Raw genomic sequence first — 140,479 nt, forward strand, 5'->3', positions numbered from 1 at the left:
TGAGTTGAATCACTCAAACGGTCACTGCGTTCAGTGAAGTTGGTCTCTTTTTCTTTCCCCTTTAATGATTCTTTATAAAGTTTACAAAGGTGCTCAGGGGCTCGAAAAACTTTGGACCAATGTCCTGGAGTACCACATCTGTAACAAGAACTTTCATATCTTTTTGAGTGCTTCTCATTAACACTTGTATTCTCATGATGTCTTTTCTGTGGATGGTTTGGGACGTTCTTTTGAGATGAGTTATAAAAATAACTATCTCGATTATTTTCAAAACCACGGCCTTGACCACGACCACGGCCAATTCCACGTCCACGTCCACATCCGCGTCCACGACCTCGACCTCGACCTCGACCAAAATCTTGTCTTTGAATTTGATTTTGGTTTCCAGGTTTAAATTCATTTTTATTTACAGCATTTACTTCTGGAAATGCTGTTGATCCAGTGGGTCGGGACTGATGATTTCTCATTAATAGCTCGTTGTTTTTTTCCGCCACAAGAAGACAGACGATGAGTTCAGAATATCTCGCGAATCCACGTACTCTATATTGTTGCTGTAGAGTAATATTTGATGCATGAAACGTGGAAAATGTTTTTTCAAGCATCTCAGATTCTGTGACCTCATGTCCACAAAATTTTAATTGCGAGATTATTCTATACATCGCCGAATTGTAATCACTGACTTTTTTAAAGTCTTGAAATCTCAATGTATTCCATTCATCCTGGGCGGTCGGAAGTATAACTTCTCTTATATGTTCGAATCTTTCTTTTAATCTCTTCCACAAAGCCATGAGATTTTTTTCAGTCAGATATTCACATTTCAATCCATCGTCGAGATGTCGACGCAAAAATATCATGGCTCTTGCCTTTTCTTGTGACGTGCATATGTCATTTTCTTTAATGGTCTCGCTTAGACCCAATGACTCAAGATGCATTTCTACATCTAGAGTCCATGGCATATAATTCTTTCCCGTGATGTCGAGCGCAACAAATTCGAGCTTTGTTAAATTTGATATGGTGGTACTAAAAAAAATTACGATGCATTTTATTAGTTAATAATTATTGCAATACAAAGTAACGGATAAACAACAAGTACAAGTATTTGTAAAAATAAAGAAAACGCACGAGGAGGATATTCTCCGATAAATACAAGACTCGTGAGTATGACAACCAAAATAATTAAAAATATCATTGAGAAAGCCATCTTCTTTTTTCTTCGAAAAATTTGATGATGAATAATTTTTAGAGAAGAAGAGAAAGTTGGAGTGATGGAATGTGTTTGTGAGATCATATTTAAGGGAAAAAATCCAGCGAAGAAAAGGTAGGCTAGGAAGCGGATGAGGCAGCCCTCGCTCCTGTTGCTGTTACGGCTATGCCACGATGCCCTTAAAAGCCTATACGCGATGAAACCGCATCTACGGGGCAAAACCGAGCCGTGGGGACCGAAGGCAGTTCTCCGTGCACCGGACAGCTCTGACTACTTCTGATTTTTCTAGGGCTAAATGAGCCTTCACTGCCCGCCCGCAGTCCTATCTTAGATCGATTTGTCCGAAAGCCCATGGCCGTCTGTTCCAAAAACAAAAGCCCTTTAGCTCCAGTTTATTCGAAGTATCCCAATGGTGTAATAGAGCAAAAACTAGCCGTTTTTTATCATTTATGACCGTTGGGGTACAAAAAAAATAAAGGTATGTATTTGTATAATTTTATGGTAATAATATGATATATATAATATTAGACATGTTTAAATAATTATGTATATCATATCATAATATTATAATGAGTGTCATAATTTATTTTTTTTTAAAAACCTTATAGGCTTTTATACTTGTCGTATCCCTTACCGGGAGTGTGGGATGTCGTCTTAACATCCTCCCAGGATTTATAACAAGTTTATGAAAAATTTATTTTTATTATTTCTAATAATAACATTATATTGTATATTAAATAAATACACAATAAATAAATAACAGTAAAATAAATATAATTATTTTTGTTACCTTTTTCTTCTGTTTGGAGCTTGGAAAAGTATGTAGGACTTTTAGAGCTTCGTGCTGATAACATGTTGTGAAAAAGTAAAAATTTATGGTAAAAAGTAAAAATCTCAAACTCTCAAAATTTACCAAACTACACACTTTATAATATTTTTCTCTCTACTCAATTGTGATTTTCTTCACAAATGAGAGATCTATTTATAGGAAATCTTTACAAATAATCCAAAAATAAAATACATCATTACCTACATCATCACACACTAACTTTCAATATTTACAACTCTTATTTTCAACATTCAAATATTCAATACACACATTTTAAATATTATTTTCCAATACACATAAAACATGTTTAAAATAATTTTATAAGTTAAAATGATATTTATTTAATATTTTAACATATTCATCAATAGTTATAATATGTTTTAATTATTACTATTATTGTGCTTGAAAAAGAACCAAAGCATTTATGGATTTGTTATTTGCATATTCTAAAAAATGTCACTCTATGTTAAAATGAGGGACAAAAACTTGTGTAAGACAGCTTCACGGGTCGTATTTTGTGAGACGAATCTCTTATTTGGATCATCCATGAAAAAATATTACTTTTATGTTAAAAGTATTACTTTTTATTGTAAATATCGGTAGAATTGACTCATCTCACGTATGAGTTTTACATTTTATTTTAATTGGCTTCTATATTTCATTAGTTTTTAAGGAAGAAAGCGAAACCATAGTGAGATATTAAATGAGTATTGGATCCCATCACGTAGAAACAACTCACGTGATTCACGTGAAAAACTTGGCCTATTCACTGACAAAATAATGAAGCTTGGTCATGCTGGGCTGTGAGTGGAAATTTTCTGTTTAATATTATGTTCTAATAATCAAATTCGATTATATTAAATTCAGTTCAAAATCAAATTATATAAATCATTAATTTTGGCAGATTTTGGAGGATGCCAGATTTGGAGAAAATATAAATTTTGGGTGAAAACGAACAAATGAACAAAATCGTAACTCCGCAATAACATACATCATTTAGATATCCGAAATAACGTTTTTTTACCATTTTTATTTGGTATAAAATTAAATAAAAGTTTTGGAATAAGCCACCCTATTTGTTGACGAGGTGGAAACTGGATAGAATTTTAAGGATGAAGTCGACTCAATCCGTCTATTTGGTTAAGAATTGATGCTGCCGGAGCACGAGGAGCAATGTAAGAAAGATCTTGTGCCACAGAAAGATAGTCTGTTTCCACTATCCAGACCGGAGGGAGCAAAATGGAAAAAAACAAATCTTTTTTTAAAAAAAATTTAACATTCATAACATCAAATCGATAAATCCCGAGTTACAATACATATTTACATCTTGGTTATGCAGATATTTTAAAAAAAATACAGGCGTCAGGCTGGCAACGGGAGAAACCATTTAAATCGAACCAAAAATAAAATATAACGTGCAAAGAATTAAAAAAAAAATCAATTTCATTTCAATATCCGTTTTATTCGAACTGAAACCTCATGAGAAGCCTGACGGATTTGAACTTAACACCCTTTTTGTCATACAATGGAACTGCCCTTATACCAGGCTTCAATTCAGACACAGGCAAACATGTCTGCCCGCCGAAATCGTCTTTTTCCGACAAATTATGCTCACGCACCTCGATTCTTAGCAACGCGAGCTCTGGAACCCTTAGCGGGAATGCAAACTCTTCGTCCCAATATGGTCCCCAATCATCTTCTATTATCTTCGTTCTTCTGTTGGCCGAATCCGCTTCGACGCCAATTATTTGAACCTGGAAAAAGGGATCAACAACGGTCGTTTAGAGGGAAGAAATCAGAATTTTTTCAAACTTGAGTCGTCAATCCTAAAAAAATTTATTTGAATTGTCGATTTTGTGTTATCCTAGTTAAATGATCATGCCCTGTCGGTTCGAAATATAGACTATGTTATTTTTGGTTATTAACATTAAAATTTTAATTTTATTTATTTAATATAATAAGGTAACATAAAAAATAATAACAATTTGTCTCAAAAAATAAATAGATTCTGTATTTTTTTAATGTATGTGTGGATTACTAACCTTTGTGTAGAAATCGGGAGGTGAATATGCATCAAAGTGTGTATGGCTGAAATCCAAACGCCATCCTGCCCCCATGTACACATTCACCTTCAAATACAGTTAAAACAGATTATATTAAGAAAAGTAGCAATATCGATCCTCGTAGCTCATATAAATTGGATTTTGGTAATTTGATTAGTCAAGTTTGCAAATTTTTTTTTATTGCGCAGTTTAGGTGGAAGCGAATAAGGCCTCCTTCCGAGGGAGCCCGAGCCATCGGTTAGATACCATTCTGGAAGAGCTAGAATTCTAACCTTGTGTCAAGACCTACAGACCAAGGGGCAGTCTCCGGTAGACAGTTTCTATGGGGCGTGCAAAGATGGAACATGCAGTCGATACCCTACAATACATTCTTCTTTTACACTTAAATCATTTTTCACCCAAGCCTGAGATGGTCTCAAATATTTCTGATATGGTGTTGATCATTTCTAATATAATGTTGGATATTACTGACATATCCGATATTATATTAGCATTTTGGTGTAAAAATTATCAAAATTATAAAATAAAGTTTTCACAATAAAACCTATTTTCTATTAATTAGAGGACCAAAATCTGATTTTGGCAAACTTGCGTGATAAATTTAATTTTTTCCCTATTTTTAATATATACATGTGCCATCCAATTAAATAAATATAAAAGAAAAAAAAAACTACTCCGAAATGCTTGGCATTCAGCTTACCCTCAGTATTCGTTTCACCGGCAAAGGTTGACTGGGATCAAATACTTCATTACTCGGACCTTTTTTCATAAGCAAATCGGGTTTCTTGACAAATCCACACCCTCCGTTGGATCGAAACATTCCATGCATCATCCATAATGATTTACCATATCCCTATCTCAGGCAAAAATTAATATTAACGACTCGACGTATTGAAATGAAAAAATTACAATTTGGTTTTATATGTTTGTATTTTTTTGGCAATTTGGGTAACTGTATTATCAAATTTCGGTCTTTATTAAGATATAATTTAATTTTTTTTGCAATTTAGTTATTTTTTCACAAGATTGTTGATGTGACGTTGCACACATGAGCACCGTGACAGCGCCACCTATGTCGGAAAAACGATTAAAACTTGAAAAAAAAAAACAAGAAACAAATTTAATGGTCTAAAACCAAAATTTGAGTGTTTGTGTGTGCGTATATAATATCAAATATCAATCAACAAACCTGCATATTAAAGGCAACCATCTGAGCCCCATGCCTCCATCCAACAATTGGCCTGAAATTTGAAGATGTCACTCGTGTTCCCTTAGGAAACACCCTCAAAATATTCCTCTGAGTGAACCTATATGACATATAAATTAAAGGGTGAGGGAAAATTGAGGCCAGGATTTGATATAAATCGATTATTTGTTATCGATCGATCATGTTTCAAGAGTAGCATAGGAAAAAGCAGAGTACCTCACAAGATCGGTTCCATAAGATTCTGCAGCCTTTTCAAGTCTTTGCTCACTCAAACTAAGTCGATTAACTTTATCAATTCCACTTCTTAGAGCCTCTCTCAGGCTTTTTTTCGCCTTTCCAGCATGAATGCCGATGAGTTGTCTGTATTCTGGTTCTGCTACATTACCCGATTTCTGACTAGAAACATCGTTGTTATCTTCATCCTGATCACCATCACTCTGATATTTTAGAAATGACAAGTATGTTATCCCCTTGAAGGTTAAAACCTTAAAAAAACTGGCGTAGATAGAATCTAACCAAAACTTCGTCTTCGGATGAATCTTTTTCCATTGGCAATGAGTTTTCTTCATCCATGTTAGTATTGTTCGATATGAGGTACTCTTTTGGTGGTTTGGTTGAGAGTATTATTTTGTACTTCAAGGCTTCGGGTGATGGAAATTCCTCCAAGCATCCCGACTCTAGGTAGTATAGCATATCTCCAAAAACTTGTGTAACCATCTGCAAACAAATTTAGCTTGAACCCCAATTTGAAAACGAACAAATAAAGCAAGAACATTTATGCAACTTAGAATTTCCAAAAACTATCGCGATTCTTACCTTAGCCACTTTAGCTTGAAGTTCGGGTGTCAGATGATCCTCTAAGGTGATTATGACAGGATAAGGAGAAGCAACAAAAGCATGAACTTTAATGCAATTCAAGCATTTGATGAGTGGTATCGGAGTCGTTAGAGTCCTGAAAGTATTCAAGATTTTATTTTTCTTCATCATCAAAACAGATGCAAATCAAATCACAAGTAAGGACTTGAGATTGAATCATGAGGGCTTGAGCACGATTAACACTATTCTCTTGAGGTGTTTGAGCTCGATAATATCAAACTCAATTCGAACTTTGAACGAGTCACTCATGAGCTACTTATGAGTACCTTCCATGAAGAACATGGACATCATCTTTTCCAGAATTTGGCCATAAATCGAGCTCGATTCCCCTCACACCATTTTCCAGAGATCTTATTATAGGGATTTCACTAGAGTCACTGCTGAGTTGATTCCCAGTTAAATACGAATTGTGACCTGTGTATATGAAATAATGTTGCAATGGAGCTGTCATATCATGGTGTACCTGCATGTAATTTATATTATACACAAATTGTCGAACTAATTCAAGATTTCCTTATCTTTCGATTTAAAATACAGAGAAGATTGTAAAATTAGTCTTGTAATTTCATCTATTTTGGCTTTTGGTCAATAAATAGTCAATGTTTTATCTTAATTATACAAATTGAATTTCTTCGAATATCTGAAATTGATTATTCGAACTTTGTACACCAATATCTTAGCTTGATCATCTAGCTCGAAATGGTACTCAAGTTATTCGAATTTGAGTTGATTTCGATCAAATCTGTCTAGTATACTAAGTCGTTCGCGATTTATTCACGAGTCTAGTCGATACTAAATATATATCACAAGTTGTCTAAGAAAACAAAAGGTCAACCAATCAAAAGATGACTGAAAGTTTAAGGAAAGAGACCTGAACATTAATGGGGCCATTGAGATCGTCTTGGAACAGAAAATAAAAGAAGTCTTCCAGAGTGATCTTCGCCTCCCGGCGGCAGTCGCGGTGGTGGAGGACTTTTTGCAGGATCGCCTCCGCATCAGCGGCTGAGCAACATTCCTCCTGGTGGTCAACCAAGAAATTAAGTAACTGATCGGCAGACATGTGGTCGAGCCCGTCCGCATATTGTCGGAACGCCTCCCTCACATCCGGCGGCGGCCCTGGATCCTTGATCTTGAACTTCCGCCGGAAAAATCGGAACATTTTGTAAGAATCGTAGCTCTCCATTACACCAAATCTCGAAATGACATTTGGAAATTGTTTTGAAGAGAGAAAAAAAAAGAAGAAGAAGAAGCAGCAGCAGCTTAGTTTGTCCGGAGCTATTGGCCTATGGAGAATCCCAATGACTTCTGATTTATCATTTGGGAAATAGTTTAGGTTTGTAATTTTATTTATAAATTTTTTATATTAAATTAAATTAATTAAATTAATCACTTTAAATAGAAAATTCCTATATCAAGTCAAATATATAACATAGAATAAAAATTTAAGAAGTTATTAAACTCTATAAAACAATATATCATTTTTATAAATTTTTGTTTAATATATTTAAATTTCATAAAATTTATTAGTAAATTTAAATTTAATTATTTATTTAATATAAGAAGCATCTTATTTTATTCAAACCTATTTTTTTAAAAAAAAAAAAAAGTTTAACAACAATAGTCTCATTAATTGTATTTGTAAATGAACAATTTAGAAAAATATTTTAAAATTTTATAAATTTGGTTTTAGAATGAGACGTGGTAGGATAATTGTTTTAGATACAAATTAATATTTTGTATGATTTTTTAGTATAAATATAAATGAATAATTATTATTCTAATCTATATATAATATTAATCTAGAGTATATTTATTAATTAAAATTAAACCCCTTTGTGGTATGTTTGTGTAGCTTTTTTAAAAAATTCCATAAAATCCTTATAAATTTCTTCTACCTTCAATCTTCTTAATTTTCTCTCTTCATTCAAATTAAATTAGTTATATATGATTAAAAGATTATAATAAATATATAATTATTATGATTATGTAGGTTGGCAACTTGACGGCAAGTATCTATTATGTTCTCTAATTACTAATAAAGACCAATTAAGCATCCTACATATAGACTAGGCAAATCGAGTAAACTCAAATACTATTTTCATATTTAAATTATTGAATTTGAATTAAACTTTACATTAAAATAAAAACTTAAATTGTATTTTTTTATTGGAGCAAATATAATAAAGCTTTGCCATTATATAACAACCCACGATGCATGATTATAAGCGACATAAAAATTGATTCTTATTTCATGAAATAATATTTTGAAGATAATGTTGTTTTTGGAATTCGTCATTAATTTAAATTTTGAAAATTTGTTATTCTAGATTTTCCAATTGTTATTATGTAATTCCTTTTGAAATAAGTCATAAAGTTTTTTTTAAAAAAAAACATCATTTTTTTTAAATTAAAATTTTTTAAGCAGCCAATTTTCAAATATATAATAATTATTTGTTAGGTCATGCGCTCAACACTAAATCAAATAGTTGTTAGTCAATGAACAACTTTATTTTATTATATACATGATAGTGCATAATGCACATACTGAGGTGCTAATGAGTCAGGTTGTTAGGCTCATGAGTCCGGAGAGATTCGTCTCTATTTGCTAGTGATGTCTCATATCTTTTAGATATCAATCTTACTATTTTCCTGTCATCGGTCTTGTCACCAGCAGAGATAATATTACCCGTTAAAATGTGACTTCACTTTTTTACTATCCACCTAGTCAACCATATCAAGTGCTGTAACATCAGCCGCTTGACGCGCGATAACTTCTCATGAGGTTATTCATCTCAATAGTCTCTCAGTCATGCACGTTTAACCTAACATTCCCCCCAAGAAGTATAGAAATATGCTTCTTGAGACACTTGAACACATGATCATGCTCTGATAACAATGGTTAGAATCAAGTGTTTACTATTAGGTCAAAAGCTATATATGTTTGCCAAGGCGTAAATTTATTTCTTTATATTCGTGGGTGATAATGGGTCAGGCTATTAAGCTCATGAGTTCGGGGAGGTACATGTCTATCTGCTGGTGCTATCTCATTTCTCTTAGACATCAGTATTACCATTTTTTATCGATGATCATATCTCCAGAAAATACAGTATTACCCGCTAAAATATGACGTCACTCTTTTACGGTCATATCTACTCAACCAGATCAAGCGGCGCAACGTTAGTAGTTTGACGCGCAAAAATTTCTTAAGAGATCATTCATCTCAGTAGTATTCTCATTCATGCATAGTTAATCCAATATTATTCCTATTTTTTTGTGAGTAGACTTAAAAACACTCAATCTATATTTTAAATTTTTATAATGGTTAATTTTTGAAAAAAAATCACCATAAAAAATATGTCTAGTTCCGTTTCTATATGGTACACCGTTTATTGCTGATATAACACTCGATATTACATGCAACATTGGACGCTATTAAAGTGTCTAGTCTCATGTGATAAGCATTATGGCAAAATAAGATTAAAACAAAATACAATGTTATTGTATGGATCAATATTAATGAGTTAGGATAAAAATTGAACATAACTAACTATATTTTTTCTTATTATTATAATAACCATTATCATCATCTATAAAATAACACCACAAAGTAAACAAATATACACACATTGTGCGTATTAAGGTGAGAAAACAAGAAGTCTAAATGTATATGTTCTGAAAGATGCATCATAGTGATACAAACTGTGCATACAATGAAATAAGAGAATATAACATCTGAGGGGTGTTTGAGTTGTAGATGATCGTTTAATTATGGTGAGCAATTTGATTCTTAATTTCTATCAATACTTTCTCGGACGAGATTATGTCACACAGTATATATCCAATGCAGTTTACTCAGTTAGTGTGATTTACATGTTATTATGTTAGCCCAAAAGTTTACCCATGTGCATCGAAAAATAGCAAGGACATGTTCCATCTAAAACAAAAAACAAAAAACAAAAAAGAGAATGTAAAACAACTAATTTGATGTTAGCGTGTTAGTGACAAATCGATGATATTACCATTAATCTAAAATGTTTAAAATTACTAAAAATAATACCATTGACTTGAAAATTACAAATGATCATAATCAAATAATCGTCTTAATTAACTATAAAAAAATCTTATAATAAATAATGTTTAAATTTTCAAAACTCTTTTTGCATAAATTATCTGACACGTACCGACATATATCGTTTAGGAAAAATTAATATATATACAAACATAACGTGTACCTGTTGTATTAGTGGTTATTATTACAGTTCCTAACATTGCAATCCTTCATTTTTGTGCCGGCTTCGCCTGCATCGTTCCAGCCATGAATGGTGGTTGACCCGATCCGATCAAACCGGACTTAATTTGTGAAAAATATGATTTTTAAGTTAAAAGGTACTATTTTTATAGCAAAAATATCATTTTTTTTATTTACATTATGAATAAATATTATGTAATATTTACCTCTTGTGTCAAAAATATTTATGTAATTTGTATCGATTTGAGTTAAAAGTATTTTGTTTTATGTAAAAAGTATTATTTTTCACCATAAAAATATCGTTATTTTGTTAGTTATGTTATAAAGAAATACCGTATTATATAAGTTGCTTTGAATTGAAAAGTATTACTTTTTATATCTAAAATAAGGTATGAGTATTTTCGTCGCGTCGAGTTCATCTGCCTTCCGAACGTAAATCTGTAATACCATTACATACAAGACATATTGTCTTTATAATGACATTTAAATTAGGAGGGTATTTCTGAGAAAGAAACGGTGATTAAATTAGATTTATACTTTCTAAACATCTTTAAATAGGGTTATAACTAGAATCTCAATACCAGACAACTAAACCTTCAATTAATAATTTTTATTGGCAAGATAATATACTATTTGTTTTTTTTTTATCAAAATAAAAAACTATAATTAATGGCAATAATATAACTTTAATATTTTATATCATACAGTATATCATATGTCGATTCAATCACTCTTCAAACATGACATTTATTGTTCTTGGCCACAGTTTTCTCTCCATAATTACACTTGTTGACATCTTTGAGAAATAAACACGCAAGTTTGGCCTTTATTTTATTAAGGTATCGAGCATTTTTCGTTATACCAAACTTATTTGTGATAATTATGTAATTTCAATATTTTAAAATTTTACAACTCAAATATCACGTAATAATCACGGTAACGTCACACGTTTGTTCGGTAAAAAAAAGTTTTGTTTGCACGGGCAATGAACGGCCCGGATCACTCCACATGAGTGATCCGGGCCCACCTCCCTGTAAAAAAAAAAAAAATTGACTCGAAAAAATTCGAGCCGTTGGATCGACTCTTACAGGCAGTGCCTGCAGCGGTAGGGTCGACCGAACCTAATTTGACATATATATCTGACTTTGCCGCCCCTGTCTTTAAGAACATAATTAACATTTAAATACTTTGCAATTAGGTTTAGCTGTGCTAGCTACTATTATGTTAAAAGATATTTAAAACATCTTGGGATAATATATAACAAGAACGAAAAACAATTTTTAATACTAATTACTTTATCTGTCAAGTAAGATTTCGATCCTTTAGAACTCTATTTTAGAAGTATTTATACATGATTCGATCTCTTATGAGACAGTCTCACATATTTTTATTCATGATACATCACATCTTTCATCATTTTGTGAGAATAGTCAACTTAATTTACATTGAACGAACTAATCTTGATTTTTTATTTTATTTTAAATGAAAAAAACTGATTAAAATTATAGATATTAAAATTGAAAGTCGACCTCCTATATTTAAAAAATTGCAAGTGAGACAAAGTCATTTGATAAAAAAAACTAAAATGAATGCGACTTGGCAGGCAAGTTGTCACACATCGTTACATCATTAATTAGTGATGGAGAACATGTGGAACTTAGGAGTTAGGGGTCCCTATATAATCAACAAAGCTGATAATTTAATTCACCTAATATCATTTTATAAAATATATAATTAAAAATATAAATAAAATTGTTGATCTAAACAAAATTTGGTTTTCTCTTCGGCTCGATTATGACATATATGACCTGAAACCAAACCATATAAACTTCGATTTCAACATTCATATCTAAAATAAAAAAATTTATTTCATAATTCGGTTCAGTTCGGTTTGAGTTTTAGGTTTAAACCATGAGATCTATGTTTTAACATGTGGACCTTGTCGAGCAATAGTTGTTTAATGTGATTTATCTGATAAACGTGGTTATATAAGACATATCGAAGGATAGCTATCGTGGATTCTTACGTCATTAAAAAAATTGGTAAACCACAAACACTCTCATAATAATTGTTCTTACCGGAAAAGTGATCGAACTTTAGCTCTTTTGCTATTTTACTATTTAAAATATTTGAATTATTATTATAACAAGTTACTTTTTTAATAAAACGAAAAATATCTCATATCTTTTATACCAAAAAAAAATATTTAAATAATTAGTCATTATGCTAGGTACATTTTGGCAAAAAGATATAAAGATAAGAAACAGAAGTAACAATAAAAAAATTGAGTATGTATCTTGTGAGACGGTTTCACGAATCTTTATTTATCAGACGAGTCAATTCTACCGATATTCACAATAAAAAGTAATATTCTTAGCATAAAAAATAATACTTTTTCACGAAGGACCTGAATAAGATATATGTCTCACAAACTATAACCCGTGAGACCAAACATTTTGGTTCGACAAAAAAACTGAATAAATCTATCTGATTTCTTACTTATTTATATATAATATCGACTGATTATTACTTTGCAATTAAGTTTGTTATTTTTATTTCGTTTTGATTCCTATTTCCTTCCAAACCAAACATATTTAAAAAAACTCGAAAATGATTTTTTGGGGATATTTATAAAAATGTGTATTTAAATTAGTTTGAGCAAAATGTATAATATTAAAATCTATTATATTTTATTAATACTGAACACGTAATAACAACTACCTAAAAAAACATCAATTTTTCCAACTAATTTTATCCAAATGTGATACTAATATTCCAGATTCGTTGAAATCAATAGGTTAGATCAGTTCCAGACTTCCATTTTACAGAGCTCCATCACTGCTTCCATGGCGACCAGAACCAACATTATCCCGTTCGTGCTTGTGTGGATTCTGGCTCTTTTCGGAACCATAGTTTTTGTAGTGGTAATTGTTTTACTCTTCCTTTAATCTTGATTTTGATCACGATTTTCGAATCGTTTTCAAAAAAAAATGTGATTCAACTGACCTATTATCGTAATCAGAATCGATTAGGCGATTCAGCGGTTTCGTCCAATCAGAAAGTGATCGAGAACGGGAAGCGCTACTCAGAGGTTTGATTTTGCAAATAATTGTTCTGAATTCATAACTTGGGCAATCTTCATCTTCCTATTGGATTTTGCTTTCATTTTTTTGTTCACTGAATTTATTTAGGCGGAACCTTTGGATGATTTAGAAGAAGTAACGAGTAAAGTTTACTTTGACGTTGAAATTGATGAAAAACCCATAGGTAATTTGTCATCATTTTATTTATGTTCAGTCTTGAATATTTTGAATTACAGAGTGATTTATATGTTTGAGTTGGATACTTATGCTGCCCTGTTCCTATGAAGTTCTTCAAACATTTTACTTATCTCGATGAGTATTGGATACTTATGCTGCCCTGTTCCTATGAAGTTCTTCAAACATTTTACTTATCTCGATGAGTATATATATTCGTAATTTTTTTTATTTATAATCTTTTTTAGAATTTTAAATCGGTTCTTGGGTTTCTTATTTTATTTTTATTTAATAAATGCATAGTACTATGCCGATGCGACTACCACCTTTTCTGATACTGAAATGTCATATACCATTAGAGGGTGTTACGGTGAATTAATTATGTGAAGATGTTATCTAACGGGGTAGCCATGATAAGTCGTCAAAACTTGCACTTGGAAAGACGATCATGAGTTAGGAACTACATCAATGTGGTGTGATTTCAATTGATGTGATATGTATTGAAAGAACGATCAGTGTACATGATAATACTCGTAGACTCAAGTAGGTATGTGCATTGCTCAATTATCTCGTCTCTGGTGAACAATAATCATAGTTTGTTGCCAAAAAATTGACCTCTGTCCGACAATTTTGGATGTCACAATGCTGGGAATTCTGACCATATTATCACAAGGCAGCAAATGGTAACTATTTTTTTCCAGTTTTGGCAGTCGTAGAAGTCATGGAGCAACACTGCCTCTCTCATAGCCAGAGCATGATCTGAACGCCCTAGCAGTATTTTTGGATAGGATCCTGAGTTATATAGGATTGTGGTGGTGATTGTGAGGAAGTTAAGAACTCACTTGTGTGCAAAACTATTAATCGATCATATAACAAATGAAAATTAGAAAGTTAACATCTTATCACCTTTTTCGTCAATTCCAAGGTTATTTTGAATTAAGTTTTTACCACAAGTTGTGGTATTTTCAGGTCGCATTGTCATGGGCCTCTTTGGAAAAACTGTGCCATTGACAGCAGGTAAGTCTGACCAACAACCCGCCCCTTATCAAATCTTAGCCTGCTTTTATTTATTATGTCAGTATAACACCTGGATTTATGCTTTTTTCTTCTTTTTTTTTTTGGGTTGTGCAGAAAATTTTAGAGATCTTTGCACGGGTAGCCGAGTAACATTTTCTACCCAATGCTTTTACTGCTTACAAGTTTTCTAGTCATGAGATTTAACAAGTTTTTAAGTATGTTTGTATAACATGCTGGAGAAATACTTAGTATAGTAGCATCACTATCGTAGTATTTGTGTGATTTGTGCAGTTGAAGTATACAGCCTCAAAACAGAATTTATTATGTAGAATCCTTTATCATATTTTTGCATTCTATGTTTGCTAGAAAATCTTGGACCTCTTGTGCCCTTGGCTGTCAAAGTCATACTTGATTATTTAGTTGTTGTTATGCTTGCACTATCTAACATGAATTTGAAAGTAAAGGGCATTAATCACACATGAGACGTGAGATGAGTCCAAGAATGCTAAAGGGAAACTGCATAGATTAATCATATTATTTGATATTTAACATGCTGATTGAACTGATCCAAGTATAGATACTTAAATATTAAGATGGCAATTTAGAAGATATCAAGAAGGGATGACAAGGAATAAATCCTTGGAGCTGAAATCATAGGACCTAACTAGATAAACCAGTTCGATCCCGATGAAGGCCATTTACATTGTGATCTGACGGTACATTTGGAATGAAGCAGATATTGTCAATATTTTGGGTCTGAAATTACCGCTTATATTCTACTTGTAATGGAAGGAGGTAGGTTTCGTCTTAAATATAAAGATTACTCTATGTTGATTTACGGATTATTACAATGGTGTCTATTCTCAATCGTCACACGATGCTATCTGGCTCATGTGCCCTGTTTTCCGCTTGCATGTGGGGGTGCTTTATTGTTGGGTCTTACAAAACTGCTGGGAAAGTTGATACTTGAAGGGGTGAGTTAAGTTTGCACGGGTTAATGAGATGCTAGCCTTGGGATATACCCTAAGGTTACATCTAATGGTCCTCACACGTGGGATCCAAAAATAATCAAGGACCTCATATGTAATAACAAATATGGAGTTTTAGATATACAATTGGCGCAATATCCTATGAGTAGGTTGAACTGAACCAATTGTATTATAACTTTTCAAACTATTTTACTGTTATACTTTAGCCATTTCCATCATTATTTGGTCCAAATGTCTTAAATATGTGGTTGGCGACACAATTAGTTTTGTGTAACAGGAGAAATTCAAGGTTGAGTTCAGTGAAATGAGGTTCGGATAGTTAAAGACTGTTCTAACATGTACGTTCTTTCTACGCAGGGAAAAAGGGTATTGGAAAAAGTGGGAAGCCCCTTCATTATAAAGGGAGCAAGTTCCACAGGATCATACCAAGCTTTATGATTCAGGGAGGTGATTTCACACGTGGAGATGGACGAGGTGGAGAATCTATATATGGTGAGAGATTTTCTGATGAGAACTTTAAGTTAAGCCACACTGGCCCAGGTGAGTGAAGCAGTTGCTCCTCAAATGATACTTCATGATGTGCATCTTCAGTAGCATCATTTTCCAGCCGTGTGAACTACATCTTCACAAAGCTCAAATATATTTGTTTTTCACCACAGGGCTTCTTTCGATGGCAAATGCTGGTCCGGATAGCAATGGATCTCAATTCTTTATTACCACTGTGAAAACAAGCTGGTAGTTAACCATAACCCTCGACTTCTACGATCCTATGCATTGAAACATGATAAACTGTATATGTCGGGCATGGAGTTTTGGACTTTCACTAAGACAATGTTGGCTATGGTTCAAACAGCATTTGCCCTTACTCCTATTTACCTTTTTGCCTCTGTATAGAATTTTTGTGATCGTTCACGCTCACCTTGCTATATGCTCTATTACCATATTTTTCGGATCAATATGAATTTTAGTTCCTGTTAATTAGAACTTGTGTATCTGACAATTGGTCGACGTTTTACAGGTTGGACGGGCGTCATGTTGTGTTTGGGAAAGTGTTATCTGGTATGGATGTAGTACACAAAATCGAAGCACAAGGAAATCAGCAGGGAGATCCCAAAAGCAACGTCTCTATTTCCGACAGTGGTGAATTGTCTACATAAGCTTCCCGATGAACTTGCTCACTTATTCCACATGTGGATTATGGTGTACAATTATTGTGCTTTAACTATAATTTTGTTGTTATTATCGATGCTCGATAACAATTTTCAGAATTTTAACAAGTCCTACATGCAAACTGTTGGATCAATTTATTTATATGGGCTTATATGTGAATAATTATGTATTGTGGGTTGTCTATTAAGTTAAGCCCAAAATAAAGTGATCAATTAATGTTTCGGGTTATTGGGCTTTAATGTATCTAATAGGCTGTGGGCCTTTAATGTGTAGAGACATAAGTGTATATTCTGTTTTTATGATGGGCTAAAACAGAAATATCAGAAGATATTGATAAACATTATCTATAAATATGGGTCATGGTCCCCAGATCTCGCGTTTACTTTCACTATTCTCTCCTCCATTAAGAAAATAGTTCTGAAGAGAAACTAAAGGATTCTCTCAAAGAAAGAGCGCGTAGATCTGGAAGATCAAGACACGTTTTAAAGAATTCAGGATTATGGTTTCAGGTACGCTTCCGCTTAAGATTTCAGTCAAATTCTTGATGATTTATCATGATGGATTCTGCGGTTTATGGGTTTTCCCCAACACAAACAACTCTTCATTATTCAAGTTATCATGAATTTTTCTAATTCACAACAATCATAACACAAAAAAAAATTTTGGTTTGGCAAATGGATCTTACAATCACACACATGCATTTATGTATATGAAAATATTACACAAAATCAATGTTCTAAAATATGCCGTCTATGACTGCCTAGGGATTGTGTTGTCGCTCGCCGATCCGATTTTTAGAGAGTCGGTGTCTTTAAATACTGGTAAAAAAATCAGTTGCATAGTTGACTCAAAATCTTTAATTTTAATTTTTAAAAAATTTATTATTCGATATATTTTTCAATCATTTTGTATCGGATAAAGATGGTGAATATGTCATCGATTTTGAGTTTGAATCTGATATATATTAATTATAAGAAAAATAATAAGATAAAACAAGAAAAAAAATATTTATGTAAAAAATTCACATAAGCACTAAGCGGTGGACGACATCCCGCTTGTCACCTACCTTTTTTTAGAATATTGCACAAAAATTGGTTGTTTACTTATTATAAATTTTAGTAGAACGATATATAAGAACTGAGAATATCAATCCATAATATTATGGGGAATTTAGCGAAAAATACATGTGTGCATGTTTTAATTAGGATTCAGTCCCCTTTAGTCTTTTTTTGTGTTTTAATACCTAAAAAAAGTTCAAATTAGTTTTTACTACATGTTTTTTGTGTTTTTACCTTTTTATCCTTTTTAAATTAATAAAAAATTATAAGAATCCCCAAATTTGTTGGTGATGTTATTTTTCTCCTCCTTCCTCCTTCCCCCTTCCCGTTTCTCGCTTCCCACTCTTTTCTTCTGTGTGACAATTTGTTCGTTTTTCTTTCGTTCTTTTACTAGCCATTTTCCTTCATTGTCCTTCGTTTGCACAATTTACCCTTGTTTCTGCCAGTCTATTTTACTGAATCTTGCGACAAATTCGTCGTTTAAAACCGTACCTGTGCGTAACCCAGCGTAGAAAATTCCCAGCAAAGTAGAGTCCCTACCAGCCCAAACCACACATCCCAGCATCCATTGCCATCCTGTTGCCGAAAAATTTGCAAAAACCAGAATTTGTGGGTCGAAGCAATTTGTGGGTGGAAGCATTTTGTGCGTTGAAGCAGCTTAGGTGAGGAGGAGAAAGTAGGCGCTTCATTTTCGGATTTGCGTGGAGCTACCACCCTATAAAACTAATAAAGGACAATTAAAGGGTACACATTTCAATTTTAGTTTGTTTTTGATAATTTTTGTAGTTGTAATGTTTTGTTTGTTTAAGAGCAATTTTTTTTCTTCGATCTAATTTTGGATATAGAAATGGATTTTTGACGTATGTTCACAATAAGATTGTCATTTGCGGAAAGAACCATCGCCACGTAAAAGACAGCGGCAAGAAGCTTGAATTTTTAGTGCAGAGAATTGGTCACTCAAACACCATTTGCACGAATAAGGTCGAACAAAATAATATGCTTGATTAAATCCCATATATGGTTTTATATTTGTTAATAAATTTTGGTGCATTATTGTGAAATTGAACTTTAGGCCATTATTCTGAAACTGAATTCTGTTGTTTGACCGAATACGGACATTAATGTGCATGATCTTGGGAACAATTTTTTTTAATTGAATGTGTTAGTTTAGAGAATATGATTGGAATGATAGTTATGTCAGATTAGTTCGGCTTGTCAAGAAGAGTTTGTTATAGTTTATTTTGACAGAAATTTTTTGATTTGGTTTGACAGAATGAGATTGTTATTTGATATTAGTTTTCGTATGTAAGATCATTATCAATTTTTCGATAAGTGATATAATTATGTACTGTCGTGAGATATTTATTTGAGATTGGTTGTTCATGTTTGTAGCAACTTATTTGTCTAATTTCTTGAGTATTTGTGTCAATTTAATTTGACATTTATTGATTTATTATTCGTGTGTAATATTTTAATTTTTTTATGTGGAGTAGAATGACGAAGACTAAAAAAAAGAGTGAAGAAAATACGCCTGATAATGATGCAGATATTGGTCCATATGTTAAAGAGGGTTACTCAAGGTGTTCGCCAAAAAAGTTTTTAGCCGTGATGGAGCAATTGGTTCCTAGATTGGGTGAGTTACAATTGAAGAGGATAGAAGCTTCACCTCTGGCACCTTGGTTGAAGATCAAGAAGATTTCTATAAGCACATCAAGAGTCTACTCAATGCTTAAACGCTTTGAAGTAGAGACGTGCAGCTTTTGTTTTGGAAGCAATATCATGGTGCCATTTACTTCGAAGGAATTCTCTATCGTTATAGGGTTGTCGAGCGTTGGTCAACCCGTTAACTTGGATTTAAAGTTGGGCTCAAACTTTCTTGAGCGTCATTTCAAGGGGGTGAACTGTGTGCAGAGAAATGTCATAATAGATAAGTTGTTTGATTTGGCAGGAAATGAGCTTGAGATTGATTATTTTTTTAGATTTTTATTTTTCTTCTTTTTAATTGTGTTATATTTCCTATTAGTAATTTTGGAACACCAAAGTTTATTTTCCCATACTTGGACAATTTGGAAACGTTTTTTGAATATGGTTGGGGAAATGCAGCCTTTAGGTTTTTACGTGATGAAATTGAAGATCATCTTGGATTCTCTAAAGTGAGAGGAAAGGATAAAAAAATATATGGGAGGTTGCATAGTTGGATTGATGGTATTATCTTTTTCTTTTTGAAGCTTATATATGTTATTGTTGGTTGTAGTAAATGCTAATCATTTTATTTGTACAGGCTTGGGTGTATGAAAGAGTTCCTATGCTTGGTGAACCTCGTGTTTTACATTGCTTTCCTCGTTTATTCAAGTGGGGAGAGAGCAAGATTCCCGTGAATCCTAAAGGGGCTAAGGCTGCTCTAATGGCTGTGAGATCGAACAAGGTTTGCGCAATTTAATCTACATCATCCTATATTTTTGAGTACATGTATTAATAAAACTAAGAATTTGTGTTTAATGTTGTTAGATTGTGGCGATCAAACCATTTGAGGAGGAAAAAAAAACTCGTTGATGATGTACAGATGATTGTTGAGGTAAACATTTGTAATTGATGATAGTCAATTTTTAAATAGTATGCTATTTAACGAATTACCATATTTAATGAGCACTTATATTTTCAGGTTCAGTCTCGATACAATGATTCAGAATTGTTGGAACAGATAAAAAGGCTTGAAAATGAGATTAAAGTGTTGAAGGAAAAAAATGAAGTGGTTGAAGATGATACAACCCGATTTGTCTTCAAGGATGCGACACATATGTATGATGAAGGTCATACCGAGCAAGATGTGGATGGATATGTTGATGCTGCATTTGAAAGTTTGAATGAAGTGGTTGAGAACAAAGTGAAAACGGACACAGAAGACAACATTAAAATGGAGAGTTATGTGAGAGTGGTTGTAGATGAAGTGGAAATGAACACAAATTCTGCAGACGACGTGCACGTAGGTACTGACATTGGAGAAGGGAAAAAAATGATTATTTATAATCCAAAATCATCGATTGTGAAGACGGTTCAAAAAAGAACAGATCGGTTGAAAAAGAGAAAACATCCTGACTATTTGACACCTCCTAGTACGACCCCAAAGCGACAGAGAAAACAAGAATCATCACTCATCTTGGATCTGGTAATTTAAATTTAATTTGTTTGGCAATAGCTAAAAATAATTTAAATTTTGTATGATTTGTTAGTAATTAAATTTGTTAATGAATTTTGTATTTGCATATTTTCTGTTTTTATACAGGATGCTATTGATGTTAAAGGTATAGCTGAAAGTGCCGTTGAGGAATCTTTGCAAGAGTTCCGAGGTAGACATGACTATGATGGTCATGATCAGATATCAAAGGAAGAGAGAGACATAATTGAAAAGTACATTTGCGGGGATATTTTGGGGTAAGAAGATCTTGTTTTTTTAAATTTTGGCGAAATAATAATTTTTCATTTTTTGTTTGTTTGAGTTGTTATTTTTGTTATTTTGTCTTTGTAGTTGTGTAGTTTGGCAAGATGATGACTTGATATTGCATGGGCACGAGTTACTGCTTTGTTTGTTTGGCAGCGAACTACGATCTGACCTTATTCATGCCTATTTCAATACTTATAGCAATAGAAAACATAAATATGGGCATGACATATACTGCATGTCTCCCAATGTCCAGGTAAAATTTTTTGATGTTAAGTAAAAAATATTTTTATCAAGATTATAGCTAACAATATTTTTAAAAATTTGCATAGATTAACGTGATTCGGATGCTCGATAAAATGAAGCAGAAGAGGGTCAAAGATAAAGATTTTTCAGAATTTACATCACAATTGGATGGGAGTACATTGAGCAAGTTGTCCGAACTAAACAAAGAGGTTCTAGAACGCTGTAAGCACATAATTTTCCCGATTAGTCACAGAGCACATTGGATCTTGCTGGGTTATACTAGAGGCGATCAATCTCTTAGTGGTCCTGTTTACAAAGGTGCAGCCAAGAAAATTGTAAGTCGGATACAAAAAAAAAATTTGTTTTAAGCTAAAGTGCACAACACACACACATCTTTTATGATTTTTTTGAAAACTAATATTCATTGAATTTCTTTTTTAGGCCAAATTTATGTCTGGATATCTTTGGAATGTGAAAAATTGTGATATTGGCAAAGGTGAAGTGATTGGGTTAAAATGTAGGCAACAAGGAAATGATTTAAATTGTGGTGTTTATGTTTGTCTATGGGGTGAATGTTTTGCAAGAGATAACCCGACATTTTGGGATGAAGAATGGAATACGTCAATGGAAGGGTATAGAGCTCGGATTGCTTCGGCAATTTTGTCTGATGAACGAGGCCTGTTCAAAGGTCTAAAATGACGTGATGGTAAGACTTATCGTGCGTTGATAGCATGACAATTTTTGGTAAAACAACACTGAATCTGTTCAATTTACAAGTATTAGGTAGTATTTGAGTTTTGTAATGAAGAAGACTAATGTGTTGCTGTCAAACTCAATTGGTTCATTGAGATTGGAAAACTGTATGCTGTTGCAAAACAACAGATTATGTGTTTGGAATTGCAATTTGTAGATGTGTAATGTAGTGATTATGTCTTAATCATTAAACTGCTTTGTTCATGGATAGTTTCATATTTGTTGTGAGTTGTTGTGCTTTGTTATCATTACAACTATTCCATTGCAAATTTTTTCCAGGAATGTTTTGCCAAAAATCCCAACTTTTAAGCTTCAGTACATATTTTTCCTTAAATGATACCCAAATTTGTTGTTACTTAATATTATAAATTGAAATATCATTTTTATGCATTCTGAAAATATTCAGTTATTATTGTTGTTGCCATGGAACATTTGGAAAAAAAACAAATTCGCAACTACGCATAAAACATTTTCAAGTACTTACTTTTTTACTTGCGAAATATTTATTTTCAGATTTAAAATACTTGATTTGGTAAATGAGATACGTATAAAATTTAATAAAACACGGGCTATTCGAGTAGGCAATGTAACTTCACCAAGTGCTAGCAACTGAACTTTTTGAAGTACTTATTTTTACTTGTTAAATACCTAATTTGACCATGAAAATACTTGATTAGGCAAAGAAAATACTCATAATGGATATTAAAATACTGGATTTTCGAATATGCATTTCACTTTTAAATATCATCACACTTGGATGCATTTCGATGACATGTACATTTCATTTAAATTTTTTTTAAAAAAAAAAACAAATTCGCAACTGAACTTTTCAAAGTTCTTATTTTTACTTGTAACATACCTAATTTTACAATAAAAGTACTTGATTTGGCTCAGAAAATACTCATAATGAAAATTAAAATACTGGATTTTCGAATATGTTTTTCACTTTTAAATATCCTCACACTTGGATGCAATTCAATGACATGTACATTTCATTAACAAAAATTTAAAAAAAACAAACAAACAAATTCGCAACTGAACTTTTCGAATTACTTATTTTTACTTGTTAAATACCTAATTTTACCATAAAATACTTGATCTGGCTCAAAATATACTCATAATGGATATTAAAATACTGGATTTTCGAATATGCTTTTCACTTTTAAATATCCTCACACTTGGATGCATTTCGATGACATGTACATTTTATTTAAATTTTTTAAAAAAAAAAAACAAATTCGCCACTGAACTTTTCAAAGTTCTTATTTTTACTTGTAAAATACCTAATTTTACAATAAAAGTACTTGATTTGGCTCAGAAAATACTCATAATGGAAATTAAAATACTGGATTTTCGAATATGTCTTTCACTTTTAAATATCCTCACACTTGGATGCAATTCAATGACATGTACATTTCATTAACAAAAATTTAAAAAAAAAAACAAATTCGCAACTGAACTTTTCGAAGTACTTATTTTTACTTGTTAAATAACTATTTTACCATGAAAATACTTGATCTGGCTCAAAATATACTCATAATGGATATTAAAATACTGGATTTTCGAATATGTCTTTAACTTTTAAATATCCTCACACTTGGATGCATTTCGATGGCATGTACATTTCATTTAAATTTAAAAAAAAAAATCGCAACTGAACTTTTTGAAGTACTTATTTTTATTTGTTAAATACCTAATTGTTCAATCAAAATACTTGATTTGGCAAAGAAAATACTCATATTGGATATTACAATACTTGCTTTTAGAATATGTCTTTCACTTAAATATCATCACACTTTTTGAAGTACCTATTTTTACTTGTTAAATACTTAATTTTACAATAAAAATACTTGATTTGGCTCAGAAAAGACTCATAATGGATATTAAAATACTGGATTTTCGATATGCCTTTCACTTTTTAATATCTTCACACTTTTTGAAGTACTTATTTTTACTTGTTAAATACTTAATTTGACCATAAAAATACTTGATTTGGCTCAAAAAATACTCATAATAGATATTAAAATACTGGATTTTCGAATATGCCTTTCACTTTTTAATATCCTCACAATTGGATGCATTTCGATTTTAAGTAATTGATTTGGCTAAGAAAATACTCATAATGAATATTAAAATACTGGATATTGAATTAGGCAATGTAACTTCATCAAGTGCTTGCATTTACATTCAAGATGCATTTGGATGACATGTTCGTCTCACATGTTATCATTTCTTTGTAAATAAAATTTCAAATTCCCAACTAAGCATGAAACTTTTAAAATACTTAGTTTTACTTGCATCTTGCATGGAAGGACCAACAATTGGTGAACTTACGTTGCCTACTAGAATATCCAGTTGGTGAAAGACAAGTAAAACTAAGTACGTTAAAAAGTTCAGTTGCGAATTTTATTTTTTTAAAAAAAAATTTAAATGAAATGTACATGTCATCGAAATGCATCCCAGTGTGAGGATATTTAAAAGTGAAATGCATATTCGAAAATCTAGTATTTTAATATCCATTATGAGTATTTTCTGAGCCAAATCAAGTACTTTCTTTGTAAAATTAAGTACTTCAAAAAGTGTGAGGATATTTAAAAGTGAAAGACATATTCGAATATCCAGTATTTTAATATCCATTATGAGTATTTTCTGAGCCAAATCAAGTATTTCCATCGTAGAATTAGGTATTTACTAAGTAAAAATAAGTACTTCAAAAAGTGTGAGGATATTTAAAAGTGAAAGACATATTCGAATATCCAGTATTTTAATATCTCTTATGAGTATTTTCTTTGCCAAATCAAGTATTTTCATTGTAAATGTAGGTATTGAACAAGTAAAAATAAGTACTTCAAAACGTGTGATGATATTTAAAAGTTAAAAGGCATATTCGAAAAACCAGTATTTTAATATCCATTATGAGTATTTTCTGAGCCAAATCAAGTATTTTCATGGTTAAATTAAGTATTTAACAAATAAAAATAAGTACTTCGAGAAGTTCAGTTGCGAATTTGTTTTTTTTAAAAAAAAATTAAATGAAATGTACATGTCATCGAAATGCATCCAAGTTTGAGGATATTAAAAAGTGAAAGGCATATTCGAAAATCCAGTATTTTAATATTCATTATGAGTATTTCCTGAACTAAATCAAGTAGTTTCATTGTAAAATCAAGTATTTAACAAGTAAAAATAAGTACTTCAAAAAGTGTGAGGGTATTTAAGTGAAAGGCATATTCGAAAATCAAGTATTTTAATATCCATTATGAGTATTTTCTGATCCAAATCAAGTATTTTCATTGTAAAATTAGGTATTTAACAAGTAAAAATAAGTACTTCGAGAAGTTCAGTTGCGAATTTGTTTTTTTTTTTAAAAAAAAAAAAGTAAATGAAATGTACATGTCATCGAAATGCATCCAAGTTTGAGGATATTAAAAAGTGAAAGGCATATTCGAAAATCAAGTATTTTAATATCCATTATGAGTATTTTCTGAGCTAAATCAAGTAGTTTCATTGTAAAATTAAGTATTTAACAAGTAAAAATAAGTACTTAAAAAAGTGTGAGGGTATTTAAGTGAAAGGCATATTCGAAAATCAAGTATTTTAATATCAATTATGAGTATTTTCTGAGCCAAATCAAGTACTTTTATTGTAAAATTTGGTATTTAACAAGTACAAATAAGTACTTCAAAAACTTGAGTTGCGAATTTTTTTAAAAAAAAAAATTAAGTGAAATGTACATGTCATCGAAATTCATCTTGTATGGGCGCCCGCCCGCCCGCACGCTGCCGAGCAGCGCTCGGCAGCGCCTGCCGAGAGCGCTCGGAAGGCGCGCGCACATGCGCGCTAACCACTGGCAAGCGCGCGCACTTGCGCGCAGGAGCGCGCGCATGTGCGCGCCTGCCACTGTCATGCGTGCGCACATGCGCGCGGTCCGCGCGCATGTGCGCGCCTGCTACTGTTCACGCGCAACTTTTTTTTTTTCCGATTTTCGTCCCTTACACGTTCCGACTACTCGTTTTATGTTCTTTCAACATATGATGAACTATTTTGAGTTTTATTCAGAACAATCGAACTTAATACTCGTTCATTAAGCTTCGTTCTTCGTTTCGAATTTTTCTAAATCAAACACATTGATTTATTTGATTAATTTTCATTCATTAAGCATCAAAATTCCAACAAGTATCTCATTTACCAAATCAAGTATTTTAAAATTGGAAATATGTATTTCGTAAGTAAAAGTAAGTACTTCAAGATGTTCTATGCGTAGTTGCGAATTTGTTTTTTTTTTCCAAATGTTCCATGGAAACACTAATAATAACTGAATATTTTCAGAATGCATAAAAATGATATTTCAATTTATAATATTAAGTAACAACAAATTTGGGTATCATTTAAGGAAAAAAATGTACTGAAGCTTAAAATTTGGTATATTTGGCAAAACATTCCTGGAAAAAATTTGCAAGGGAATATTTGTAATGATAACAAACCACAACTCACAACAAATATGAAACTATATGTCAACAATACATTTTAATGATTAAGACATAATCACTTCATTACACATCTACAAATTGCAATTCCAAACACATAATCTGTTGTTTTGCAACAGCATACAGTTTTCCAATCTCAATGAACCAATTGAGTTTGACAGCAACACATTAGTCTTCTTCATTACAAACTTCAAATACTACCTAATACTTGTAAATTGAACAGATTCAGTGTTTGTTTACAAAAAAAATGTCATGCCATCAACGCACGATAAGTCTTACCATCACGTCAAAACAGCAAACAAAAAATGGCTACCATAAACGTAATGATCCAAAAGATCGATTAATTCTATGAACAACACCAAATATATTCACAAAATGCCACCACATCTTGTTGTCTTTTTTGAACAACCTTCCATGCTGCTTTCTTACTCTAACACATGCCTGCAACCAATTAAAAAAATTAAGATAGCAATTTGGAATTTTTAAAATAAATTAAATTACAAATAACTTAAGATAATGGAAGTAAACGATATAGTATTAATGTATATGTCAATCAAACCAATTATGGCACTGGTTCTTTGCAAGTTCGTCTATTATGCCCTCGCCCATGACATCTCCCACACGTTGTCACACGTTGTTCAACTTGAGAAGGTATCCGTTTGGTCCTTCTACGTCCTGGCTGGCTACGGGTTGTAGGAGCATAAATGGTAGGTCCATCATTCAGATAACCCTCACTCATGTCATTTGTTGGAATTGGATTTATGATTCCTTTATAAGCTTGGCGGTACATGTTCATCTTAAAATATCCATCACAGAATTGATAAATCGACAGAGACTTTGATTCTATGCACGAGCAAGCATGCTAGCACGGTAGCCTATACATCTGCCAATATCGACATGAACAACGACATGAATTCAAATCCACTGAAAAACTTTTGTCCCCATCTATCACCTCAAACAGAGCTCCACATGACTTGTGCACCTTTAAGCTTCGAGATTGTCCATATGCAATTGACACCTCCTTCTCCTTTCTTGGACTTAGTTCTCCGATCATCGCCATTGTTTTTCTCGTCTTTTGTGCATCGTGGTCATTATTTGAATTCGTATGTTATCTATCATACCCACAATAGGTAGATATCGCACTTGTTTTACCCAATTGTTCCAGCTTTCAACAATATTATTATTAATGACATCTCATCGCTCACCCACAAACATAGAATTGGCCCAATTTTCTGAGGGCACACTCACAAGAAACTCCTGGGCGAGCGGCATCGAATCGATTATGCTTTTGATATGTTGCGAGAATTCATGTCTTGATGAGGTGTACGCAGCTTTCTTCAAAACAGAAGACCAATGTTTCTTGTTATGGAGAGGATACCTACGCAATACCAGCAAAAAAAATTTAAAAACATTACAGATAATAACCAACTAATGAAGAATAACAAAAAAAAAAAAAAGATGGCTAAATTATTGAAAAATCACCATAAGACAAACCTGCTTGACAAAGTTATCGACCAGATGTCTTAAACAATAAGAATGGTGACTACCAGGGAACACAGTCTGAATAGCTTTGATAAGTCCAGGATGTTGGTCAGAGAAAAAAATGTAGCTACGGAATATCATTATGTATTGGGATGCCAAGACATGTTTTAACTGATAGCAAAACCATTCCCAATTAGAATCGTTTTCTGCATCAACAATTGCATACGCAAGTGTAAAAACATCATCATTCGCATCCTTTGCCACAGCGCCTAATAAACATCCTTTGTACTTGTTCTTAATGTGAGTTCCATCCAAAAATAATAATGGCCGACAACCACTAATAAAACCAACCAAACATGCATGAAAACATATGAATAACCGTCTAAATTTGTTTGTCATCGAATCAATTTCACATTCAACAAAACTCCCGGGATTTGTTTCTTTAACAGCATGACAATACCATCGTAATTTATCATACGACCCCTTATCAGTTCCATAAATATCATGCATTGCCATCTCTTTACCCGCCCAAACTTTATAATACTCAAGTTCTACTTCATAATCTCTTTCAATGTCCTTCAGCATTGTACATGGGCGATATGATGGCTCTCCCCTTAACTTCTCCTTCACAACATTAGCTACCCAGGATGAATCAGCTTTAGAGTGACCTCTACTCCGCAAATTATCATCCCCACAACTATGGCTTAGGTTGCACTTTCTTATGCCGAATGAATTGTCCGATTTATGTTTGGAGGCATAAATTTTCCACTCACAATTCTCTTTGCTGCAAACAACTAAGATCTTACCACTTTCATTTCTCCTGTACCTAAAAGATCTTCTACTGGCAATAACATAATTTTTAAGACAAATCCTGAATTCAGCTGCATCTTTAAATTTTTGCCCAACACCACGTATGCAATGAATCCAAGCATCAATAGAATTGGTTAAAGTGCCAACGTCAAGCTCGTGACCTCCATCAGAACAAACTTTATCAGCAAAATCAAACCTAACCATTTTAATACAAATCAATAAAATACATGAGGAAACACATCAATATTCTTTTACATAATTTAAAGTGAACTATAAATATGACAAACAATACTCAAGCCATGCACAACAGTAAAAAACAAACAATAACTCATTTACCAACTCTGCAATATCTGAAACCTGCAAACAAACAACAAAAACAATGCAAAAAAAAAATAAAAAAGGAAGTTACCTCGCAATGACTGGGCTCTGATCATCTTTTGGAAATGCTATCAATTTGATTATATTTAATTTCAAACAACTGTGAAGGTTTCATATTTCGAACATCGTCATCTTCATTCAGGGTTACTGCAATATGATCATGGGGTGCCATGTATTGCAATAATGTTAATTCAGAATTAATAGCCGCACATTTTCGTCCTAAACTCTCGAATATCTCTAACAAAGTTGCGCCATTATGAATTGAAATCAAATAAAGACCATTGACGTAGCGGCAACTTCCAAGAAACGAAAATATTGCGCTCCCCGAACCGACTTCCATCAATAAATCGATCGTCGAATATCTAAATTATTAATATTTGCTTCTGCCGATTTAGGCGTCAAATAAATTGGAAATCCAAAAACAGAATATCAGTTCTACAATGTCTTACATTAAATAAAAACTCAAATAATGGGGATAAATGAATTACATAAAATAAAATCACAACTTATCCAAAATCGACCTTTGTGCTCAAACAATATTGAAGCAGAAATTTTTCTATTCACGTTATAGTTCAACAAAATCATCCAATTTTAGAACTATTTTTCTACAAAATCATCGTACTAGTTCAACAATTCTTCTCAAAATTGTTTGATAAAAGGTAAGTCAAGTCAAAAAAAAAAAAATAGTGCACAAAAGAAATCAAGTGGAAACATGATAAAGATCTTACATGCGGAAACTAATATCAAATTACAATCTCATTCTATCAAACCAAATCAAAAACATTCCGTCAAAATAAACTAAAACAATCTCATTTTCACAAGACAAACTAATCTCACATAACTATCATTCAAAGTATATTCTATAAACTAACAACTTATTGTAAACAAAACTTGTTCCCAATATCATGCACATTAATGTCCGTATTCGGTCAAAACAACATAATTCAATTTCACAATACTGGCCTAAAATTCAATTTCACGGTAATGCACCAAATTTTATTAACAAAAAAAATATATAAATTGGATTCAATCAAGCATATTACTTTGTTCAACCTTATTCTCCTCCTCACATACGCTGCTTCGACCCAGAAATTGCTTCGACCAAGAAGTTCTGGTTTTTGCAAAGTTTCCAGCAACAGTAGCGCTGGTAGGGACTCGGCTTTGCTGGGAAATTTCTACGCTTCGTTACAAAGATTGACGATTTTGAGCTACGGGTTTGTGCGAAGAGTTAGTTACATACACTTGCGGAAATATGGTAAATTGGGCCGATGGAGAACGGGAGAGGGTTTATAGATAAGGGTGTGTAAGAAATTGAAGGAAAAAAAAGGTTTCTCGGACAGATGACAACAGGAGGGGAAGCGAGAAAGAGAGCCGATTAAGAAATTGAAGGAAAAAAAAAAGGTTTCTCGGACAGAAGACAACAGGAGGGGAAGCGGGAAAGAGAGCCGATGAGGGAAGATGAACAGCAATAGGGAGGGATTCTTATAATTTTTTATTCATTAAAAAGGGGTAAAAATGTAAAATTGCATAACACATGTACTAAAAATAAAGCTAGACTGTTTTCAGGTATTAAAACACAAAAATAAACTCATAGGTACTGAATCATAACAAAATATTGGACAGATGCATTTTTCAGCAAATTACCGTAATATTATACTTTATTTGTATTATTTTTTTGTTAATGTTTTTATCATTTAAAAATAATTTTATCATACCATTGCATGTTTCTGATACCAAAAAATGTCATTATATAATTTATACACTTCTTTGATTATAGTTTTTAGAACCGGACAGGACAAACCAGTTCGATTGAAAATCGGTTACGGATCTGGTTTGGACATTGTCCAAAAACCGTTTTATTAGTCAATCGATTGGACCGGTTCGCAATTTTTGTTATAATTTTTAAATTTAAATTTTTAATTAGATATATGATTATTTGGATTTTGAATTTTGTTAAATATATTATTTTAGTAGTGTTATAGCTTATTTGATATTGCAAACATTGGAATATATATTTTTTATTATTTATAATGTTAAATTTAAAATACATTATTTATTATATTATAATATTATTTAATATGATATAACAGTGTTCCGATCCGACTATCCGTTTAAACCAATCCAACAAATTGAACCGTTATTTTAAAATAGACCGATTCCATTATCAGTTCGATTATAAAAATATCGCCTCCAATCCCCTTCACTTTCTCATGTTCACTCCACCGTTATTAATCAAATCAATTAATAAAATAACAAGTAATCAGTTATGACTAAAATATAATATTTTTACTCTTATATCTAATTAATCTCATGAAATATAAATAAATCAAGTGATTTAAAATAATAATATGTGAAAACATAATATTTATATATGATATTATACACAAATAAAGTGCATACTCGGTTGGTAGAGTTTATATTGTATTTGTAACTATTTTGTTATATTTTAATTTTTATTTGATCACAATAATGAAATTATATCTAATTCGTAGAGATAATGTGTGAATATTTGAATCTAAATAAAACGAATATAATTTTTCAAGAAATAATGTGTGAATATTTGAATTTATTGTGTTAGTTTAAACGCGTCACACCCAAACTAACCATATTCAATAAAATTGATAAATATGTAGTAGTGATTAATAGCGTTGATAGTTAAAAACATTAAAATAAATAAAGGGGTTTTCTCAAATTTAATCATAAAAAGAAATTAAAATTAAATTATATAAAAAAAACTAATTATCATGCAATACAATTAGATTTATTAAATAAACACAATGAAAACTAACCTTGATTTCGATGGACTCCATTATTTAAATTTTTATAGCTTGATGGTTGATGTATTAAATATCAATTATATTCAAATATTCTTTAATTCATTTCTTGCATTATGATTAGTTAAATAAGAAACAAACGTCTTATTTCAACTATTATTAATTAAGAGTGGGTTTTTGTGAGACGGTCTCACGAATCTTTATCTGTGAAACGGATCAATCCTACCGATATTTACAAGAAAAAGTAATGATATTAGCATAAAAATTAATAAATTTTCGTGGATGACCCAAATAAGAGATTCGTCTCACAAAATACGACCCGTGAGACTGTCTCACAAAAGTTTTTATCATCAATTAAACACTATAATACAAGTGATAAAAATTTAATTTAATGATAGCATTGAAAATTGACAAGAATAATGAAACAAAACAAAACAAAACAAACAGAAATAGTTGTATTTATCTAATACTTATTTTACTAGAAATTAATAAATTCAAAACAGAAAATTATTAATTATAGTTGTTTCAAATTCCTACACTTAATTTCATTCTACTTTGTAAATCAACTATCCCTTTTTCCGGGCCTTTTAGTCCACATCAGCAGATATAATCATTATTAATAAATATTAAATTTGTTTATTGTCATTATTTTTATTTAAAATCCTAATAAACTTATTAATATCTATCGTAAATTTATTTCTTTTACTTTTTACAAAATGTTTCAAAAGCAGAAATGTACGTGGAATTGGAGTACTTACTGTTCACATTTTTCATTATGCTTAACGCACACACTTTTGCAAATCTATTTAAGCTATGTTTGAAAAATAATGAAATGATCATGAGAGAAATAATAAAAGAATAATTGAAGTAGATAATAATAAAATAATATTATGTTTGGTATGATTTTTAAGAATTGGATAAATAATAATCTTTAAATGAATTGACAAAATTGTCCTTCCAGTTTTGTGACTGTGGTCGGTGGTGCCGGTGGTTGGCCGGCCGGAAGCGGCGGCGGGGGCGGCATCGGCGGTTCGGCTATCGGCCGGTGGTCGGCCAACAGTCGGCGGCGGTGGTCGACGACGGTCGGCGGTGGTCGGCAGCAGCAGGGGTGGTCGTTCGGCGGTCGGTGTAAGGAATTGCTGGTGAGTCTGGATTTAAAAGAAGGATAAAATTGAAAAAATATGATAGATTAAAAGTGGGATAAATAATCATATGATGAAGTGAGTTTATTTAAAATAAACCGATGGGTCACCCTTACAAAACACGACCTTAATTGATTAAGGCATTTTAATTCTAAGCATATGAATTTTTATATATGACGTTGTCTCATGTATCGTAGAATCAGTATTACTCTTTCTCTATCGTCGTACTTATAAGAGACAATTAATATCTATTGTCACTATTTTACATCGACATAACCAATCAGATCAAGCGATATAAACGAGCATGTAGATTTCAAATAAATTTGAGGGTTGTTATTTGAAATTCATGACAAAATCTTTCAAAAAATGAAATCATTTCCTCCTAAACAAATTTAACAATGCAATTTAATGTGCTTATTATTTCAGGATATCAAACTTTAATCATTATATTTTTGAGAAATCTTTATTTTAAAAAGAATATTTTATTTAATTCTAAATATTTTTTAACTAAATATTACTGAATTTAAGATTTTATTATTAGAAACATAAACAAGAAGGAAACATAATACAGGCGACGACCGGGGATGATGAATTCAACGTACGGTAAATGAATCACTCACTGCTCTTCTCTTCCGCCTTGCTCTTCGCCTCAGACGCCGCGGAATTCCGCTGATGAAACATGCTCGAGAAATCGGCCGACAGATTTGAGTACAGAGACACGACCTTCGCGATGTTCCCGTTTATTTCTTGGATCAATTCCACGTTCTTCACCAGATTGTCTTGGATTTTCGACCTATGATTCTCGTTCACCTGCTGAATCAAGGAGCGATTGCGATCGAGTACAGACTGGACCTGGCTGAAATTGGCGGTGAACGCCGCCCAGACTTCAGGATCTCCATCGGCAGATTCGTCTCCCTTGGGGAAGAGCGGGCTGGTGGAGTGGGGAGCGGCTGATTTGGGGGAGTTCTGTCTGTGGTTGGAGGACTCGTTGTCCATGGTCGGGTTCAGCAGCTAAGGCCTCGGCGGCGGTGGTAGAGGTTTCCAGTGGTTTTGTCTGGAAAAATAGGCGGCGAAATTTTTTTGGAGATTCAGCAATTGGTGGTGTGCGTGGGTTGCTTATCTTCCAGAACAGATCAGCTCTATAAGGCTCGTGAGTAGCCACGCGAGTTTTAGCGCGTGTTATTTATTTTTTAAAAAAATCAAAAAAATAATATCAGATGAATTATAAATCGATCTAAATCATATGTACGTAATATTTTTTCGATGTAAAATTCTTATATTTTGATTATATTAATATTTTATGAAGAGCGAAATTATATAAAAATATATTTAAAAATGGAAGAAAATGAACCATATAATCGTAAAATATTAATATCTTAACCTTTAATCTTGATAGGCATTATAACATTAGAAAATCGGGGAAAAAAGTCGCTACATTATTATCGTCGAGATTTTTAATATATCAAATACGTGGAGAAAACTGATCATATATTATAAATTATTGGGGATATAAATTTAAGATAAAGTTTATATATGATTCAAACTTTTTTTAATATCTAAATATCTAATAATAAGTATCGCGTTTTTATTTTGGTTAACATGCACCAAATTTATTACTTATGGTAGCTTGAAACAGTTTTATTTTACAATTAAAATAAAAAATACAACAAAATAATATCACGTGTAAGATTAATAATACATATTTTTCAATACAAATCCTCAAATTAATTTATTATAAATATATTATATTTTAAAGAAATTTAGAAATTAATTACTGACAAGTTACGAAGAGTGGTGTCGAGAAGAGTGGACACACGCGCTGTGATGTGCAGTAAGGATTGACCAAGATGTCGAAAATATCTGCCGATATTTTCATTTAAATACTGTAAAAGCGTAAAAACGAGTAGGCCTTTTGGCCCGTTGTATAAAAAATACGACGTCGTTTCACAGTAAAGTGGTGCTTTCTGGATTATAAAAATTTATTTAATATTTTAAACTATAACATCTGTCGATATTTAGGTTTCTCAACCAAAAGAAAAAGGAAAAAGAAATTGTGTATATATTTTTTAGTAGGAGAGACTTTTAGATGGAATCAACACAAGAAACCAAATTTTAAAAAAAAAATTCGAGAAACTCCTAGCCAAGTGTCTAAATTTCGAATGGAATAATGATATAAGTAGAAAACCAAAAATAATACTAATTTTTTGTCATATTTTAAAAATATATACCTTAATGTTTCATTATAATATATACACAGATCACGATGCCATATAATTCCATATTAGGAATTTATGAATTCTCTTAAAGTTGAACTATGTTAAGCTTATGGAGTTGGACTTAATATCACCCAAAAAACTGGCTGAAAACGAAAAATTTGTCCAAGTCTAACATACAACTTTCGTCTGATGTGGATATCTAACACTAATATACATCTCTCACGTCAATGAATGAAAAATGAATTGAACCTTGAAATTTACAAGTCATTAACGAGTTGCTCATAAGACAATCCGACACATAATAATAGTATAAACTCTGATACCTTATTAAAATTATTTTGACTTAAGTTCGTCCCAAAAGTTAATTCAACGAGAGATTGTCTCGTATATACAACCAGCTGATTTGATACACTAACATCTGACAAGTTTTTTTTACTGGTGATTATTTACTCATTGTTGTATGATTCACATAGAGTGACAATAATTTTGAATATAACTTTGACATTTTTATGCTGATTTTTTTAAAAGTTGAAATAGTACTCAAAAGTAAATTATATTAAAGCGTAAAATATTTTATGATATTATTGTATTTATTGAATAAGTTTATCTACCATACGGGGTATTTCCTTCCATCAAATTTTTACTTTTAACGCTAGTCCCGAATCCCCGATCCATTCGAGCTAAATTAGTGGGAGAGACTTTTAGATGGAATCAATACAAGAGACCAAATTTAAAAAAAAATCATTACAAGAAACTCCTAGCCAAGTGTCTAAATTTCGAATGGAATAATGATATAAGTAGAAAACCTAAAATAATACTAATTTTTTGTCATATTTTAAAAATATACACCGTAACGTTCTATATATATAGATACACACATATCACGATGCCATGTAATCTCATATTAGAAATTTATGAATCTCACAAAGATAGGCTATGTTGTGAGATTATTTTGAAAAATGTGAATGAATTTCAAAGCATGTTTGCAATGTTTTCTTTTAAGAAATGTTTTCTCCTTCGCTTTAGTCAGAGAGATATGAAAAATTTATCTCAGGACACAATGGAGATTTTCTGAATTTTGTAGGTGACTAAATCAAATCAGAATCTGAATACTTTTCTTGAACTAATGATGTCATATATATAAAAATGAAACATTGATTCAGAACGGACGCGACTCTTCATGAAACAATGCACCCTTTCATGAAAACGCATCATGAAACAATGTGTTGTTTTCAGAGAGTTGCCTTACCCCTTGCGAAAAGTTGTGTGGGTTTTGAATAGCTTTTGGGGGCACCCCCACGAATTGATCAGAATTTTCACAATAGTAACTTTGTTCGTTATCAACATCAAAATAAATTATGAAAAATTTATCTAACAGGCTATGCTAAGCTTATGGAATTGGACTTAATTTCATCTAAAAAGTTAGCTAAAAATAAAAAATAAAAATTTTCAAAGTCCAATATACAACGTTCGTCTGATGTGATATATCTAACACTAATATATACTTCTCACGTTCATGATTGAAAAATGAACTGAAACTTGAAATTTACAAGTCATTAACGAGTTGCTCAGAAGACAGTCCGATGCATAATGGTAGTATAGACTCTGATATCTTGCTAAAATTATTTTGACATAACTTCACCTCAAAAGGTAATTAAATGAGAGAGATTGTCTCATATATACAACTCTTAAGATCATAATCCAACTGATTTGATACATCTAACAATGATTATTTACTCATAAATGTATTATTCACGTACATTTTTGTTTTTGATGCCTTGTGATAACTTGAGCGTCGTAGTTGATTTACCTTTGGATAAGATCCTCTTCACGCATTCTTTAACATCAGTTTGGTGTGATCATCACACGAAAGTAGTGATAATAATCTTGAATATAACTTTGACATTTTTTATGCTGCTTTTTTTAAAAAAAAGTTGAAATAGTGTTCAAGGATTTATATACTCAAAAGTAAATTATATTAACGCATAAAATATTTTATGATATTATTATAATTATTGAATAAGTTTATCTACCATATAGTCCCGAATCCCAATCCATTCACACTAAAAAAAATCCTAATCCAATGCCATCCTCCTTTTAGGCTAATGAGCCAAAAGCCCAATAAACATATTTGGGTTTTTTTGAAATTTACTTTGGGCTTTTAGTTTGTATTTTTTTTCGGTTTTTACAACTAAAATCGATATCATCTTAAATTTGAAATATTGATGTCGAATGTAGATCATAGTATGCTTTTAATTGAAATAACGAGCATCATAATTGTTTTATCCTTACTTTACAATGTCAGATGCAAGCCATCATCGGCTATTAGATGGAATTAATAAGCATAATAATTGTTTTTCCTTTCTATTTTACCTTGCACTCGCTGCATATCTAGTAATCGCTATCAATAAAGAATACAGGGTTCAAATCCACATTTGAGATGTCCGAGTTGGTAGATTTGACGACCACCTAATCAAAATGCAGGAGTTCAATTCCCCAACTGACACTTTTTTCGACAAGCTATTCACGCAGAGCTTGCCCAGTGTCGTTTATTTGACTAATGTGAGTTGTAAGCAAGTTATTACGTTAGTCTAGATATTTACTCAGTATGCATCGAATGGTTAACGATTGTGAGTTCTGAAGTCATAAAAAATATCAAATGAGATTGATGTGAAGATATATGGCGACTTGCTACTATTATGTGGTGATGATTATTTTGTATGGTGTGATGTATATTATCCTTAAATTTTGCAGGTACATGTCATTTAGTCTCTCAAATCTCAAATTTCCATTTCTCAATTAAACATTATCATGAATTCACTTGATAATAATAAAAGTTCCAAAGGATTAATTTTACGTAGAATTGCAATCTACTTGATGAACTAACGATATAATTAAATAATCAATTGTACAATATCAAATAGTCGAATTCTTGCCAAACAAGATAGTAACAATAATTAAAATAATCGACAAAACATTTCAATAGAAGTTTATTTAAGTGAAGATAAAAACTTGTGTAAGTCGATCTCACAGGTCGTATTTTGTAGACGGATCTCTTATTTGGATCATCCATTAAAAAAGTATTACTTTTTATTCTAAGAGTATTACTCTTTATTGTGAATATCGGTAGGATTGACCCGTCTCACAGATAAATATTCGTGAGACTGTTTCACAAGAGACATACTCGTAAGTGAAATATGTATTAAAAAAATCAACAATTTGTCTGATTTCGTGTCAAAACATACGAAATTTAAGCAACTATAAAAAAAGTGTTTTAAAAATTTGAAACATGACAGTGTAGTAGAACAATGCAAACACCTCTAGATCAAGCTACCAAACTGGACAATAAAACAACAAGAGAAAAAAATAGCCATTTTCAATTAGTCAGATTTTCTTGTTAATAGTTTGGTCAAAACTACGTTTCTATTTGGTGAATCCAATTCGAATTTGCCGAGCAAGGCTCGAGTATTTATTTTTGGCAAGCACAAATTTCGTATTTGCTTACTACAACTATCAAAATCGTGGTGTTTGAGTTGATGCACACTTGCTAAAAAAAATTTAATTGAAACAACACATATTTTTCCAAGAAAAACTTATAATTTTTTTTTATCCAAAATAAGGTCTTTTATTACAAAATCTTCCAACCTAAACGAAAAATTCTGGTGTTTTCATATAATACGAGAATGGGAAGAAAAAAAAGAACAATAATATATTTAATATTGAGAACTTGATTCTATGTTTGTCGATTACTCAATCTGAATGCATTATCTTTAATATTATTTACTCTACTACTTTATTTTTTCTCGAAAAAAATGATTAATAGGTAATTGTTGAAAATTAATCCATTGACGAATATAAACATATGATCGATCATCTAATTGATCAAAATTTTGTCATATTACATTAAATTAGTTTTTTTTCACTATAGTCGTTTTCCACCAACAATGACCGAGATCATCTTAGCTCTCGGAGTACAAAAATAAATCAAAGTTATCGTATTAAAATCAAATTTTAAATAATATAAGGAAGTGAGATGTATTCAATTCGGAGTTTTGATAATTTTTATTACTTTTTCAAATGATAGATTTTTATTGAATTTTACAGAATATCACAGATTTATGTGGATTCGTGTAGATTTTTTGCAAGATTTTTATAGAATTTTGTGAACATTTTTTTTATATAATTTTATAAATTTTGTACTTAATTGTAAAAAATTATTTTTAATTAATTTCTTTGAACCAATAGTTAATTGGCATATATAACATATTCAATTTAAAATAGTTTTTAATATTTATATTAATAAATAAATTTACTTATTTAAATGTTAAATCATTTAATCTTTACATGTGTATATATGTGGATTTGTATGCATGTTTGTAAATTTTTTAAAATACATCAATTGATTAATCTATAACATTGTTTTTGAATTGATAATATACATGTGAAAAGAATATTATTTAGCATTGTGTGGATATAATCTTGTATAAAAATATCATAGCTTACGTATTAATTGAAAATGCTAAAAATAATTTAAAAAATCATGGTTGTTGCGAGACTATTGAATTATTAAAAATTAAGCGACATTTTTGGATCATCTTTTATTATTATTGAATATTACATTAATCATAAATTAAAAAGCACAAAATAAATTTTAAAATTAAAAATTTTCTATGATATTAAAAAAAATATTAAATAAACAATCAGCCAAAAAATAAAAAATTTGAAAAGCAAAGACGAAAATATATATAGAGATACACTTCGAAAATTTGAGAGAGTGATATAAATAGATAAGAGGATAGAAGATAAGAAAAGAGGTGATGTGAAGTGACAGAGAAAGAAATAAATAGCTTGTGTATGAGTTAGAAGTTTTAAAAATCAATCCAAATATTTGGTTGAACCAAATACAATTTTTGACAATTTATAGTTGTACCTTAGTGTTTAATGTTTGTATGTTAGTGAAAACCATGAAGTTAAAAAAAATCTATTGAAAATTCGAATACCTATAAATTTGTATAGAGTTTTTAAAAGTCAATATTGAATACCACTTGACTTTTTAAAACTCTATGAAAGTCTATTTTGAATACCATTAGACTTCTATAAAGTATGTAAAAGTCTTAATTAAATACATCTGGACTTTAAAAATCTACAGAAGTAACTAAAAGTCAATAAATCTCTTACGTTGAGTACACCCCCGAAATATCCTACTCATATCAATTTACGAGACTATTTTTATTTTTTTTTTTTCCGAAATTAATTTGATGAAAAAATCGAAGGATGATTGATTTAGGATTCCCAATTGTATGGGGTGACTTAGGTGGATCCAAATCTTACCCTACACATGTATTGTGATCTAGAGTTTCCCGTGTGTAAAACGTGTCGTCCGATGATGACTAACGATTTATTTTATAAAACAAAACATACGGAAATAAAATAAAATCAAGACACACGCTTTTTATTATTGATAATTAAAATGAAATAAAATAAAATAAATCAATGTACTTATTTGCTAAATATTCAAAATTAATATATATATTAGTTGAGAATATTACGCCTGGCCTATTTTAAGTTAATTTTTTGATTATTTATTACAATAATAATTGTGGGATACATTTGTTAATGTACGTGGATGATTTGTAATAGAAAGAATTGTAATCCTATGGTATCCCCCCACCTAAAAGGCAGGGGGGGTGGGGGTGGCCGGTGGGGGGCCTTCTGCAAAATGTAGATTTTTCTTCCGACTACGCAGCTAGCTGAATACGTCATAAATTAATGATTTTATATTTAATGAACTAAATTAAATATAAAATTAGTGTTAAAATATTTTTTTTAAGATATGTAATAAATTTAGTATATCATAATGGACAATATTTTAATTAAATATACAAAGAAGTTGAAAGTAAGGAAAATATGAAATATTTGGGGTTGGAAAATTTTTAGTAATATTTTACTTAAAAGATTTCTTGTTTTAATAGGTCTCTTGTGAGACGGTCTCACGAATCTTTATATGTGAGACGATTCAACTCTACCGATATTCACAATAAAAATTAATGCTCTTAGCATAAAAAGTAATAATTTTTCATGGATGGCCCAAATAAAATATTCGTCTCACAAAATACGATCCGTGAGATTGTATCACACAAGTTTTTGTCATCTTGTTTAGCTCATCTATTATATAATATTTCCAATTTTTTTTTATAAAACTTGACATTCTTTTTAGTGAATTTCCAATGATTCTATAATATATAAAATATTGTTATTAACTTAAAAACATGTCATTTTTAAATATACTAAATTAATGTCCCAAAATAAGATTTCATGTGGTTGAAAAAAATCAGGACAAAATCGACGTTATTTGTTAGAATTTCGGTATCGTACGTGTCGGGATTGCAACTTGCACCTTTTTAAATTAATTTGAAAATTATATAATATCGAGTAGTTAAATTTTTTTTTTTTAATGGATGATATCGACTAGTTGTGATATACAAGTTTGCGTGTTGCTGCTCTAACTCGATAATATATTAAAGCATCGATATTTTTAAATATCGACATATTATATATTTATATCATTATTGATGTTACACTTATTTTGTCAAAGTAAAATTTAATTATAACATATCAAGATATTTTAGAATTTTGTATGACTATTAGATGACACTGTACTTTAGAAAGTACTTTTTACATCAAAAATATTGTTTTTATGGAAAGTATAGACGAAATCGATTTTTATTACGGATCCACGCACAGACGTATAATCATAAAACCATCTCACAAAAACCCGAATGTTGTTTTCTTTGTATGCAAGCTGAAGGATTCCCACAATTTCCAAATGTCAAACTAATGTTCAAGTACTATGTTTACTTCTTCGAAAGCGTTGTGAGTGAATTTTTTTTAAATATGTAAATGACGTAGAATCGTAAGACAAATTTTAAACGTGTGAGAACTCGTGATTGTACAAATCGCGACTTCATTGCTTACATAAGCAATAACAGTAATGATAATTGAAAATATTTGGCAGTATATAAATAATATTTTAAATAATAATAATAATAATATTCTAGATATTCGTGACAAAACAGTGACACATCTCTCTGACTGTTGATTAAAGACAGTACCCTTCCTTTATTTTGTGAAAGGGTAGTTTATTTAAATAGTAAATTATGCAAACATAATAATAATTTATATATTTTTAATTTCATCAAATACTTAATTTTATGTTTAATTCAATAATAATTTATATAATTAGTAAAATGTCATAATACAGTTTGAAAATAGTAATATTGAAAATAATTTATAAATACAGTTTTGAATAAAAATATTAGTGTAAAGACAATTTGAAAAACAAAAGTTGATATCTTTTAACTGACAGATTTTTCATATAATAGTATAAATTAGAATTCTCTTATGTATCATGTATGCATATACAATAAATTGTTTTGTATGGTAGTATAGATTAGTATTCACTTGTGTATCATGTATGCATATGTGGTGTACAATTTAAAACATTTTAGGTATATCATTACCACCAACTAGAGACGTCAAAAAGAACCAGACGGATGGGGCGGACCGTAACTCGCCATTTTGCCATGGCGAAAAATTACTAACCCAACTCAACTCCTACTTTTTATATGGTGGGACGGACTAATCCGAGAAGCCAAATTTATTTTGACTAATCTATTACCAACTATAATTGTTCATAAAAAATAGAATATTTATAGCAACAACACCACAACAAAAAGAGTATATCTATTGTGAGATGGTCTCACTGATTTTTGTCTGTGAGACGGGTCAATCCTACCGATATTCATAATAAAAAGTAATACTTTTAGACTACGTTTGATTTGGAGGATAAAATAATGAAATGATTAAGAGAGAAATGATAAAAAGAATGATTGAAATAGATAATGATAAAATAATATTATGTTTGGTATGATTGTTAAGAATGAGATAAATACTAATCTTTTGATGAATTGACAAAATTGCCCTTCCATTTTTGTGACAACGGTCGGCGGCGGCGGAGGCGACAACGACTGCGGTCCGGCTATCAGCCGGGGGTCGGACGACAGAAAGAGGCGGCGGCGGTCGGCCGACAGCGGGGTGGTCATCCGGCGGTCGGTGGAGGGAATTGGTTGTGAGTTTTGATTTAGAAGAAGGGTAAAATTGGAAAAATAGGATGGATTAAGAGTGTGATAAATAATTATAGGGAGTGAGGAGTTATTATTTTATCACACATAATATAACATAATCATTCATAGGAAGGATTAACTTGGTTAAATAAAAAACGTACCAAACAGGTGATTAGGTGGGTTAAAAAAATAAACACACCTAATCACCCCAACCAAGCACAGCCTTAGCATAAAAAGTATTACTTTTTATGGATTATCCAAATAAAATATCCGTCTCACAAAATATGACATGTGAGACCGTCTCACACAAATTTTTGCCTAACAAAAATGGTAATGATATAGTAATAATACAAATTCAAAAGCTCATTTTCAGATAATGTGTAAGATTTTTTTTAAAAAAAATTTAACAATTTGGCTATAATATTGGGAACTACAAAATGTTAAATATCAATTCGCTAATAGTTGCCAAAATAACGAATAATCAACTAACTATAATACACAGAATCTGGTCAAGACCAGATTTCATATTAGTGTTCCATTAACTAGTCTATAAAAGCAGACAGTAACGAACAAAAAAAAGGGTCCGCTCGTCCAATAAAATCAAATAAATCCAACAAACATCAACACTATTACATTATATGGTCCAAACGAAATTGGAATCGACTATGATTAATTATAAAAAATACAAAAATTTATGTGAGATGATCTTACAAGTCATTTTTTTGAGACAAATCTTTTATTTAGGTCACTCATAGAAAAATATTACTTTTATGCCAAAATTACTACTTAGTATTATAAATATTGACGGCTCGTCTCAAAATAAACATATACTCTAATCAAATAATCTCTATTAAATTTTTTTCTCTATATTTATTATATTCAAATTTAAGAGCTTACAGAAAAGAACTCTTATTTAGTTATAAAGATATATAAAAAAACTGTATATATATATTAGGTTCATTTAAAAAAATTAAGAAAAAGTTACACTTTTGATCTTGTATATTTATTTTATTTTTTGTGATTTTGATATTTATATTTTCAAATTTAGGTTTTAGTTTGTTATATTTGTGTGTTTTTTTTTTATTTTGTTTTCAACGTGATACTAATGTGACATCGATGTAACATTGATTTGGCTCAAACGTGATGCTTAAGTCTGTAATGTCACAACACATTAGTATTTTCGATGAAAAATATTAAAAATTGAAAAATACGATATTGAGACTGAAAATTAATAATAACACGAAAAGTGGTTTGGTTCAGTTATTATTAATAAAAGATTGAATTTAATCAAAATTATTGATTGTTATTAAGTATCAAATGGTTTAGATTATGTAATTTAATTGCAATAAATAAGAAATATCAAAATAACAAATAAATATCAAATTAATTTTTAACAATATAATATTAATTATCACAAATTTTTTATATAAAAAAAATAACTATCTCTAAAAAAAAACTCCACCTTTCTCATTTATATAACTCATATATCTCTTAGTAAACCTAAACATATAGAAACAAATAAATTTTAGAAAGTGATAAATGCAACCCTTAGGTCACTCTCTATACTTTCCTTCAGTAAATTAAATTGTAATAATCACCGTTTTGAAATATTTTAAAAAAATGTAAAATATTCTATATTAAATTAAGATTTTTACAATTATGTATGTTTAAAAGTCAATCACATATGTCTTATCACAAAAACATCTCGCGCGAGACCGTCTCACGAGTCAATTTGTGAGATAAATCTCTTTAATGACTCGACTTACGAAATTCTTAAATGTTATTTGCTCAATTTTTCTTTCTAATATATGTTAAACGAAGAATAACCTAGAAATCTCTTATAAATTTTTACAAAATCATTTTATATAATCATATACCAAGCAAAAAAGTAAAAACAATGATAAAGAAACACTACAGCACATTTAAATATATTATTTTAGGACAATAGATTTTAAATATTTTTAAAATTTTAAAGCACAGAAACTTTACATTTATACGTATTTAAAAAAATTATCTACAATGAAATATTACATCATTCAATTTCCTTTTTATCCTTTTAATTTTTAATTAACGATAGGCGATCCACCAATTAGGAGAATATTTTCTGACAATGGATTTTTAAATAATTGCAGTTGAAAATTTAAGACACCTATCCTTGTTAGAAAAGAAAGCATAAGCTGAGATGTTATAAACTATAAATCAGAGCATGGAAACGGAATAAGCCTCCCATATTTGACCAGCACAGCACGGATTTCATCTTCATATTCATACATTTTACCAACAACCGAGTCAAATCTTCGAACCCGTTTTCCGTTCTATTTTCACCAAATTTCCACGCATAAAACAGACAGTAATCTGCGGCAGGGGGAAGGAAAAAGGGAGATGGGATTCCTGAAAGAAGAAAAAACATTGAAGAAATTGGTATTTACAATCCCAAGATGGATCAAAACCCTGTTTTTCTTGGTCGCCATGTTGATCTCTTTGCTGTTGTTTTCAGCTCCGGTTCTGTTAGTCATCGCTGATTCTCTGCTCCCCTCCGCCCTGCTCTCGGTGGCCCTGCCGCCGCCAGCGCCGCCAATCACCCTCCGGACACTGTATCTGTACCTTAGAGACTATGACTTCCGAGACTCCCTCATAGATATCCCTCTCATATCTATCATCCGCTCCGCCATCATTTTGTGTAAGTATGAGCTGAGGTTCATTTCATTTCATTTATATATATATATATATATTTATATATATATATACATATATTTATACATATATATACAGATTCTAAATTCTCAACTGAATTTTTGGGTTGGATATAAAGGGTGGAGCTAAATATATAGCGGATCTCGTGCAAAAGCTTCTAAATTTATAAATCTCACCCGGAAATTATGTGAACATAAGAACAACTAAAAAATAACCCACCAAAATCTTCCTTAAGATGAATGAAGAAATAGACGAACTCACATGTTTATGAGTAAATTTAATCATTGTGCGTGTTACAACAGGCGTTTACAGTTTCTGCGACGGCCCGAGTTTATCAAGGGGGCCGTACCTGGCGATCGCCACCGTTTGCTCGGCGGCTTCGCTGGTGTTTGTGTCGTTGAAGGCTTCGTATGTGTACATGATGAGTAATTCAAGAGGCGGTGGCGCGGTGGAGGCGGCGCTGTTCGTCTGTTCTCTGGTGATGGCGATTGGCCATGTAGTGGTGGCGTACAGGACCAGCTGCCGGGAGAGAAGAAAGCTTCTGGTCTACAAAATTGATATCGAGGCAGTAAGTCAATATCTTCTTTCCTTTTCTCACCAAATCTATCGTGATCTCACTTTTGGTTTCATTTTACCTTTATTTCAGTATATTATTTTGGAAAAAAAAAGTTTTTTTCCCTATAAATATTTATAATTATGCTTTGAATATAGGTGTGATATTAAAATATAAAATTATATATTTATTTTGATACATTGAAGGTGAGATTCTAGAACACACCAATTTAACCTCGCACATATATGTTCTGGTATCATATAATAACATTTTTTTGAGCATATATTATATAAGAAATAAGTAAAATTTAAATTCGAAAAAATATTTTTTTGGGGGTTCATCAGCTAGGTTTTAATCAAGGCAAAAATTGTGAAACGGTCTCACAGGTCGTATTTTATGAGATGAATATCTTATTTGTGTCGTCCATGAAAAAATATTACTTTTATGTTAAGAGTATTACTTTTTATTGTGAATATCGGTAGGGTTGACCTGTCTTACAGATAAAATTCGTAAGACCGTCTCACAAAAGACCTACTCTCTAATCATTTTTTATTAGGTGTAATTGGTTGAAGTTTGAGTGTTTTATTTTGCAATGTTATTTATTTTTTCTTAGACGATTAATATAGTTTTGGGGTATATGAGTAATAATTCAGTTGTCATGTTCGCAAAGATAATCATCGCACTCAACACTGAAATTTGACAAATTAGAAGAACACGATTTAGGACAACCCCATCTAATCAAATTTACAAATGGAGAAAAGTAAATATTAACATTAATAGTAGGGATCAGTTAGTTGGAATATTTCACCCTACATGTGGGACAGTGCCCTCATGTGTAGATCCAGGGTCCAGATTTAGCCACAAGTACATGGGGAATACTATTTTTTTAAAATCACAAATGTGGCTAAATCTGGACCATCTAAATCATGTGGGGGCACTGCACCCACTGGTAGGATCGAACGATCCCAGTTAGGGATCCTCTATTAGGCTGTATAGAATAAATATTAACATTAATTTTGAATTTATTGATCGTTGCGTCGATTTGTGATCGATGTCACACTAGGAGGTATGCCATGAAATCTAGCTAAAACTTTCCCAACAATTTGATTTGATTCTTTTTAGAAAGATAAAAATTTGCGAGAGACGGTCTCACGGGTCGTATTTTGTGAGATATATCTCTTATTTGGGTCATCCATAAAAAATATTATTTTTTATGTTAAGAGTATTATTTATTTTGTGAATATCGGTAGGGTTGATCCGTGTCACAGATAAAGATTCGTGAGATCGACTCACAAGAAACCTATGTTTTTAGAAAATATTGGAGAAATTTTTTTGTTAGACGAATTCATGAGATAAAGTTGTATGTTTAGATTTTTTTTTTTTGTTATGTTATAATTTGTCTGCTAAATATTATTAAATTATATTTGAAAGGATTTTTTGTTCATGTGAATAATATGTTTAGAATTGAGGTAGTTTGAATTATATTAAAATAATGATATTTCGTTTTAATCATGTGGAGATAAGTGACAAGGAGGAAAATTAGGATTTGGATTATGGAAATGGAAAAAAATATGGAAATATGATTTTCGAAAAAATTAAATAAAAAACTTCTTTTGATTTCTTTAATACTGATTGAAGACTTTTACGAAGTAACACCTAGTCATCCTTTATGGAAAAAATTAACATAAAATTGTTTCATTCTAGAATTATTTTCCAATATTTTGTATAGATTAAGGGGGAGAGAAAAATTATTATTATTTTAATAAAAAGTAAACAGATTTTTTTGTGAAACGGTTTTACGAGTTAATTTTTTGATATGATCATCTTATTTGGATCATATATGAAAAATTATTAATTTTTATTTTAAAAAATATTATAATAAATATGAGTAAAGCTGATAATATTAGGTGTTCTAATTGATCGGGGGACCCTAAATTTGGTAGATCTAAATTTTCAGGTGCCATATTATCTGCTCGATTTGACATTTGCCCCCACACAACCTTTTAAAGTAGACAAAAAAAGAAGAAGAAGAAAAGAGACGCAATTATATATTTTTTGCTTAGTTGATTTTTCTTTACAGAATAAAATAAAATCTAATAGTTGCATGACTGAAATTGTCACGTCCCGAGTCCGGGTCTGAGCATGTGTAACTGCACAATGAGTTTTTATAACAACTCTTTTGTATCAATCATCGTTATACGAAAATGATTAACTCAAGTTGTTATAGAAGTTCATTCTGTATAAAAATTTCAAAGTTTCATGAATATATGATTTTCGAATCGAAAATCGAATTAAATACATTAGGACGTCGATAGCAGTCGAGCTAAACTAATGTTATTTACTCTCCAATTCATGCCGTTCATCCTCCACTTGATGGATAAAATTTATTCATAAAATGGAGTATCGGTCCAGATAAAATTTCTCATAATATTTGTTAATTGAAATTGACTATTAATTGTGGTAGTATAATACTTTAATGTAAGACTTACATAAACTAATGCTTGTATATGAGACCTTGTCAAATATTCATGCTAATATTTGTTATTATTAATATTATTCATGTCTCGATCATTACTACCAAATTCAATGTATCATTCTTTATAATAATAATAATAATATTTATTATTATTAAATTACTATAAATCATTTACTTAGACCATGTCCTAAACATGTCACATGGCTGCAGGTCTCCGCATGGAAGAAAGGGTATCCCCCATATCAAAAGTATTCCAAGAAAGAGCAACAATGTAAATAAATATATTTCCAGCCAAAAAGTATTTTTATACATTATATTTATGGCCAAATTCCATATCCATCTCCAGCAGCCAGGCTTCAGGTAATCTAGTTCATTCATCACGATTTAATTTCGTCGAGAATTCGATAAAATGGTCTAATTAGTTTCAATAACACGAATAAAAGCCGTAATATGTTTTGGTTTTTATAAGATATACATTTATTGAATATTCGTGATCGGATGATATCTGTTCATAGGAGTTCTACGACGTCAAAAAATTTATTCGACGAATATAATGTGTTTTGTGATGCATACTATATACTAATTCACTCCTATATTTTACAGGCTTATCCGAAGGATATCTGTAACCTGATGGTCGAGGCACTAGAGTTGTACTAATATAGCATCATACGTGGTAGTAGTGGATTACTACAATTTTGTATACCATAGGACGTGAAAATACACATACAAACACACATGTAAAGTACAATGTAGAATTTTTTTGGTCTAGATGTTTAGTAAACAATGTAAATACATACATATAAAGGTCCATATTTCCAATGTCCTTAAAGTTCTCATTTTGAGCTATATATGCTAGTTTATCGCTATCGAAGAAATTTTTGTGTCGGTTGTGATAATTGTCTCTGTTACGAAAACGATTGATATATGTAGTTTAGATTGTCATATAGTTTAAAAGATAAAAATGACATTCTATCAAGCAAAATGGGATTACGAACAAACCAATTGTATTAAATATACAGTCGAGCTCAAGTTCGAACTATGTACTTTTGTGTCGAGACAAATATACCGAATTTGTTTACTTTAGCGACATGAATTCCAAGATAAAACAAATTCACGAGTGATTCTATTTAATTCAAAACCTTAATCGGCATTATATTTATTTATTATTTCAGTTATTATGTATGGAAGATGATTTCAAAAGGAACAAACGAACCCTAGTCCCATGTTTATCTTAATAGATCAGTAACAATAACAAATAATTGCACTTCAAATGGTCTTCGCTATAATTGGCCCATGCTATGCAACGCTGTTCATAACTCACGAAACACCTAAAAGAAATAGATAATAATTTGTGTGAGACGGTCTCACGGGTCGTATTTTGTGAGACAGATCTTTTATTTGGGTCATCCATGAAAAAATATTACTTTTTATGCTAAGAGTATTGCTTTTTATTGTGGATATCACTAGGGTTGACCAATTTTACAGATAAAGATTCGTGAGACCATCTCACAAGAGGCCTATAAAAAAAGAAATCCAAGACTATAAATTGAGTTATTTTAGGTGCAGAAAATTGTATTTTATATATAATAAAATTAATTTAATATATGATCTTTTAATATTTTTAATGAGGTTGGAAGCCTTTTTCTTGATATGTCATTTCGAGGTGGACAGACAAGTGGGGAACCAGATAAGAGATATGCACACTCATGTTTCCATATCAAAGAGTGAATGACGATTGGATCACTTGGATTTTAGAGATCAATTAAGGTCCCCACAGGCCACGAAATGGATGTATCCTTACAAATTGTATGCTCGCAATTAAAAAAAATCTGAACAGGATTACAGCTCTTACACAACTGGAAATTCCTGGATTATAACTGAAAATCACATTCATGGATTTGAATCTTTGGATCAGGTGAATTTTTTTACGTTTTACGTTAAGCTCTATTACGAAATGTGACGTTAAAACTAATAAGTAGTAGTTTATAAAATCTATTGACTTTATCATTAACAAACTCATGACGTGTTTTCGGTATTCAAAAGGTCTTGTATCAAATTTGACACGTTGGTGACAAGATAATTTGGTTTGTTTCAACCTACCCGTGCAGGTGCAGGCATTGCCTGCACGGACAATGAACGGCCCGGATCACTCCACATGAGTGATTCGGGCCCACCTCCCTGTAAAAAAAAAAAAAATTGGCTCGAAAAAATCCGAGCCGTTGGATCGACCCCTGCAGACAATGCCCGCAGGGGTAGGGTCGACCGAACCAGATAATTTGAATCAAGTATTTAATTGTTAATTGTTTGAAGGATTATGTTTTGCTTATACTACATGCATATCAAGCCCTCCTTCTTCCAATTAATATAGCCCAACAGCCTTGGACTAGGTACATGTAGGCTTAGCCTTCGGTTAAAAATTCCAAAATTACAATGGGAAAAAATAAATAAATAAAATGATTGTTTTTCAAACATCAGAAATTAAATCACACCCAATGACCATTGACGTTTACAAATAAATTCAAAAACAACATAAAACAAAATGTCCTTGTGTCCAATTAATAAACTAAAACAAATAATGTTTACAAAAGTTTAGAATTTAAAAAGACAAGAGTAACTAGAATAAAATAACAACCGCAGCTTAAAAACACTATCATCACCGGCCCCAAAACTGATTTTGCTCAGGCTCTTTGAGTTCTTCCTTGTTCTTAAATGAGAAGAAGAGATAAAAGACAAGTGTTTGGGAAAACACTCAGCAAATAAAGATCGATTAAACATAATATCACATATATAATTAAAAAAAACAATTGAAACCAGACAGGACGGAAACACGTTTTTCTTGTAAAATATTTCAGAAACGAAACTTAACATATATACGTATTTTTGAAAGTAGACATACATAAGCCCATTTACTTTTCCGAATAAACTGCATTGATCTTCAAATTTTGAAAGTATTTTTTCTAACTATTCAGTGGCGTGCTGCCTGCAATGTTACTTATTATCGTCTGCTACTCTTGGTCAAAAATCTAGAAAATTCTACAACTTGTCGCTCTATTTTGATACCCCACTAGCTACCAAAAGAATAATCAAAAGGATGAGAACGGAATAAAATTTTGAATTTTCAAACATCTTAAACCAGTAAACGCGTAGAAGTGTCTGTGCAATATTGAAATTGAGGTTATTTGAAGCAGTTAATAGACTATGAACAGAAGTTGTTATTTTCTCGCATAGAATTTGAGTAGTATTCTTGCTATGGTTGTTTGTAGAAATCTGTATATCCATTGGAATCGAGCCGAAAGTTGGATAAAATATTTAAAATGTATTTGATACATTCTAAAAATGGAGATCGGATTCAGAACAATATTGTATCGGCAAACATGGTTTCTGGACAATGGCATTCAACTTGCTACATAAACGGTCTATTTATTTGGAGATTTTTTGAGGGTTTTGTATGATTATTTTCAAAATACATGGGGTGTTTATAGGCTCAAAAATCATCTGAAAGAGCAGCCCGTTCACATGTTTTTTTGGAGCCCAAATCTTCACCTTTCATATTTCAAAGTGTGAAACAACGAAAGAGTCATGTGGATGAACTAAAATATTAATTCTTACAACATTAATGTGTCTAATCTTTACCTCAAATGGCAGCTGAATTTCGAATGATTGGGGTGAAATTGAGGGATCTACAAGCTGAGGTTTCTGTTGCTTCATGAGCTAAAAATTTCAAAATTTCCTTTGCTTGCACAAATTGAGCTCGATTCGAGCTTAAGGAGTTGAATTCGGGTTCATTAGCTGAAAGTTTTGAGCTGAAAATTTTGATTTGTTATGAGTTAACATTATTGAAATTATGAAATACCTTGGCTTGAGCTCGTTTAGCTTTTGGGAGCCAAAAGTTCGGGGGTCATCACAAATCTACCAATTTTTCATCGGGGGCATGACATGACGGTTCTACTCGTAGAACATACATATATATTGCAAATAGAAGTACATATGGATTTCCTTAAATTAATTATTTAATAAAAATATAAAAGTATCCTTTAAAATATTATAATAAAATTAAATTAATTTCATCATTAAGATAATAAAATATATTTCACAAAATTTGATTTGATTTAATAGAAATATATTATAATTTTATTCAAATAATCAAATAATCAAAAATATGTTCAACACATTTTACTAGAATACTCGATTTTAAACCAATTTCTCAATATTGTTCACATACATGTATATATACAATGGATATTTTAAAATGCCATATTTGACATATTTTAATTTTTTTTAAAAAAAATTAAAAACCTTCAAATGGAATTCTGTGTCATATTCTTAATTTATATGCATAAAATCATTTATATGGTAACGCGTAGAATTCCTAAGGTCATACTAAGTTCAGCTCTATTGGAGTTCCCGTTGCATAGAACATTTTTCAAAAATATCTCTCATCTAATCATCTCGCGGATCAATTTGTAGAAAGAATCGTATATGAGAATTGAATTATGAAAAAAAGTATCAATTTTAATATGAAAAATATTACTTTCATTACAAATATGAAGCAGCTCTACTCGTCTCATAGACATAGATACGTGAAACATTCTCACGAGAGAACTATTCAAATTAAAATCCTAACATATGTTTATCTCCATGTTCTATTTGTGTAAGACGTTTTGAAAGTTTATCATTTTATTTAATTTTAAAATTATTCAATAAATTATGAATTAATTTTACTATATCTAATTTTTGTATTGAAATTTGTCGGTGTACTTTTTCACATTATACTCTATGTTTGGTTGAATAAAAAATGAGATTTGAAATTGTATTATTTAAAATGTAAATTCTGAATTTAATTTCACATTAAAAAAATTAATATTTAAAAAAAATCTATATCAATAGTTATTATAAAGTTTCCAATTTTTGATAAACTAGATTTTTGGTATTAAAATAACGGATTTTCGCATAGTAATAGATAATTTACAGAACTTTTCGAATATAAAAATATTTAAATTATTTTAAAATAAATTTATCAAAGTATATGATAAATTACTGAATCAATGGCATAAAATTTTGTTAAAAAATACTTCTCAAGATTAAAAGTGGATTTGGATAAAGAAGTTGTTAAAAAAATATTTAAACAAATTTAGCTTCTTTAAATGCTTTTATTAAAAAGAATATAAACGGTATTGATGTTTTGATAAATGTGAAAAAAAATTATTTTTATTTTTAAATATAAGTAGAATAAGAAGTCAAATATCCGAAAATTTTAACTTCTAAAAAAACTTTTTTAAGTGACAAAAAATAATTATATATTATTTAAATATTTTAAATATAATATGAGGGTTATTAAAAATAATTTTATTATATTTCTTTTCATTTTTTATACCAAATATAAAAATTAAATTGACATATAATTCCAAAATTCATTAAAATCATATCTTATTATATTCCATCATACCAAATATCACCTAATGTTTGGTAGTAGGTCATGAATTTATTTGTTTTTCCTTTTTGTAAAATAAAACATTTGGGAAACATTACCTAAATACATGAAACTCAATGACCTGATACATGTATGTGTAACATCATAAAGAAAAGAACTAACAAAAGATGAACATGTTTAAAATGATCCTCTTATCTTGATATCCCATACCACGGATATTACAAGGATCTTCCCTTTTCGATCCATGATCAAGTAGGCACAAATCGCAAATTTCATCTTATTGAAATATTTAAAAATCATAAAAGACCTATATTTTTTGACCATATTCTTAAAACACACAAACTCCAATAGAACGGTCTCATGTATCGATTTTGCGAGACAAATATTATATTTGGGTCACTTATGAAAAAATAATAATTTTTATGATAAAATCTTTACTTTTTATTGTAATTATGAACAAGGTTGACTAATCTCATGAATAAAGATCAGTGAGACTGTCTCACATGATACTTACTATTTTTAAAAATCAAACGCGTTTATTTATGTTGGGTGCAATGATTGTCATTGCTTAGTAGAGCGATCGAACCGTTGTGCTTGAACTGGTGTGCGGTTTAAAAGATTTGAGTTGCACCATTACTACCAGCTATAGCTTTTGGTAAAGCGGCAAGCGCTCGATCCGACAATTGGTATCAGAACCAAGGTCACGGGTTCGATTGCCATTGATTGCAAAGAGTGCAATTGTTGGGAGGGAGATTGTTGGGTGCAATAATTGTCCTTGCTTATTAGAGCGATCGAACTGTGATGCTTGAGCTGTTGTGCGGTTTGAAAGATTTGAGTTGCACAATCACTACTAGCTATAACTTTTGATAAAGAGATAAACACTCGATCCTACGATATATTTTCAAGAGTTTTGGGTCTGGGTTTTGGATTTTCACCTGGATCACATATCTTTGTAAGAACAAAAAATTAACTAGTTATATATTTAAAATAAAATTTTATAATTTTCCCCAGTTTTTTTTAATATTATATTTAGTTCTTTCAACATTTAGTTACGTGTGAGTAAGAAGATCGCAAGAGACGATTGACGGGTAAGCGCCCACAATCCATTGACAAAAACTTGCGTATTTTTTTAGCACTACTCATTAATAAGATTTCATGAATCTCGCCGATTATCGATTCTGTGACTTCGCAACAATGTCTTCGTGAGATTTTTGTCACCTAAAAAACAACCCTGATTTTGCCGTCAAAAGACTTGCTTCCTGTTGATCCATTTCTTATGTCTGGTCTACATTTGCCGTCCTGAAAACCTTCTTGGACCCAGATTGATGCCAATTAGATTCAAGTTCTTGGAGACCCTTTTCTGAATTTGTATTCATTTTTGTGTTTTTGTGTGGAGATTGAAGAATTGGGAGATTGGGGGAGAGATGGGGAGGGTGTTTGCTGTTACTCTTGAAGGGAAGATTTACAGCTGCAAGCACTGTGGGACTCATCTTGCTGTCAGTGAAGATATCATCTCCAAGGTTCGATTTAAGTTTTTTTTTTTTTTTTGGGGTTTTGTGCTTGAATTGAATTGATTTTTTTCTTGAATGACATGCTCAGTTTCTTTAATTCTTCTGGTAATTTGATTTTGATCCACTCTTGTAAGAGGTTGATGTTCTTATGAAGATTTTTGGTCTGTTAACGGTGAAGATCCCGTTAATGTATTAGGGAATTATAATTTGATTAAGTGGCACTCTTGTTTTAATTATGTAGCTTGTTAGTGATAATCTTTCATGGAGTCCATATAATGAACTGAAATTTACAGCTATCTATATGATCAATGCACGTAATTTTGCATTTTGCTTTGAGCTGTATGTTACCGAATATCGCACATTTTTATCGGTGGTGCAAAACTGCAAATGGCACGTATCGAGTACCGTAGAGCTAATCACACGGCAAGATGGAGAGGGTCGCCATAAGAGAAATGACATCATAATATAAATATTCAAAGAAAAATTCATCATATATATTTGTTTGTAAGTGAAAAGGTGGATTTTATCGACCCGGTCGCACCTCAAGATCAAGACCGAGCACTTCATTGAAGGGTTGTGCCGTGACTTGCCTTAGGCATAAAGGGTTTGCCTCACTGTTCCTTGAGTCTAGACACACGCATTGTGGGCTTTTAAATGACTATGATATCAGTCCCATTTCACTGTTATCATTATTTTGTAATAATAATCAGTGGAGGAGAATACTTGTTTTATAACAAAAAATCAAATTCTAATGCAGTTGGTTGGTCGCTTCATCTCTCTTTTGGATATTTTAGGCAAAGATCAAGCTTGTTTATTGTTGAGATCGTGCTTCATATATCTCAGCTAAATTTGGTTGGTAAATGCGTGTGATCTCTGTAGCGTAGTAGCTTGAAGAAACATGAGAATTGGATCGGTAAAGGCGGGTCACTGATTTGGATCAATCATTTATTCTTGTTTTATTTCCTTGATAATTATTTTGGGATAGTTTTGAATCCATTATCTGTTCTAATTAATGGCACTGAGCATTATTAGGAATCTGTATGTATTAATGATTAACTCATTATTTATTCCTAGATCGTCTAGCAAGGATATGACAAATTTTAGTTTCTCCCTTCTTTTGTACAAGCTTGAAGATATCTGCCTTTTATTTGCATTTTTCCTGCCGATAGCGTACTTGTTTTAAGTCCATGTTTCTTTTATAAACTAAATTCTTGCAGTTTTTTATATCGAGGGATAAGCTTTCTAATGTGTTATATTTTAGTATCTTCAACAAGCACCTGGCTTTTTACTTGTTTCCGTTGTTGGTTCTTCCCTTCAGTCGTTCTACTGCAAGCACGGGAAGGCTTATCTCTTCGATAAGGTGTAAGTTTCCTAATCTTTGGCAGCTGATAGAATAATTGGATGATGAAACATGCATTTGATTTCACGGCTTTTCAAGGATTGAGATGATACCGTGACAATATGCAAATAGGTTGGTGAAGACCTATTTTCCCCGTGTACATAAAATGATCCGAAAGGACAAGAAAAGCAACGGGAAAATTTTGTAACTTTTTTTCCGAATTCGTGTTAAATACCAAAGGTTTCATTGATTACTTTTGCAGAGTTAATGTAACTCTCGGGGAGAAGGAAGAGAGATTAATGACAACAGGAATGCATGTAGCTGCAGATATCTTCTGCGTCAGATGTGGTTCAGTTGTTGGATGGAAATATGTAAGAACCATAACCAAACATAGTTGTTGACTTCATGGTAATTCCACATATCCGCATCGGATCGTTGGAAGAGCATAATGGAATGTACAAGTCTATGTGATACATTTTTCTGGCAATTTGAGTTGAGCATTTTTATAAAGATGTGTACAGATAAACAGTATTCGGAAGTGAAGCCCTTTGCAACCCACAGGCCTGGCCGGGGTTCTGAGTTTAGATGTGTTTGGCTAATCAATGTTCATTTTGTTTGATTATTTACAGGAAACTGCGCAAGAAAAAAGTCAAAAGTACAAGGAAGGCAGATCAGTTCTTGAACGGTATACCAACACATTCAAATTATAGAAATCTATTTCAAAAACAATTTCTTGATTTTGAAATAGGTTGTTTGGTTGGTGCAGGTTCAAGATTTCCGGCCCCGATGGAAGTAGTTATTGGGTTGGCCATGAAGCCCATGCTGGGGGAAGTGATGCTGATGAGGCGGCCTGACCGAGTATTAAAATCGTCAGATGCAATTCACTCCATGCACGTTCTTCAAACTTCCTACTGTTGGTTCATCATCTGTGAGTTAACCTTAATGTACATATTCCCTTAATGTACATATTCGCCAAGCTAGAACTCAGTGTCACATTTGCCAGGCTTAGAACTTGGGTTTGTTCAGTATTCAAATTTTAAAATTATTCTTGATGCCACTCTAGTATGGATGGTAATGGTGTTTTCCTTATATGTATGTGCTCAATCTAAGTCTATGTTAAGTCCATTCGAGTTTGAAAATAATCAAATGATATTTGTGCATAATCATTCGAATCGACTTGATATTGCTTTCAAGCTCCGCATTGATTTCAAATTCTCTGATTTGCTTGGATATACAAAATTCGAGTAAATTTCAAATCGATGCTATATCAAGTTAAAATCATTTTCATCCATGGATTGCAAGGAACCATGATAGAAATGGAAATGTGGTGTATAATCTAGTACAATTTTTTGTTTCAACATATAGCTACTTTGTTTGTTCAAACACCTTGCTGTTTTTGCAAATACGAATGTTAAAATGAAGAAAAATAAAAAATAAAAATAAAAATAAAAATAAAATAATAAGGGTGGTTTCTTAAACTATAAAGTAGGATAATATTTCAATATCATGTATTATATATTTGAGTAGGTCTCTTGTGAGACGATCTCACAAATATTTATCTGTGAGACGAGTCAATTTTACCGATATTCACAATAAAAAATAAAACTCTTAGCATAAAAAGTAATACTTTTTTATGTATGACCCAAATAAGAGATCTGTCTCACAAACTACGACCCGTGAGATTGTTTCACACAAGTTTTTGTCTATATATTTTTATAGATGGTTAAATTATATTGAATTAATTTATTAAAAAGAACAGGTATGCGAATGCGTTCTGGAGTGTTGTTCCCTCAAAATTTGATATTATCCTGAACAATCTCGTCCTTCAATTGTAATTAATTACAATAATTTGACTGTCGGACACAACTACTAATCTTGTCATTTATTGATAATGTTCCCTTAAGATTCTTTTAGTCAGACCAAATCAACACACACACACACACACACACACACCCGTACTAATGAGACCGACAATTAATTAAAAAAATTGACTTTTGAACACACAAAATTCATTGAATCGATTGCATACACCTATTTGAACATAGTTGATCTAACGTTTTGTACACTTCGTAAGCGAAAATCACGTTAGTGGTTGTTTACATAAGTGTCATCGTGGGTGTTGTATAAAAATTTATATGTATATATAATATAAAATTTGCGAAGCCCAACAAATATTATAACATATTCTCTTGTCCTCAACACGTTTAAATAGTGCAAAGGTATATTAGGTTTGACTCAATATTATTCCATTTTTTGTAATACCAAATAACTAAACAATATGGAATATACAGAAAATAATTTCAAATTATGTGGCTTATTCAAATAATTGACAACTCAAAGCTAATTAAAGAGTCAAGACCTCGGGGGCAAATCTGTAAATACTCGAGACCTCGGGGGGCAAGACGATAATAACAAGTCAGAAGTCCCACCTCAAAGAGGTAGTTCAAATTTCCTAAATACCTCCAGAAAACAACCCCGTCGGGGTACATTCGTAGTTATACCTTAAATATGTATAATTATTTAATTCAAGGTAGTAACATGTCAACCATTATCGTGATTGGGCACCCGCTTCCTTTACCTTTACAACGTAAAATCGGCATCTTTTATAATTTAGATGGAGATGAGTAACACAGCACATGCGTTCCAAATCAACTGGGCTTAACGGTCGATCAAGCAGAGCAACCAACTCGTTATCATTATTGTGACCGTTGAAAAGTTTAAACTCATAAACTTCTTCGGACATGTTTATTTATCTATTTTTGTCAAATTTAACTTTTAATATATGATTTTCATAAACTCTTTCTTTTTACATTTTGATTTTATTTTTATATATAATTTTTGTCTTATGATGTAAATGTGACAGTAGATTTGACTCAAATATGATGTTATTGTATGTAATTTTTATATATGCACTCATAATAATAATAGGGCAATTTGGAGAAAAATATCTATGTCTATGATTTATTTAAGATTCAGTACCCATAAGTCTTTTTTTGTATTTTAGTACCTGACAAAAGACCAACTTAGTTTTTAATACATGTTTCATTCATTTTTATCTTTTTACCCTTTTAATTAATAAAAAATTATATAAATACCTATTTTTGTTGGTCATATTCTCTTTCCACTCATCATTCTCGATGCATTTGGATGACATATAAATTGAATTTAATTATTTTTTATTAAAAAAAAACAAATTCTCAACTAATTGAACTTTTTGAAATACTTAGTTTTAATTGCGAAATACTTAATTTTAAATTTAATATACTTGATTTAGTAAATGAAATACTCAGAATATGTATTAAAATACTGAATATTCGAATATGCAACACAAGTTCACCAAATGCTCGCATTTCCATCTAAGATCCATTTGGATGACATGTTTATTTCAGTTAATTATTATTTTTATTGTTAAAAAAACAAATTCGCAACTAAGCATTGAACTTTTTCAAATACTTAGTTTTATTTTTGAAATACCTAATTTTAATTTTAAAATATTTGATTTGGTAAATGAGATACTAAGAATGAATAATAATAATAAGAAAGCTAAATTTTCTTTTATAAATTACATCATTAAATTTTTATTTTTTTTAAAAAAAGAAAATAAAATGACCATTTTACATTTATATTTGTTTGGCTTGTTTAGATTAAAATACTGGATTTTGGCAGTGTAACTCCCCCCAATTCTTCATGAAATCACGAAGCTGCCACTCCGTTCCTGTTTCCTTCATCATCTTTCGCTTCATTTTCTTCACCTTCCTTCTGACCTTCATTTTCCACTTCCCCTCTCTCTCTACCAATCGAAATATTATTCTATACGCATTTTCTCTTTCTAGGTTTTTTCAGGTAGGTGCGTCGTCTGGTGAATAGTTTTTCGGAAATCCATTGGTTATTGGTGCGAAGAATCTGAAATACCGAGTGATACTCGAGACGGTGGAGCGGATCCTTTGATTTTTCGAATTTTCTGACGTTGTGTTCGTTGATCAGGAGATCGTGTTCTCGAACGTTGTAGGAGGAGCTAGGGTTTTCGAGCTTGGTTGTTACGACGTGCGGATGATTCGCGGAGCTTGAGTTTGCGTTTCATGTCGGGTTTTGGGATGAACCGAAGTTTTAGGGCGCCGGAGAGATTGCAAACGGGGAATCTGAGGATGAGGGATAACAGAGACGAAGACTTGGCGCTGTTTCGCGAAATGCGGAAGCGAGAGAAGGAACGTGATGACCTTCTTCTCCTTCAGGACTCCGACGATTTCGATGCTCCACTTGGTATTTTTAATGAAGTTTTCCTGTTGAAGTATTCTTGTTTTTTGTGGTGGTTTTTGTTGTGAACCAGCGACTGTTTGGTGATTCTTTTTTGCATTCTCACTGGAGTAAATTATGTTCTTGGATTTTCGTAATCTTTGAACAACAGTTAGATTTCTGATTAAATCAATTGTTGTAAGCTCTTTGTTGGGAAGTTAATTAGATGTTCTCCTTTACTTGCTTTTTCTTTTTTGCATTCTCACAGGAGTAAATTATATTCTTCCATTTATGTTATTTTCAGGATCGAAAACTGGTAGCTCTCCGATGTTTAATATTACTTCAGGCAGGGTTGCACCTGCACCTGTCCGCAAGAGTGGTGCCGATGATTTTCTTAATTCGGACAATGATAAAAATGATTATGAATGGTAATTGCAGATATAACTTTTGGGATTTATTCGCACACTTTCTACCTAATAATTGAGATTTGAACTTAATGTTTGAGCTTCTTCCATGCTGAGTTGTCAAATGGTGAATTTTTTACTCAATTATATGAAATCAGAATTTGGGAACATTGTAAACACAAGCCTGTTCATAGGTGATGAACGCAATATGTAATCGATAATCTTTATTTGTGGATTTTTTTTCCCGAATAATGGGTAGGATTTGTTATGTAACCCCTTGTGTCTTTGATTTAACTCCAGAATCATCCAATTGCTTTTAATTTTGGTATTCACCAAGGTTTTTCTTCGTTGCAGGCTTTTAACACCTCCTGGCACTCCCCTTTTTCCTTCTTTAGAAATGGAGTCACAGAAAACTGTTGTGAGCCAGCTGGGAGCTCCGAAAGCTCACCCGACATCTCTAAAGTCTAGAGTAAGCTAAATTATATTTCGTTTCATACATTGGAGGCACTCTTTTGTTTTAACAGATGGAATGCTTTTAATTTTCATTAATGGTATCTGTAGAATTGAACTCAGTAGTTCCGAGGTGTTAAAAATTTCGATTTTACCTCCTGAATTTGACTGGCTGTTCGACTAGCATCGAATTATACAGATCAATGACACACCTGTTGTTAGCATGCTTTAATTTAAATTACGGACGAGTGCTTTAAAATTTGTCCTCGACAATTATGAACTCTTTTGAAATTGTTTTGTGTTGTTAAAGCTGGCAAATCCCTTCGCAACTGTTTTTGCATGTTTTAGTTTATATTATACACGTGTGCCTTGAAATTTGTCCTCGAGGATGATGAACTGGTTTTGTTTTGCAAATTGTATTGTGTTGTTGTAGCTAGCAAATCCCATGCCAGAACCCACGAGGAGCAATCTATCTTCTAGACAGCTGACTGCGTCTTCTGGGTTGAATACTTCAACTGGTGGGCTCCATAGGCCATCCTCCTCTGGGAGTGGTCCTGGATCAAGACCATCAACGCCAACTGGACGTCCAACTCTAAGCTCAACATCATCTCGATCTAGTTCAACTCCAGCTTCAAACAGACGAACTTTAACAACAGCAACTAAACCCTCCTCAACCACATCAAAAGTAACATCAATCACAACATCCAAACCTTTGAGATCTGCGACCCCGACTGCTCGTCCCACCTTGCCTTTATCCAAGTCAGTTGTTCCACCAAGATCTTCTACCCCCACTGCAAGATCTACCATAAGAGCCTCATCACCTGCAAGCAGACCCAGTATACATGCCACAAAGTCATTGCCTAGGACTGCAACTCCAACTCGTAGACCAACATTACCATCTAGCACAACTGCGGTTTCACTCAAGTCCCCAACCTCTTCAGTTGACAAGGCAGTTAACAATGCAGTGAAGAATCCTGTGTTGCCTCGGTCTAGTTCTCCTAGTGTGAAGCCCAGACCATGGAACCCTTCAGAGATGCCTGGGTTCTCTCTTGATGCCCCACCAAATTTAAGGACATCATTACCTGAGAGGCCACTTTCAGCCACTAGAGGTAGACCTGGAGCGCCAAGTTCTCGATCATCAATTGAACCTAATTCAAATGGAAGGATTAGACGACAATCTTGTTCTCCATCAAGAAAACGACCCCCTAATGGCTTAGTTCATAGTAGTGGAAGCTCTGTGCCAGTGCCTGCTATAACTAGATTGCATGCCAAGGCTAATGACAATGTAAGCCCTGTTCTTATTGGGAGTAAAATGGTTGAAAGGGTAATAAATATGCGGAAACTGGTTCCACCCAAGCAAGATGATAAACTCTCGCCTCTCAGAAACTTATCTGGGAAGTCCTCATCTCCGGACAGTTCAGGCTTTGGAAGAAATCTCTCGAAGAAGTCTTTAGACATGGCCATAAGACACATGGTATGTAAACTATTGTTTCATCTTTCTCCAATATTTCGATTGTCAACAAAAATACAGGTAATCATATTGTGGATTCTGCGAATACCTTCTATCAGCATGCAGCACATTCCAACCATACGTCTTCATTAGTTGTGAATGCATTCCAGAAGAATACTTAGCTCAATATAATTTTAAGGCATGGCAATTCTGGAAAATTAATATAAGCACGTTGCTTTTGAGCAGGATTTAAGGCGAACCGTTCCAGGCAATCCACGCTCACTTATCCCTGCATCCTCTATCAGATCTGGGCCGAATAGAAGCAGGACTTTTGGCGTCTCAGATTCTCCACTCCGCGACCAGTAGTAATGCCAGTTCAGAAATGAGTGTCAATAACAATGCCCTGTGTGTGGATGGACCGGGAGCATATGATGAAGTAAGCAGTGGCAAAAGTATTCGTTCACTTTCCGGCTTACATGGAAGGTAACGGTTTGTTGAGTCTAAAATCATACATATTTACAGTTTTACCTGTACGCTGGACTGCTGAGGGATGCGATTGTTACAACTGATAATAACTAACTGATGATCTATCCTATATGATTTGATGTAAATTTATATGCACGCGTTCCAATCTTGTGTACCGTGTAGCCACTTTAACATGTGCCTAACTTTCTTATTATGTACATGTACGGAATATATAATCCTCGCCTTATGAAATTCGTTAATGTAATTCCATACTTTGTTTTGGAATTGAGAATGACAGTTTCTTCGAATTTCTTGATTTGCATTAACAGTAATTAATAGCTCGATACGAGAATGAAGTTTTTCAAGTGATGGAGAAGAGAATGGAAATCATTCACATTTATTTCACATAGACTTCACATGCAAATTTTTTCCCCTTTCAAATCTTCATTTTTCCCTCCCGCAGATTTGCTTGAACGTGATATAGCACATGAAAATGCGGAAACAATATATTCATCAAATTAATACTAATGATGTCATGCGGTTCGATGGTATTTGTACATCCTACGAGAATGACAAGAAGTAGACAAATCTATATGAAGCAATGCCTAAAATGTCACATTATATCGGATCAATTCAGTTCAAATCCAAAATACTTTGTTTAAAGATCTACGGACAGATTTAGAAAGATCCATACAAATTATTTCCATTAATATGAAGGCAAGTAAAATTTACGCAGCAGCGACAGCCTCCGGGGAAACTGTAATCGGAGTAGCAGAGGTGTCCATTTTAGCATCTGGTGCTGTCGGTGGGGAAGGCTTCAGGTGCGTCGGTGTGTTATGCTTCAGCTTTATGAGTAATTGTCGCATTCTGGACAAATCAGTTGGCTTTCCAGACTTGGGTCCTTGAACCACAAGTATTGAAGGTCTCTTTTCCTGTTCCTTCTTACCCTTCCTCTTCTCTATAGCCGGGACTTCTTTCGGGATTAGGTCGGCTATGGATTTCCAGTAGTCCTTGTCCGCCTCTGCATGGAATTTCTCTTGGCTTGCGACAAATATCTAAATACAACAGATAGTAAACTAGGTCTTAATTTTCGCAAATATTCAAAAAAATTTCTATCTTGGGGTTAGAAGCGGAGAGAAGGAATGAAAAAAAGTAGTAAAAAAGTAAAAACTGTACTTATGAAGCTCATGAAGGATCTCCAGAAACTTCTATCATGGTCTTGATTATTCGAATAGGCATAAATCTTACACACTAGATTTCCCATGGCATACATTAAAAACAATTCCCTCACGAAAACAATCACATTGCAGAAGCATAACCGACAGTGAACTGTGCGAAATAAATAAAAACCGCCAACAACTCTGGCTACCAAGATTTCTCAGATCAACATGCGTGTAAAAACTGGGAAATAAACTAGAAAATTTCAAACTTTAATTTTATATAGAATTCTCTATAGTAAACAATTCTCACCTTCTCCTTTTCCCTGTTCATTGATATATTGGCTTCGCGGTTTATATCCCTCTTTTGGTGAAATTCAGCCTTGTACTGATCTGCTTCAACGATGATTTGGCTCAACAGCTCCTTCTCCCTTTTCTCCTTATCCTCCAGTCGCATCGCATTTTGCCTGTTTCCAACATGACCTATATCAACTAGTATATACTCGGTAACAAAACAGAATGTACCATATCCTCATCTATAATAGCACTTTCTTTGATGGCATGGGTTCTAAGAGCAAAAGAAGTGGGAAACAAAAGCACTCACACATTTTAACCAAACGGAGGTGAATATTCACCAGGCAGGTAATGTTAAATTATTCGACTTTTACGACCTGAGTCTTGCACAAATTTGTATTTTAGTAACACTATGGATATCAACAAGACCCTTAGCTTTCACTATCACTATCATGACCACTGCCCAAATTCACCTGCAACTCATGGCCTGGCAACATCCATACCCAATCTCCATTTCTCTTCATACAAAGACATTGTATTGATCATATCATAGCAATTAAAATCCAAAATAGCACACATCTAAATTCGAGGCCCATCACTCGCATCTCGACACAAGCTATAGTGCAGTCCGTTGATGAAATCCGTGCATTAACCATGAAACCCAGCCTTGGTGCGCTTTGAAGGCTTTAGGCACATTTCTAATGCCCGTTAATAGGTAAGAACAATAAATTTAAAACATAATTATTAGTTATTCATTTTCGATTAAGAATCGATAGTTTATCGTTTCATAGTTTATAAGATAATATATCATGGATTCTCCGGATATTTAGATTCCATCACATCACCCCCTAAGGATACTTAATTGCTAACTTTATTCTCAAATAATTCCATAATTCACTTATAATGGCATACAGAAACGCTGCGAATTATCTTGCACTTTGATCAAATTAACCATTTCCTAAATCTCAGTCGAAGGATTCACTAAAAGACAGCCCTCAAACAAGAATAAACACACAAAGAACAACGAAAAAAAATAAAGAATTCAACCACAAATACACTCAGTTCCCACAGAACCTAACAGAAAACCTCAATCTACCATAAATTACTCGATAGACTAGATTTATGGGAAACCAAGCTTTAGAAATTAAGAAATGGTTAGCTCCCAAACTTATTTTGAGCAATAAAAACGTAACCTTCTCCATTCTCTGAGAGCATAACCTTCCTCATGCACCATTTCTTCCGGTGGAGGAAGAATCGGACCATTGGAACCGATTTCAGCAGAGAAATCCACCGGATCGGAGGGGAATGTGCCTCCGGAGGCGTAAATCGACGGGGAGTCAGGGACGTGAGACTCAAAGTAACCGTCTTCGAAGGCATGGTTGGAGCCGGCAACCGGCGATTCGCCGCCGAATTGGTCGAACGAGTCGGCGAAGGAAGACGACATCGTTTTGTTTTTGCTTTGCTGAACGCTTGGGAAACTGAGGGTGAAAATGATGTCCGTTTTGTTCCTTTGAAATGGGTGAATGAAGAAAATCTGGATTGGGCTGATTCTGCGTGGGCCTTTGTTGTTTAGCTCATCATGGCCTCAGCCATCATTAATTCGGTTAAACCAAAGTAGTTAAATTAATTATAAATTTATTTTATTAAATAGTTTTAATTTTAAATCGTGCCAATAAGATCAGTCAGGTTTTGGTTTTTAATTTAAAAAATGGGGAAGTTGGTGAAAAATCCTCAATCAAAACATTTCTTTGGATTCACTCTCTACCCACAAAATTGTGGTACCATGTCATACAAAATGTGGTACACTTCATGTGGGGACCCGGACGCTAATCATTTTCTTAATCATCTTTGGGATTTAATTATCAATTAAGATAAACAGGGTCTAAAAATTTTTCTTTTTAAAATATAAGTGCGGAACGTAATGGAATTTAACTAATATACATCTCAGTATAAAAGTACAATAATGTACAACAATTATTCAAGCTAGTCTAAGGTTTACTACTAAATTTCAAGTATTAAACCAAGTCTACAATAAGTCCGGAATCACCACTCTAAACTCGTCTTTTCTCATCATCTTCTTGACCCCGATCCTGTCCCACCTGTTGTCATGCACACATACAAAACAAGACAACAGCCGGATACTCCGATGAGAATAAATCCTAGTATAAATAATGTATACATGCAGTTAACTGAATTAACATAAAAGCATGAATTATATCTTATTACATGTAGCATAATCAAACAACATGTATCAATACCAGTCTGTAAATAAAACATGAATCGTAATCTACGAAACATAAATTAATACAAATCTAAAAATCAAGTTCTAGTCTCGATATCTAAGACTCGACTCATCTCTCATTCTAATCTAGGGATCCCAGTTTAATTTAGACTTTGGTATGCTGTATCGAATGTCTACAATAGACGTCGATCTACATCTAAGCTTATCGATACACCGAAAGTCTAGAGTCTACGCGGTTCTGACAAAGACTCAGCGGTTCTGCCCTAGCTAGGCTTATCTGCCCTAGACTCAAACTCTGGCTCTGCTGTAATTCAATAGACTAAACATATCAATCTGATAATCTGCAAATATCAATGCAATAAAGTAAAGTATGTGATTTTGGGAAACTCAAGTCGAACCTAACTCGAGTTGTGCAATCCCGAATCAACATTTATTTATACCTTTCTCTTCACGATCTGATGAAGACGAAGTCTTGTATGTCAATCTGTCCATACCCAGTCTGGCAATGACAAGTCATATAAATACCATATCAGTATATAACTCAATTCAAGACCCGTTCTGATCAATACTCAAATCGGTATATAATCTAATCCATATCTGAACAAGGTACAATCTAATTCATATCAATGATATCACGATACAATCGAAATCATTACTGAATCTGATCAATCTCAATCAATACTGAATCTGATCAATATCAATCTACTGATGTTTCGACAGCATAACAATACAGTCTTGATACCCCGTCAATCTCAACATCACAGATATAATACCATAACTCATAATCAGTATCCGTACCATTCAAAATCTGAATAATAACACAATTCTGATATAGAATCTCAACTAAATCAAATCTGAAAATCATAACAATTCCATATGGTATTTGTTCTTCAGTCCGGTTTCGATTATACGATGTCTAACACGACAAGAACATCATATATGAATCATATCAGATTCTGACAATACCATAATTTCAAAACATATCAAAACGTAACAAAACTTACGTCCAGTTGTAGCTGTCGTCGCTAGGAACTCAATACTGAAGTCGGATTCAAAATCTAACGGACGGATTGAAATATAAAGGCGTAAGGATTTTCACCTTTTCTCTGAAGCCTTCTCCTTTTCTTATGAATTCTCAACGAATTCATGATATATAGATATATATATATATATGTATCTCGTACATGCAAGAGGGCAAGTGGCTCATCCCTCATACTGCACGTCTCGCGTATATGCGCGACTAATATCGGCGCATATGCGCGAGACCTACTGGTCTCGTGAATAAGCTTCTCGGCAGCTCGCGCATATGCGTGACTCATCTCCGCGCATATGCGCGAGGTCCTCTGGACTTCACTTGTACAGGCTCGCGCATATGCGCGACTCACTTCGCGCATATGCGCGAGGTCCTCTGCCCATGTCGCGCATATGCGCGCATCTGTGTCGCGCATATGCGCGAGGGCTACTGTTCCTCGCACATTTTCATGCATTATCTCGTCTTTCCCGGTCCGATCCTTTCCGTCTATAATCATATCAATTATTCCCAAATCATTTCGGATTATCATAATCAAAATCTCGGGCATTACACTTCATGTGGAAATGTGGTACTAAAAAAGTACCCAGTGACTGAACACAAAAAAAATCGACGGCTGGGGACTGAAGGCCAATTTCCCGTTAAATCGCTTAGCCGATATTTTTTTTAGAGTAGGTCTCTTGTGAGATGGTCTCACGAATTTTTATCTGTGAGACAGGTCAATCCTACCGATATTCACAATAAAAAGTAATACTCTTAGCATAAAAAGTAATATTTTTCATAGATGACCTAAATAAGATATATGTCTCACAAAATACGACCCGTGAGACCGTCTAACACAAATTTTTGTTTTTTTTTAATATGATTATTTTTTATGAGTAGATCTCTTGTGAGACGGTCTCACGAATCTTTATTTGTGAGACGGGTCAACCTTACCGATATTCACAATAAAATGAATATTCTTAACATAAAAACATTATTTTTTCATGGATGACCCAAATCAGAGACCCGTTTCACAAAATATGATCCGTGAAACCGTCTCATACAAATTTTTGTCATTTTTTATATAAGCATTTGCAAAAATTAACAAATTGTAGAGATTTGATGTCGTGATTATTTTTATTTGTTGAAAAAATTTAAAATATATATGACATTTTAATTTGGATGAAACTTTGACTAAGATATATACTAATAATTTAAGTTAAATCTCATAAAGTACCTATCTTTTTGGTATAATATGGAGACAATTTTTAAAACACTAGAATATCTATCTTTTCTTTTCAAAGAAATATATATTACAAATTTAAGTAAACCTTCATCCACTTTTTATTAAATTTTGCATCAAAATTAACACGCTCAAATAAAAATAACCACAACGGTTGATTATTAATTTTTCACATACAACGTGTGTGTTTCGCTTTTTCTATATATACATAACATAACATCTATCAAAGATAAAAAAAAATAAATAAAATTCTATAGCATTTAAAAGTTACAATACCCAATCATATCACTCTATTGATGAAATATTTTTATTTGTCATAAATTAAACTTTTTTCCTAAAACTTTCAACCCCATTTTAAGGAAATAATATTGCAAAAAAAAAAAAAAAGATTTTTCTTCACTTGTGTGAGACGGTCTGATTGGTTGTATTTTGTGAGACGAATATTTTATTTGGATAATCCATGAAAAAATATTACTTTTTATGCTAATAGTATTACATTTTAATTATGAATATCGGCAGGGTTGATCCGTCTCACAGATAAAAATTCGTGAGATCGTCTCACAAGATACATACTCAATTAAAAATGGTTGAAATTAATATTAAATCTGCCACAAATATTTATTTATAATTTTGCACGTGTGCTTGATTGCTCTATATACATATCACACCTAAAAAATAAAGCATATTTCAAACTGTTCCACTCTCTTGTTTATCTTCTTAGCTTCCTCAATTATAGTCAAAGAAAAAGTCCAAATTTCTCCCAAATCCGTTGCCAACATCCGCCATATCTTTCTCCCTCACCCCCTCTATAACAACACAAAAACCAAACCCCAAATCTTTAAAATCAAAACATAAATAATATCAGTAACAATTTAAATTATTTAGAAAGAGCTCCCTTCCCAAAAAGTCCAAATTCAATGGCTTCAAATTTCACAAGTCCATTTCCAATTATTCCCATAATCATATTACTATCACTGGTTTCTGCGCAGTGCGTGGAGTTGGACGTGGGCGGAGACAGTACTGGATGGGCAGTCCCTTCCGCAAAGAATCAACAATTGTACAATGATTGGGCTTCCAGCAACAGGTTTAAGGTTAACGACACCTTGAGTAAGTCACTACTAATTAACCGATTCTTGTCATTATTTTCTATTGTCACTTATTTTACACGTTGAATGGAATACTCTCTTTTTACTACAAAATCTACATTGCCAAGATAACAAGAAAATATGAAACAAATCTATTAAAAAACATCCAATCTTTGTAAAATCAATGTAGGGTTCCGGTACCAGAAGGATTCAGTGTTGGAGGTCACACAGGAAGAGTACGAGAAATGCCGATCGTCCCACCCCATATTCTTCTCCAACAAAGGCGACACCCTCTTCAATCTCGATCGCCCTGGCCTCTTTTACTTCATTAGTGGCGTCTCCGGCCACTGCGAAAGGGGACTCAAGATGATCGTAAAAGTACTCGAGCTCGAAAATGTTAGTACTCCACCCACAAACCAATCCTTATCCTCGCCGAGCAGCACCGCGGGCAGCACTCCCCTTGGTTTTGCTGCCTCTGGGTTCATACCGCTGCTAGTTTTCACGGTTCTCTCGTCGTTTACGGGTACTGTCTTCGTGTAATTTGGGGGTATTATCCTTCAAATGGCATTGTTGTTGCAGAATGTTCTTGGTGGTTATGTTCTTGCTTCTTAGGGTTTTTATATAGCTTTGAGGTTTTCGGACTGTTGCGCATGCACTCTTTTTAACGGATATAATATAAAATGATATCATTAGAATATGGGAAGTTAGCCGCCGCTTGAAAATATAGATTTTATCGACACTTTTCCGTCATAAATTAATAATCTCTTCCTCCACCACTTCGATATTTTAAATTATAAATTATTACAAGTTTTTCATTTCTATTTTCAATTGAGTATTGTAACTTCGCAAATTACCCATTTCACTCGGAAAAATGGGAATTTTTTTAATACATGTTCCCACATCAATTGAATCAAAATATCAAAAAAAAAAAAAAAAACCGTATAGAAACAAAAAATTAACTAACAATCCAAAACCCAAATATGACAAATGTTTAGTACTCTTTAACTTCTCTTACCGTAATTATGTAAAGGAAAAATAATTTTACAATATATATGACAACCATGCATACGAGGTAGTAGCATAACCACAAGTCAAATTATTACTAGAAGAAAGTGCAAGTGTCGAACAACGTAGGCATCCACATGAAAAAAAAACCCAATTTAATTTCCAGCAAAACTCCTACACACGACTCCTTTATTCACCAACTAGACCTGTGGACGTAGTCCACCTAAGTACATAGATACATACGGGCTGCAAATGGATTCGGACACGCGACAAGTTACTGTTTAAGACTTGGTAGTAAACTTGGATTAATCGATCGGGATTCCTTCTTCCTCAGCTTGCTCGGCGCCGTATGTGTCACCACTAGTCAGTCCCCCTCTTTCGTCCCATCTCCTGGTATCCCTCTGTACCTATCTGCTCTTTCCTCGTTTATTACGAGAAGAAACTTAATATTTTCCTCAATGAACCCCATAAAAAACCAAAAGTAGATAATCATGATTCACATAGATAATAAAAATATATCTACCTTCGGCAAGGTGCTCCTGAGCCTCGAGGCTTTTGCCGCCGGTTCCGCCGGGGATCACAGTCTCTCCTTGTTTGGCCCTGGCGGCTATCTCGACCATCGTGTCTTATTTGGAAGCCATCAATTACTTTTGTCTTGTTAGCTAGTTGTGTTACAGAAGCTGATTAATTCGTTCCTTGTATTGCTGCTGAATAACACTGTTGAGATATGATTGTCTTACAGTTGTGGCAGATACACTTGTCATATAGGAAATCGTGAGCCTGAATGGCGGCAGAGAGTGCGGCACGCGGCAGCATATGGAGCCATAAGTGGCGGAGGGTTGAAAGCACGTAAACCTGTTAAGCAAAACGAACGACACGCGTGATAGGAACTAATGCATGGATTGACAAAATCTAATCCACAAGAACTCTACACCGCCGACATAATATGATTAACATATTTATGGAACCATTAACTCGATTCGATCCCACAAAAACTCCAATCTTGAACTGATCAATCTTTGCTAATGAATATACCGAACGCGGATTATATAATAGTAAATATATACGTTCCTCACCGTCAATATATTTTATGCTTATATTCAGATTCCGGTACTAGAAAATGTTGGATGTTAGTGACATGTTACTTGTAAATATAATCAAAATAAGAACACGATAAAATCGATATGAAAATGTACTACGTTGTCTATCTATTAAGGTTGAGCGTTCCTGCTACTTTTGTTCCGGCCTACATCAATTAAATTTGTTTGGCATCTAGTTAATTACTTGACTACACTCGGACCTTCTCTCAAGCATCTCAATTCTTGTTTCAAGTTCTCATACAAAATGAGCAAAAATCGTTTCTATGGAAAATAATCGTTTGGTTAGTCACTAATTTATCCTGAATTTGAGTATTAATTCGGCAAACTTTAATTTTGCTACTCTTTTAATTTCGAGTTATCCATATTATCAAGTTTAGAACTTGGATATAGCTGAAATATGAAAAAAAAAACAAACAAACAAAAAAGAAAAGTGAAAAGTCTGGTGAAAAATAAAATCATATTGCCCCGTATTTATTACCAAAATTAATCCAACGGCCTACCACATATCCTGTTGGCTAGTACTAATAATGAGCGTGTGCAAAACTTAATTGTGAAGGACATCGTGTTTTCTTAGGTGGCTTCCTCCTATGACAATGTTACAGGTTCCATGTGTTTGATTTATACCCACAAATTTACATCAGTGATATATACAGGTTGGAGTAGTAATCTTCCATTGGTTGATAAACCAGCCTGCTAATTTAGCGATGTAAATGTTTCACCAGCTTAATATATCTCTAGCTATATAGCACCCAATTGGAAAATTAGTTGAGACGAAAGCCTAGGCTGTCCCTTGTAGTCCACAATTTTCTCAGAATATGCTAACCAACTACGATGCTTCATCTGCAATTGTGCATGGGAATATATTTCGATTACAAGTTATTTTTCTGATAGAAGGATACAACGTAGGTGGTCACAAAGGAGGAATACGAAAATTGCCGATCACCCCACCTCTTGTTCTTCTCCAATAATGACCGTAAAAATACTCATTAATAGAGCTCGAATCCGTCACTCTACGTATACTCCCACAATCTAAACCTCGTGTAACATCCTCGTCGATCAACGGCGGCATGCAACAGCACTACCCTTGACTTCGCGGTTCTCTCGTTGTTTACGGATTATACCATTTTCGTGGTAATAGCCTCATGGGAGAGTGGTTTGGAAAAAGTTCGTTATTGTTACTGTGCGCGCGTGAGAACGGAGTTCATTTTTTTTTAGGTGTTCAGATCGGTTTCAAGGATTGATTTATTTTGTTACTTTCTTTTTGTTGTTTTTGTTTTTGAGCATAATGTTTTCCGCTGCTCCATCATGATGGCCAGCCACTCTATATTTGCTGCTGGATAAACTTAATGAAAATCTATATTTCGTTAAATATATCAACACCGAGACATGCTCGAGCGTGAATACTCCAAAACCACCTCGCAGCATGAATATACTCGTGTACGGACCTGTCCGCCCAATAATGTTTTTTATACTACAGCTTCTCGTGGGACAGTTAGGCCATTCATGTCATCAATTTCCAACTCTTATGTCCATGCAAGTCTTTCAATTAATATTTGTTCATTGTTGTCAAATACAATTTCCAGGAAGAAGTGAGCTTAAGCTAATTATAATTATGACCACGTACTTTCAACTCTCGCTACGACGTAGAAGAACTGACGTTAACGAACAGAACAACGAACATATAAATCAACCTTCATGAGTAAATTTGCATTATCAAAACATTCACGTGCGATCACAAAATAGATTAGGTGTAAGCTTGGAGACGAACTGAGACGTCCTTCGATTATTAACATAGAGCAAAATGACGTAAGTACTCAAGAGTCGAATTACAAGCAGCAACAAAACATCAAAAGAGTAGCATATTTAGTACCACGTAAACACCTGACGATCGACAACTCCTTTATTCACCAACTACAGACGACCCTAGACCTAGCTAGTTCACACACACATATATACATACAGCCATAAAAAGCATCCGGACACGACAAGTTCAGGACTTGGTCGTAAACTTGGATTCATCGATAGGTATTCCTTCTTCCTCAACTCGCTCCCCGCCGGATTTATCACCGCTGCTCAGCCCCCCCTTGCGTCCCATCTCCTGGTATCCCTCTGTCCCCATCTGCTCTTTCCTCGTCTGCCCTCCCTTGCTCCTCCCTACAACGTCGTTCATTAAAACAATCAGTTTCCTTTTGGCAATGGAGGCATAAAAAAACGCGCACAGGCATATATATACTACACATTAAAGTTTGTACCTTCAGCAAGGTGCTCCTGGGCCTCGAGACTTTTGCCGCCTGTTCCACCGGGGACAACAGTCTCGCCTTGTCTGGCCTTGGCGTCAAGCTCAGCCCTTGATCTGGTCTGTTCTGAAGCCATCCCTTTTGCCTTGATAATATGTTTTGAGAAGCTAAGTCTGATTCGATCCTATGTTTACTCAATGGCTTGCACTCAATCACTGACTTGTTTATGCTACAACAGTAAAGATGTACTTATATAGAGGAAACTGCGAGCCGGCGAGGCGGCAGAGAAAGGGACACGCGGCAGCACATGCGGCCCCTAATTGAGGAGGGGCTGGAGCACGTAAGCCACTGATGCAAAAGGAATGGCACGCGTGGTAGCCACTGATTCTTGGAGCGACGCGTAAGCCTGTCCGGAAAAATAATTTGGCGCATGCCTCTGTATACATACACAGATTGAAGTCATGCACCTCATCAATACGGATTTTTTTTAATTAACTAACTTTAGGATAAATACGGTGGTTTTCCCGACAACAACTGTGATAAAATAAGTTTTTGGGTTTTTTTAGTATTAATTTAAAAATAAAAAAATATTTCAAAATAAAATAATGTTTGCAAGCACGGATTAGAGTGAGGTAGAATATTATCCGTGCTTAATCCGTGTTTAATATTTGCTCACTCCACTATTCTACTCCTAAATTTATATTGTTTATTTTCTATTTAAGTTATATTATTAATTGAATTTCAATCGCAACATAAAAATACAATATTAATATAAAATATAATGTTAATATATTATAGTGGAGTGAGCATGGATTAAACACGGATTAAGCACGGATAATGCTCCACTTCAGCACGGATTAGAGTAATTTTGCAAAATTATTTTATTTTGAATTATTTTTGAATTTTTTTTTTAAATTAATAATAAAATTTCATCTCAAAAAACCGTCGTACAAAAATTAATTTCTAATTTTAGAGATGGATTATGAATATGTTTTAATTTGATAACACTAAATAAATTCATGGATTAGCGAGTTATGTCTCTAATCTGATCTTAAATAATCATTTATTGGTGTCAAATAGTGCAATAAATATAATTTTATTTTGTTTAATTTCCATTTATTAATCCATTCTCTGAACATAACAATTTTTTTATAACAATCCATCAAATCAATTTCCAAATCATTTGTACATTTCTCATCTATATATTACAATGTGATTAAACAATAACAGCTTCAAATAAATAAAGAATATTTGTTTAAACCAACTACTATCTGCAATCCAAAAAAAATAACGAATTTCATCCGAATAAACTATCAAATCAGAAAATATAACTACTTAGATATTCGTTGGTACTCGATCTACAATTCAAATCTCCAAAATTTATCCAATGTTCTTCGCATGAAATTTGATAACATAAATAACTCAAATCACAAAAAAAAAAAATAAATATAAAAAAAATGTAATTTTCTCTTTACAACAATAGCAAGTATATCGATTTTATCACAACTTCTTTTTTTAGTTATACCAAAACTCTTCCTTTTGAAGAAGACGTTACATTCAAGTTTCAAACTTTACAAATTTAAATAGATTTAGTATGAGATTAAAAACGAAAAATTATTTTTTGTTGTCATTATTATTTTAATGATATGATCAAGTCAATCAGTAGATTAAAGAAACACATACATACAAAATTTGAGAATATATGTATAAACCTTGAGAAAGAATCATTATCAAGAGTAACCATTTAAAAAAAAAATTGATGCATATTTAAAATTTAAAAGTTAATTTTCATAAAAAAATTAAAATTAAAAAAATGAAATTTAATTCATAATTTTATCTAAAAAGTTCACACTTCATTACATTTTCTCGCGCTTAACGTGGTCAAACTTAGTCCACCTCTTTTTCCATGCTTTTTTCCTGATTGAAATTTTTCTTTACGGTTCGCGCTCAGTTCGCACTTTTTAAAACATTGCTATTATTTATTCAAATTTTACTTTGAGCCACCAATGCGACATGATCAAACCCAATTGCATTAAGCTTCTAAATTATTTGGGCCCAAATAACTCATGAAGAATGACCAATCAACCTACGCAACTATTTTGGGTGTCCGACGATTTTCATTCTGCCTTGACCAACTTGTAACCGATGACTTATGATTACTGAACGAAGAATACAAGTTTTTCTCGCAAAAAAAAAAAAATATATTTTATTAATCTCATTGTACTATACTAAAAGAACATGACCACATTCTTAATCAACTTGGAATCACTGAAGCCAATAATCAATACTAGTATCTTTTAATTGATCGATGTAACATATAATTCTCATCGATCAACAAGTATATCAGAAATACGACATCATGATGAAAATAACCTTATTAGATATTCATAATACTCACGACTTCTCTTCACCTCAATGATTTTATGCAATTATAATAACTTAATCAATTCAACTATCAGAGACGAATACAAGATTATATTTTTATAATCCCTTGTAAGAACTCTTGAGATCATGTCTATTAACTAGGATACATATTCCATATTGCATGTAACACCCAAAAAAGATCCAGGTACTTAGCTAGGAAGAAAAGTTCTATGTGTACACAAGACCTTTGAATAATTGTTTTTTTATAAAGTGTTTGATCATGAAAAAATAACCATAAAGTTACCTGAAGTTTTTCCATAAAATATGTTGACTCAAAATAGAAAGCAATGTTGCATATTTATCTCCAATTCAAGAGCAGACGTGAACCCAATTGTAGAAATATTAGATTTGCCTAGCATCAAATAATTTTCATTATTAAAAAATAAAATAAAGTGGTGATAGTAATTAAGAAGCAAGGGCGACAACTACAAGTTCATGCCGATACTGAGTATTCAAAGCGGCAACCTAATCTGATTTTCAATCAGCTGGTATAACATACAGCTAATAAAAATATTTTATGAGTTGGAAATAGTTTGTTAGACTCGGTAAACAATTATATACATCTGGCTGGTAAAAATAGCAAGATTCAGAAAACAATAAAATAATGTTTAAAAATATATTGCAATAAGTAAACGAGACAAAATTTGTTTTTGGAAGTTTTAGTGATATTTCTATGTCTCTCGTTTTCTTGGCCAACAATGATTTCACTGGAAGATTTTGATTTACACCACGACTTATAAAAAATCATTTCAACTGATCGAAAACTTTAACCAATCGAAACTGCTAGAAGCTCAACTAAACTCTCTCTTCATAAAGAATATTTCCGACACGTACAAATATTCACTCTTCAATATGTCTCGTTACGACACAAGATATAGTGAATGGAACATAGATTGAACAGTACTAAATATAAAATATGCTTCTAAAAACTTAAATAAGTAATATATATAAATAAATATATATATATATATAATATAAAATATTAATTAATTAAATAACAATAAATTCAAATTTGTCAATTAATAAATAAAATAATGGAGAATATGTGTCACCAAGTTAGTCAAATATTTGTCAAATTATGTTCAAATAAGTTTGACATGTGTTAATAATTAGTGACTTAGATAAGTGTCAAGAAATGAGCTTTACACTTGTTGGGAGACAATAACTCACCCACTCCACTTCTGTCTATATATAGGTCTTACTCCAAGTATATTATTAGATTAAATTGATCAAAATTTGTGAGTTTTGGAGAAAAATAGTGAAAAATAAGGGAAAAAAATAACAAATCATCTCCAAAAATTCCAAAATATTTACTCAACGTTACTATTTCACCAGAAATCAAAGTATATAAGCGGTGTAACAAAATCATTCATCGATTTTGCCCAAATAAGAATCGTAAAAAACAATTTTGGAAAATTTTAAGAAAATTTGTTATCAGGCAGCTATTTTTAACATGAATTACTCCCTTTACTTGAACAAATTTTCCTTCTATTTTAAAATAAAAAATGCTTTAATGTTTTCTAGTTTAAATATATGTCGGTTGATCATCTCCACAATCGTCGGAAATACTGTGTTTGGTTGTCTGAAATAAGCTTGACAACCACTCTAGTTTTTCAAAAGCTGCTATAAATCGTTTTTGAATTTCGATAAGTGTTGAACATAAAAGAAGTAGAACGTTTAAAATACACGAAAATGGAAAAAACCCAGTCGCGCATGGCTGCTGAAGCAACCACCCGCATCGCCCCACTGGCGCGTACATTACATGCGCACACCAGTAGCCATATTTTACATTTTTGATCATTTTCCGACATAATTCCGGCCATTTGGGGAAGTTTCTCAGTTTTTGGATATGTCTTTGATTTAATATGAATTTATCAAGTTTTAACAAAATTATTCGGAACAAGTTTTTTACAAAAATGATTTTTAAAAGTTCCAACACTTACTACTTGTCCTCACCAGTGTAAAAGCACTCTAATTATATACATAGGAAATTATCTTTGGTTTAGATTGAAATCAAGACGAAAAAGTAAGCTACCCATATCAGGTTTCTCTACTGTCAGGTTTATTATCGATATTTTCTTCGATTTTGACCTTTTTGGCATTTGACTTGGAATTTACCATGACATTTCATCATTACCGATTTATTCATATATATTGCATCATATTGTGCTCTAATTTTATTGATCTTATCGTACTTCGTACAGAATTTCTAGATTTATCGATTCTTTATTGTTATCGATCGACAATTATTTCAATGCATGGAATGTCATGTATTATTGTCCTATTTCCAAAATTAGTACAATAAATGATTTTACACTTTAGCTAAATTCAGCTCTTAACGACTAATAAATTTGTTCAAGGAGAGAAGACTACGATAGACATTGTCTTTTTCTAAGAAAATTATCGTTTGGAATATAAGCAGCTCAGTTGATGCACCATCTGTCCTTATCTATTATTGACTGATGCAACTTCATGCAGCTTGATCAAAAGACATCCAATAGCCAACATTTATCCAACAAGACATTTCAACCATTACGAAACATTTAACAAATGAAGAAAACAACATGCAAATATTTCTATCATCGAAAACTAAGAAAATTTTAGTTCTGCAAGACATGTTTAAAGTGTTCCTAAAGTTATGTCTTTAAAAATCAAAACTATTATTTGTAATCTATATTGACTTGAAAGGGAATTAATTAAAAACTAGTAAGTTTACAAAAATATCTGCATGTGATTGAAATGATTTGAAAATTTTTTTAAAACATAATTTTTATTTTGATCGACTTATATCTGATTATTAATTGATATTTTGTTTTGAAATTATCGAAATGATAATATTTTAATTTAATTAAAATGATGGACTTCGGTTATTTTTCATTCCGAACAGAGATTCAATTTTAGCAACATATAAATATAGATGTATAAATATGATATTTAAATGCACACTTTTCAACTTCCTCTGAAGTCTCGCCGGTCTCCCTTTCTCTCTCTCTCTCTCTCTCTAGATCTCTCTCTCATTTTTCTTCAGTACTCGGAGCGCGCGAGGGTTTCTCTTTGCATCTCTAGATCTCGGAGGCACCAGCCGTAACGCCGTTGGTTTTGGTTCTCGATTCCCCCATCATTTTCCAGATCCGGAGCTTCGATCCCGAAGCTCAGAGTACTCGCTCATCATGGCGGCCGCTAACGCTCCGATTACCATGAAAGAAGCCCTCACGGTATTGGTTTAACTGATTGTTGTTCCAATTGTTTCATTTCTCTGCTCATTTGTGTATTTCTTTATTCAATTTTTGTTGATATATGCTTGATTCGTCTGCTGATAGTTTCGCGACTTGGAGGAAATTGTGCAATTGTGCCTTTTTATTTGTATCGTGTAGTTCAGTTGTAGATCTGTTAATTTTGTTTTGAGGTTCTTGGTGATTCGAGATCGTGGTGCTGGGATTGAATGTTTAGCCTTTTGTGGTGGTGTGATTGCAGTTGACTAGCATTGGGATCAATCCTCAGTTCATTACCTTCACAAATGTGACGATGGAATCTGACAAGTATATATGTGTTCGCGAGACTGCTCCTCAAAACAGCGTGGTGATTATTGATATGAGCATGCCAAATCAGCCACTGAGGCGGCCTATTACTGCAGATTCTGCGCTGATGAATCCAAATACAAGGATTTTGGCGTTGAAAGGTGAATGAATTCTACAGAGCATTTCTAATTGATAGTTTAAATACATGGTGATACAGGTTTATCTTTTATGACTTGAGTTTGCATTGTTATGAGTTACTTCTAGAGCATTCTTTTTGGTCCTGAGCTCTTTTGAGAAAACTGCTTGTGAAAATGGTAAAGGTAATTAAGTTGGAATTTTTGGAAAAATATACCACATTACTTGAAGGTAAATCAGGAGATATCCTTAATCTGTAAGAAAGGGTTGTAAGGGTTCAAGTGAGTAGTCTGATTTTCGAAATGATGCAAAGATGATGGGTACTTCCTGTTTACCTTTAACTTTGTTCCACCTAATTATCATTTTGAAAATTATTACTCCCTTACATCTTATTAGATTATTGGAGGGAGATATCTTTCAATGAATGATAGGGCAAGCCAACTGAAATAATATCTGGAAGTGGGGAATGTATGTCAGTATCCTGATCCTGGAAATGGCATATGTTGTAGCATTCTATACAAACTGATATGTGAAATCTTTACCTTCTCTCTGATAAGATTATTGAGATGATAATTGTTGATAATTATATTGTAAGAAACTCAGAATTGTTGAATTGGATGGTGTGAATTCATATGTTAAATTTGTTTTACAGCACCATAAATGGAAAGTGTTGAAACTTATATATACTTGGTCACGTCTTTCTTTGATCTTCATCAATATGTTGAAGCTGTTTATTTAATGTAGCTCAACTTCCGGGAACCACTCAAGATCATTTGCAAATATTTAACATTGAAGCCAAAGCAAAGATGAAGTCACATCAGATGCCTGAGCAGGTAAGATTCTTACTTAGCGTGTCTATGCTATAGCTGGGTGCAAATACAAGCTATCACTTTGTGTATTATTGTTTAAAGTCTTCTGCTATTGGCTAATCTGCATTTGATAATTTTTGACAGGTCGTATTTTGGAAATGGATTACCCCTAAGATGTTGGGTTTGGTGACACAGTCCTCGGTATATCATTGGTCAATTGAAGGTGAGATCTCATTTTTAGGACTGGTAGTTACATGATTACATTTCTCGTTCTCCTAAGGGGTCTATGCTGTCATTCCTTAAAAGTTCCTCTCTTTCTGAGTAGGTGATTCTGAACCTGTAAAGATGTTCGATAGAACTGCGAACTTAGCGAACAACCAAATAATCAATTATAAATGTGATCCTTCTGAAAAGTGGCTGGTTTTGATCGGCATTGCTCCGGGTTCGCCTGAGGTGGGTATTTTCATTTGTTTTCTTTGCTTAGTTGTATCTTTTAGAATTTTGGTCATCAGCAGTATGAATGTGTTGTGATGTGTAGTTTGTTTTTTTATGCATTTCCTCTGGGCTATTTTCTATATTACTGGATAACAAATACTTATTTTGTATTTTTGCCATAATCTTTACACACTGAAGCATACCCAGCTCACTATTAAATTGTAGAAGGTTGAAATAATGAAGAAAAACAAATGTTTTCTGTACTTTTCTAACGTATGACTCAGAGCGGGCCACAAATTCATCCAGCATTAAAAACGTTTCTTGACTCTGAGATAGAGGCGAGTTAAATAATATTGTGCCTCCACGTGTGCACATAATGCATTTCTGCCACACTTGTGTGCTTTTCAATATCATAATCATGTCAATGTTAGATTTGTCAGATTTGTCGGACTGTTCATTGTTGACACTCTAGTATGTACATGCCACAGTTTTAGTGTTGGCAATTTATTGACGGTGCAGCTGTTTATGTATGAAACTGATGATGAAGAAACTATTATGAAATGCGAAGAGGCTACCCATTACCATTTCTAAGGTCTTTAATGTTCAATATGATTCAGAAAGAAAGTAGTGGTGGTGTAACATTCTTGTGTTGATAAACCATTGGCAACTAGTTTGATCTTAGGTTCTGTTTTGAAAGGAATGATCATAATGTTAGACTAAGTAACATTTGGCTTTTGAGTAACCCCTATTTTTATTTTTGTACACATGATACAGAATGATAGTTTCTGTTAATGAGGTTTTGATCGACAAATTCATACTGACTGTCATTTAAGGCAACACCGTATCATATTTTGCCAAAGTAAACTCATTGTATTTATCTATTGATCTACTGCTATTTGAAGCATTTCTTATGCATTGATTTTGTCTTTTTTTCATAATCTTTTTGGAGTTTTATCTACTATCACTTTAATTAGGGTCAGTACATTTGTTCTTTAATCCCTTCTTGCTTGCTATTTCTATCCAGTTGGACTCTATTAGGTTTTTCACTGGTACGCCACATGTATACTATGATGTCTGTGAGTGGATCATTGTTGTTTGGATGTTATGTTCTTTAGCATAGAGATATAGCTTTCTATTGACCGTTCTTTTTTGCGTATTTCCCTTGACAAGAACTATACTGAGATTAAATTCCTTTTTAGCGGCCTCAACTGGTTAAAGGGAGTATGCAGCTGTTTTCTGTCGATCAGCAACGCAGTCAGGCCCTTGAAGCACATGCTGCCTCATTTGCTTCTTTCAGAGTATGTCTCTTTTCTTCAGATTCTTTCGCTTAATTTGCTCCGCGATGAGCAAATATTTTCTCAACTCTGATATTTTTGGGCAGGTCGCAGGAAACGATAAGGATTCCATTCTAATTTCTTTTGCTACAAAATCTTCAAATTCTGGTCAAATTACATCAAAGTTGCATGTTATTGAGCTTGGTGCTCAGCCAGGTGGATAGAAGTTTCATTTGCTTTTGAATTTTTTGAATTTAATTTTTCTGTATTATTTCAAAAGCTATTGATTTCGGATATGCTTTAGAAGATACTTGTAATGTTGATTTTTTCTGTTTATGCTTATTGGTTGGCACGGACAATTTTTTTAGGGAAACCTTCTTTTACCAAAAAACAAGCAGATCTGTTCTTCCCTCCAGATTTTGCTGACGACTTTCCTGTGGCAATGCAGGTATTTTTCTTGAAGTTACTTGTTTTTCTCTGTTAGGAAGCCTATCTAGTTGAGTCCACTCTGCAGTTGGTTTCATTTAATGTGCTTTTCTGCCAATTTTGCAGATATCTCATAAATATAGTCTTATTTATGTGATTACGAAGCTGGGACTGCTCTTTGTCTATGATTTGGATTCTGCTGCTGCTGTATACAGAAATAGAATCAGTCCAGATCCCATTTTCCTGACGTCAGAAGCTTCATCTGTTGGAGGCTTCTATGCTATTAATAGGCGAGGGCAGGTTTTACTCGCTACAGTTAATGAAGCAACTATCGTGCCTTTTGTCAGTGGCCAGGTATATTCATCATCTTTCGCATGTTATGGATATAATTCATAGTATATTACAGTTGCAAATATTGAGTCTTAAAAGGGTTATTTTTAGCTAAACAATCTGGAGCTTGCTGTCAATCTTGCAAAAAGAGGAAACCTTCCTGGTGCCGAAATTTGGTAAGTTCATTTTGTCCTTGTGACCATCTTTTTCCTGATGTATGTGCAGGGAGGGAAGAATGACATCATGTACTTTGCATATAATTGATGGACCCTTGTTTTGGGATATGAATTCATGTTGCGCATGTTTTCTATGGTGGAGATTCAAATTAGGCCTGTGCTGTTTCCTGATTAACAGCTGGACTTGAATTTTGAAGGACCAAAATTTTCATATAACTCTTCTTTTGATTATGTCATATTAAGTAACAACAATATTTTGTTTCTTTCTTCAGATCTTCCTGTGATTTTCACGCAATGTCTGGAATATAACTCTGAGCTGCCTGGCTGAATTTTTTCATAATCTAATACTCTAATTAATTTTTTTCTTGCTTATGGAACTCTCTATGGAAATATGTATTCTGATGAGAGACAAATGATGTATTGTTTTTGCTATATTAATACATCTCAGGTTGTCCAACGTTTCCAAGAATTGTTTGCTCAGACAAAGTATAAAGAGGCCGCAGAGCTCGCTGCAGAATCTCCTCAAGGGATCCTTCGGACGCCAGACACTGTTGCTAAGTTTCAGGTACATCATCTTTTACATTAGCTATCAGGTGTTTTTTTTTTCAGCGTCGAAGAAGCAGTGCATAAAAATATAATTCCATGGATATCTTCAGAATTTTCTTGCAGCAGGAATGATATTGAACTGTTATTTATTTTCAATGCGAGCTGAGATTCTTTTGACTTGATGTGTTGTTTTCCAGAGTGTTCCTGTTCAAACTGGGCAGACACCGCCATTGCTGCAGTATTTTGGGACACTGTTAACTAAAGGAAAGTTAAATGCATTTGAATCTTTGGAGTTGTCTCGCCTTGTTGTCAACCAGAACAAGAAGAATCTATTGGAGAACTGGTTGGCTGAAGATAAACTTGAGTGCAGTGAGGAACTTGGAGACCTTGTGAAGGTTAGATTCTTTTATAAATTTGAAACTTTAACCATTTTCAGATTGCATACTGTTCAAATCATGTAATTTATGCTTGCACTGTTTATTCTGTAATCCGAAGTTGCATCTTCCTTGTCTTTTTTCATAGACTGTTGACAATGACCTTGCGCTAAAAATATTTATCAAAGCCAGAGCCACACCAAAAGTTGTTGCAGCCTTTGCTGAGCGACGTGAGTTTGACAAAATCTTGATCTATTCGAAACAGGTAGGTGACAAGTATTTTTGGATTTTTTGCGCATTTCATTTTATCGTCATTTTGCTTCTGTGATGTTAGATTTCAAAGAATATCTGTGTATCTTGAAACAGGTTGGCTATACGCCAGACTACCTGTTCCTTTTGCAAACCATACTCCGGTCAGATCCTCAGGTATGCTTGGATCTGTGTTACTTGACATTCAAATATCTTTAGATGATGTGCCACTTAATGTGTTTAATTCTGATCAGAGCGATTTGATGTTGAGATTAACTTTTATAACTTCAGGGAGCTGTTAATTTTGCACTTATGATGTCACAAATGGAGGGAGGTTGTCCTGTTGATTACAATACCATTACTGATCTCTTTCTACAGGTCTGAATGCCATATATATTTGAAACATTCTGATTTTTGCTGACCTTTATTCTGGGTACAGCCTATTGTATGCTTTAAATTTTTATCATTTTGGTCCAGAGAAACATGATTCGTGAAGCAACAGCATTTCTTTTGGATGTCCTGAAGCCAAATTTGCCAGAGCATGCATTCCTGCAAACAAAGGTTCTTTTGTGACTAAAGCTCTTCCTTTCGTAAATGATTATCCTTCTTTCTTTATTTTGTTGATGGATGACATCACGTTTTTGCTTTATTATTTCAGGTCCTGGAGATCAACCTCGTGACCTTTCCTAATGTAGCAGATGCTATTTTGGCAAATGGAATGTTTAGTCATTACGACAGGCCGCGGATTGCTCAACTTTGTGAAAAATCTGGCCTTTATGTTCGAGCGCTTCAGGTTTAATGTCTCATCATATAACATCATTAATTCATTATGTGGATGCTTAGTTTTCCATTTAATTTAACATTTTCCCTGTGCCTGCAGCATTACTCTGAGCTGCCAGATATCAAACGTGTTATTGTCAATACTCATGCAATTGAGCCCCAGGTTATTAAAATCTAGCACTGTTTTATGTTCATGGATTGGTTATTAGTTCATAATGATGTAGTAATTTCAGGCACTCGTGGAGTTCTTTGGGACACTTTCTCCGGAATGGGCAATTGAATGCATGAAAGATCTTTTACTGGTCAATTTGAGGGGAAACCTACAGATAATTGTTCAGGTAGGATTTGCTTTGCCAACTCAATTAAGAAATTTCTGAAGACAGAAACAAGAAATATGAAATATTTTGTTGCTCCGATTTTTATAATTTAACATTCTTGTATGCGCTATGCATGACGTTCAAATGTATATGTATATAGGTTGCAAAAGAATACTGTGAACAATTGGGTGTTGAAGTATGCATAAAGCTCTTTGAGCAGTTTAAGTCCTATGAAGGACTATATTTCTTCTTGGGGTCGTATTTGAGCTCTAGGTAATCTTTATTGAACTACTGGATTTCTAATCGCTGTAGGGTATGTTTGTCTTGCTACTTACTAGTTTGTGGAAATTTGATTGGTCTCTTGCAGTGAGGATCCTGAGATTCACTTCAAGTACATTGAAGCTGCTGCCAAAACTGGACAAATTAAAGAGGTGGAGCGTGTAACTAGAGAATCAAATTTTTATGATGCTGAAAAGACCAAGAACTTTTTAATGGAAGCAAAACTTCCAGATGCAAGACCACTTATCAATGTCTGTGACCGCTTTGGTTTTGTTCCAGACCTCACACATTATTTATACTCTAACAACATGCTTCGGTACATTGAAGGTTATGTGCAAAAGGTATTCTTTTCATTTGAAAATTTTTCTTTTATGTGGGAAAATTGTCTTTCATGTACTTAATCTGCTTTATTTATGGATAGGTCAATCCTGGAAATGCTCCATTGGTTGTTGGTCAACTCCTAGATGACGAATGTCCTGAGGATTTCATTAAAGGTCTGATACTTTCTGTCCGCTCTCTGCTTCCAGTCGAGCCTCTTGTGGATGAGTGTGAGAAAAGGTATCTTATCTGCTTTCTCGAACTTCATTTTCATGTAGTTTTTTCCTTGATATCCTTATGTATGTTGCGTGGTATGCAGGAATCGCCTCCGCCTACTTACTCAATTTTTGGAACATCTTGTGAGTGAAGGAAGCCAAGATGTGCATGTGCACAATGCTTTAGGTAAAATCATAATTGATAGCAACAACAATCCAGAGCACTTTCTTAACACCAACCCGTACTATGATTCACGTGTTGTGGGTAAGTACTGTGAGAAGCGTGATCCTACCCTTGCTGTCATCGCGTACAGAAGAGGACAATGTGATGATGAACTCATCAATGTTACAAATAAGAACTCTTTGTTCAAGCTGCAGGCTAGGTCAGTGAGTTGTATATTCTTAGTTTATGGCTTATTAGTTTCTCAGTTTCGTAGAAGTTCATTCACTGCTTTTGTTGTATCAGATATGTGGTTGAAAGAATGGATGGTGATCTGTGGGGAAAAGTTCTAGATCCAGAAAATGAATTCAGAAGGCTGCTCATCGATCAAGTTGTATCAACTGCTTTGCCTGAAAGCAAGAGCCCAGAGCAAGTCTCTGCTGCTGTTAAAGCTTTTATGACAGCTGATCTTCCTCACGAACTAATTGAATTGCTCGAAAAGATTGTTCTTCAAAATTCGGCATTTAGTGGGAACTTTAACCTTCAAAACTTACTTATCTTGACTGCAATCAAGGCAGATCCATCCAGGGTTATGGACTACATTAATAGGCTTGATAACTTTGACGGCCCAGCTGTTGGAGAAGTTGCTGTGGAAGCTCAACTATATGAAGAAGCTTTTGCGATTTTTAAGAAGTTTAATTTGAATGTCCAGGCAGTCAATGTTTTACTGGATAACATTCGAGACATTAACCGAGCAGTAGAATTTGCATTCCGTGTTGAAGAAGATGCTGTTTGGAGTCAAGTGGCCAGAGCTCAACTCAGGGAAGGCCTGGTGAGCGATGCAATTGAGTCATTTATACGTGCCGACGATGCCTCCCAATTCTTGGAAGTCATCCGAGCTGCAGAGGATGCAGATGTTTATCATGACCTGGTGAAGTACCTTCTCATGGTTAGGCAAAAAACAAAAGAGCCCAAAGTGGACAGTGAACTCATTTATGCATACGCCAAGATTGATAGGCTTGGTGACATTGAAGAATTTATTCTTATGCCAAATGTTGCTAATCTGCCTAATGTCGGTGATCGCTTGTATGATGAAGCTTTGTACGAGGTTGCGAAGATTATTTTCGCCTTTATTTCTAACTGGGGTAAATTGGCGATCACACTCGTGAAGTTGAAGCAATTTCAAGGTGCTGTTGACGCAGCACGGAAGGCTAATAGCGCCAAGACATGGAAAGAAGTCTGCTTTGCCTGTGTTGATGCTGAGGAGTTTCGCTTGGCTCAGATATGTGGTCTCAACATTATTGTACAGGTACTTGCAGATTCTCAATTTGTTTTTTTATGTATGATTAACTTTATCAGAATGAGCATGTCCTATTTCATAATCATAAATTTCTGGACTACAAATACTGCAGCATAAATTATTTTGTGATTGTTATAGGTTGATGATCTGGAAGAGGTTAGTGAGTATTATCAAAACAGAGGATGCTTTAATGAGCTTATATCTCTTATGGAGAGCGGTTTAGGATTGGAACGAGCCCATATGGGGATCTTCACCGAGTTGGGTGTCCTCTATGCTAGATACCGCCATGAGAAGCTTATGGAGCACATCAAATTGTTCTCTACTCGTCTCAATATTCCCAAGCTGATCCGAGCGTGCGATGAACAGCAGCATTGGCAAGAACTGACTTACCTATACGTCCAGTATGACGAGTTTGATAATGCGGGGACAACTGTCATGAATCATTCTCCGGAGGCTTGGGAACACATGCAATTCAAAGATATTATTGTCAAAGTTGCCAATGTCGAGCTATATTACAAAGCTGTGCACTTCTATTTGCAAGAGCACCCCGACCTCATCAATGATATTTTGAATGTCCTAGCTCTTCGCATTGATCACACTCGTGTCGTAGACATAATGAGAAAAGTCTGTTCTCCTATTTGATTTTCCTGTTTTCTTCGCACCTCAATATCTTTCTTTTTTTTTTTTGAAATCTTGTGCGAGATTTTCTCAACATATTGTTTTAATCTATGCAGGCTGGTCATCTGCGTCTTGTTAAGCCTTATATGGTAGCAGTTCAGAGCAATAACGTGTCTGCAGTGAATGAAGCTCTCAATGAGATTTATGTCGAGGAAGAGGATTATGATAGACTACGTGAATCAATTGATTTACATGATAATTTCGATCAGATTGGCCTTGCTCAAAAGGTAAATTGTGATGCCTTGTACTTCTTTTATTTCCTTCCTTCTGAAGGTTAACATACCCATATCTTTTTCGTCGAGTAGATTGAGAAGCACGAGCTTCTTGAGATGAGGCGTGTTGCTGCTTACATCTACAAGAAAGCCGGCAGGTGGAAGTTATCAATTGCATTGTCCAAGAAAGACAACCTTTACAAAGATGCAATGGAGACAGCGTCACAATCGGGTGATCGAGAACTTGCTGAAGAGTTGCTTGTTTACTTCATTGAACAGGTACAGTTAAATCATTTTTTTATGACAATGAATCTCAGCATGTTGAAATTCACTTGAATTTGGATACCTGATTGTTCTATATACTAATATAAATCTGTTGCTGTTCTCTGTATGGTTTTGTAGGGTAAGAAGGAGTGCTTTGCATCATGCCTCTTCGTTTGTTATGATCTGATTCGCCCAGATGTTGCACTTGAGCTTGCTTGGATGAATAACATGATCGACTTTGCCTTTCCCTATCTGTTACAGGTGATTCTCCATCTTTCTTTACATACCTCCCTGGTTAGTGTGCATATTGATTGATTACCTAAAAAGTCAAATAGAAAGTTAATTTTTTAATATTTCTTGATATCTTATATTCTTTTATACACATTTCATATGCAAACATGTAACATTTCCCTATGCCATAGTTTATCCGTGAATACACTGGCAAAGTTGATGAACTAATTAAGGAAAAGATTGAGGCCATGAAGGAAGTGAAAGCAAAAGAGGAGGAGGAGAAAGATGTTGTTATGCAACAGGTAATACAGTTGGTGTAAGATCATGTTTTAGTTCAAAAGTTTTACATACACTTGATTTGTGAAACATCCGGTTTTAAATTAATTTGTTTCTTATTTAATCTGGTTTGAACTATGGGTTTTTAGCAACTTGAGTTTGATTATATGATGTATCTGGTGTTAATTTTGGAGCATGTTTTTATTTGCTTATGAGTTTGTTCTGATGGCTTTTCTAAAAAAATTTGGATATAAGTATTTTTGTAACCCAATTGAACGAGAATTGCAGTTTCAGTTTAGACATAGGATTTAATTGGCATTGCCATTCCTAATAATGCGACCAACGACCTGAGATTTTACATTTGTCTAATTAGAATTTTGCTTCTGATGAATACATCAAATTTATGTACTATATACTGCAGAATTTGTATGCCCAGTTGCTGCCTCTTGCTTTACCGGCTCCACCTATGCCCGGCATGGGAGGTCCCGGAATGGGAGGTGGTTATGGTGTTCCCATGCCGCCACCAATGGGTGGTATGGGCATGCCTCCGATGCCACCTTTTGGCATGCCACCGATGGGGTCTTATTGAAATATGGATGGTTTCATGGTCGAAGATTCATGTCAGGTACTCTCTTGGTGTTATAAGAGGACACAATGTTTGGGGTTTTGTTCACAACGTTTCTTGTTTATTTCTCAAGCTTTTCAAATTTCTGAAATTCGACTGGCTGCAGGAGTTGGCAGAGTTCAAGTTAGAAAATAATGTGATGATCCGCCGTTGTCGTTCATAGGGTGTGGATATATATATGATACTTTGTAATATTCTTTGGTAGTGGAGGTAATTTTTTTGCAGCTTTAGGCGGCAAGTTGAACTGCTGAAGGATTATATGTATTTTATAAAAGAAAATTCGACAACAAGGCAAAGGATATTTTGTGGGGTTTAATATATTTTGTTGAGTTCATTTTAATCGCTTTTCGACGAATTCGGGTGAAGTGTTTAAAATGAATGAGATTTCTTCTCATAGTTGATTGCACATCTTTGTGAGCTAGCTTGGATCGTGACATTAGTTTTCTAGTTGGAGTTTGGGGTTCGGAAAAAGTTTGATCCAAATGCGTATTCAGGGATATTTGGGACTTGAGGAGGCAAATGACCAATTTTTTTTGGCAATTGATGGTTGTAGTTTTGAGGCGAAAAGATTGAAAATGTTTGAGATTTATTCTTCTAGCGTATTTATAATTTTGAAAATTGAAAATGATAAATTGTAATTTTGGTTATCTAATATTTTTTATTTGTAATTTTGGTTTTTTATGGTATTAAATTTTAATTTTAGTAAATTTTTTTTTTGGTAAGTTTAATATTTTGACGTACGTGGTAATGCATGTGTTAATATCGTATCAGAAAACAGACGTTACAAAGGCCGAAAAAAGGACAGTTAAAATTGAAATTTAATGTAATTATATAAGACCTAAATTGAGATATTTTCTTTTCAAATTCTGAAATTTAACCTCGAATAAATTCAGTAGACAGTTTATTACAATTGTTTTTTTAAATTACGGAATACTAGAGTATTTGTAATATGTATATATTGATGATGGGATTGTAAATTGTAATACAGTTGATAATAGAATCTCTACTACATCTAAGTAACCTCGGTTTCATAGGAATATAGGAAAGCTGTTTGCATACATTTATACACGCGTCTCTATTTTAAAATATTCCGAATTATTTTAGCAAAAAAAAAATGGTTGGAGGTTCGCCTAAATCGACATACCTATTACGTATGGTATTCTGTATATATTTTTGAATTATCTATTCATAAATTTAGGATTTCGCAATTTAAAAAAAAAACATTTTCGTGCACAAAATATTACCATTATTTATTAATGTGGTATGAGGCTAAATTTATTTTAAACAATTTATAAGTTCTGAGGAATAATTTTAAAAACAATTTTTTAATATGGTTATGTAAAATAACATAATAGAGTTTAAATATGTTAATAAATTTGGTGTTATAAGATCTTGTTATCATAATTTTACGTGGACATGAAAATCACGTAAATAGTTAGTTATTTATTTTTTTTATCCAAAAATAGTTATTATTTTATTATATAAATATTATAACTAGTTTGATAAAGTAAGGCAAGTTTAATAAAATCTAATTAAATGATTTTTTTTCATGAAAGTTAATTCTATTGTTGTTTTTGTTTTTGTTTATACAAATTTTTTTTAGTTAATCAATGAATATTATTTAATTTAATTATTAGAAACATTGAATATTATTTAATATCTTTGCCCAGTTTCCCGTAGCATTTTTGTTTTTCAATCTTACTTAGTATCCTTGTCTAATAATTTATAATTTACTATATCTGTAAGAATAATACAAAAATATTTATATACGGATAAGAAGCGAGGCTATCTATTCATTATTTATCTGTTATATTTTATTAAAATTGAGGACATAATAGTAGAAATGACACCAATTTTTTATTTTTATTTATTTCAACAATTTAAATATCAATTTCGTCTTTTCATGATTCGTCAAATTTCATTTTAACTCATCGATAATAATAAAAAAAATATACACACATGTCCTGTATACCGGTAACTAGTTTATTAATTAATTGGCACTCTCAATTACCCTCTCTTCTTGACAAGAAGGAAACACTCGTTATCCTTTCTACTAATAAAACCACCAACTCCAACGTCTCTTTCTATAAACTCCCCCCCACCGCCACCGCCACCGCACCGGAACCACTGCAAAAACCCCATTAAAGAATCTCCAGCATGTAATCGACAAATAATGATGTAAGTTATAAACATAAAAAAAACAGCTTAATACGTACATATACCTCGATCACTCCCTCTCCACTAATGGCTTCTCCGCAAGAATCCACGCAGAAATTCCGGTGGCACTACGCCGATTTCGACGACGCCGATTTACAATTCCGGGGCCGTTCCCTCTTCTTCTTCGTAGTGCTCATCTCCATTATTCTCTTAGTCACGCTGCTCTTCCTCTACGCCAGATGGGTCTGCAACGTCGAGTACTCTCCTCCGCCTGCTCCACCACACCCAACCATTTCCGCTGCCCCAGCTCCAACTCTGGGGCTCGACTCCACGACAATAAACGGCCTTCCGATTGTGCTGTACAGGTCTTCAGTCGACTCCGAAAGCATAATGGAGAGTGAGTGCTGTATATGCCTTGGGATGTTTGGAGATGGAGATAAAGTGAAAGAACTGCCGGGTTGCAAGCATGTTTTTCACTCGGAGTGTGTTGATAAATGGCTGAATACACACTCCAGCTGCCCGCTTTGTCGCGCTTCTCTCCGAGCTGACTCCCCTGTTTGAATCCGCCGTCGTGTTTGTAAATTATCTAACACAATCAATTGAATGAAAAATTAGCCAAATTAATATTCTTATGCTAACCTTACTATTTTCGGTTTTGGTTATTTTAACTTAGTCAAAATCATGGGATAATAACTTTTTTTTTTCTTTTTGGCTATAAATTTTTTAATTAAACATTTGACATAAATACCCCTATGAAAATTTGTTGGCATCGTCTAATGTTTTCAGGTCGAATCTACTTTGAATTTGCTAAGTGGTATTTGTTGATACATGTTGATTGGAACTTGGAATATGATATTTCAAAGAAATAATTACTTAATTAATTTTGGAATATGTAAATTTTGATGTAATTACAATTGAAATTTGTCCAACAAAAGGGTTTTTGGGCAATAATTGTCCTTCTGAATAAGATTTGATGCAACATTTTCAATTTTTAATATTTGTTTTACCTTTGTTTTTAGCAGTTGTTTGTAGATTGACATGTTTCGAAATTTGATCTTTAGAAAAAGAGATAAAATCTATTAATTTAAATATTTATGTATGTATATATATATATATCTTTACATTAGTACAGATGTGTTTGGCAAAAACTTGTGTGAGACGGTCTTACGGGTCGTATTTTGTGAGACGTGTATCTTATTTGAGTCATCCATGAAAAATTATTACTTTTTATGCTAAGAGTATTAATTTTTATTGTGAATATCGGTATGATTGATCCGTTTCACAGATAAAAATTAATGAGACCGTCTCACAAGAGACATGTTCAATAAGTTTTTTTTATTTATTTAAAAAAGAGTTCAATCATGTTATGTATTTAAGGAATGCAAGAAAGAATGGTGAACATATCTACCCCATTATTACAGTATTTCAGCCCATAATTATATTAAATCTAATAGACATGGGTAGAGTTAAAATAAAAATAAAAATAATCATTGTTTTTTTATTTCTTAAAAATTGTCAATATTATTCATGAAAAATAATGAGCCTAAATTTCACTTGTTTTCAAATTTCAAGCTGAAATATCAAGAGAAAGATTAATATAGCATAAACGTTAACGAGTATCAACAACGCAAAGACGTAGATATAGATGATCAAAATCGTAACTTTTCATTTTTAATCTGGAATTTTTTTTTTTACAAATTTAGGAAAAGATGGGGAATTGTTATGGGAATTTAAGAGGAGATGGGTATGGAGTAAAGGAGTTATTTAGAGTAGCAATATGTCAAAACTGACATTCCTTTATTATCTTCAAACTACTCTCGTGGAGGTTGGGAAGTAGAACCCCATACCTCTAGAAAATGCAGCTTCAAATATTAAATAATATTAATACCTCTTGTTAAATAAAATTGGGTTAATTATATATACTATATTAGTGAAATTCCATATTGAAAATCTCTCATTAAAAAAATAACTTATTAACTTATCGTGTTTTCAAATCTTAAGCACACACATTTCAATGTTTTCTAATCTTGGTCATATAAACAATTTTTATACATGTTTCCAGAGATACGTGTGATCAATATTTGGAAACATGAGGAGTAGATAGATCATTTTCACAAAAACTAATGTTAGACTGTATAACAGATCAACTTTGTGACATGAATCATTGACCCGACATATCTCATGGAAAGTATTACTTTTATATCTGAATTATTATTTTCACAACAAAAATATAATGTTTCTGTTAGTTATGTTATAAAAAAATATTGTGTACTATATGCTGATTTAAAGAAGAAATATTATTTTTTATGTCGAAAGTAAATTGTGTAATATACGATGATTTGAGTGAAAAAATTATTAATTTTTATGGTAAAAATATTACTCTTCATTACATGTATGAACCAGTTTGACCCGTTTTACGATCTAGATTTAGGCAAAAACTTGTGTGAGACGTTCTCACGGGTCGTATTTTGTGAGACGGATATCTTCTTTGGGTCATCCATGAAAAAATATTACTTTTTATGCTAAAAATATTACTTTTTATTGTAAATATCGGTAGGGTGACATGTCTCATCACAGATAAAGATTCGTGAAATCGTTTCACAAGAGACCTACTCGTAGATTTACGAGACCATTGCAAAAGACCATTGCAAAAGAAATCTAATTTTCATGAAATAATCATCAATCTCGAGATATATTAGTCACAGTGTATGAAATTTCCCCAATAAGCTTTTTATCAAACAATATAATATAAAAAGTATCCTTCACAGACGTATTTTTCTAAAAAGTAATTTTCAAATTTGAAAATATTTTTGATGTCTGATGATAATAACGAATTTTATTTAATTTGCTAGATTTTTTCTATATAAATGACATTAATTATTTTTTGTGATAAATGATACAACTATATGTTACGGGAAAAATTTATCGCCCCTGGGGGGTAGGCTCATATATACAAATCATGGTCCTAAAAATTTTGTGTTGGAATTAGAAATAATATTATATTATTTTTATTAACAAATTAGTGTAAAGTTTTAGATGTATATTTTATGAAAAATTAGACCGTCTTGCGAAACGGATTTCGCCAGTGTTTTTATTATTAATAATTAGTGCAATGAGTATACGTGTTGTATGTGAATAAAATATAAACATTATTTAAACATTATTTAGAAGTAAAGTAAATTTTGTAAATTTGATTTTAGTTATAATTTCTGAAGATAACTTGAGAAGTTTTTGTTAGATGTCACATATCGTTTGTATTAATTCTTCGGTATTGTATATATAGATTTTGACAATCGTCCCATTTGAGCTAATTTTCAGGGTGAGGTTAGACCTAAGTCTCAATCTTAACATGATATCAAAGTTCAACCACACCATTGTGTTTGACTGTCTTATGGACCGTCTACTAATGTATCTGTTATGTGTTGTACTGTCATATGAATTATCCGCTAATGTCTTGTAAACTTCACGTCGCCGTTGTTTATTCTTGAGCGTGATGGTGTGTTAAATGTCTATTCTTGAGCGAGATAGTATGTGAAATGTCCTACGTCGACTGAATTAAGGGTGCAAACGAGAGCTCGACTCGATTTAAATCTTACAAGCTAGAACTCAACTCAAACTCGATTGAGTATTCAATTTTCATGTCCGAGCTCAATTTGTTAAAATATCCCGTCACTCAAACTCGAATAGCTCGACAGTGTTTGTAGCATAATTTTAGGGGTCTAAAATTTATATTTATACGGACAAAAATTCTCTTAAATTTTAAAAATAATAACATATAGCTATTCGAGTCGAATAGCTCGACAATGTTTCGTAGCATAATTTTAGGAGTTAAAATTTATATTTATACGGACAAAAATACTCTTAAATTTTAAAAATAATAACTTATAACTATTCGAGTAGGTCACGGCTACTCGACTAGAAACAATTAAAACTCGAACTTGACTCGAGTAAAAGGTCGAGCTCGACTCGATCTCGGTCAATTCAAGCATGAGTCAAGGTTTGACAGCTGCTTACGACCTAATCATGAGTAGCTTGACTCACATGCACGCCTAGACCGTACTAAATTTTTGGGAATTGTGTGTATAGATTTGAACAATCCTCACTTGAATTAACTCTTGGAGGTTGAGTTAAGCCTAATATATAAACATTATTTGGAATTAGCTGTAACTTTTGTAAATTTGAATTTAATTTTAATTTTTGATTCCATGTTAAAATAATGAGATAGTGAGAAGATTGATAAGTTTTTGTTAGATGTCCCACATCGGCTGAATTAAGTTATTGAGACTTGTATTTATGAACTTGGACAATCATCATCTTGAAATAGCTTTTGCGATTAAGTTAAACTCAAATCTCAATCTTAACATGATAAGAATTTATACGTAAGTCTCAATCTTTTCCTAATACACAAATTTTTTTTTGCACCTTAATGATTAAATTTCTAGAAAAAATAGTAAAGATAAATTAGTCTAGGGGTGGCAAACAACCCGAAAATCCCGACCTAACCCGAATCATGTCCCATTCCCGCCCCGAAAAATTCCCGACCCATTTTTTCCCGACCCGATTGCTTGGGATTTTTCCCGTCCCAATTAATTTTGGGATAAAGGTCGGGCATATGAACTCCTTCCGACCGGATTCTCGTCCCGACTCGAAATAATATTATTAAAATTTTATATTATTATTAATATTATAAATTTATAATTGACATTTCCAATTTCTAAACCGAGAGAAGACCAAAGAAGAGCAGAAGACTAGGTTCTTAGAATTTTGCTCCATTCTTGTCATTCACTTCACCTTAACGACTTTACGCCTTGTCAAATAACATCTCTTGTTTTTTTTGAAATTTTTTGGCCCTACATGCAGAAAATGTCTTTTAATAAGGCGCGAGCTAAGAAAACATCTTCTAGTGTTGTTTAATTTTTTTTAAAAAAAATTATTTTTTTAAAACAAATTTACGTTTTTTATCTAAACCTATTTGTTTCACCTTTCTTTCACATCTCGTCTATGCCGCCTCCATCCTCAACAAACACCTTCCATCTTCTCGGCACCACCATCATCCCATCTACCTTCCCCCACAACTATTCACGTCCACGCCACCACAGTGCACGGAACGCCACCCTCCATCTCTCGCAACCTCTGTTATGTGAACATGTAGCTTTTAAGGGATTTAAATTTTTTTTGAGTTATCATATCCCTACTCTACGGGATCCCGAGCGCTTGGGATCCCGAACATTCGGGTACAACACTTGTCGAGTACGGGATCAGGAGAAAAAAAAGACTCCTAATTTTTATTGGGACAGAGATTGGGTACGGGAGTTACGGGACGGGTCCCTATCCGATCCCACCCCTAAATTAGTCTAAATACATAAATGACCAAAATGAATATTCTAGGGGTGGAGACTTCAATTAAATAATAAAGATATATTACCTGTTTAAAGACATTTACAACCCAATGACTATTAAACCACACGTGCCAAAGATCAACGTTTGAACAAGTGCAATTAAGAGTGTTTAAATTTTAAGCATGGATCCACCTGAGTAGACAAATAACAAGAAAACGTTATATACATACACTAGAAATAATGTACGTGCGTTGCACGTGTTAAACATATGTTGAAGTAATTAGAATTTGAAATAAAATTAGTTAACTCAACAAAAGATAATGATAATAATATTGTAAAATTTGACAATTCGTGTTAATTAGCATATGTAACTAATTAGAAAAAAACATATATTTTAATTTAAAAAAAAAAGATTTGGACTACTAAAATTTTTCTCATATATTTTTTGTCATATTGTTATATTCCGTTATTTGTCATATTCTCTCAATAATACATATATTTTATTACAATATTCAATTATTACAATCTTTTTTGACAATCAATTATCTGCAATTTTTTATTTACAATGTTATTTGATTATTATTCTCTTTCATGTAAATTGACAACAATTTCTACCGAATGCTTTTACTTTCCTAGTTACCTTTAATTTATTAGACACTTATACTTAACTACACATTATTATAACAATCTATCATCACATAAAAAGTACTGATGGACTGCTTTAAAAAAATATTGATTAAATATTGTCATTTATTTGTAATTTATAATAATAATATTTTTGACAATAAATCATCTTTTTACTGACTCTAATTATACTTATTTTAATATTTCATATTAACTCATAAGTATAATTAGCACAATTAAATTACTAATGTCATATTGGTATTACCTCCAGAAAAATAATATATTTAATTTTTCTAATTGTTTAAATAGCTTCACGAGATCATTTCTGTACCTTTATCTTGAGAAAAATTCATTGCATTTATAAAGTTTGAATAGTAAATATAACTTTATAGTATACATTTAATGTGGAAAATGAATTCATTGTATGACAAACACTTTTTTCATTTCTATTTTTTGTGTAACCCAAAAGAGTTAAAAAAAATTTCTCTTTTATCTTCTCCAACTCAATGTAAAAAGTCATTAAAAAATATCTATATCTAGAAAAATATTTTTATTTATTGTTTTTATTTTTTATATATTTTGTTATATGTGAACATATATTATACTTAATTGTCTTAATTACCATATATATTTACTATATAATTTGTGTACATTGAAGATGAATAAGTTCATTTTGTAGTTTTTTATTATCTGGACTTAGGTTGATATATTAATATGTGATATACATAGATATAAGAATTTTCAAATTCAATTTATTCACAATGATTTTTCATAACGAAGGACAACTCAAAATAATAAAAATTAGGATTCATTATTATTTTAAATATGACATAAAAATAATATGTGGAAACTTTTTTTGATATTTTAGTTGCAAAATACAGTGTTAAATGCATGTAAGTGCACTATTTCATTGCGTAATTATAATTTTCTTTAAATATCTTATTTCTTATTTTGATTATCGACAAATCCAATATTTCATTTAAATGTTTTTGTTAATATTTTACATAAGTTTTATTCTATATTTATCCAATTTGAAAGGGATCAATTATAATTCAATCTATAATAATATTTGAAAACTGTAGAATGCTTCTAAATTTAAAATCGAGTAACATGTAAGGGACCAATTCAAAACTAAAAGTTGATGCAACATGTTTCTTCTAGCTTTACAATCGAATAATGTAGGATCGAGCGTTTGTCGCTTTACCAAAAGCTATAACTGATAATAACGATGTGAGTCAAATCTTTAAATCGTACAACAGCTCAAGCGCCTATCCATCGTGGACAATTATTGTACCCAACAATCTATCTCCTAATAATTGCACCAATTGCAATCAATGAAAATCAAAGTCGCGATCTTGACTTTCATATCAATTGTAGGCTCAAGTGTTTACTGTTTTATATCAAAACCTATAGATTATGGTAACGGTGCAAATCAAATCATTTAAATAGTACAACAGCTCAAGCACAACATTTCAATTACTCTACCCGACATGATCAATTATTGTACCCAACAAATAAGTTTATGCAAATAACCTTTTACTAAATCATATGAATTTATAAGACATTTGAGTAGAATATATACTTGATATTCTACATAAGTAGTAGAGAAAAAAAATCTTTTTTCATCTATTTGAAAATTTATATTTTAAAATAAAAAAAAATCAGAAAAAAAAATATATAGCATGTTGACAAAATCCTGAAACCCAAATTGAAAGTTGAATTAATTCATTCATATTCATCATTAAATTCTACTATTTAATTTTAATAAATTTAACATGTTTATCCACTAAAAATAACGAAATAATTGTTTATAAAATTTAATTAAAAAGTCAAAGTACATCAGTTTCTGATTCCGAATAACGATCACATTATGATTACGTTACAATGATAAATAAATTATTATTTTTATTTTATCATCATAATCTTTACCTCAATAAACACATTTTCGAATGTAAGATGTTAAATTTAATATTGACCTTAGATAATTATAGTATTAATTCTTATAACATTCTTTTTTTTATATTTTTCAATACATTACTTTATCTATCTTTAAATATATTAATTTATTTATTATTGTATACAAAGTATAATAATTATTTGTTTAATTGATCACATTTAAGATTAGATGTTTAGAAAAATTTTAATATATCTTTAAAGATCAATAGATGATGAAATTAAATTTGAAATCAAGAGAAAAATTAAGAAAATGTAGAACACTACAGTGCATGAAATTTCGCTTTGTACAGTGACGCAACATAAGGTGAGACCAAGTGAGATACTTATATATATGAGCCTCATTCAACTTAGCCCGTTATAATATTTTTATTAACACATTTTGTCCTTCATTTTTACTTCACTAACTTTGCAGTATGACTCATTCAAGGATTAGCTTTTTATTTTTTTAGTACGTAGTGGCCTCCACTCTCATCGACTTCAATCTTTAGAAGTCGGTATTAGTAGTTTATATTAGTTTTTAATTTCTATCTTTTGATTAATTGTGTAATTTTTTTATGTTCTACCTAATTCATTTTTAGAATTTTTATTGAAATTTTATAATCATGATTAGAAGTGTTGCATACATACAATAAAATTAATATATTTTAAAATGTTAATATTGAAGTGTCGAATAAATGTATTAAATCATTATTTAAGAACTTTTAGAAAAACTATATACATCTTAATTCAGATTTAAAGATTAACATACAAATAAATAATTACGATGAATATCTTATGAAATAAATTATGTTAGTCCAAAAGGATTAAACATGATTATTGTAAATGAATTTTTCTTAATTAATTATAAAATTTTAAGCACATGTGCTGAATTAATTAGAATATTTTCAATATTGTATGTAGATAAATGTTTTTCAATATAAGTTAATGGTTGAGTCCTTATGAACATTTAAAAAAAATGTGTCTTTAGTTATAGTAACGGTGTCTTATAATTTAAAACATTAAATGAAACAAATTATCAAGATAAAAAATTAATTAGAAAATTCAATAATATATAGTTACTCAATTAGTTTAATTGACACACTCTTTATTTTGCTGATTTAATAGATGTTAGATCCACAATCACAGAGTTTGACAAGAATTATTGTATAATAAAATACAATTATAATAAATTACTTGATTGTATATGTAATGAAATTTTGTATATTTCATATATATTTGATTTATTTCATTTATAAGGTTGAAATTTTATATATTATGATATAAGATTTGTTATGCATCTTAACATCGATAAATTCACAAAAAATTTATATATTAGTTCCCGCTACCATATAATTCTGGTTTCGCCCCAGATTTTTATGTATTCGTTTGCTTGAATTTATTGTTCCTCATTTTACCAAGACCCATAACATCTCAAGCATGAAAGTGAATATTAATTTAAAGATATGATAATATATATATTGTAATAAACAAATTTACCCCTCACGATACTGATAAAACTAACTTAAAAATAATATGTTGACGAACATATTGTCAGGAATCCAAAAATACAACTCAAATGTCAACTTTGACACTCAATTTTGAGTGACTGCCAAAATCTCTCAACAACCCACAATTTTTGGACAATACAGTAACATCACAATTTTAAAATCAAAATGATATTTTTCATTTTATATCAAGAATTCATGATTAAAAATAGATAATATTAAATATATAGATATTTAATATAAACTCGTGCGAGCTCATTTAAGCTCACCTTTAAATGAGTCGACAAAATTTCAACCCAACTCACTTAAACTGTTTGGCGGTGTAGGCCAAACCGACAGATCCAACCCAAATCGACGGCTCAAATCACAACGATATTTTACCGTATTTTATTTAAATAATTTATAAATATAAACCGCAAAAAAATTTCGGTTGCAAAAAACTTTAATTTAAAGACATAAATTAGAGCAAACGGTCACAAGTAAATAGATTTAAAAATGTAAAAATATTTTTGTAAAAAAATTATATCACAATAAATTTTTTGATCATATTTTATTAAAGTATTTTTTAATAAAAACCTTTGAAAAAAATATTTTTTTAAACGCATGAGTTATAGTCCGCATCACAAAGACAAATTAACGAGGACATGCAAAAAAAAAATTTAATAAGACACCAAAGAAAATTCACGATTCGATAATGTGTTATTTCTAAACTTTAATTAATTTAATTTACATAATGAAAAGATAAATAAAAAATCTAAATCATTGGATTAAAAATAACATATTATAATGTAGGTAGACACAAAAAACCAAATACTAATTTACATAATGAAAAGATAGCATTGGATAAAAAATAACATATTATAATGTGTGTAGACATAAAAAATTAAATACTAATAATCACACATATTTGAAATATGAATAAAGAGGGAAAAAAGACACATTTAAAGAAATTAATTAATTAATGTAAAACAAGTAATTAATAAGGAGATAAAAAAATACACATTTAATTAAAAAAAGACACATTTAAATTAATGTAAAACAAGTAATTAATAAAGACATAAATAGAAATTCACGTTTAAAGTCACATATAATAAATATAATAATAATAGATATGTACTTTCTTTTTTGGAAGTAAAAAAGTCATACTTTCTTTAAAAAATCCATGTGGCAAAACTGGGCATGGGGAACTCGACAATCCGAAAGCTCAGCAAAATTCAGAATGTACAAGTTTCATGTATTTGAGAAATCGGAAAGTTTGCAATCGATATAATCCAAGAATTACCTGAAGCTGAATTAAAGCATGACAAGACTACCATTGTGATCCTGTAACCTGTTTATTTATCATTTTTAGTTTGCAGTATTAATCCAGTAAGTCGATCGTTGTTTTCACTATCAGTTCTTTCTCACCAGGCACCACATCAACAATATTCGGTACAGATCATCAATTTCTGGCACTACGTCATATTTTTTGGCTGTCATGTCAACATTCTAATGAGAAAAGAGTAAAAGCCAAAACAATGACGAACTTACTCCACTTTAATTACGAATTGAAAATGTTTTAGACTAAAATGAAAAATGGACACATAACAGGACCAAAATTGTATTTTCTACTGTTATGAACAATAATTTGAACTAAATATGGATTTGCAAAAATTGGCCGAGCTTAATTTTTCTCAATCAAGTAGATACATATCAATGTAATCGCAAAATATGGGAAAGAAAAAGCACATGTAAAAATCTGCAACCTGATTCCTCTTATTTCCGAGTCAGAGAAGGCCAAAAGGAACATTGAAAGAACCTTAGTATTCATTAAAATGAATAGCACCAACTTTCCACACGATATATGTCGTTGCAAACATCACGAAGCTAATAAAGACAAATGAAAAGATGATGAGAAATACGTCCATACCGCCTGGAATAATATTGATAGTCCAATCCCCCTTCGGCAATCCCCTTTTGCTGTCATCAAACATATTTGTAGGTGCTTGAGGAAGACCAGGGCGTTTTTTCCCTTTATCACTTTCTTGCAAAGCCTCAAGTAATTTACTCCCAAGCCCGAGTTTAGGTGGCTTTGGTTCTGTGTAGCGGCTCAGCACCCTGGCTGCTCTAAGCCTCTCTCTTGCTGTTAACGGGGATCCTTTCACGGTCGAGTTTGACTTGGATTCAGATGTATCCAGGTTCAGGTTCTTGGATCCGAGCGATGACTTAGAATCCTCGAAAATTTGATCTGTCAATCCAGGTTTCTCGACTGGTCGAGCTTCTTCTTCCGTTGCTGAAGAATTTACAAATGCAGGATTTTTAGAGGACCCATTACTGGAATATGATTCTTCCATTGTTTCAGAATCATTTTCGTTGGTTGATACGGAAACTTGATCACCTTCAGCAACTAAAAGATAGAACCTTGATCTTTTTCCGTTTTGAAATTTTCTTGATCCAATCATACTGGATGCAGACGAGACAAATGTAATCTTCAGTGGTAACTCTTTAGAATTAGCTGTCGTGAGCAGCTGGTAGCGAGCCTGCAACTTTTGTATATAGAAAAGAAAGATAATTTTAGCTTGGTATTCACATTATTATTATGTTAGGAATCAAGTTTTATGCAGATAAGATCAAGAGTGAAACAGTAATAAGCTTTCAGTGACATCTATAAATTATGAGAAAATGCATGATATTAACTGTCTGAAACATAATAACGTAAAATGTTGTTTGTGTTGATACGCCATCAAATAAAAAGTACTGTTGTTCAGAATATGTTGTAATATTTAATGGTGGTGTAACATGGATGTTTAATCTAGTAGAAAACTATATGAAAAGTATATAACTCCAAGCAGATAAGCGTAAACGAAGAGGCTAATGGAAAAACAGTAAGCAAGGCCAGCACAAAACTTATGAGGCAGTACCAACTATTGAATGAAGCTATCCTTCAACATGCTAACTGTACTATACATCCAAAGGTATTTATCTTGAGAATCAAATAGTGAATATGCCGAAGGCATGAACCACAAAAAATTCTCATAATTGAACAATATGCTCATGGTGAATGATACAATGTAATTCAAGATCCATCAAATGCTCCAGGCTTAAATAAAGTCTAGGCATTGCCGGTATGGTTGATGTATGGAGTTCACCATTTTAAAAATTTAAAGAACCAATGTTCTGATCTTGGCTTGGTTTCTCGGATCACTTTCAAGCCTAAGCTACTCCGAAGCGAATAACACAATTTTAGTATCTAGGATTTTCGGGTCATTTCTAAGTACTTAAACAGCCTAGAAATTCTCCTTCTAATTTCTTAAGTCCCGATTAGTAGATAATATTTAATGTTCAAGATCAATATTATCATGGTTGTTCTGTCATGTGCACCTTCCCTGTGGACTTGAGGGTCACTCTGTGGTTTCCACGGGCGGCAAAGTGGACTTCCGAACAGGAAACAAGGGCAGAGGCGGAGGTCTGATCAGGAAAAAAAACTCCATTACCAGAGTAAAGCAGCAAATCTAAGTTTGCTAATCTGGCACGAGTTTAAAATCACAATGATTCTTTTATTTGAACAAAGCATATAAACAGATAGCCATTCTAATTTCTATTTTTTCAAATGTCAAATCTGCGAGAAATTCACCAGAGAAACGACATCATCACAGCCAACCATATGTATATGATAAGTCCACGACATCACACCACACCTACAGATTGTCATGACCAGTGTTCTAAGAAGATCAAAAACTTTGAGATTGAAATTTCAACCGCTCGATTGCCAGTTTTTATTTTCAAATTTTGCCTTACAAACAATACAAAAGAATACCATTAGACATCTTCACATGCTACCATCCAAAAGAATATGTTACATCAATATGTATTACTTCAAGTTTGATCCGACTGTCACAACACACGAATCCAATACTAAAAGCATCAATATTAAGACCAATCATATACCACAAAAAAGTCTAGAATTCAGAAGTTCATCCATCGGATAAACATTATATCTTCAGAGATTGTTTGACTTGTGGAATAAGACTATAAAAGACATAAGATAATAAATTAATAATACGATTAATGTAATTGATACCCCATGGATAGGTCTACTACCCGTGGCCCATCCCTAGCCCAAATGGAAGACGAGCCCTTTCTTCTATAAATACCAGGTTTGAGCGTATGATTTTTCATTCAATATATTATTTTTTTCAGCAGCACCCTTAGCTGCTCTCCACTTTTATCCTCAGTCTCTGACTTGAGCGTCGGAGGGGCTACGTCGTGACACCCTCCTTGTCCCCTTCTAACGGTCTTATTCGTGATTTCAGGCTCGGGACAATTTCAAAACCTGCGTCTAAACTAGTGACACTTGCTGGAATCGGACCCTAAATTTCCCGTAAGTATCACTTGGCGCCGTCCGTGGGAACTTTGAGTTGAGACGTAGAGATGGTAGGCAGAAGAGGGAGCAGAAGAGCTAACTCAGCATCGTCACATCCTCATATGGGACCCGAACAATCTCATGTTGAGACAAGGCATGAACAACCGCGTCTTGAGACGAGGCATGAACAACCACGTTAGGAGACAAGAGCCGAGCAGCCCCGTAACAAGACAAGGGTCGAGCAACATCGTCCCAATGAGAATGTGGGGAACTTGATTGTGGAACAATTGGGCCGATTTATTACGCAGACAGTAGAGGAGGTCATGAAAAAGAACCAAGAGTCTATTTTTGCTGAAGAGCAGGCCACTCGCCAGGAGCGAGAGGAAAATGCTGAGGGCCACCATAGCAGGGTTGAAGAGACACAGCCCTACCAAAGTGGGGAGATTAGTGAGATGGGAGAAATGTGGAAGGAAATACAGATGTTGAGGCAACAGTTGGGAAGCAGAGCGCCGTCACCCAATAGAGGAAGTTCTTTTTCACTAGCCATTTTAGAAGAAGGGCTTCCTCCAAATTTTCGACAGTCGAATGTGGGAGAGTACGATGGACATACTGACCCCGAGGAACACTTGGGGAGGTTTGAGAATGCGGCCCTGTTACATCAATATTCAGATGGGGTCAGGTGCAGGGTGTTTCTGGGCACGTTGGTGAGGTAAGCCCAGCAATGGTTTAACACCTTGCAGCCCAACTCCATATGAACTTTCGAGGATTTTTCCGCTGCTTTCTTACACAGATTCGCTAGCAGCAAAAAACAAAAAAAAAACTATTTGAGCATGTTCGTGATGAAACAACAAGAAGCTGAAACTTTGCGAGAGTTTGTCCAGCGTTTCAACAACGCGGCGCTGGAGATACCAGCGGCCACTCCTGAAATCATGATAAGTGCCTTTACCCAGGGACTTAGAGGATGAGAGTTCTTTAAATCGTTAGTGAAGAAACCTCCATCAAGTTATGATGATCTGTTATCTCGGACGGAAAAATATGTAAAGCTAGAAGATGCCCAGCAACATAAGAGGATGGAGCAGCGGCCTGGGGGAAGTAGAGTTGAGGGAGTGGAAAGAGGAGGTAAGAAGAGAGGTGCGGCGAGAAGGAGGAGGATAAAGCTAGGGGTAGAGGACAATTCTCATCTCATGTTCATCTGGATAGGAGTCATGACAAGGTGATGGAGGTGAGAGAGTCCGAGGGGAGGTGGGAGAAGTCGCAAAGGGTTGAGAGCAGGGGTAGATTGCATTCGCGGGACAGACGAGAAGGATCCGCATCCGGGAGTCGACCGAGGTCTCGCCCGTCCCCTAGACGTGGTCAAAGCCCTCCATGGATAAATCAGAAGGTCGGGGAGCAGAGATGGGAAGGTCGAGGTCAAGATGTTCCTCAGTATCCCGTCGAACCGAGAAGGGGAATGAATGAGGATAACCATCCTACGAGAGGAATGATACATATGATCTCGTGAGGTGCTACTGATGGAGACTCTGGGCGAGTTCGGAAGGCACATGGGAAAAGGTTGAAGAACTTTGAGATATCTAGGGGTGCAGACTTATCACAAGACCCCGTCATCAGCTTTGGGTCGGAAGACCTCCGAGGCATTGTGACTCCACATAACGATGCATTGATGGTGACGGCCACCATTGCCAATTATGATATGGCGAGGATATTTATTGATAATGGAAGCTCCGTGAACGTCTTGTTCAAGAGCACGTTGGATCAAATGAAGGTGGAATGATTTGAGTTTGAGCCGGTCTCCACTCCGATGTATGGGTTTGCAGGACACGCCATCCCGCCTTTGGGTCAGATTGTTCTTCCCCTATCCTTGGGGACTGATCCTCGGCGGGTAACAAAAATGATAGCCTTCACTGTGGTGGATACCCTTTCAGCGTATAATGGAATTCTAGGATGGCCAGCCCTGAAGGATTTCAGAGCCGTAACTTCCACTTATCATCAGAAGCTTAAGTTTCATGTGGGAAAAGGAGTTAGAGTCTTGTGCGGGGACCAAAAAGTCACGCCTCGGTGTTATTAAGAGGTAGTGAGGGAGGAGGGAAAAAGAGCGCGTGTGGAGCTTAACATGATTAGGAAAAGAAGAAGTGGCTGACTTTGTCCTGTGGAGATACAATAGGAGCAGAGATGAAAGTTGGAGAATGCGCCGGGCAAGGCTCTAAAGAGGCCCGGGAACGCCTACCACCTTAGAGAATATTAATCTTGACTTTATTTTTGATGTATTTCGTTTCTGAATTTGTTTTGCATAATCAGTTGAAATTTAATAAAGTCATGTTCTTATATTAAGTTCGTGGATGTTGTTGTATTATGAGGAGATATGAATTAATTTTTTCCTACTTAGGCTGCGCCTAGTAGAGGAGCAGAGTTGAGGAGGAGAAAAGTTAAATTTTTCCTGCTAAGGCGTTGCCTAGTAGAGGAGCAGAGTGGAGGAGGAGGATTAAATTTTCCTGTTAAGGCATCGCCTAGCAGAGGAGCAGAGTGTGAGAGAAGAAAAAATTTATTTTCCTGCTAAGGCATCGGCCTAGTAGAGAAACAGAGTGGAGGAGAAAGATTTTATTTTCCCACTAAGGCATCGACTAGTAGAGGAGCAGAGTTGAGGAGAGAAACCTTATTTTTCTGCTAAGGCATCGCCTAGTAGAGGAGCAGAGTTGAGGAGAGAAACCTTATTTTTCTGCTAAGGCATCGCCTAGTAGAGGAGCAGAGTGGAGGAGGAGAATTAAATTTTCCTGCTAAGGAATCGCCTAGCAGAGGAGCAGAGTGTGGGAGAAGAAAAAGTTTATTTTCCTGCTAAAGCATCGCCTAGCAGAAGAGCAGAGTTGAGGAGGAGAAAAATAATTAAATTTTTCCTGCTAAGGCGGCGTCGCCTAGTAGAGGAGCAGAGTGGAGGAGAAATATTTTATTTTCTTACTATGGCATTGCCCTAGTAGAGGAGCAGAGTTGGGGAGAGAAATCTTATTTTCCTGCTAAGGCATCGCCTAGTAGAGGAGCAGAGTTAGAAAGGAGAAAATATTTTATTTTCCTACTAAGGCATCGCCTAGTAGAGGAGCAGAGTTGAGGATAGAAATTTTTTTTTCCTACTAAAGCATCGCCTAGTAGAGGAGCAGAGTTAGGAAAGAGAAAATACTTTATTTCCCTACTAAGGCATTGCCTAGTAGAGGAGCAGAGTTAGGAAGGAGAAAATATTTTATTTTCCTACTAAGGCTGCGCCTAGTGGATGAGAAGAGTTGATGAAGAGAAATTAAATTTTACCTACTTGGGCTGAGGCTAGTAGAGGAGTCAGGGGTGATGAGGTGAAACTTTTGTTTTCCTGCTGAGGCATCGCCTAGCAGAGAAGTCAGAGGGCGAGGAGTTGGAAATCAAGTTATTTTCCTGCTGAGGCATCGCCTAGCAAAGGAGTTAGATGGTGAGGAGGTTGAAGTTTTATTTTTCCTGCTAAGGACTATTTTAGTAGAGGAGTCAAGGGCGCAGGGACGTGGAAATTATTTTCCTGCAAAAGCTTAATAGATGATCTTGAATATGGGGGCGACGAGGGCAGAATATGTTAGAAAAATTTATTTGGTTCGTCGATAACGAATTATGCTTGCCGCTGCGAAAATTACGGGGCAGCAAGGCGAGGCTGAGGGGGGCTATGCTTGCGAGTGCGAGGGCGTGCAAGGGCTTTTCAGAAATCAAGCTATTCAGAAACCACATAATCATTCGCAAGAGGGGCTATGCTTGGCGAGGCTGGGGCAGCAAGGCGAGGAGGCGGGGGCTGTTGGGCGAGGCTGAGCGAGGACGAGCGGCGATACTGCGCAAGGGTGTGGAGAGGGGCGAGCCTGCGGTGGCGTGCAGGTGTGCTGGCGAGGTGCTGCGAAGGGGCTGTGGGCGAGGCTGAAGCACTAGGGCGAGCCTATGGCGTAGGGCGAGCCCGCGGCGGGGAAGAGGTGGCTATGCGAGGGGCTGTGGGCGTAGGCTGGGGCGTGCTCGGGCGAGGGGGCGAGGTGCTTGGGATGGGCGAAGGGCGAGGCTGAGGAAGGGAAGGCAAGCGCTGGGTCGAGGTGGTTGAGGGAGATAGGCGAGGGGCGAGTAGGGCGCGCAGGCTTGCTCGGGCGAGGGCGAGCGCAGGTGTGCTTGGGCGAGGGGCGAAGGCAGGCATGCAGGGAAGAAGCTGTTGGGCGAGGCGAGCGCAGGCGTGCTCGGGCGAGGGGCGAGGGCATGTGTGCATAGGCGAGCGCTCGGCGTGTGGGCGAGGGCTTGCGAGAGACGCGCGCGGGCGAGGCTCGGGGGCTGGCGGCGAGGGGATGTGAAGGCGAGGGTGGGCATGCTTGAGCGAGACTCGGCAGCTGGGTGTAGGCGAAGTAGGGCGAGAGTGGAGGGGTGAGGGCGAGAGTGAGCTGGGCGAGGGCGCGCCGCGGATGGAGCGAAGGGCGAGAAGGCGCGCGCTGGGAAGAGTGGGCGAGGGCTATGGCTGGTGAGGACGGACGAGGGTGCTAGGCGTGGTTCTAGCAAGGGAGAGGTGTTGGGGAGAAGCAAAATAAATTCTGTATGAGATAAGCAAAAATGTGCAAAGGAAGAATGTACAACTCACGCCTTGTAAACCGATGACGACAACACAACAAATCGAACTTCGAACATACGACTCAATTCGACTCGGGAGGTGGAGACTGGTGATACCCCATGGATGGGCCCACTACCCCTGGCCCATCCCTAGCCCAAATGGAAGACAGACCTATCAAAGGCCCAGTTATTCTTCTATAAATACAAGGTTTGAACGTATGATTTTTCATTCAATATATTATTTTTTCCGCAGCACCCTTAGCTGCACTCCACTTTTATCCTCAGTCTCTGACTTGAGCGTCGGAGGGGCTACGTCGTGACACCCTCCTGGCCCCCTTCTAACGGTCTTATTCGTGATTTCAGGTTTGGGACAATTTCAAATCTTGCGTCTGGACTAGTGACGCTTGCTGAAATCAGACCCTAAATTTCCCGTGAGTATTTGTAATGATTTATAACTCAAATCTTTTGTATAACTTTAGCCAAAAGTTGGATGAAACAAATATGTTTAACCAACACGTGCTCCGTGTCTAACCTCCGATAATTAATAAAACAATCATTTTTCCTAAGGAGCTGCTCGCAACGTTAGGTTTCTGGCTGAAAGGAATCAGCTTAACTCAAGCAAGAACAAAATCAAGAATACATTAATCCTAAATAAGGACCAACAGTCCAACATCCTTATCCAACAAAATTCAATGCATCAGACACCCAAGATAATGGGAAAATAAGAACTAAACACTAAATAATTCAATAATAAAACCAAAGGGAAAGAAACCAGCCCAGACAACAAAATCTAAGAATCATACAAGAAAGAACATAAAAGTTGGTAAACAAGAGAAGAAAGACATACTAGGGGGTAGAAGCCGATGACTGAATTCATCGAAACAGCCATGAAAACGAAAGAATTTCAGTAATTTCTTCTACGAACCGACCATTAAGATCTTCTCGTTGAGTGGAAAAGGGCAGCTGAATGGAAATGGAGTTCGAAGGCTTACAGGCAAATGGATGGATGGTGTAGGCAAATGCTAAATATCATCTGCTCAATCTTTAGATATTTTACTTTCGGCTTTTTTGCCCGGTTTATCATTCTTAAAATCCCGGTTTTTTTAGTTCTAATAATCATTTTACAAATTTTAGTTTATTTTTTGAAATATAATTTTTAGAATTATTGAAATCTGATTTGCTATTTTTCGGTCTAGTTTAATTATTACGGACGAGTCGCACGCGGTTCCTGTGTGGTTATATAATTTATTTTCGAGTCGGGTTTGCCATATCCATTCCATTAATCTTGCATAACTATACTGTGAGGCTGCGTTTGGTTGAAGTATAAAATAAACTAATACTTAGTATGTAAATGATAAAGAAAATGATTGTCGTAGAAACATAACATATGATGTAAAATATTATTCTGTTTGGTAAGATTTTTAAGTGTAGGATAATTTTGAATTTTTTTTGTAAGGACAAAATTGCTCTTTCTTCTTTCTTTTTCTTCTTCCACTCCGGCGGCGGCGGTCCGGCATTCCGGCGGTGGTCCTGCGGCGAAGATGGTCGGCGGCCGAGGTGGCGGCGACGGCGGGTACGACGGCGGTCCGGCGACAGCGGCGGTCCGGCAGTCCGGCGGCGGCGTCGGTCCGACATCCGAGGTGGTCAACAGCGGTAAAAGAGGAAGGCTAAAATTGAAAAGAGAGTCGGGATAGAGGAAGGATTAATAATCCTGAAGGAGATATTATTTAATCACACGTAATACAACCTAATCACTTATAGAAGGGATTGAGTTGGTTAAATAAAAATCATATCAAATGTTGGATAAAGTGTGATAAAATAATCTATCTTACTTAATCTCGTTAAACAAACGCAGTCTCACATGTATGATAATACAAATTTTAGAATTTTTTATATATTATGTTCTGGAAAATGAAAAATAATTTAGAAAGTAATTTTGAACTTATGAATCAGACTAAGGCCCATGGACCACCTAATTACTTAGAAATAAAGCACATGAATAGCCCATGTACTTGTAAATATGATTTATTTTTAATATAAATGTTTACTATTTGTTTTAAAAAGGAAAAAAGTCAACAATAATATATATATATATATATATATATATATATATATATATATTAAAAAAAAACAATGTCCTGATATGTATATGGAAGGAACCAGAGAATTGATGCTCTTTAAGTGTGGATGGAAAATTAAATATAGTTCACCAAAAATAAGGGATACAAACGAATCAAACCAACTTATAAGTTTTTTGAGTCGACTCGATTTGTCTGCACCCTTATGTTTGATTTATTTTTTGGAGAACTAATTTTCTTTCACACAGAAAAGGGATTGAAAGTAAACAGAGTCGAAAAATATTTTATTTGTATTTGAAATTATCGAATTCGAGTCGACTAGAACATGTTCATATTTTTTTCGAGTCAAACTCGAGCCAAATTATTATGTTTTATAGTTTGCGAAGTTTAATATTTTATTAATATAATGCAATTTTATTTTAAATTTTTATTGAAAAAAAATCATTTAAATAATATATGGTATTGTAAAGTCTAAAACGTGTTAGATAACGCTCCATCATTAATTTAACTTAATTCAAAGAAATAAATGTCTAGATTATATTAAATTAAATTATTAAAATAGGTAGATTGACAATAACCATATAAACAATTTTCTCAGATGTGATATGTCTATAGGGAAAATCGTTAATATACTTTGGGTTTATCATTTAATTGGTTAAAATTTAGTATTTGTTAAAATGTTTTAGATATAGTTCGCAAATACGGACATCGGCCAAAAGATAGTTGAGTATATATAATACATGGCAAAAACTTGTGTGATACGGTCTCACGGATCGTATTTTGTGAGACATATATTGTAATGCCCGAGATTTTATACCGTGTTAAATTACGATTATTGATTTTTAATCGAGATAATTATGAAAGGGCTAACCGACACACGAAATGAGATCGCGTGTGAAAATTGATGTGCGAGGACAGTAGCATCGGCGCACATGCGCGATCGGATGCGCGCACATGCGCCAAACAGGCAGAAGACCTCGCGCATATGCGCGGAAGATGTCGCGCATATGCGCGAAGCCTATGCGAGTAACTCCAGAGAGTCTCGCGCATATGCGCGGAGATGAGTCGCGCATATGCGCGAGGCGATGTGCATGATACGCGCGGAGACCGAGTGTCTCGCGCATATGCGCCGATTGGGGTCGCGCATATGCGCGAGACGTGTGCTGCAAAGGTTGAGCCACTCGTCCCCCTGCATGTACGATATATATATATATATATATATATATATATATATATATATATATATATGTCATTGAATTCGTTTAGAATTCAGAAAATAAGAAAAGGGACGAGAGAATTGTTGAAAATCCTTACGCCTTTATATTGCGATCCGTCCGTCAGATTTTGAATCCGACTTCACTACTGTGTTCCTATCGACGCAGGCTACAACTGGACGTAATTTTTGTTACGTTTAGACACGATTTGAATTTATGTTATTGTCAGAATTGAATATGAATCAGATATGATGTTTCTGCTACAGTAGACATTGTATAACTTAAGCCAGATTAAAGAATAAACTGTTTATGAAATTGTTATGAATTTCAAAGTTGATTTAGTTGAGATTCTATATCAGAGTTGTGTTATTATTCAGATTTTGAATGGTACGGATACTGATTATGAGTTCTGGTATTATATCTGTGATGTTGAGATTGACGGGGTATCAAGACTGTATTGTTATGCTGTCGAAACATCAGTAGATTGATATTGATCAGATTCAGTATTGATTGAGATTGATCAGATTCAGTAATGATTTCGATTGTATCGTGATATCATTGATATGAATTAGATTGTACCTTGTTCAGATATGGATCAGATTATATACCGATTTGAGTATTGATCAGAACGGGTCTTGAATTGAATTATATACTGATATGGTATTTATATGACTTGTCATTGCCAGACTGGGTATGGACAGATTGACATACAAGACTTCGTCTTCATCAGATCGTGAAGAGAAAGGTATAAATAAATGTTGATTCGGGATTGCACAACTCGAGTTAGGTTTGACTTGAGTTTCCCAAAATCACATACTTTACTTTATTGCATTGATATTTGCAGATTATCAGATTGATATGTTTAGTCTATTGAATTATAGCAGAGCCAGAGTTTGAGTCTAGGGCAGATCAGCCTAGCTAGGGCCCCCGCCGAGTCTTTGTCAGAACCGCGTAGACTCTAGACTTACGGTGTATCGATGAGCTTAGATGTAGATCGACGTCTATTGTAGACATTCGATACAGCATACCAAAGTCTAAATTAGATCAGGATCCCTAGATTAGAATGAGAGATGAGTCGAGTCTTAGATATCGAGACTAGAACTTGATTTACAGATTTGTATTGATTTATGTTTCGTAGATTACGATTCAGATATTATTTACAGATTGGTATTGATACATGTTGTTTGATTATGCTACATGTGATAAGATATAATTCATGCTTTTATGTTAATTCAGTTAATTGCATGTATACATTATTTATACTGAGATTTATTCTCACCGGAGTATCCGGCTGTTGTCTTGTTTGTATGTGTCCATGACAACAGGTGGGACAAGATCGGGGTCAAGAAGATGATAATAGAAGACGAGTTAGAGTGGTGACTCCGGATCTATTGTAGACTTGGTTTAATACTTGAAATTTAGTAGTTAAACCTTAGACAAATTTGAACTAGAAACATGTTGTACAAGATTTGTATTATTATACTGGTTTATATAATAGATTGATTCCATTACCTTCCGCATTTTAAAGAAAAAATTTTTTTAGACCCTGTTTATCTTAATGGATAATTAAATCCCAAAGATGATTAAGATGAGGATTAGCGTCCGGGTCCCCACATATATTTTATTTGGGTCATCCATGAAAAAGTATTACTTCTTATGCTAATAATATTACTTTTTGTTGTGAATGTCGGTAGGATTGACCCGTCTCACAAATAAAGAATCATAAGACCGTCTCACAAGATACCTATTCTACATACACCATACAATTGAAATTACAAATTTAAAAAATTAGGTGTATTATGCTTGAATTCCATCCCCATCCCATTTGGTAGATTTAAGTACTTCAACTATGATAAATCAGATCATCAAAGGAAAAAGATGGTTGAAAAAAGTCTTCAAAAATTTAAATATGATAACGATAACGCTATAGTGAAAATATATATTCTTTGAGCTGAGCAGTGTTTATCACAATTGAGTCTCGAATATATATGTTTTGAGCTGAGCGATGTATCTCACAATTGAGTCTCGAAATTAAAAACATTTAAATTACTATGAAGATTTGCTAAGTAGATAGGTCAAACAAGAATATTATTCTCTTACCAAGTTTCAATTGTTAAACATTGGATGTTTTCCTAAATTTATAGAGACTAACGACAAGACATATTTTTTGAAATTTTAATAACTATGTTATAAATTTTAATTTTAGTTCGTTATCTTTGTTTTTGTTTTTTTTAAATTTTTTTATCTTTTTCTGACATGACACCAAGACGGCGTCGACATTATACATCATGTTAAAATTTGAAAGATACATTATTAAAATAATAAATTTAAAACATAGAAGACCAAAATCACAGAAAAAAATACAATATCAAAATTACAAAGTTTCGCGTATACATTACATATGATATAATTCAAGCTCGCTCTCGGTTGAAGAATGATTTGTCCTTCCAAATATATAAATTTACTCGCTCTTTTTTTTTTTTTTTTGGTTTGTTGTTGTCTTTTTCAAGTGGTTTGCTAAGTGCAAGACTCAAATTGCGTATAGAATACTTAGGTGATCTTAGTGGAGTTCAAATATTTCAGGCTCAGATATAAATTAACTTATGTCCAGGGGCAGAACCCGAATACTGCATGAAAGAGAGCTACGTCAAATATAAATCACAGATCGTTTATGTGAAAAAAAATTAACATATCAATGTAGGACCGAACACTTGTCGATTTATCAAAAAATATAACTGTTGGTAACAGTGCTACTTAAATTTTTTAAACTGTATAATAGATTAAATACCACGTTTTGTCTGTTCTATTCCATATTATTCCATATGAATAATTATTGCATCTGACAAGAACTTGAAGGGTGAGCCATTAAAGCATGAACAAATTAGCAAAATCAAATTAACCAATTAAGATTACAAAACAGATTAACCTTAATAAATAAATTCTCGATTATGTTGCTATCACTGTTAATTATCAATCATGGCTGCCCTTAATCTTATGTTGCTAAAAAAATTGCACATATAATGAACAAAACAAATAAAATTAATTGAAAAACCCAAAAGTAAGGCTTCCAATTTTCTCATGAAATGAGAAAATAGTCAATTTATTCTTCAGAGTAGTCATATTTTGGATTTACATCATCTTTCTCGTAATCGGGTCTTAATGTAGTAATTTTGTATTATGTTTTTTATTTTAGTGATATATAGTCGGAGTATTGTCGTGAGGCCAGACAAATCGACAATGTTCGATGTCATGATAAAATTTTCTTCTGCTATGTCAACAATATGACAAAATATAAATAAAAAAATTGCAAAATTATTGCGTCAATACCCAACTTTGTCTAATTCGATGATCTTTTACTTACTGCATTTGTTTATTTATTTAAATACCCTGCTACATATATCTTTGCTCAAGCCCTCAAAAAGTTTATTTGAAGTTTTCAATAAGTCGAGTAAGCTTACTTCCACACTTGTGATTTGATTCTTGCTATTAATCAGTTGGATTCACTCACGTTTTTTTTAGAAGTAAAATTTTGCGATGCGTTTATTCATTTTCTCTAAATACCTCCACTGATCATAATAAGTTATTTAAAAAAGTATCTGATTTTTGACCACTTCAAAAAAATGATATCATTTAGTAAGATCTCAATGTTCACAAGAGATTAATTTATGTTTGAAAATTTCACATCCATACACATTTTTTTGTTCAAGATTATGATATGTGGTTTGTCATGATTGATGAACCGATGAAGATCATGAAATTAACACCGTTGTTGCTAATACTGAAAGTGCACCTCATACAGTTGACATTATTTAGCAAGATCTCAATGTTCACAAGAGAATAATTTTATGATTGAAAAATTCACACGCAGACACACTTTTCTGTTCAAGATGATGATATGTGGTTTCACACGTAGACACACTTTTCTGTTCAAGATGATGATATGTGGTTTGCCATGATTGATAAACCGATGATGATTATGAAATTTAACACTGTAGTTGCTATTACAAAAAGTGTACCTCATATGGTTGAAAAGCTTAAAATCGAATGAACCATTGAAAATAAAAAGAAATCAAATCTAGACGATATGACAAATGATATTATGTATAATACTCAAGAAAATAATATTTTTAGCAATGGAATCGTTCTCAATTAATCTGGCCCAAAAAAAAAGGAATTGTTGGACAAACTAAAAGAACAATATCCCATTATTTTTTCAAAATAATTTGAATTGGCTTGGTTTTCCGATCGTGGGAAAATGTAATTATGGAGTTAGGAAACTACCTTGAAGATCATTCAAAAAGAATCGGAAGACAAGAAGGAAACATGTAACAAAACATCACTAAAATAATGCCACAGCAGCAAATTTGCAGATCTACATTTTCATTGATCAAGTTTTCATGCTTTTCCCACTTCTTTAATTTTCCAGTTTGGAATTTCAGTTTTCCAACAAACTCCTCGTTTAGATTTTATGTTATTTGATTCATCTTGTAAATAAAATAATACGTAGGAATTTATCTTCCATTTTCATTCAAATATCTTGTTTAAGCAGCATTAATATTGGCTTTAGACTAGAATAAACGGTCAAATATAGATTATGTCTCTTGTGAGACGGTGTCACGAATCTTTATGTATGAGACATGTCAATCATACCGATATTCACAATAAAAAGTAATACTCTTAGCATAAAAAAGAATATTTTTTCATGGATGACCCAAATAAGAGATCCGTCTCACAAAATACGACCCGTGAGACAGTTTCACACAAGTTTTCGCCTCAAATATAATATACACAATCGTTTTCGATCTTAGGAGTTGGATTTTTTTCTCCTTTTTCCCTCAATTCGACACATTATACCCGACACGCCTACATTCACAAAATTTGTAGGAAACTGGACCATGTCAAACGATTTGATCCTTAATTTATATCCACATGATCATAATAATGTTTTATATATGACTAGATCCTTCTTTTTATTAAATAATAATAATAATATTATTATTATTATTACTACTACAATGATAGAGATGACGACCACACCAATAATGACAATAACAAAAACAATAAGAACGATAATAATAACTAGCTTTTGCGTGCACTTGCATGCATGTTCAGTCATTTTTATTTTTATTTTTATAAGAACTCTTATTAAAAAACTTGAAATAAAAAATTAAAATAAAATATAAATTTATCTATTTTTGATAACTTTTTTAGAATTTTTTATATAAATTTATTTTTCATGCAAAAAAAATAAAAACAGAAAGAAGGGTTAAAAAAGAAAAAGAAAAATCAGTATTACGAGGATTCTAAAAATTACATCATATTATTTTGTCTCTATAATGTCTAAAGTATTATGATGAGTGTAATAATTGTCTCTTCTGAGTTGAGTAATCGAAACGTAGTTCTTGAGCTGCTTTACATTTTAAAATATTTAAGTTGCACCGTTACAACCAGATATAATTTTTGGTAAAGCAGAAAACAATTGATACTAAAATTGGTATCAGAGTCAAGGTCACGTGTTCGATTCTCATTGATTGCAAGAAATGCAATTAGTTGAAGAAAGATTGTTGTGTGTAATAATTGTTCCTTCTGGGAAGAGAAATTTAAATGTGATGCTTGAGTTGATGTATGGTTTAAAAGATTTGAGCTGCACCGTTACCACCAAGTATAACATTTAGTAAAACGACAAACAGTCAGTCTTAGATATTATATAATGTATAGACAATAAAAATTTACTGGATAAAATATTAAATGTCTAATCTAGAACAGAAAAATCCAAATTACACAAATTTAAAACTAATTTGATATACTTGAATATTATGTCCATGGATCATAATAATAACAAAATAAGTTGCTGGATAATGTATTAAATGTCTAACCTATCTAAAATACAAAAAAACTAAAAAACAATTCAATTTGATCTACTTGAATATTTATTCCAAATACTAATAAGAAGAAGAAGAAAGAACTAGCAATGCATACGTGTGTGTATGATATGATATTAATATAATATAACATATTGTGTTGTTTATATATAATATTTTTTAAAATTTTATGATTTTTTAACAGAATAAATATTTTTAAAGATTCGTTATAGCTATCATTTATATATATTTAAAATGATGGATAAACAAATTTAAAAAATTAGCTATCATATCTTATAAAAGTTAATTGAGAGAAATCGATGGAATAAAAAAATTGATGATATATACTAAAAAAAATTGATAAATATCCATATTAATCTAGAATACCAAAAACTCAAATTACACAAATATAAAACACTTGAATATTCATGAAATTATAAGAAATCAAATTGAACACGAAAAGCCAATATTGAGGTGGCGCATTATCCACTAATCATTTATCATCTTATTAATTTGACGGTTGCCCTCCTTTAATTAATTATTATTCGAGATATTTGACTTTAAACCACCACAACTTTAATAAATGATCAAAATCTTTCTCCCAAATTCCCAGCATTCTCGTTCAATTATCAACAAATTTAGAAAAGACAAAAACTTGTGTGAGACGGTCTCACGAGTCGTATTTTGTGAGACAGATCTCTTATTTGGGTCATCCATGAAAAAATATTATTTTTTATGCTAAGAGTATTACTTTTTATTGTGAATATCGGTAGAATTGACCCGTCTCACAATAGACCTACTCTTTGGAAAAATATCTATAAATACATCTTATTTATATCCATTTTGTCCCAAGTATATAATCTATGTTTTTTCTGACGGGTCTCAAGTATATTTAGCCCGTTTTCTATATTTAATAACTCTTTTACTAAATACCTATATTTAATATGTATAATAATTGTATTCATTTTTAATAAATTTGTTTTCTCAATATCATCAAATAAAAATGAATTAAAAATTTGTTTTCTCAATAATATTTTTTAATCTTTGTGAAAAAAACAGTGGACTTTATAATCGAGATATATCTCTGAAATTAGAGTATGTCAGGTAAAGACATATATATGTCACAATATCATTCGAGGACCATAATATATATATATATATATATTGATAACATCTTCTAAAATTATTCTGTTAAAAAAAGATAAATCTAAGTTTCTACGTATTAAAAGCATACACCGTGACATTTTTTTTTAAATTTAAAATCCAAATAACACAACACCTAAAGAAATTATACTTTTAGTTGGATTTAAACATTATTATTTACTCAATCAAATTGTAATATAATCGAACTAATTATATTTAATCAGTTAATATCATATTACAAGATATCATTAATATTTTATATTTTATTAATAAATATTTCTTATATTTTCTCTTTGTCGTTCTCATGGATGAATCATTTATTTTTCAGATCCCTTATTTGAGAAATTTCCTTGCATTATTGTACTGCCAACTTGGACCCATAATAATAAATTATTACGAGGAGAGTTGGACCCCACCACATGGACCACGTGTTACAAGGTTGTAGATTGTCGGGAGTCAAATTATTCACATAATTTAATCAAATCGAATAATCATAATAAATTAAATCGAATAACACATACTAATTTTGGTATTATTCACATAATATAATCAAATTTAATAATCAGAATCATAATAAATTAAATTGAATAAAAAATACTAATTTTGGTATTTATGGATATGGATTCAATCAATCTATGCTATTCGAGTACGAAGAAAAACATAGAATAAAACCTTATTTTAGTATATTTATTACCTACTTATAACTACATATCTCATATCTATTTTTTCAAATTCTAAAAATAATTGAAATAATATTTTACCCTTGAATATACCTTATAATTATAATAATTATTAAAAACTTAATAAAAATAAACAATCAGGTTAAAAATATATACACGCAAATTATCATGTCTCGATTGCTAGTACTAATTATCTTTTGTTACTTGATTGATTGATTTTCTAAGAAAATATATTAGCCACAATAATTATTTTGGCCAATGATATCGTATTAAGCAAAAACTTTATATATTGTGACACCGATTGATTTTTATGAAAATACTTCTATCAATAAAATCAAATATTCACATTATCTCCTAAAAATTAATATTTACTTTCTTTAATTTTAATATTCACAAATTCTCTCCTACAAATTACATATTTAATACAGTTGCATCATAATAATAAAGAGGTTGAAAGAAATAATATATTCACACACTTCATTAGTTGAAGGATACATCAATATATACACCTATAGAATTCTAAAATAGATAGCTATCCTAATTGAGAGGATTACAAGAATATACGGAGGATAATCTAATTTAGCTAACTATCCTAAAAGAGAAGATTACAATAAAATCATACTAATTAACAAAGATTGAATAAGATATGTTAGCCTAATAGGCCCCCTCAAGTTGGTGCTCCAACGGTGACACCAATCTTGAATGAAAGATCCTTGAGCCGATAGCGAGAAAGTGGCTTGGTTAGTGCATCGGCCAGCTGATCAGCAGAGGAAACATGAGATACTCTGAGATTTTCATTCTGCACGAGTTCTCGAACAAAATGATAGTCCAAAGCAATGTGCTTCATGCGCGAATGAAATACCGGGTTTGCACATAAGTACGTTGCACCAATGTTGTCACTGTAAAGCGTCGGTGGAGAACTGACAGAGACACCAAGTTCATCAAGGAGAGAACGAATCCATTGAAGTTCTGCTGCAGCCGATGCAATGGCCCTATATTCAGCTTCTGTGGAAGAGCGAGCAACCGATCGTTGTTTCTTAGAACTCCAAGAGATTGGATTAGGACCAAGAAAAACAACATAGGCACCTGTAGATGTCCGATCATCTGGATTACCTGCTCAATCGGCATCACAGAAAGCGTGAAGTGACAATGAGGCATGGCATTGCAAGCGAATGCCATAAGTTCTTGTACCATTTAGATAGCGAAGAAGACGCTTAACCGCACCCCAGTGAGTGGCTGTGGGAGCATGCATAAACTGAGATAGCTTGTTGACAGCAAATGCAATGTCAGGACGGCTGATGAGCAAATATTGTAAACTACCAACTACTTGTCGATAGAGGGTTGCATCTGCAGGCGGTGACCCGTCATTAAGGCACAGAGAGGAGGAAGTGGCCAAAGGCGTTTGTACAGGATTAGAAGTCTCCATTTTGTGCTTGGAAAGAATGTCGAGTAGATATTTCTGCTGAGTAAGGCGTAGGCCTCCAGAACAACAAACAACCTCAACGCCAAGGAAGTACGATAGGTGGCCCAGATCCTTGATTGAAAAACGAGAACCCAACTGCTGAACAAAATTTTGGATGACCGAAGTATCATTTCCTGTGAGGATCAAATCATCAACATACACAAGGAGATACATAGTGGTGGTTGAGCGCCGATAAATGAAAAGGGAGGTGTCAGATTTTGAATTTGTAAACCCAACATCAAGAAGAAATTGACGAAGTTCATGGTACCAAGCACGAGGTGCTTGTTTAAGACCATAGATGGCTTTACGGAGACTGCACACATGAGAGGACAAATCTGGAGCAACAAAACCCGAAGGCTGAGCCATATAAACCTCCTCATTCAAATGGCCATGTAGAAATGCATTATTAACATCCATCTGACGAAGAGACCAACCACGAGAGACAGCTAAAGAGAGAAGCACACGTACTGTCGTTGGTTTAGCCACCGGGATGAAGGTTTCATGATAGTCAACTCCCGGGCGTTGATGGAAACCCTTTGCGACGAGTCGAGCCTTGTAGCGATCAACTGATCCATCAGGGTTTCGTTTAATACGAAAAACCCATTTGCAACCAACAAGATTTTGGGAAGGATTTGGAGGAACCAAGTCCCAGGTTCTATTGCGAAGAAGAGCATTGAATTCTTCAGACATAGCGGCACGCCACCGAGGGTCTTTTAAGGCCTGGGTGTGAGAGGTCGGTTCAGAGTCAGCTGGGAGGGTGGTAATGGTGAGGCTGTACTTGGGATTTGGTTTGAAGATGTTGTGTTGTGACCGAGTGACCATTGGGTGTTGGGATGGGGGTGGTGGTGTTTGAACAGGTGGTTCTCGGAGAGGAGAAGTTGGTTGGATGGTAACAGGTGAGGAATTTGTTGAAGCTGTCTCGGGTAGGGTTGGGTGAGAAGATGGAGTTACGGTCACGATGGTGGAATTGGGAGTTTGAGTGGTTGGTGAAGGGCGACCCGGCACGACAGCCTCCTGAACCACCACAGACGGTGGCACATCCTGTGGTCTACTATGAGAAGAAACACTAGCCGGAGAGGACGAGGGAAAAGGAAACTCAGATTCGACAAAGACAACATGCCGGGAGACATAAATTTTATGAGAGGAAAGCTCATAACAAAGGTACGCACTTTGAGTGAGAGAGTAACCTAGAAAGACACATGGGAGTGATCGAGACTCCAATTTGTGGGATGTGTATGGGCGCAGCCAGGGATAACAGAGACACCCAAAGACTCGGAGTCGAGAGAGGTTGGTAGGAGTGCGATAGAGGCACTCAAAGGACGACATCATGGAGAGATTGTGTTTGGGCATACGGTTAATAAGATAGACTGCCGTGGCAAAGGCAAATGGCCAAAATGAGGAAGGAATGGAAGCTTGTTGAAGTAAGGTGGAACCTGTTTCGACAATGTGGCGGTGTCGGCGTTCTGAAAAACCATTATGTTCTGGTGTGTGTGGGGGAGTGGTCAGGTGCGATATACCATGAGTTTGGAGAAAGGTTTTGAGGGCAATATATTCTCCGTCATTATCTGTATAGAGAGTGATGAGGGGTTTGTTTAATCGTTTTTCGACAATGGATTTAAAGCATTTAAATACAGGGAGGACATCAGATTTATGTTTGAGGGGATAGAGCCAAATATATTTGGTATAATGATCGACAAAAACTACGCAGTACTTGTAACCATCATAAGAGACTATCGGAGAGGTCCAAACATCCGAAAAAACCAATTCAAGTGGAGAGTTGGAGCGAAGAGAAGAATCATGAAAAGGTAATTTATGACTTTTATTGCAGTGACAAGAATTACAATTGAAGTCGAGTGACTCCCTAGGGGGGAAAGACACTAACTTAGAAGATAACAAATGACACATAACTTTATTGGACGGATGACCTAGACGATTATGCCATAAGGAAAAAGACACATGAGACAGCGGAAAGGCTAGTGGTGATGTTGTCTTTCCCGAAGACGGAGACCAAGAGTAGATGCCGTCTTTAAGTGGTCCTTGATGGAGGATGGCCCTCGTGCGGGAATCCTTCACCTGAAAATGGGTCGGAGTAAAAACAACAATGACATTGTTAGTGGTACATAGTTGGGAAACAGATAAGAGATTTTTGTGCATTGACGGTACACAAAGAGCATTAGAAAATTTAAGGGATGAAGGATTGTATGCTGGAGAAAGAGAGCCGGTATGTGTTATTTTCAAACCTGTGCCGTTACCAACGACTACATCATCAGACCCAGTATAAGGAGAGTGAAAAGAAAGGTTAGCAAGATCTGTGGCCACGTGATGGGTGGCGCCTGAGTCTAGAATCCAATCAGAAGAAGCTGAAGTATGGGCAGCAGTATGGGCGGCAGCATGGGCCTGAGGGCTAGCATATGGCACCTTGGTGGGAGGCTGCGAAGGTGCATAGTGTTGCCACGAAAGGGATTTGAGATTTGGACATCTCTTGGCAGAGTGTCCTTGCTCGTCACACAGCTGACAGCGTCCGAGGTAAGGGCGAGGAGTACGTTGAGTCGGTGGTTGCGATGAACGATGAGCCCATGCACCTGTAGATCGAGAGTGACTGGTGTTAGTTGGGTTGGAAGCGCGGTAATTTGGCTTGTGCGATGTGGCAGCCTTGGCGATGGTGTTGGCAGTGGTCGGAAGATGGATGTGAGTGTCCTTTTTAGCAGCGAGAAAAGCTTCATGATTGAGAAGTTTTTCATGCAATTCTTCAAAAGAGATGGCTGTCTCTCGTGCTTGTATGGCTCGGGCTAATTCTCTGTATTCATCGTCAAGGCCCTCAAGAATTTTAATAGTAAGATCTTCAATATCAACGGGAGCATTCATCAAGGAAAGTTCATCTGCTTTTGTTTTGACATTTTGCATAAATTCAGTGATTGTCTGGGATCCCTTCATCGGGTGGCTGATTTGTGTTTTTAGTTGCGTTATGCGACCACGAGTTGGTTTGCCATATGTGTGAGCAAAAGTGGACCAAGCATCAGAGGATGTAAGGGCAGTCACGATAAACGGGATTAATGAAGGAGATAATGAACCAATAATAGCATTCAAGATGAGTTGATCTTGACAGATCCAGTCGTGATGTGCGGGATTGACAGTGGAAACACCATTGACCGTGATGATGTGCTCAGGACACGGGTGAGTGCCATCAACAAATCCGAGCAGATCATAGCCGGTGAGAAGGGTGGTAAACTGTAGGCGCCATGAAAGGTAATTTGAGGCTGTCAACTTTAATGGAGCTTGTGCAGCAATATTAAACGATATGATGGGGCGTGATGCTGTGGTATTGGCATTTCTGCTGACACTACGTGTGACTTCAGAAAAGGAGTCATGAGTCGGTGAAGACATTGGATAGGCTTTGGGCTGGGAAAAAAAAAATGGAGGAAAGGTGAAAGTGAAGCGGTGGGTTTTGTTTGCTAAAACTTGATTGGAGCTTGAGCTAGTTGCTCTGATACCATAAAGAGGTTGAAGGAAATAATATATTCACACACTTCATTAGTTGAAGGATACATCAATATATACACCTATAGAATTCTAAAATAGATAGCTATCATAATTGAGAGGATTACAAGAATATACGGAGGATAATCTAATTTAGCTAACTATCCTAAAAGAGAAGATTACAATAAAATCATACTAATTAACAAAGATTGAATAAGATATGTTAGCCTAATAAATAATCCATATAATAATTAAAATAGAAAAAAAAATTAAAAATCATACAAAAAAATAAATAAATAATACAAATATACAAAACGCTTGCATAAGGATGCTAATAATCGTAAATCACCAAATGTCGAATTTTTAAAATATTTTCAAACATATATATTGTGCTCTATAGCTTAATTATGGCTACTTATTTTAATTTAATTATGTATTTTTCTTTGTATAATATCACTACCGGAAAAAACGTTCAGGCCAACTGTGGCCAATTGGCGACTATTTAAGTAAACAGTTGCTTAACTTAGGAAACGGAAGGTGCAGCCCTTTATGTCATCTGTCACTTAGCATTAAGTTTAGCGGTGCAAACAGTTTAAATAAATTTTCTTGTTGCAAGATATATCGAATCATGACGTTTTGATTGTTATATGATTTAAAAAGTAATTGAGTTACATTGTTATCATCAATTATTACTTTTAGTAAAACGGTAAACGCTTAAAATTGATATTAGAAAGCCAACATCACATGTTCGATTATTATGAATTACAAAAAGTGCAATTATTAGGAGATGATTGTTTGGATGCAATTATTGAGAGATGATTGTTGGGTACAATAATTACATTTTTAAAGAAAATGATTGAACCGTGACGTTTGAGATGTTTTACAGTATGACACTTTTAAAGTGACAGATGACATAATTAGCGTTTATTTTAATAGTTATAAACTTTTGGCGTAACACTCATAACACAAGTTAAAAAATGATCATAATATATAAAATTTTGTTATGAAATTAAAATGAGAGACTCAATTAGCAAGCTACTTAGTCTTTACATTAATGATCATAATAGAGTTTGCACCTAATTTTCTTTCATATGTAGATAGACAGATACACGTGAATATCGTAATAAATTAAAGTTCCAAAATTTAGGTTAGAAATGTAGTTTTACATGTGATATGTCTGCATCAATTTTGGATGCATTACATTTTTATAACGTGCCCCTCATTCAAAAAGCTTATTGGTAAACAAACACTCATGAATTTTTGTTCCATAAGGCGATCAAAATACAGTGTTTTCAACTGTTTAAATTTTTTTGAATAATATTATAAAGCAACATGATTAGTTTGGTCCTATTGGAATTGCTTGGAAGGTGAAATATAAAAATTCTAGAGATAAAATCATGTTTATCATTAAAATAATAGTAATTAATCATCTATTGGTAGAAAAAAAATGACATCTGAATTGTTCTACGAATACATATATTTGAGCAGCATTATAATGAGAGTTATAACTTCATTGAAGTAGAGATACTAAGTAGTAATCTAATTGATTCGATCTTACCTTTAGCCTACGTTTGGTTTAGAGGATAAAATAATAAAATGATTAAGAGAGAAATGATAAAAAAAATGATTGAAGTAGATAATGACCGGCGACGGTCGACGGCGGTGGTCGGAGGCGGGCGGCGGTGGTCGGCCGACGGTCGGTGGAGGGAAGTGATTGCGAGTTTGAATTTAGGAGAAGGGTAAAATTGGAAAAATAGGCTGGATTAAGAGTGAGATAAATAATACTAGGGGGTGAGGAGTGATTATTTTATCACACCTAATATAACTTAATCATTCATAAGAGGGATTGACTTGGTTAAATAAAAAACATACCAAACATGTGATTAGGTAGGTTAAAATAAAATAAACCTACCTGATGCCCCGAAACGTCCCGGGTCAGGGATAAGCCCCGTGACTTCCCGGGCCATGGAGCATATCCATGGTTAGTGTCCGGGCCAGGATGGGATGCTCTCAGGCCAATAACATGATAAAATGGATTTATATCTGAAGCCATTGAACCACCCGGGACATGACTCCCCCAAGATATTGAAGACCCGAGCTCTTCTGTAATTAACCTTAGAGGCATTCTGCTCGGTCACCTCGATATGAGTGAAGTATTTAATGCCGCCGATAAACAGTGTGTATAGCCGACCTATCTTTGACACAAATGCAAGTGGTTGATAAATCAAGTAGTCTGGATGTGACAAGTGTGCGATTTGACATGTCAGAAAAATAGGGTATAATCAGCCACCCTATTATAATTAATGCTCACACACAGAAAACGAGGTTATCATTGTATCCTCTACTATAAATACCAGGTTCTTTACTTGCATTTACCCCCATTCAAATATTAATTCACACATTTAATACTCTCATTTAATATACACCAATCACACAGCCATCACTTGGCTACATTGGTTTTATTGCTTGAGTACCCCACTGACTTAAGCATCGGAGTGATCACGCCGGACACGCCTCCGGCGCCCATTCACGTGGTTACTTTTCTGTTCACAGATCTCATAAATCGGATCAATAAGTTGCGAGATTCAAGCCAGGCATCTAGCTCATATTTCCTTCAACATTTTGATAGTAAACTCGGCAGAGTTCCCAACACGACTCGTCCATTTCGCCCGGGTTGCATCACTACCTAATCAAACGTACCAAACACTGCCTTAAGGTACTACTCAAATTATTTATCAATGGTTGTAAATAAGTTACATATGTTTTTTCACGTTTCTCAATACATTGCATCACATGAAAAATTGATATATTCTCCCTTATATCCGCTGGATCACCATTTAAGATATTATCGGAAAAATGGGGTCGAACTAATCATGGTGTTTTATATTTAGTGTAGTCTATACTTACACATTGGAAAAGTTCGAATACAAAAAACACTACATATGTCAAGGTTGATATAGTTATGTATTATGGAACTTGAGAATACGTATAAAAATGATATGTAGTAGCTTCATCTTTAACTACGACTAAATATTCAAACATATTTATGAGCTATTGTAATTATTATCAAATAATATAAGTTCAAAAAGTTAAAAAGATCATTCAATAAATTATTATATAATATCAAATCTTCTAACCAATTTGCGAACGGTTGAACAAAATTATTTCAATTCGAATTTCAGTTATATTATAATTGAAAATGTTAACATGTAGATCTTACGAAGCTAGGTTGACCAAAATATGACATAATGTAAGTAACATAAATTGAATAAAGCGATAATGAATTTTTGGAATTTGAAAGCAATCCTTCTACAAATCCTCTTTTTCATTACTAAGAAAAGATTTCACTAGAAGATTTTAGGTTATACAACATCTTGTAAAATCTCACTTCAGCTGATCAAATAAGGATAGATTAATAGTCAAATATTTATCGTTAAAATTTTAAGCTGTTTTAAAATCATTTTGACCCGATTTAAGATTCAATTTTATGGATAACTATTTGATTAATAAAATTGGATCTTAAACCGTGTCAAAATGATTATTAAAACATCTTAAAATTTTAACGATAAATATTTGACTATTAATCTATCCTTATTTAATCCATCCAACCAAACACACCCTAAGCACTGAAACTCTTAATATATCAACATAATTTCATCAATATGTTTAGAAACAAACTTCTGATAGTTAACAAAAGTTAAACTCTTTTATCAGCTCGATATAAAAATACATAATGGAAAAGCAGCGGTACAATTGATCTTTGATGATCAAATAAAAGATATTTAGTGTTTGCATTAATTGAGCAACAAGATGTATTTCTTGAAAGTATGCTCGAGGACTTTGAATGCTTAAAGAAATTTGAAGAGACTCGCAAATTCAAACTTAGAGGATTTTTTTTGGCAAGGTCGAGAGAATCAGAGAGACTTTTCTATCCAATGATTTGTCTCTTAAATACTCTAAAATCCAACATTATTATTTCTGAAAACGGAACTCATTTGCACGATCAGTCGAGATACATATAGAGAATTTTACGTGTCTTTATCTTCTTTCCAAATACAGTACAAGACAATAAATATTATCGAACATTAACTAAACGGAAAGAGAGAAAATTATAGTAGATTTTGTCTTTTTTTGAAAACATTATCGATTAAATTCTGAGTAGCTCAGCTGATCACAACTTGTTCTTTCTCTGTTGTTAGTTAGTACAACTTGATATGCAGACTTAGTAAGGGAATATGATAATACAACTTGATGATGTCTTTTGGCAAGCTTAAGGTAGATCGACTAGATTAAGGTGGTACATTTTTATCTGATAGAATTTTGGTAGATGATGAACAACTTCCAACATGATATTCCCGCAACATTGAAGGTTTGTTTCAACTTACCCGTGCAGGCAGTCCTAAGATGATCATTTCATGGCTATTGAGAACGAATTAAATCAGATGGTTCTGCACGGGCAATGAACGGCCCGGATCACTCCACATGAGTGATCCGGGCCCACCTCCCTGTAAAAAAAAAAAAAAAATGGCTCGAAAAAATCCGAGCCGTTGGATCGACCCTTGCAGGCAGTGCCCGCAGGGGTAGGGTCGACCGAACCAACATTGAATACTTTAGCAAGACTTCCAGCATCTTATAAGTCATACAACATGTTTGTCCAGCAGCCAATACACATCTAGCAGGATAGCCTATGCAACTAAACAAGCATCAAGATAGTCTAACAACAAGAAATCATTTGTTATAACCGAAACTTAATTTAATTTTTATTCTAAATTTTAGAAAATATTTCAACATCTTCAAATTCGAGTTGAATTCGATAGTTTCTAATACGAACTAAATATTTTTCGAGCGGACTCAAAAAATTAGCAATCTGACTCAATTTGATTATAGTACTTCTAAATTTTAGAACAAAAATTCAACATCCTCAAATTCGACTTGAATACGATAAATTCTAATACGAATTAAATAGTTTCCGAGCAGACCAAAAAAATTCACAATTTGGCTCGTTTCGTTCACAGCACTCCTAAGTGCTTCACCTTGATTTGATGAGGGTTATCAAAGATGTATTTGTTTCACAATTTTGAAAAAAATTAATAAGGTTCATGTTTAATTTCTAAAAAAAATTATAGGATTTTTTTAAAATTACCGACATTTTTAAAATTACCGACATTTTTTGATAAATAAATATTTGTATAACTAAATTACATATTTTTTATATCTATATAGTAAAAATTATAGTGTACAACCCATCATGCAATTTTTTACTACAAAATTTCAACAGCCGGGAAAAAGTAAAGAATATTTTTATTAATACATTTATTTATATATCCAATTATATCCATATTTTAAAATATAAATATCTAATTTTAAAAAAATAAATATAATATTTTTTATATATATTAATTTCAATTTAGACAATTCTCTAAAATTTCCTTCTTCAACATTGTATTCATTATTAATATTATCTGACAAAATTCCAAGTCAACAAAATAACTGTCTGCCAACCACGACCTTTGAGCTACACACATATATACAAAATAATGTAGAAATTGTATCCCAACTTCCAATTGGTCATTTTGCACCGGTATGCCACCAATGGCCTCACCATATGATCTCGAACGCGCCACGTCCTACGCTCCCATCCCCGCCAGCCCCTATTCCTCCTCCACCGCCGCGGATAACCGGAGATCCAAGAATCTCTTGCTTTCTATTCTGTTCACACCTTTCCTTTTGTTATCCATAATTCTCTTGACCAAGGATACTGGTGTAGAAACCAAGTCTTCAACTTCAGCTGCTGATTTCTCTCCGGAGAGTTCTAGGACGGAGCCGCCGTCAAGAGGGATTGTTCAAGGGGTGTCGGAGAAGGGTTACCGGCGGGTCGGCGGCGGCTTGAATTTTCCGTGGACTAATGAGATGCTGTCTTGGCAGACGACAGCTTACCATTTTCAACCAGAGAAGAATTGGATGAATGGTAGGTCTACTGTCCTTTATTTAACGTGCTTTTTTTAAAAAAATTAAAAAATTAAAATCAACAGCATATGATTCTAACTGAATTATTCATTTTTTTTTTGTCGTGATAATCTTTCTGGCTAATTCTTCTGACGAATCTGGTGGTTTCCTCCGGCAGATCCTGATGGTGAGTTATTGCAAGAAACTTAATCTTATTTTATTCAATTTCTTCATTTCTTCAACTTGTTTTGTTTATTAAACAAAGTTATTGCAAGAAACTTTGTCTGTTTGAAATCACGGATTTAAATTCATGATTTGGATTCTATTTAATTTTTGTGGATATAACTCTAATTTAAATAAATTCCAGATTCACTTTCTATTAATTTAGACACATTTATTATTAATTTTCATCATTTTAAAGACCCTCAAAATTAGATTGATTTAAATTCCATTTTGAAATCAAATTTGATTATATCCGTCTGTCTAAACACAAGCCTAAACTCTGCTGTCCGACTTTAAAATTTGTAAAAGTAACGATGATTATCATAAAAAGTACACAAATAAAATTATTTTTTTGTATGAAACTGATGAAATCTAATTTATTTATTTGCCTACTTTTGGGAAGTTTAAAATTGAAATAGTATGTATTTTGTTAGACAGTCTCACATATATATTTTCGTTAGACGAGTCAATTTGATTCATATTTAAAATAAAAATAATAATATTTTTATAATAAAATGTAATATTTTTTTATGAATCGATCGAGATTAGAGACCAATCTTATAAAATTAAGTCTTAAGACGATTTCTAGTAAGATTTTTTTGAAGTTGAAAAGCTTTTTTTTTTACTGATACACTAGGTTAAAAAATCCATATATTATGAAAGTAAAAAATAATATAAACTGATATAGAATATACAGTAATAATCCAGGTAGATTGGAAGCTAATTTTATCCATATATTTAACCCTAGTTAGTCTATATCCATATCTTGTTGATAAAGAAGTTGCAAATATTTAATTATTATTTTTATCTCTGACTTGGATAATTCTTAAAATTGACTGGTTGGTCAGTTAATTTGCGACACGTCCAAGTAATAAAACCACACGTTTTAGTGCAATAACATAGGCCTCTCATTTTATTTATTTATTTTAAAATGAAGACTTTTGAATTCTTTAAAATATAGTTTTATACTTTATAGGCCTCTCAATTTTGATTGTAAATTGAAAATGACTAGTTATAATTAAAAAACGCAATAAAATAAAATCATGAGAAAATATGTATAGAACATCAATATATGTTTTTTTTTTTTTTCAATATCAATATATGTTTCTAATTATAAGTATTTTTTCTATGGCAAAAATTTGTGTGAGACGGTCTCACGGGTCGTATTTTGTGAGACATATGTCTTATTTGAGTCATCTATGAAAAAATATTACTTTTTATTATGAATATCGGTATGCTTGACCCGTCTCACAGTATAAAGATTCGTGAGACCGTCTCAGAAGAAACCTACTCTTTTTCTACTGTAATTCCAATTTTGCTTTAGCTGTGATTCGGTCGGATTTAGGCTATTTATTTGTGGAAATGGAAAATGAGTTACGACTTAACGACTCCATTTCTAGAAACTTTATTTTAATTTTAATCTCGAATTCGATAATGATGAAACTGTTATAATTTCAATAATATTAATTGTAGTATGACTATATAATCATATATGTGGTATAGATTTTATTTTCAACAAGCACTTTTTATGTTCCGATTTTTATTTTATTTTATTTTATTTCTATTTTGGTCCAATTTTGTCTATTTATTTCGAGAATGGAAGTTGATTTGTAACTCATCGACTTCGATTTTACATGGAAAAAATCTTTGTCAATTTATATCTGATATTCAAAATACTGTTACAATTTCAGTAGTATAATAATAATCGTGTCATGAATTGGGCCACAAATGAGGGATTGACGTTGATTTGCGTTATTGTTGGATAAACAGTTGAGGCGCACTTCTACAATTATTATTGTCCTTTAGCATCAAGGCATCTTTAGGACATATATATATTTATATTTTTAAATGACATTTTCGAGTCTAATCATCAAATATGTAAGATTCGATCAAAATTCGTATGAGACGGTCTTACGAGTCGTTTGGGTCATCCATGAAAAAATATTATTTTTTATGCTAAGAGTATTATTTTTTATTGTGAATATCGGTAGGGTTGACCCATATCTCAGATAAAGATTCGTGAGACCATCTCACAAGAGACATACTCGTAAGATTCACACCCTCTAAATAATTTAAATTTATTTTGTTCTCAATATAATATCAATAATAATAGATCAATGAATAGATATGTGTTGGACTGTCGTATGAATCACTCATTAATGTGGTGTTGTAAACTCTTTGTTTCAATTGTTCATTCTTGGACGTGAGAGTGATGTGTTATGTACCATATCTGCTTGATTAAGTATCGAGAGTGATATATACGGGCTTGGACAATTTTTCAAATATGAGGGTGGAATTAGACCAAAATCCTAATATCAAAATAGTATCAGATACCAGACTCACCGTTATGTGTTAAACTGTCTTATGAACTATCAACTAATGTCTTGTAAATTTCACGCTCCAGTTATTCATTTTTGGAAGTGAGGTGTGTGTGTTAGATATCTCACGTCCGCTGTATTAAGTTATTGAGAGTTGTATATATGTACTTGTACAATCCCTCCTCATTGAACTATCTTTAGAGATGAAGTTAAGCCCAAGTTCTAATCTCAACAAAAATTAAATTAAATCCGTGGAGTATCGATATAAATAAAAGATCATGATACATAATAAAGAAGAAATGGAACCATTTTTTTGTTATCAATTGATGATCACATATACAATCTATTTTATAATTTTGTGGCATAGTTGAGCAGGATAAGTCTTCGATCAACTTTTAACTCGTAGAAACTTCTTTCTTTTAGTGCTATGTTATATTGGTTCAATGCCCAGTTATCATATTTAGCTAAAGATTAAAATTTTCGGCGGCCTCCTTCGAAATTGAGTTGGAAGAGAGCATATCTTCGGCCTCGCCTCAGGTCCAGCCCTGCAGGAATAGTAAACTTAAATTTGTTCATGGGTTGTAGGAAGCCATGTCTTGTAATTACATAATGTGACATATTGTTTTCCCATGACAGGTCCACTATTCTACAAAGGATGGTACCACTTGTTCTACCAATACAACCCGGACGCAGCTATTTGGGGTAATATCACATGGGGCCATGCAGTATCAAGGGACCTAATTCACTGGTTGCACCTACCATTTGCAATGGTCCCTGATCAATGGTATGATATAAACGGAGTATGGACCGGGTCAGCCACTATCCTACCTGATGGTCAGATAGTAATCTTGTACACCGGAGACACGTACGACCTGGTGCAGGTGCAGTGTCTCGCATACCCTGCTAACTTATCAGATCCTCTACTTCTTGGATGGATCAAGGACCCGGCTAATCCGGTCCTTGTCCCTCCACCAGGGATTGGTTTGAAGGACTTTAGGGACCCAACCACTGCCTGGCTTAGCCCGGATAACGAAAAGTGGCGGATCACGATTGGGTCGATGAGGAACAAAACGGGTATTTCAATTGTTTTTGAGACAAAAGACTTCAAAAACTATGAGTTGTTGAGTGGTTACTTGCATCAAGTCCCCGGTACCGGTATGTGGGAGTGCATCGACTTTTACCCGATTTCAACAACTGAGACAAATGGTCTGGACACGTCGGCTAACGGGCCGGGTGTGAAGCATGTAATGAAAGCTAGTTTAGACGATGACAAGAATGATTATTATGCGCTTGGGACCTATGATCCGTTGAAGAACAAGTGGATACCCGATGACCCGGAATTGGATGTGGGTATTGGGTTAAGATATGATTATGGTAAATATTATGCCTCAAAGACATTTTTTGACCAAAACAAAGAGAGAAGAATATTGTGGGGATGGATTAGAGAAACTGATGCTGAAGATCTTGATATTTTGAAAGGTTGGGCCTGTGTTCAGGTAACATGCGTTTAGCATTCAATCTTTTTTAATGTTTTATTTTTACACATTTTCCATCTCGAATCATATGTTTTTTTGTTATCTTAGTCTGTTCCAAGGACCGTGGTATTTGACAAAAAGACAGGAAGCAACATACTTCAGTGGCCAGTTAAAGAAGTCGAGAGCTTGAGATCGGACAGTGTTGAGTTTAACGACCTGAATCTTGGTCCGGGATCGATCACGCCACTCGAGATTGACTCGGGATCACAGGTTTGTACAATATCCTAGTGATCAAGGAATTGTGTTACAACATATATGCATTCCCAAAACTATAGAGCTTAGCGGAAAACGGTTTGGATATGTTGCAGTTGGACATTGTTGCCACATTTGAAATCAACAATAAGACTTTAGAAATGATGAACGGAGCTGATGTTAGCTATGACTGCCCCACAAGTGGTGGTGCTGCTAATCGGGGGACGCTAGGACCATTCGGGATCGTGGTTCTTGCAGACGATAAGCTATCAGAACTAACACCTCTCTATTTCTATGTTACCAAAGGAACTAATGGGAAGCTGGAGACTCATTTTTGCGCTGATGAGTTGAGGTTAGTTTATCTGCGCCTAGTGTTACAACAAATGAACGATTCGTAATTCATTACAACATTTACTGACCGTGATCAACGTTGTGTTTAGATCATCTGTTTCACATGATGTCGATAAAATAGTCTATGGAAGCAAAGTGCCGGTTCTTGATGGTGAAAAATTCTCCATGAGATCATTGGTATGTGCTCGTACTACTACCCTCGTTTCTCTATTTAAATCCAAGGAACTAACGAAAATACGTCTTCAGGTCGATCACTCCATCGTGGAGAGTTTTGCTCAAGGAGGAAGAACAGTGATTACATCAAGACTATATCCTACGAAAGCGATTAATGAAGAAGCACGAGTTTTCTTGTTCAACAATGCTACAGCAGCAACTATCACTGCATCAGTCAAGATATGGAAGATGAAATCTGCTGATATTCGTCCCTTCCCCTCAGATCAGCTTTGAAACTTGGCGGATTCAAGTGAAATTTTTCCAAAGTTTATAATCTATTTTGTATTTATTGAAATGTGTAGTTATATCTTAGATGTAATTCCTAATTGAGTTTCAGTAGTCAACCATGCGTTTCAAGTGTTTTCAAGTTGTAATGTAATGTAAAGCTCTTTTCTTTGAGCACTTTTTTCTTTTGAGTGATTATTTTTGGTTGAGCTTGTCAATGATTTGTGGTATATATAACCAACTTTTATTTATTTTCTTAGATATCTGTGGCAATATTACAATTTTGATATGCTATGTTTAGCTTACACTAAAGGTAAATACTGACTCTGTTCAAGGTCGTCTATATTGGGACATATGATAATGTGTTCATGTTGTAAGTATTTATTGCACAAAAAAATGCTTACCTTTTTTACTTTTCCTGCGGAAATAAGGTGTTAGGCCATCTCCAACTCATTACACCATATTCTACACTACATTAGTATTATACCAAAATCATTTTCAATATATTGCACTACATTTTGCTCTACAATCGAATATCCTTTTTATTTCAATATTAATATTTCTATTTTTTAATAACTATT

The 140,479-nt window shown here is 33.3% G+C and overlaps 12 protein-coding genes and 3 pseudogenes across 16 annotated transcripts; 9 read left to right on the forward strand and 6 right to left on the reverse strand.

Annotated features, from left to right (window-relative positions):
• Positions 1–3,456: 3,456 nt before the first annotated feature.
• LOC142523673 (phosphoinositide phospholipase C 6-like) lies at positions 3,457–7,454 on the reverse strand. Its single transcript, XM_075627395.1, has 9 exons — positions 7,051–7,454; positions 6,446–6,642; positions 6,120–6,255; positions 5,820–6,020; positions 5,520–5,740; positions 5,286–5,403; positions 4,797–4,949; positions 4,076–4,162; positions 3,457–3,787 (listed from the first exon to the last, which is right to left on the reverse strand). The coding sequence occupies exons 1-9, from the start codon at positions 7,360–7,362 to the stop codon at positions 3,494–3,496; spliced, it is 1,719 nt and encodes a 572-aa protein (XP_075483510.1). The 5' UTR covers positions 7,363–7,454; the 3' UTR covers positions 3,457–3,493.
• A 5,748-nt stretch (positions 7,455–13,202) lies between these two features.
• Positions 13,203–16,983, forward strand: LOC142523674 (peptidyl-prolyl cis-trans isomerase CYP19-4-like). The gene is made up of 8 exons (XM_075627396.1): positions 13,203–13,352; positions 13,451–13,519; positions 13,620–13,695; positions 14,655–14,702; positions 14,817–14,840; positions 16,049–16,231; positions 16,351–16,426; positions 16,710–16,983. Exons 1-8 carry the CDS (start codon positions 13,275–13,277, stop codon positions 16,846–16,848), a joined length of 693 nt encoding a protein of 230 aa, XP_075483511.1. The 5' UTR covers positions 13,203–13,274; the 3' UTR covers positions 16,849–16,983.
• Positions 16,984–20,431: 3,448 nt separating this feature from the next.
• On the forward strand, positions 20,432–21,420 carry LOC142525631 (uncharacterized). The gene is made up of 3 exons (XM_075629961.1): positions 20,432–20,494; positions 20,582–21,085; positions 21,203–21,420. The coding sequence occupies exons 1-3, from the start codon at positions 20,483–20,485 to the stop codon at positions 21,353–21,355; spliced, it is 669 nt and encodes a 222-aa protein (XP_075486076.1). The 5' UTR covers positions 20,432–20,482; the 3' UTR covers positions 21,356–21,420.
• A 6,618-nt stretch (positions 21,421–28,038) lies between these two features.
• On the reverse strand, positions 28,039–29,854 carry LOC142525000 (uncharacterized). The gene is made up of 5 exons (XM_075629163.1): positions 29,613–29,854; positions 29,473–29,493; positions 28,787–29,332; positions 28,511–28,663; positions 28,039–28,222 (listed from the first exon to the last, which is right to left on the reverse strand). Exons 1-5 carry the CDS (start codon positions 29,852–29,854, stop codon positions 28,039–28,041), a joined length of 1,146 nt encoding a protein of 381 aa, XP_075485278.1.
• Positions 29,855–45,941: 16,087 nt separating this feature from the next.
• Positions 45,942–50,203, forward strand: LOC142524936 (uncharacterized). Its single transcript, XM_075629095.1, has 4 exons — positions 45,942–46,449; positions 46,766–47,031; positions 49,703–49,852; positions 50,096–50,203. The coding sequence occupies exons 1-3, from the start codon at positions 46,152–46,154 to the stop codon at positions 49,769–49,771; spliced, it is 633 nt and encodes a 210-aa protein (XP_075485210.1). The 5' UTR covers positions 45,942–46,151; the 3' UTR covers positions 49,772–49,852; positions 50,096–50,203.
• Positions 50,204–55,942: 5,739 nt separating this feature from the next.
• LOC142524232 (protein yippee-like) lies at positions 55,943–58,954 on the forward strand. Its single transcript, XM_075628113.1, has 6 exons — positions 55,943–56,011; positions 56,327–56,443; positions 57,753–57,796; positions 58,036–58,144; positions 58,403–58,458; positions 58,540–58,954. The coding sequence occupies exons 2-6, from the start codon at positions 56,348–56,350 to the stop codon at positions 58,625–58,627; spliced, it is 393 nt and encodes a 130-aa protein (XP_075484228.1). The 5' UTR covers positions 55,943–56,011; positions 56,327–56,347; the 3' UTR covers positions 58,628–58,954.
• A 2,523-nt stretch (positions 58,955–61,477) lies between these two features.
• Positions 61,478–65,083, forward strand: LOC142524230 (uncharacterized; annotated as a pseudogene).
• A 286-nt stretch (positions 65,084–65,369) lies between these two features.
• On the reverse strand, positions 65,370–67,727 carry LOC142524231 (clathrin light chain 2). Its single transcript, XM_075628112.1, has 3 exons — positions 67,420–67,727; positions 66,246–66,399; positions 65,370–65,830 (listed from the first exon to the last, which is right to left on the reverse strand). The coding sequence occupies exons 1-3, from the start codon at positions 67,668–67,670 to the stop codon at positions 65,504–65,506; spliced, it is 732 nt and encodes a 243-aa protein (XP_075484227.1). The 5' UTR covers positions 67,671–67,727; the 3' UTR covers positions 65,370–65,503.
• A 3,754-nt stretch (positions 67,728–71,481) lies between these two features.
• LOC142525140 (early nodulin-like protein 6) lies at positions 71,482–72,519 on the forward strand. The gene is made up of 2 exons (XM_075629312.1): positions 71,482–71,830; positions 71,999–72,519. Exons 1-2 carry the CDS (start codon positions 71,641–71,643, stop codon positions 72,346–72,348), a joined length of 540 nt encoding a protein of 179 aa, XP_075485427.1. The 5' UTR covers positions 71,482–71,640; the 3' UTR covers positions 72,349–72,519.
• A 575-nt stretch (positions 72,520–73,094) lies between these two features.
• On the reverse strand, positions 73,095–73,454 carry LOC142525002 (em-like protein GEA6; annotated as a pseudogene).
• A 2,215-nt stretch (positions 73,455–75,669) lies between these two features.
• On the reverse strand, positions 75,670–76,360 carry LOC142524832 (protein EMB-1-like). Its single transcript, XM_075628950.1, has 2 exons — positions 76,166–76,360; positions 75,670–76,067 (listed from the first exon to the last, which is right to left on the reverse strand). Exons 1-2 carry the CDS (start codon positions 76,284–76,286, stop codon positions 75,904–75,906), a joined length of 285 nt encoding a protein of 94 aa, XP_075485065.1. The 5' UTR covers positions 76,287–76,360; the 3' UTR covers positions 75,670–75,903.
• Positions 76,361–81,518: 5,158 nt separating this feature from the next.
• On the forward strand, positions 81,519–92,841 carry LOC142524301 (clathrin heavy chain 1-like; annotated as a pseudogene).
• Positions 92,842–94,600: 1,759 nt separating this feature from the next.
• On the forward strand, positions 94,601–95,284 carry LOC142525185 (RING-H2 finger protein ATL66-like). The gene has a single exon (XM_075629367.1). The coding sequence runs from the start codon at positions 94,746–94,748 to the stop codon at positions 95,217–95,219; it is 474 nt and encodes a 157-aa protein (XP_075485482.1). The 5' UTR covers positions 94,601–94,745; the 3' UTR covers positions 95,220–95,284.
• A 10,506-nt stretch (positions 95,285–105,790) lies between these two features.
• On the reverse strand, positions 105,791–114,009 carry LOC142524535 (uncharacterized). 4 transcript variants are annotated; one of them, XM_075628565.1, is made up of 3 exons: positions 113,829–114,009; positions 107,422–107,508; positions 105,791–106,580 (listed from the first exon to the last, which is right to left on the reverse strand). In XM_075628565.1, the coding sequence occupies exons 1-3, from the start codon at positions 113,868–113,870 to the stop codon at positions 105,861–105,863; spliced, it is 849 nt and encodes a 282-aa protein (XP_075484680.1). In that variant the 5' UTR covers positions 113,871–114,009; the 3' UTR covers positions 105,791–105,860. The 4 variants fall into 4 exon arrangements, with proteins under 4 accessions (XP_075484680.1, XP_075484678.1, XP_075484682.1 ...); XM_075628563.1 differs by having other exon boundaries at positions 105,791–106,586; XM_075628567.1 differs by lacking the exon at positions 107,422–107,508.
• Positions 114,010–134,385: 20,376 nt separating this feature from the next.
• On the forward strand, positions 134,386–140,116 carry LOC142523689 (beta-fructofuranosidase, soluble isoenzyme I-like). Of its 2 annotated transcripts, XM_075627417.1 has the most exons (7): positions 134,386–134,864; positions 135,021–135,029; positions 138,019–138,878; positions 138,966–139,127; positions 139,226–139,461; positions 139,550–139,637; positions 139,707–140,116. In XM_075627417.1, the coding sequence occupies exons 1-7, from the start codon at positions 134,480–134,482 to the stop codon at positions 139,905–139,907; spliced, it is 1,941 nt and encodes a 646-aa protein (XP_075483532.1). In that variant the 5' UTR covers positions 134,386–134,479; the 3' UTR covers positions 139,908–140,116. The 2 variants fall into 2 exon arrangements, with proteins under 2 accessions (XP_075483532.1, XP_075483533.1); XM_075627418.1 differs by lacking the exon at positions 135,021–135,029.
• The last annotated feature ends 363 nt before the right edge of the window (positions 140,117–140,479 follow it).

The sequence above is a fragment of the Primulina tabacum genome, chromosome 14 (assembly GCF_025594145.1).
Source record: "Primulina tabacum isolate GXHZ01 chromosome 14, ASM2559414v2, whole genome shotgun sequence".
NCBI classification, from domain to species: Eukaryota; Viridiplantae; Streptophyta; class Magnoliopsida; order Lamiales; family Gesneriaceae; genus Primulina; species Primulina tabacum.

Coding starts and splice junctions, on each gene's coding strand:
- LOC142523674 (XM_075627396.1), top strand. CDS start 13,275: ATGGCGACCAGAACCAACATTATCCCGTTCGTGCTTGTGTGGATTCTG. Junction 14,703..14,816: donor AACTGTGCCATTGACAGCAG/GTAAGTCTGACC, acceptor TGGGTTGTGCAG/AAAATTTTAGAGATCTTTGC. Junction 16,427..16,709: donor ACCACTGTGAAAACAAGCTG/GTAGTTAACCAT, acceptor GACGTTTTACAG/GTTGGACGGGCGTCATGTTG.
- LOC142525631 (XM_075629961.1), top strand. Junction 21,086..21,202: donor CATCACTCATCTTGGATCTG/GTAATTTAAATT, acceptor GTTTTTATACAG/GATGCTATTGATGTTAAAGG.
- LOC142523673 (XM_075627395.1), bottom strand. CDS start 7,362: ATGGAGAGCTACGATTCTTACAAAATGTTCCGATTTTTCCGGCGGAAG. Junction 6,256..6,445: donor GTCCATGTTCTTCATGGAAG/GTACTCATAAGT, acceptor GAATACTTTCAG/GACTCTAACGACTCCGATAC. Junction 3,788..4,075: donor CTCCCGATTTCTACACAAAG/GTTAGTAATCCA, acceptor CCCTTTTTCCAG/GTTCAAATAATTGGCGTCGA.
- LOC142524535 (XM_075628563.1), bottom strand. CDS start 113,870: ATGGCTGTTTCGATGAATTCAGTCATCGGCTTCTACCCCCTA. Junction 107,509..113,828: donor TCATCGGCTTCTACCCCCTA/GTATGTCTTTCT, acceptor TTTCCTGATCAG/ACCTCCGCCTCTGCCCTTGT. Junction 106,587..107,421: donor CCCTCAAGTCCACAGGGAAG/GTGCACATGACA, acceptor TATATACAAAAG/TTGCAGGCTCGCTACCAGCT.
- LOC142525000 (XM_075629163.1), bottom strand. CDS start 29,854: ATGGAAGTCGGTTCGGGGAGCGCAATATTTTCGTTTCTTGGAAGTTGC. Junction 29,333..29,472: donor TTTCAGATATTGCAGAGTTG/GTAAATGAGTTA, acceptor TAAAATGGTTAG/GTTTGATTTTGCTGATAAAG. Junction 28,664..28,786: donor TCGTATGATAAATTACGATG/GTATTGTCATGC, acceptor TGGTTTTATTAG/TGGTTGTCGGCCATTATTAT.
- LOC142524232 (XM_075628113.1), top strand. CDS start 56,348: ATGGGGAGGGTGTTTGCTGTTACTCTTGAAGGGAAGATTTACAGCTGC. Junction 58,145..58,402: donor CAGTTGTTGGATGGAAATAT/GTAAGAACCATA, acceptor GATTATTTACAG/GAAACTGCGCAAGAAAAAAG. Junction 58,459..58,539: donor GGCAGATCAGTTCTTGAACG/GTATACCAACAC, acceptor TGGTTGGTGCAG/GTTCAAGATTTCCGGCCCCG.
- LOC142524936 (XM_075629095.1), top strand. CDS start 46,152: ATGGGATTCCTGAAAGAAGAAAAAACATTGAAGAAATTGGTATTTACA. Junction 46,450..46,765: donor CCGCTCCGCCATCATTTTGT/GTAAGTATGAGC, acceptor GTGTTACAACAG/GCGTTTACAGTTTCTGCGAC. Junction 47,032..49,702: donor ACAAAATTGATATCGAGGCA/GTAAGTCAATAT, acceptor ACATGGCTGCAG/GTCTCCGCATGGAAGAAAGG.
- LOC142524832 (XM_075628950.1), bottom strand. CDS start 76,286: ATGGCTTCAGAACAGACCAGATCAAGGGCTGAGCTTGACGCCAAGGCC. Junction 76,068..76,165: donor CCAGGAGCACCTTGCTGAAG/GTACAAACTTTA, acceptor ACGACGTTGTAG/GGAGGAGCAAGGGAGGGCAG.
- LOC142525185 (XM_075629367.1), top strand. CDS start 94,746: ATGGCTTCTCCGCAAGAATCCACGCAGAAATTCCGGTGGCACTACGCC.
- LOC142525140 (XM_075629312.1), top strand. CDS start 71,641: ATGGCTTCAAATTTCACAAGTCCATTTCCAATTATTCCCATAATCATA. Junction 71,831..71,998: donor TAAGGTTAACGACACCTTGA/GTAAGTCACTAC, acceptor AAATCAATGTAG/GGTTCCGGTACCAGAAGGAT.
- LOC142524231 (XM_075628112.1), bottom strand. CDS start 67,670: ATGTCGTCTTCCTTCGCCGACTCGTTCGACCAATTCGGCGGCGAATCG. Junction 66,400..67,419: donor GCTCTCAGAGAATGGAGAAG/GTTACGTTTTTA, acceptor TGTTGGAAACAG/GCAAAATGCGATGCGACTGG. Junction 65,831..66,245: donor TGAACAGGGAAAAGGAGAAG/GTGAGAATTGTT, acceptor TGTTGTATTTAG/ATATTTGTCGCAAGCCAAGA.
- LOC142523689 (XM_075627417.1), top strand. CDS start 134,480: ATGCCACCAATGGCCTCACCATATGATCTCGAACGCGCCACGTCCTAC. Junction 139,462..139,549: donor TTTTGCGCTGATGAGTTGAG/GTTAGTTTATCT, acceptor CGTTGTGTTTAG/ATCATCTGTTTCACATGATG. Junction 139,638..139,706: donor AATTCTCCATGAGATCATTG/GTATGTGCTCGT, acceptor ATACGTCTTCAG/GTCGATCACTCCATCGTGGA.